The 144,179-nt window shown below is 40.8% G+C and overlaps 1 protein-coding gene across 1 annotated transcript; it reads left to right on the plus strand.

The window, feature by feature from the left end:
• The first annotated feature begins 15,343 nt into the window (after window positions 1–15,343).
• On the plus strand, window positions 15,344–44,265 carry LOC149470352 (troponin C, slow skeletal and cardiac muscles-like). The gene is made up of 6 exons (XM_089665194.1): window positions 15,344–15,472; window positions 29,667–29,697; window positions 32,530–32,676; window positions 33,744–33,858; window positions 41,609–41,745; window positions 43,909–44,265. Exons 1-6 carry the CDS (start codon window positions 15,449–15,451, stop codon window positions 43,938–43,940), a joined length of 486 nt encoding a protein of 161 aa, XP_089521320.1. The 5' UTR covers window positions 15,344–15,448; the 3' UTR covers window positions 43,941–44,265.
• Window positions 44,266–144,179: the final 99,914 nt, after the last annotated feature.

Consider the following 144,179-nt stretch of genomic DNA (forward strand, 5'->3'; position numbering starts at 1 on the left):
CACTGATAATTAACCCCGAGCTACACTCGGGAATACCGCCAGGGAGGTTAACACACTGAGCAGACCTAACTAGCAAAACACAGAAACACTGATTACAGTGTGCAAATTATGCTTTTACCTAACACCAAGTACAGCCACACTGACTACAGTGGGACAACTAAATTTACCTATCAAACACACACACTAAATCTCATCTGTCTAAACCTAGCCCCTATCTAGGAGTGTGCTACATATTCATCACACAGTACAAAAACATCCAAAACTCATTTAGTAAAATCTACTACTCTGTGACCTTAATGTATATGCAAATGAATCCACACATATGAACTATTCATGTTCACGTTTACACTGGTATTTCTTGGTATTGCCTCCTTCACTACTTGTCAAATTCACCCATTGAAGTCAATAGGACCATGACTCAACCGCCTGCCATATGCAACTATGTCGGTTGCAGCACAATAGTTCAATGTAACATTCTAATTGGGATAGGAAAAATATGACTTCCTGAATGCCTGTGAACCCAGGTCTGAAAAGCAATCGCTTTTCATAGGGCGGTACATTTTGCTGCCATGTAAAAAAGACCTAATACATGCACATGCCTAGCAACTTCCCTGCAACTGAAGGTATCCCAAACTGTAATACTAAATATAATTATGGTAATATTTAGACTTCAAGGGATATGAAATATGTACCTGCTGTTACAAAAACCATGCTGGTATGACCTGAAGGTTGCAGCTGCCAGCATACCCAGCTTCATTATGGTCTCAGCAGATGCATTCCACATTACAGATGTTTCATATTTACAAAGCACTAGTAGGCTAAATATAATCCTGATATAATGTAAAGTGCATGATCTTTGCACTGCAAAAAACACAACTGTGTTTTCTTTGAATAAAATGAACATACTGTATTGAATCAGTATTTTTCATCCTAACTTCAGCTGTCAAAAGACAACTCCATTGGGTGTGCAGTGGAGGAGAAGACAAGTGTAGTGTGAAATAACCTTGCTGTTCTGACTCCATGGATCTGCTGGATGAAAATCCAATCCAAACATACATTATGCATTGGATGAACAGATTTGTGCAGGGAATCTTTAACTGCTAAGCAGAGTCAGGCACGGACCGATGATTCCCACAGGTTCCTAAAGTCAAGCAGTGGAACTGTGGAATTGAAGTGTTATTTATGTACTATATCTCTTGCTTTGCTCTATCAATCCCTGCCTAGGAGCTGCCCTTTAATAGTTTGAAAGGGCTATGACTGTACATGTAAACTACCAAGGGAAGAAGATTTGACTCTAATTAGATATTGTACTCTTATATTGAGAGACCTTGGGTGCACTGACCTTAAACAAAAAGAATGGGAAGACAGTTTTCATAAAAAGATATGACAAAGCAGGTTACAGAAAATATTCCCAGAGCTTATTGGTCCTGTACAATGTCTGTCATTTAATTCTACATTGTAGCTATAAGAGGTTTTCATCAAAAAGACACTAAACTCTGGTTTTAAATATGTACATATTTATGGACTAAGGACTACAGCAGTGGTTCTCAACCTTTCTAATGCCGCGACCCCTTAATACAGTTCCTCATGTTGTGGTGACCCCCAACCATAAAATTATTTTCGTTGCTACTTCATAACTGTAATTTTGCAGTGGGAGGACTAGCGCCCCATCACTGATGTCAGTGGGATGAATAGTGTCCCATCGTTGGTATCAGTGGGAGGAATAGTGTCCCATCATTGGTGTCAGTGGGAGGAATAGTGTCCCATCATTGGTGTCAGTGGGATGAATAGTGTCCCATCGTTGGTATCAGTGGGAGGAATAGTGCCCCATCATTGGTGCCAGTGGGAGGAATAGTGCCCCATCATTGGTGTCAGTGGGATGAATAGTGTCCCATCGTTGGTATCAGTGGGAGGAATAGTGCCCCATCATTGGTGCCAGTGGGAGGAATAGTGTCCCATCATTGGTGTCAGTGGGAGGAATAGTGCCCCATCATTGGTGTCAGTGGGAGGAATAGTGCCCCATCATTGATGTCAGTGGGAGGAATAGTGCCCCATCATTGGTGTCAGTGGGAGGAATAGTGCCCAATCATTGGCGTCAGTGGGAGGAATAGTGCCCCATCATTGGTATCAGTGGGAGGAATAGTGCCCCATCATTGGTATGAGTGGGAGGAATAGTGCCCCATCATTGGTATCAGTGGGAGGAATAGTGCCCCATCATTGGTATGAGTGGGAGGAATAGTGCCCCATCATTGGTGTCAGTGGGAGGAATAGTGCCCCATCATTGGTGTCAGTGGGAGGAATAGTGCCCCATCATTGGTGTCAGTGGGAGGAATAGTGCCCCATCATTGGTGTCAGTGGGAGGAATAGTGCCCCATCATTAGTATCAGTGGGAGGAATAGTGCCCCATCATTGGTATGAGTGGGAGGAATAGTGCCCCATCATTGGTGTCAGTGGAAGGAATAGTGCCCCATCATTGGTATGAGTGGGAGGAATAGTGCCCCATCATTGGTGTCAGTGGAAGGAATAGTGCCCCATCATTGGTGTCAGTGGGAGGAATAGTGTCCCATCATTGGTGTCAGTGGGAGGAATAGTGCCCCATCATTGGTGTCAGTGGGAGGAATAGTGCCCCATCATTGGTGTCAGTGGGAGGAATAGTGCCCCATCATTGGCGACAGTGGGAGGAATAGTGTCCCATCATTGGCGTCAGTGGGAAGAATAGTGTCCCATCATTGGCATCAGTGGGAGGAATAGTGTCCCATCATTGGTGTCAGTGGGAGGAATAGTGTCCCATCATTGGTATCAGTGGGAGGAATAGTTCCCCATCATTGGTATGAGTGGGAGGAATAGTGCCCCATCATTGGTATGAGTGGGAGGAATAGTGCCCCATCATTGGTGTCAGTGGAAGGAATAGTGCCCCATCATTGGTGTCAGTGGGAGGAATAGTGCCCCATCATTGGTGTCAGTGGGAGGAATAGTGCCCCATCATTGGTGTCAGTGGGAGGAATAGTGCACCATCATTGGTGTCAGTGGGAGGAATAGTGCCCCATCATTAGTATCAGTGGGAGGAATAGTGCCCCATCATTGGTATGAGTGGGAGGAATAGTGCCCCATCATTGGTGTCAGTGGAAGGAATAGTGCCCCATCATTGGTATGAGTGGGAGGAATAGTGCCCCATCATTGGTGTCAGTGGAAGGAATAGTGCCCCATCATTGGTGTCAGTGGGAGGAATAATGTCCCATCATTGGTGTCAGTGGGAGGAATAGTGCCCCATCATTGGTGTCAGTGGGAGGAATAGTGCCCCATCATTGGTGTCGGTGGGAGGAATAGTGCCCCATCATTGGTGTCAGTGGGAGGAATAGTGCACCATCATTGGTGTCAGTGGGAGGAATAGTGCCCCATCATTGGTGTCGGTGGGAGGAATAGTGCCCCATCATTGGCGTCAGTGGGAGGAATAGTGTCCCATCATTGGCGTCAGTGGGAGGAATAGTGTCCCATCATTGGCGTCAGTGGGAGGAATAGTGTCCCATCATTGGCGTCAGTGGGAGGAATAGTGTCCCATCATTGGTGTCAGTGGGGGGAATAGTGCCCCATCATTGGTATCAGTGGGAGGAATAGTGCCCCATCATTGGTATGAGTGGGAGGAATAGTACCCCATCATTGGTGTCAGTGTGAGGAATAGTGCCCCATCATTGGTGTCAGTGGGAGGAATAGTGCCCCATCATTAGTATCAGTGGGAGGAATAGTGCCCCATCATTGGTGTCAGTGGAAGGAATAGTGCCCCATCATTGGTATGAGTGGGAGGAATAGTGCCCCATCATTGGTATCAGTGGGAGGAATAGTGCCCCATCATTGGTATGAGTGGGAGGAATAGTGCCCCATCATTGGTGTCAGTGGGAGGAATAGTGCCCCATCATTGGTGTCAGTGGGAGGAATAGTGCCCCATCATTGGTGTCAGTGGGAGGAATAGTGCCCCATCATTGGTGTCAGTGGGAGGAATAGTGCCCCATCATTGGTATCAGTGGGAGGAATAGTGCCCCATCATTGGTATGAGTGGGAGGAATAGTGCCCCATCATTGGTGTCAGTGGAAGGAATAGTGCCCCATCATTGGTATGAGTGGAAGGAATAGTGCCCCATCATTGGTGTCAGTGGGAGGAATAGTGTCCCATCATTGGTGTCAGTGGGAGAAATAGTGCCCCATCATTGGTGTCAGTGGGAGGAATAGTGCCCCATCATTGGTGTCAGTGGGAGGAATAGTGCCCCATCATTGGTGTCAGTGGGAGGAATAGTGCCCAATCATTGGTGTCAGTGGGAGGAATAGTGCCTCATCATTGGCGTCAGTGGGAGGAATAGTGCCCCATCATTGGCGTCAGTGGGAGGAATAGTGTCCCATCATTGGCATCAGTGGGAGGAATAGTGTCCCATCATTGGCGTCAGTGGGAGGAATAGTGTCCCATCATTGGTGTCAGTGGGAAGAATAGTGTCCCATCATTGGTGTCAGTGGGGGGAATAGTGCCCCATTATTGGTATCAGTGGGGGGAATAGTGCCCCATCATTGGTATCAGTGGGAGGAATAGTGCCCCATCATTGGTATGAGTGGGAGGAATAGTACCCCATCATTGGTGTCAGTGGGAGGAATAGTGCCCCATCATTGGTGTCAGTGGGAGGAATAGTGCCCCATCATTGGCGTCAGTGGGAGGAATAGTGCCTCATCATTGGCGTCAGTGGGAGGAATAGTGCCCCATCATTGGCGTCAGTGGGAGGAATAGTGTCCCATCATTGGCGTCAGTGGGAGGAATAGTGTCCCATCATTGGCGTCAGTGGGAGGAATAGTGTCCCATCATTGGCGTCAGTGGGAGGAATAGTGTCCCATCATTGGTGTCAGTGGGGGGAATAGTGCCCCATCATTGGTATCAGTGGGGGGAATAGTGCCCCATCATTGGTATCAGTGGGAGGAATAGTGCCCCATCATTGGTATGAGTGGGAGGAATAGTACCCCATCATTGGTGTCAGTGGGAGGAATAGTGCCCCATCATTGGTGTCAGTGGGAGGAATAGTGCCCCATCATTAGTATCAGTGGGAGGAATAGTGCCCCATCATTGGTGTCAGTGGAAGGAATAGTGCCCCATCATTGGTATGAGTGGGAGGAATAGTGCCCCATCATTGGTATCAGTGGGAGGAATAGTGCCCCATCATTGGTATGAGTGGGAGGAATAGTGCCCCATCATTGGTGTCAGTGGGAGGAATAGTGCCCCATCATTGGTGTCAGTGGGAGGAATAGTGCCCCATCATTGGTGTCAGTGGGAGGAATAGTGCCCCATCATTGGTATCAGTGGGAGGAATAGTGCCCCATCATTGGTATGAGTGGGAGGAATAGTGCCCCATCATTGGTGTCAGTGGAAGGAATAGTGCCCCATCATTGGTATGAGTGGGAGGAATAGTGCCCCATCATTGGTGTCAGTGGAAGGAATAGTGCCCCATCATTGGTGTCAGTGGGAGGAATAGTGCCCCATCATTGGTGTCGGTGGGAGGAATAGTGCCCCATCATTGGTGTCAGTGGGAGGAATAGTGCACCATCATTGGTGTCAGTGGGAGGAATAGTGCCCCATCATTGGTGTCGGTGGGAGGAATAGTGCCCCATCATTGGCGTCAGTGGGAGGAATAGTGTCCCATCATTGGCGTCAGTGGGAGGAATAGTGTCCCATCATTGGCGTCAGTGGGAGGAATAGTGTCCCATCATTGGCGTCAGTGGGAGGAATAGTGTCCCATCATTGGTGTCAGTGTGGGGAATAGTGCCCCATCATTGGTATCAGTGGGGGGAATAGTGCCCCATCATTGGTATCAGTGGGAGGAATAGTGCCCCATCATTGGTATGAGTGGGAGGAATAGTACCCCATCATTGGTGTCAGTGGGAGGAATAGTGCCCCATCATTGGTGTCAGTGGGAGGAATAGTGCCCCATCATTAGTATCAGTGGGAGGAATAGTGCCCCATCATTGGTGTCAGTGGAAGGAATAGTGCCCCATCATTGGTATGAGTGGGAGGAATAGTGCCCCATCATTGGTATCAGTGGGAGGAATAGTGCCCCATCATTGGTATGAGTGGGAGGAATAGTGCCCCATCATTGGTGTCAGTGGGAGGAATAGTGCCCCATCATTGGTGTCAGTGGGAGGAATAGTGCCCCATCATTGGTGTCAGTGGGAGGAATAGTGCCCCATCATTGGTGTCAGTGGGAGGAATAGTGCCCCATCATTGGTATCAGTGGGAGGAATAGTGCCCCATCATTGGTATGAGTGGGAGGAATAGTGCCCCATCATTGGTGTCAGTGGAAGGAATAGTGCCCCATCATTGGTATGAGTGGGAGGAATAGTGCCCCATCATTGGTATCAGTGGGAGGAATAGTGCCCCATCATTGGTATGAGTGGGAGGAATAGTGCCCCATCATTGGTGTCAGTGGGAGGAATAGTGCCCCATCATTGGTGTCAGTGGGAGGAATAGTGCCCCATCATTGGTGTCAGTGGGAGGAATAGTGCCCCATCATTGGTATCAGTGGGAGGAATAGTGCCCCATCATTGGTATGAGTGGGAGGAATAGTGCCCCATCATTGGTGTCAGTGGAAGGAATAGTGCCCCATCATTGGTATGAGTGGGAGGAATAGTGCCCCATCATTGGTGTCAGTGGAAGGAATAGTGCCCCATCATTGGTGTCAGTGGGAGGAATAGTGTCCCATCATTGGTGTCAGTGGGAGAAATAGTGCCCCATCATTGGTGTCAGTGGGAGGAATAGTGCCCCATCATTGGTGTCAGTGGGAGGAATAGTGCCCCATCATTGGTGTCAGTGGGAGGAATAGTGCCCAATCATTGGTGTCAGTGGGAGGAATAGTGCCTCATCATTGGCGTCAGTGGGAGGAATAGTGCCCCATCATTGGCGTCAGTGGGAGGAATAGTGTCCCATCATTGGCGTCAGTGGGAGGAATAGTGTCCCATCATTGGCGTCAGTGGGAGGAATAGTGTCCCATCATTGGTGTCAGTGGGAGGAATAGTGTCCCATCATTGGTGTCAGTGGGGGGAATAGTGCCCCATTATTGGTATCAGTGGGGGAATAGTGCCCCATCATTGGTATCAGTGGGAGGAATAGTGCCCCATCATTGGTATGAGTGGGAGGAATAGTACCCCATCATTGGTGTCAGTGGGAGGAATAGTGCCCCATCATTGGTGTCAGTGGGAGGAATAGTGCCCAATCATTGGCGTCAGTGGGAGGAATAGTGCCTCATCATTGGCGTCAGTGGGAGGAATAGTGCCCCATCATTGGCGTCAGTGGGAGGAATAGTGTCCCATCATTGGCGTCAGTGGGAGGAATAGTGTCCCATCATTGGCGTCAGTGGGAGGAATAGTGTCCCATCATTGGCGTCAGTGGGAGGAATAGTGTCCCATCATTGGTGTCAGTGGGGGGAATAGTGCCCCATCATTGGTATCAGTGGGGGGAATAGTGCCCCATCATTGGTATCAGTGGGAGGAATAGTGCCCCATCATTGGTATGAGTGGGAGGAATAGTACCCCATCATTGGTGTCAGTGGGAGGAATAGTGCCCCATCATTGGTGTCAGTGGGAGGAATAGTGCCCCATCATTAGTATCAGTGGGAGGAATAGTGCCCCATCATTGGTGTCAGTGGAAGGAATAGTGCCCCATCATTGGTATGAGTGGGAGGAATAGTGCCCCATCATTGGTATCAGTGGGAGGAATAGTGCCCCATCATTGGTATGAGTGGGAGGAATAGTGCCCCATCATTGGTGTCAGTGGGAGGAATAGTGCCCCATCATTGGTGTCAGTGGGAGGAATAGTGCCCCATCATTGGTGTCAGTGGGAGGAATAGTGCCCCATCATTGGTGTCAGTGGGAGGAATAGTGCCCCATCATTAGTATCAGTGGGAGGAATAGTGCCCCATCATTGGTATGAGTGGGAGGAATAGTGCCCCATCATTGGTGTCAGTGGAAGGAATAGTGCCCCATCATTGGTATGAGTGGGAGGAATAGTGCCCCATCATTGGTGTCAGTGGGAGGAATAGTGTCCCATCATTGGTGTCAGTGGGAGGAATAGTGCCCCATCATTGGTGTCAGTGGGAGGAATAGTGCCCCATCATTGGTGTCAGTGGGAGGAATAGTGCCCCATCATTGGTGTCAGTGGGAGGAATAGTGCCCAATCATTGGCGTCAGTGGGAGGAATAGTGCCTCATCATTGGCGTCAGTGGGAGGAATAGTGCCCCATCATTGGCGTCAGTGGGAGGAATAGTGTCTCATCATTGGCGTCAGTGGGAGGAATAGTGTCCCATCATTGGCGTCAGTGGGAGGAATAGTGTCCCATCATTGGTGTCAGTGGGAGGAATAGTGTCCCATCATTGGTGTCAGTGGGGGGAATAGTGCCCCATCATTGGTATCAGTGGGGGGAATAGTGCCCCATCATTGGTATCAGTGGGAGGAATAGTGCCCCATCATTGGTATGAGTGGGAGGAATAGTACCCCATCATTGGTGTCAGTGGGAGGAATAGTGCCCCATCATTGGTGTCAGTGGGAGGAATAGTGCCCCATCATTAGTATCAGTGGGAGGAATAGTGCCCCATCATTGGTGTCAGTGGAAGGAATAGTGCCCCATCATTGGTGTCAGTGGGAGGAATAGTGCCCCATCATTGGTGTCAGTGGGAGGAATAGTGCCCCATCATTGGTGTCAGTGGGAGGAATAGTGCCCCATCATTAGTATCAGTGGGAGGAATAGTGCCCCATCATTGGTATGAGTGGGAGGAATAGTGTCCCATCATTGGTGTCAGTGGAAGGAATAGTGCCCCATCATTGGTATGAGTGGGAGGAATAGTGCCCCATCATTGGTGTCAGTGGAAGGAATAGTGCCCCATCATTGGTATGAGTGGGAGGAATAGTGCCCCATCATTGGTATGAGTGGGAGGAATTGTGCCCCATCATTGGTATGAGTGGGAGGAATAGTGCCCCATCATTGGTGTCAGTGGGAGGAATAGTGCCCCATCATTGGTATCAGTGGGAGGAATAGTGCCCCATCATTGGTATCAGTGGGAGGAATAGTGCCCCATCGTTGGCGTTAGTGGGAGGAATAGTGCCCCATCGTTGGTGTCAGTGGGGGGAGGAATAGTGCCCCATCGTTGGTGTCAGTGGGGGGAGGAATAGTGCCCCATCGTTGGTGTCCGTGGGGGGAGGAATAGTGCCCCATCGTTGGTGTCAGTGGGGGGAGGAATAGTGCCCCATCGTTGGTGTCAGTGGGGGGAGGAATAGTGCCCCATCGTTGGTGTCAGTGGGGGGAGGAATAGTGCCCCATCGTTGGTGTCAGTGGGGGGAGGAATAGTGCCCCATCGTTGGTGTCAGTGGGGGGAGGAATAGTGCCCCATCGTTGGTGTCAGTGGGGGGAGGAATAGTGCCCCATCGTTGGTGTCAGTGGGGGGAGGAATAGTGCCCCATCGTTGGTGTCAGTGGCGGGAGGAATAGTGCCCCATCGTTGGTGTCAGTGGGGGGAGGAATAGTGCCCCATCGTTGGTGTCAGTGGGGGGAGGAATAGTGCCCCATCGTTGGTGTCAGTGGGGGGAGGAATAGTGCACCATCGTTGGTGTCAGTGGGGGGAGGAATAGTGCCCCATCGTTGGTATTAGTGACACAAATGATGGGGCACTATCCCTTCCACTGACACCAATGATACTTACCTTGCTGACTCCTGCTCCAGCCTGGGCTCGCTCTCTCCCTCTCCCATCTACAGCCTGCATACCTGGCTGCAGCAGCAAAATTTGCACTTACCTGTCAGCTGTCTTCCTTCTCTGGCCTCTCTCTTCACTCGTTCCTGCAGCTCCCTCGATCTTCTTCGATCTCCGTGCGCTGCCGCTCGGCTCCTCCTCTCCAAGCTCCACCTTCTCGCCGGTGATTGGCCGCCTGTGTGCCTCTCCTGAGCTACAGTTCTAGTGGCCAATCAGCGGCGAGGAGGCGGTGACAGGGGCAGCATATTATCCCGCCCACACATCGCCGGAGACAGCAGCGGTGTCTCGGTTCCTAAGACCATCGGAAATATGTGTTTTCCGATGGTCTTAGGCGACCCCTGGGAAATGGTCGTTCGACCCCCAAAGGGGTCGCGACCCCCAGGTTGAGAACCGCTGGACTACAGGATTTATAATGTGCATAGAGAAGTGCACATGGCTACAACTAATGTGTACTGTGTATTCCAAAAAAATGGAATTGAGGGGGGAAAGGAGAGGTTCAGAGCTCATAGAGTATATAACAAGGCAAAAAAAAACCACTGTTGGGGTGAATTCACAATGTATGCAGTGGCAGATGTTTTACCATATAGTAAAACGTCTGTCACTGCAGGGAAGCACAAGAAGCAATTGTTTCCTGTGTGTCACATTCACCTAGAGCTGCGTGCTGCTGCTGAAGACAAGCTGCATTTTATTGCAGCGCACTGTGCCAAATTGCACGCCAAGGTACAGCAACACAGCACATCACACTGCTGTACATTGCCATGAAAAATGTGTACATTTTGTACTCTTCAGATAAAGTTCATACAAAACAAAAAAAGGGAACTGTGTGATGTGCTGAATTGTGCGCCGCACTGCCCCCTACAGTAGATGGCAATGAAGAGCTGTCACAACGGTTAATTGTTGTCGCAGCTCTCTGCTATGTGTGAATTCAGCCTAAGAAATTCCTAAATGAAAAAACAGATTATAGGGCCTTTAAAGCGGAGTTCCAGTTGCACTGTGAAAAAATAAAAGTCAGCAGCTACAAAAACTGTAGCTGCTGACTTTTAAAAAACAGCGACACACCTGTCCCATGATCCCGTGGTGTCCTCACCACAGCCTGTTTCACCAGCTGCCTGGTGCTACAGGGTCCGGCATCTTCATTGTGGGCACCCAGCTGTGACAGCCTGAAGCTTCACAGCCGGGTGCCCACTGCGCATGCGCGCTGCACTTCCTGAATGGCCACATAGTCTTCTGGAACCCGTCACGTGTCCCAGAAGACTACAGGGAGGGAGGGTAGGAGGACAACTTCTGCTTCCAATCGCCTTAGGCGATCGCAGCGGAAGTGGGAGCGGGTACCTGTCAATTTCAGGTACCCGGTCTCCCCCCGCTTTCTAAAGGTGGGGAGTGGGGGACCAGTCTTTAACCTTCCTGGCGGTAATCTTGAGTGTGGCTCAGGGTTAATTTACAGTACCAAGAGCGGTAACCCCGAGCCACATTCAGGATTACACTGTAGTGCTTGTCCTGCGATCCCCCGATCCTTACATTGTCCTACGATCCCCTGATGTCCTCCAGCTGTGTCCTCTGGCTGATGCCGGCAACCGTCTTCTGGGTTCCCTTCCCTGCGAGATTTGGGAAGCAGGGGGGTAGAACCAGTGGGAGATTCAAAAAAGTAAAAATATGACATACACACAATACATTGTAATCTGTTAGTATTACATTACTGTATCAAACCATTTCACCTATATTTTGTCCAGTGCCCTGCCTGCACTTTTGCCATTCTGTCTGCCTAGAAACTTGAGAACGTCCATGGCATCCAAAAAGCATCCCTTTAGGTCGAAAGTGGTTTTAGAGCAGCTAGAGAACAGCGAACGTGAATTAGAATCACTTGCAGAATTGAGCGATAGTGATTGGTGGGGAAATTTATCATTAGACACTGAAAGTGACGACAACAACGATTCTGGGACTGAGCTCAGTGATGTGCAAACTTGGTGCTCTATTTCATATTTCAGTGTTTTGGTTTGATTACATTATTGAATTACATTTATTATTATATTATTATTTTTTATAATTATTTATTATATTATAATTTATGATTTCGTGTTTCAAAGTTGTCATACCCCAGATGTTTACTAGACTCTTGTTTGAACAGATTTAAGTGAGTTATTCCTAAGAATTACAGGTCTACAATATAAAACAACCAATTTCCATGCAAAACAATGAACTGTTTTGACATTGAAAAATATTGACATTATTTAGACCGCTAGGGAGGTTAAAGTGGAACTTCCCCTTTTGGGTGGAGCTCTGCTTTACGTTGTGGATGCGTATGAATTATTTTGTAAGCATAAGGATATTGTTTAGTGTCACTAACATGGTAAATAAACAATTTATTACTTAAAACGTATAGTAAAGCTGGTCATAGATGATTCAAACAGATTCTTCCATCCATACACAAAAGAGGTGGATGAAGGAATCTCCAATCCCCCCATGCCTCGCCGAGACATTGGGGTTAATTTACTAAAGGCAAATATACTGTGCACTGCAAGTGCACTTGTTCCAGAGCTTAGTAAATGAGGTAAAGCTTCACTTTGCAAAGAACACCCAATCACATGTAAGGAAAAATAAAAAACAACATTTTTATTTGCACATGATTGGATGATAGAAATTAGCAGAGCTTCCCCTCGGATCTAGAGCAACTACACTTGCAGTGCACAGACTATTTGTCTTTAGCAAATCAGTCACCCTGTATTCTGACAGCAGGACTTGATGCTATCAGATCGCACTGATCAGATGATTGGCTGAAGCAGCTGATCAACAAAAGTACGATTAGAAAATCGACCGATCGGTCATCCAACGACTGAGAGGCATTCGTTCGTTGGTTGAAATTGTGGCCCACATTAACCAATCTAAAAAAAATTGTTCGTCGGGCAATTTGTAGTGTTGACATCTTCCGTACAAGTGGAAGTGATGCAGTGTGCGTGTAGCCACACCCTTCCGGCCAGAACGAGTGATATACACAACAATTAACAGCAATGAGTATAATATAGTTTATTACATGGCCTATATACATAAATAGTGATACATAAAATATAATATGCAGAATTCTGGTTTCATTATCTCATTAGGCCAATCTACTTTTAAGATTTGGATTTTTTGTCCGTGTTTACGAAGATTCCTTGGACATAAACATCCGAGTCATCTTTTGTTTCTCATGCGTGATAGCGCTTGATAGATTTTTTTTCGTACCACCGTCATACCACCGCATAGAAAAACGGTCGTTCATATGCGAAAAGACAATATTTCTCACTGTTGTTCAACCGGATTTTTTTCGTTCATAATATCGTTATTGGTTAACCACCTCCCGTCCGGCCGTTGTATATAAACGGCCGGACGGTGGCACTGCAGGGTCGGGTGGCCGTTTATAAACGGCCTCCCTGCACCCTGCTTGTACACGCTCCCTGGGAGCGCGTAGCACCACGATCCGGTGCCCGCTGTGTCCTCCGGACACAGTGAAACACTGATCAATGGATGGGACCTCTGTACAAGGTCCTGATCGTGTGATCACTGATTGGCCAATCAGTGATCACATTCAAAGTAGTAAGCATGTGACATCATTGCTTACTATGTATGAAATCTTATCATGATCATGTGAAATCTGAACGTGAATGCTCACAGAGGTCACATGGTACACAGCCTTGTACCATCTGACAAGCTGTGACCACTCACAGCTCACCAGGGGCGGACTGACCATTTGGAAACTCGGGCACTGCCCGAGGGCCCGGGGTCAGTAGGGGGCCCCATGAGATGCCCCTGGTACCTTTTTCATAGGATTTTTTGAGTTTGGGCAAGGACACAGGGGCCCCATGATCCCCTATTGCCCGGGGGCCCCATGAGTTGTCAGTCCACCCCTGCAGTAATTCTCAATGGCTGCAAGAATGCAGACAGAGAGAAAGAGAAATGATTGCTTTTACATCCTATATGGGTGTAATAGCAATCAGTGTAAAAAAAAAAAAAAATCTTCATTACCCCCAACAAGTAGTACAGTGTCACCATGGTGACACTGTACTGCTAGGGTGACAGTATGTAAAAAAAAAAACATAAATAATAATCTAAAAAAAAAAATAAAAAATGTAAAACTATGTTTGGTTATAAACTAATTTGGCTTATTTTTTTTTTTCTAATAAAAAGATAACGGAATAAATTTTGGCCAAGATTTATGATGAAATATTATTTATTTGCAAAATTTTATAAGAAAAACACTTTTTTTCCAAATTTTTGGACTTTTTCATTTACATAGCAAAAAAAATAAAAATTCCAGTGGTGAATAAATACCACCAAAATAAAGCTTTATCTGTCTCAAAAAAATGCTAAAAAATTCATATGGGTACAGGGTTGCATGACCGCGCAATTGTCATTCAAAATGTGACAGCGCTGAAAGCTGAAAATTGCCCTGGTCAGGAAGGGGGTAAAAGTGTCCAGACTGGAAGTGGTTAAAACAGTCTGCTCATCAACGAAGAGAAAATCGTTCGATCAATGGTTCTGCAAAATTTTGTGTACGGGCCATAAAGCTCCATGCACGCTGGATGTTTTCATAACGCTGGTAACGTTAGCTGTGTAAAGTCACATTAAAAACATGAGTTTTTCAGCTTTTTTTAGCGTTTTTGCATTAGCATTTAGTGGAGTTTTGCAGCATTTAGCTGAGTTTTCCTGCGTTTGCATTTTTTAACCAAAAAACTGCATATTGTTGCGTTTTTCAGCGTTAGAGCATTTTTACAGCTAAAAAACTCCTCTAGAATCCCACTAGTCCTGGGTTTTTTTTCCAGCCAAAAAACGTCCATGCCAAAAAATGTTCATTACAGTCTATGTGTGAATGGACACATAGGATAACATGCTGGGGAGTTTAATGGCTGTAGAAAAAAAACGTCAAAAGCCAAAAACAGCAGCTGTAAAAACATTCAGTGTGCATGAGGACTAACACCCAGGCAAATAGCATTTTCAGAAGGATAAGTCAGCAATGGCAGCCCAGAAAAGCTAATCTGCTGGTTTTCTTTGAGTCCTTGCACCTGACTGTTGCATTGCTGTGTATGTGTTACTGCCAGGGGCGGACTGACCATTTGGAAACTCGGGCACTGCCCAAGGGCCCGGGGTCAGTAGGGGGCCCCATGAGATGCCCCTGGTACCTTTTTCATAGGCTTTTTTGAGTTTGGGCAAGGACACAGGGGCCCCATGATCCCCTATTGCCCGGCGGGCCCATGAGTTGTCAGTCCGCCCCTGGTTACTGCATGATCTAATGGTGTTTCATTTATATATTTATGACTGAACAAGGACAGCCAGCCACTGCTGTTTCTTTCGCTGTTTATAAATCCAGCATCTGCCATCAATGATTATAATATTCGTATTTCTTATATTACTTTTTTTTTTTCCTGTAGCACATTTCAGTTCTGAAAAAGGAATAAAAATCTTTGCTATCCCAGCTTCTGTCAAGTATATAAATAAATGCACTTGTGAGTATGAAGTACATACTAGTCTTGTGTTCTCAAGGGGAGCGATGGAAATTGGTAAGTGATATGCGTGATGCTGTCTTCAGGAGGAGTGACCAGTCATTGTCACTTTAAGAGCATCTGTGCGTCCTATATATAAGCTCGGCCTACATTTGTCATTCAAAGCTGCATAGTTTCACCTCTAGCAGGCTCTTGATTCAATCTCACTCATCATGGATGATATTTACAAGGCAGCGGTAGGTGATATTTTTAATTTATTTCTAAATTGAAAATATGTCTCACTTTTGTATTATATCAAGTGTTAAAATGAAATGGAAATTTCAGCAGAACTTTTAAAGAGCAACAAATTGCTTTCTCAGTGTATGCTAAGTGAAAAAGCAACTAAAGTTGCAGCGATAGTTCAATATTTCTTTCCTTTTCATTCTTTGTCATTTTGTGGAGTAGAAGAAATGAAGCCTTGCAAAGCAGACCTACATCTGAGACATGAAGCTGTGCAGATTTCCCAACTTACTTCACCTCCATTGACCTGAAGAAGAGTATAGTTCATAGATGTCATTTTTACTTTAGATACTTAGGCAGCTGTTTTTTTTTCCTCTAGCCTCTCAACAATCACAAAACAAGCTTTTGCCATCATTCCAAAATGACTGCTGTAAAAAATATGAATTGCTTGATCATAAATGTTACTGTGGCTTAGGTTTTAGAAATCCTATCAAATAAAGTATTAGAATAACCAGGGGCGGACTGACCATTTGGAAACTCGAGGGCCCGGGGTCAGTAGAGGGCCCCATGAGATGCCCCTGGTACCTTTTTCATAGGCTTTTTTGAGTTTGGGCAAGGAGACAGGGGCCCCAGGATCCCCTATTGCCCGGGGGCCCCATGAGTTGTCAGTCCACCCCTGAGAATAACATATAATTAATTTGTAACTTGTGGCTAAATGGTTAGCACTTCCACCTGGTAGTACTAGGGTTGTTGGTTCAAATTCCAACCATGGCATCCCCTGCCTGGAGTTTGCATGTTCTCCCTGTACCTGCGTGGGTTTCCTCCAGGTACTCCGGTTTCCTCGACATACTCCAAAGACATGCTGGTAGGTGAATTGGCTCCTTTCTAAATTGCCCCTAGTATGTGTATGTATGAATGTGAGTTAGGGACCTTAGATTGTACAATATATATGTAAAGCACTGCGTAAATTGACGGCGCTATAGAGGTACCTGAAATAATAATAAATGAGAATCTTGAAGTCTAATGTTAAAGAGAATATGTTCACAAAATCAGACAACTTGCACATGCAGCAATTCACTAATTATAGAAATTAATGAGCTTACTTTGTACGTCTACCAGTTAGCATCTACGCTCTCAGTGGGGTTCCTTTTATTGAAGACAAATAGGCTGTTCATCTAGCAAGGGAAGTTGCACTTTGCAAGGGGTTTCCCCCAGAGCTTAGTGTACATGCTGAAATTTCACTTTGCAAAGAATGCCCAATCACGTGCGAGGAAAGTTAAACCAAAAAGCCTTTTTTATGTGCATGATTGGATGATGGAAGTCAAAAGCTTTGCTGGTTTTTTTACCTTCCTCTGGATCAAAAGTGGGTATAGGATTATAACTTTAATGGTTGAACTGGATGGACTTTTGTCTTTTTTCAGCCAGACTAACTATGTAACTATGTAAGAAGAGCTTCACCTCATTTACCAAGCTTGTGGAAAATTGCCCTGCAAAATGAACAGCCTATTTGCCTTTCGTAAATCAACCCCAATGCATCTTACTGCTATTTTGTATGAAATTTAACTAAGGGTTCTTTCACATGGGATGGACCCGCTTAGTGGATCCGCTTGCTCAGCGGGGGATCTCTCCGCTGATCCCCACTGAGCAAGCGAGCAATCCAATGGACAGAAGGGGAATTGGATCCCCATCCGTCCCTTTTTGGCAGATCGGATCGGATGTTGGTGGGTGTAAATGGACATATGTCCGTTTACACCTGCCGCTCCATAGAGGAGAATGGAGGTTCCGTTCGAGTCTGCCTGAAAAACGAGCAGGAAATCAGAACGTTCATGTGAAAGAGCCCTAAGAGGTGTCATAATGTGAATTTTCCACAGCTGATTACTTAGCACTGGATTCCTAAAGGGTGGGAGAAACGCACTGCACTTGCGATCTGCAGCAGGTGTCAATGTTAACATAATGGCACACCGAACTCAGGTAACAAACGCAGTACATTTTCCTGCGTTGGATCGCATGGTACAGTAGTACCATGTGATCCAGTTCCTGTGAATTTTATAAAGTGCGGACTGCTGTGATGTCAGCCCATTCAAATAAATGGGCTGAAATCGCAATGCACCCCTAAATGTATGGTGTGCACCAGCCCAAAACGCAAATCAGAAATCTTCATTATGCAGTTATGCATTGTGCTTGTGTTTTTAGATTTGACCGAAATACACTAAGTACATAAGCATGTGCATTGTATCTGATTAATGAGAAGATTTGTGTATTTACAAGTGCATTGTGGTATTTACTTACTTACAAGACATATACAGTACATAGAAAGATTATGAATGGCAGAATCTGAAAAGCCCTATGATAAACACACGGCCACAGGCATGTCAAGCATTCAAGCAGGACATTGACCTTGAAATTTGTCTTTGCCTTGGACTTGCCCAGGCCTCACCAGTGACAGAGCTGCACTGTAACCTCACACCTCGCAAGTGTCTTGTGTAATGTTAGCACTCAAATGCCCAAACTATTTATTACAAAACTATAAAACGTTGGTTATAGCAAGACATAAGGTCAGCTCCTCCCATAACTGCCCATATGGAAGAAAAATCTGTTTGAAATATATTTTAAAAATATTCTTCCCAAACATATTGCCATATATTTAAAAAAAAAAAAATATATATATATATATATATGTATTTAAAAAAAAATAATATATATGTATATACATATATTGCATGTTGAAATGCATTTTTATTACATAATATCTGAACATGTTTTTAAAAATACACTTCAAATATACTGTATGTCTTCAAAAATACAAATCTACAATTTGGAATGCATTTACAAATCTGAAGAATATATTTAAAAAATAGTTATTTTTAAACATATATATTCTTTAAATATATTCTTCAGATTTTTTTAACATTAAAAAAGTCACTTTAACATATATTTTTACATATATTTGTAAATGCATTCCAAAAATGTAGATTTGTTTTTTTAAAGACATACAGTATATTTGAAATGTATTTTTAAAAATATTTTTCAGATATATTGTAATAAAAACGCATTTAAACATGCAGTAAATATATATATATATATTTATATATTTATTTATTTATTGAAATATATTTTGAAATATATTGAATATGGCCACCAACATTGTAGTATTTCAAATATATGGTAATATATTTCGGAAGCCTATTTTTAAAAAGATATTTCAAATATACTGGTATTTTTCTTCCACGTGGGTGGGTTTGCACAGTTGCTGTAAACCTACATTAATATTACATGGAAATATTGTATCGCAGAGGTTTGTATCGCATGGTTGGACTTATAGCATTAGCAAATACACAATTTTAGAGGTTAAATATAGCCATTACACTGTTTATAAAGGTTAAATATATAATAATAATTACTTTTACATTCAATACACACTATTACATATACTATTTTTTATCATTATATTAGAATATTAGAATGAAGTACTGGCAAGGAGCAGCAAAAGATAGTGAAAAAGTACTGCTTTTTATATATATATATATATATATATATATATATATATATAGTGTATGTGTATATCTATACACACACACATATATATATATATATATATATATATATATATAGATAGATAGATAGATAGATAGATAGATATACGCACATGTATCTATTTTTGCATTAATTTAAAAACATCATGAATTTTGAATTTTAAGATGAGCTAATCTGTCCAGATACCCATATTACATTCCAAATACTGGGCCTACAAGCATACTATAGTTCTGGCTATATATAGTAACATAAACTTCAACAATGGGACAATTGCATATCTTCTATAAACAGCTGTTTTGTACAGGATGATAGCCACATGCATTCCTACAGGGTTGGTCATGATTTAAAGAACTCATTGCTTGCATGGTGTAATAAATTCTTTTCACAAAAGCCCTGTCCTTAAAATCCCTTGCAAGCTAAAGTTTAGGAAGCACAAAAAAAGCCCAGTGACTGCACCAACATAAATATACTGCTTCAACTCTGATGCTGACTCTGCTTTTTAGCCAGCTTCACTACAGTGCAAAAGTAGCAAAAAAAATGGGGGGGGGGGGGTGGTAAAACAGGTGGTTGAGCTGGGTATACACAAGCCACTGATGCTTTGTTCTGCAGTCACAACAAAAATGATCCCCTCTATTGTGTTGATTGTGCAAGCATGGCTGCTGAATGTGACCCATTCAAGCAAATGGGGAGCCGTAATGCCATTGCCCTGCAATTGCATGTAGAGTAATACCTTGATTTAAGAACGCCTCGGTTAAAGTAATTTTCGGTTTACAAATGAAAATCCACTGAAAGTAATGCCTCAGTTTACAAATTTTGCATGAATTTTTTTCGCAATATGAAGTGTATGTCAGTGCTGATTTTTAAATGCAATTGCTGGCTCTTTTTTTTTTCTTCACTATAGCTCACAGAATTAGCTGTCACTTTCCCCAAAGTTAATGGAAATGTTGTTTCTTTTAAGAAACTAAAAAGAAACATAGTTTGCCTCCCCCCCCTTTCCTGACCTGCCAGGCTGCATGCTCTGAAAAGGGTCTGGTATGGATTTTGGGGAGGACCCCCACGCCATTTTGTTTTAAATTTTGGCCCCTCAAAATCCATACCAGACACGAAGGGCTTGGTATGGATGGGAAGGGGGACCCCACACAGTTTTTTAAATTATTTTTTTAATTGCTGGCAATTCTTTTACATTCAGCTGTCAGTGGGGAACCCCGCTGACAGCTGAAATATTAACACATGGTTGTCACTACTAAAATGCCGCTTGACTTGATAAAATAACTCCTGCAGTATTTATTAGTGTTTACTTTTTTCTGATCTCCGGAACAGATTAATTGGCTTTCAATGCATTCCTATAGGAAACGGCGTTTCAGTTTAAGAATTTTTTGCTATAAGAAAAGTCCTGCAGAACGAATTAAATTCTTAAACCGAGGTATTACTGTAATGCCCACAGCTACAACACAATGGTGTGACATTGAGCCTGGGTTCACATATATGCGGTGCGATATATCGCATGTGATTCACACAGGAACCGCACCACATTCCTGTGCAAATCACATGCGATTTGTGTGTGGTGCGATTGGAGCCATACACTTTGTATGGCTCTAATTGCACCACACCCCCACCAAAAAGGTGCAAGACCCTTTTTGGGTCCGCACTAGAATTGGATTGCATGGGTATTCACACCAATGCAATCCAATTCTGCACATCGCACCTTGTTTTCCGGACCGCTTTTGGGGTGTTGTTAGCTTAACATACACACCTGCAGTGGTTCGCATTAACGGGATGCGATTCTGATTTGGTGCGGAAATTGCACTGAAAACGCTGCGAATTCCACACCGTATCAGTGTGAACCAGGGCTAAGCCTGGGTTCACACATATGCGGTGCGGTATATCACATATGATTCGCACAGGAACTGCACCATATTCCTGTGCAAATCACATGCGAATTGTGTGTGATGCGATTGGAGCCATACATGTTGTATGGCTCTAATCGCCCTGCATCAAAAAGGTGCAAGACCTTTTTTTGGGTCTGCACTAGAATTGGATCGCACGGGTATTCACACCAATGTGATTCAATTCTGTACATCGCACTGGGCTTTGCGGACCGCTTTCGGGGTGTTGTTAACGTAACATACACACCCGCAATAGTTCACATGAATGGGGTGCGATTGTGATGTGGTGCACAATTCGCACAGAAAACGCTGCAAATTCAGCACCGCATCAGTGTGAACCCAGGCTAACAGGGCTAAAACAGACAGCGATAATATATTACCTCCTCACTGCCTGTCAAACACCTCTGAAAAATGATCCATCATGGGTAGATTTTCAGGGTGATGTCAAGCACTGCAGCTAGTATAAAATGTCTTGTATGAATTGCAGCCCAAAGCAAAAGTATAGTAGGTGCAGACAGACATACACTGCAGCATACCAGAATACACATGGGGGAGATTTACTAAGACTGGAGCACTCCAAATCTGGTAGAGCTGTGCATGATACCCAATCAACTTTTAACTTCAGCTTGTTCAATTAGGTTTGGCAATAAAACCTGGAAGCTGCTTGGTTTCTGTGCAGAGCTGGACTGGATTGTGCGCCATGAAGTTTTAGTAAACGACCCCTATGCAGTTACTGGCAGTCCTGACTGAATACATGGGCTGTGTAGCACACACATCTTAAAGCATCCCAACCACAGCACCACCTACCTGGAGTTTGCATGTTCTCCCTGTGCCTGCGTGGGTTTCCTCCAGGTACTCCGGTTTCCTCCCACATGCTAAAGACATGCTGGTAGGTTAATTGGATCCTGTCTAAAATTGGCCCTAGTATGTGTATGTATGAATGTAAGTTAGGGACCTTAGATTGTTTGCCCCTTGAGGGTTAGGGACTGATGTCAATGTACAATATATATCTGTAAAGCACTGCATAAATTGACAGCGCTATATAAGTACCTGAAATAAATGAATAAATATATAAATGAAACACCATTAGCTCATGCGGTAACACATACACACCAATGGAACAGTCAGGTGCAATGACTAAAAGATAACCAGCAGATTAGCTTTTATGGGCTGCCATTGCTGACTTATCCTTCTGAAAATGCTATTTGCCTGGGTGTTAGTCCTCATGCACACTGGGCGTTATTACAGCGGCTGTTTTTGGCTTTTGACATTTTTTTTTACAGCTAGTAAACCCCCCAGCATGTTATCCTATGTGTCCATGCACACATAGACAGTAATCAACGCTTTTTGGCTGGAAAAAAAAACCCAGGACTAGTGGGTTTCTAGAGGAGTTTTTTAGCTGTAAAAACGTTCTAAAGCTGAAAAACACGGCAAAATGTGGTAAAACGCCACAAACCGAAGTTTTGGGACTTTTTTTACCAAAAAAAAAATTTGGGGGGTAAAAAAAACACTATTAACCGCAAACGTGGAATAACGTAGCAAAACACCACTAAACGCTAATGCAAAAATGCTAAAAATCAAAAGCCAAAAAACTCACATTTTTTACGCAGCTAACGTTACAAGCGTTATCAAAACGTCCAGTGTGCATGAGGACTTATGCTACATTCTCCTTTTCTTCTGCTTTCTAATGCAGGCCATAGACAGGCCGTTTATAGGCCGAATTGTCGGCCGATAAACAAAAAAACAGTCGTTGTCGTTGCGATGCTGCCACCAATGTCTACGAAAAACGGACGTTTTTCGTGGATTTTCCAGCATGACCAATAAAAATAAACGAGAAGATCCGCGAAAAATGGCCGACGGCATTGCCCCACTAACGGCGTGAATATTGGCCGATTTTTCGTGCGGATGAAAATTCGGCCGATAAACGACCCGTCTATGGCCTGCATAAGTCTTTGATATGAAACAAGAATGCAGGCTACATTCTGACTACTTGGCAAGCTGCTTGCTTGTTCTGGCCATTGACTAGAAAAAAATCAAGTCCGGGGATCAGCAAGGCAGTCAGTCAACTAGCATTCTAAGAGAAATATATATAGCTGCCATTGATAAGATTTTGCTGTTGAAATGTTAGAAGGCTGTCAGGAGGATCCATTGGCTTCTCAGTCACTGACCTGCAGAATTGAAAAATATATAAAATGAAAATTGCTCTTGTTCTTAGTCAGTAGTATTAAATGAACCCAGGAAAAGTCAGGCAAACTAGCATATTGATTTTAAATAGTTATACAGTATAGTAAGTTTTAGGCTCCATGCACACTGGAACGTTTTAGTAATGCTGGTAACGTTAGCTGTGTAAAGTCACGTTAAAAATGTGAGTTTTTCAGCGTTTTTGCATTAGCAGCATTTTGCCTAATTTTTTCGCATTTTTTTTTTTAGCGGTTTTTTTGGGTCCAAAAAAAGTCCCAAAACACTGGTTTGCTGCGATTTACTGCATTTTGCCGTGTTTTTCAACATTAGAGCATTTTTACAGCTAAAAAATTCCTCTAGAAACTCACCAGCCCTGGGGGTTTTTTTCCAGCCAAAAAGCACCCCTGCCAAAAAATGTTGATTACAGTCTATGTGTGCATTGACACATAGGATAACATGCTGGGGAATTTACTAGCTATAGCAAAAAACGTCAAAAGCCAAAAACAGCAGCTGTAAAAACGTTCAGTGTGCATGAGGACTTAGCAATATATAATAACTTTGTAATTAGAGCAAGATCTGATAAAGATTAGAATCTAGAGATAATATATATTTCAGAATGTATAAAGATGTGATATAATGCATCATGTTTATTTTTTATTTGCCAAGATAGATTCTGCACCTCCATCTTCAGATCTTCTTATATACGCAGAGACATTGCTGACCTCTCCCTCAAAATGTTAGTTACTTGGCTGTGCTGCTAGCCCTTTCACTTTAATAATTTGAATCACGGGCCAGGATCAAGTGAAGCTATGAATAATGTTGATTTTTTTTTCTGACTTTTCAGGCCTGTATACTTCCAGTTTAGTAAATTGAACTATTTGGCCAGATTCACATTTTTTCTTTGCAGTAATGCTTGTGTCATGCACGTTGGCGCACTGCGGCACAATTCATTTTAAGTAGCACCTCTACCCACCTTGTTGATAGGCATACATTACTCCGGTATACTGCCAAATATGTTACATACACATTTTTGGTGCATTTTAGTGCATTTGAAAGTCTATACAGATGTTTTGTAGTTGTGTTACAAGTTTTAAGGGTCAGCTTAGCAACCAAGTAACTAGCATTTTCAGTAAGTTCCACAATAACCAATTTTGTAATATTCTTATGAAAGGTTTATATGAATTAAGTGCAAATGTTAAAGCAAGGCCGGATCTAGCATGTCCAATGTGGGGGTGAAATAAAAAATGTCAGGGGGCAGAGGATGGGAGGTTAGCAGGGCAGTGTACATGTGGTCAGCAGGGCACAATATAGGGTCAACAGTTTGTAGGGCAGTGTACAGGGGCCATTAGTTAGTAGAGCACTGTACATGGATCAGCAGGGCAGAGGACAGGGATCAGCAGAGCAGAGGACAGGAGACACTGCTGGCAGGGCAAAGGACAGGGGTCACTTTTGGCAGAGCAGAGGGCAGAGCTCCTTCTCCAATCATTGCATTGCACACAGCATGGACAGAGGCAGCAGAGTTCCTCCTCCCTAAACAATGCATAGCTGAGATCAGTATACTGTAGAGTCAGGCAAGGACAGTATAGTGTCAGACTAGGGCAGTAAAGTATCAGATAAGGGCAGTATAGTAAAAGATTAGGGTGGTATAGTGGCAGGTTAGGGTAGTATAGTGGCAGGCTAGGGCAGTATAGTGGCAGTATAGTGGCAGGTTAGGGTAGTGTAGTGACAGGTTAGAGTAGTATAGTGACAGGTAAGGGTAGTACAGTGGCAGGTTATGGCAGTATAGTGGCAGGTTATGGCAGTATAGTGGCAGGTTAGGATAGTATGTGGCAGGTTATGACAGTATAGTGGCAGGTTAGGGCAGTATACTGACAGGTTATGGTAGTAAAGCAGCAGGTTAGGGCAGTATAGTGGCAGGTTACGGCAGTATAGTGGCAGGTTAGGGCAGTATACTGACAGGTTAGGGTAGTATAGTGGTGGGTTAGGACAGTATAGTTACAGGATAGGGTAGAAAAGCAGCAGGTTAGGGTATTATAGTGGCAGGTTAGAGTAGTATAGTGATAGGTAAGGGTAGTACAGTGGCAGGTTAGGACAGTATAGTGAAAGGTTAGGGTAGTAAAGTGGCGGGTTAGGAAAGTATAGTTACAAGTAAGGGTAGTAAAGTGGCAGGTTATGGTATTATAGTGACAGGTTAGAGTAGTATAGTGACAGGTAAGGGTAGTACAGTGGCAGGTTATGGCAGTATAGTGGCAGGTTAGGGTAGTATAGTGGCAGGTTATGGCAGTATAGTGGCAGGTTAGGGTAGTATAGTGGCAGGTTAGGGCAGTATAGTGACAGGTTCAGGTAGTATAGTGGCAGGTTGGGACAGTATAGTGACAGGTTAGGGTAGTAAAGTGGCAGGTTAGGGTATTATAGTGGCAGGTTAGGACAGTATAGTGGCAAGTTAGGGCAGTATAGTGACAGGTTAGGGTAGTATAGTGGCAGGTTGAGACAGTATAGTGACAGGTTAGGGTAGTAAAGCAGCAGGTTAGGGCAGAATAGTGAAAGGTTAGAGTAGTATAGTGGTGGGTTAGGACAGTATAGTTACAGATTAGGGTAGTAAAGCAGCCGGTTAATGTATTATAGTGGCAGGTTAGGACAGTATATTGGCAGGTTGGGGTAGTATAGTGGCAGGTTAGGGTATTATAGTGGCATGTTAGGGCAGTATAGTGGCAGGTTGGGGTAGTATAGTGGCAGGTTGAGACAGTATAGTGACAGGTTAGGGCAGTATAGTGGCAGGTTAGTCTAGTATAGTGGCAGGTTGGGACAGTATAGTGGCAGGTTAGGGTAGTATAGTGGCAGGTAAGGGCAGTATAGTTGCAGGTTAGGGTAGTATAGTGGCGGGTTAGGATATTATAGTGGAATGTTAGGGTAGTATAGTGGTGGGTTAGGACAGTATAGTTACAGGTTAGGGTAGTAAAGCGGCAGGTTGGGGTATTATAGTGGCAGGTTAGGACAGTATAGTGGCAGGTTGGGGTAGTATAGTGGCAGGTTAGGGTAGTATAGTGACAGGTTAGGGTCAGGGGCGGACTGACCATTCGAGCACTCGGGCACTGCCCGAGGGCCCGGGGTCAGTAGGGGGCCCCATAAAATGCCCCTGGTACCTTTTTATAGGCTTTTATGGGTATGCTTTGAGTGTGGGCAAGGACACAGGGGCCCCATGATCCCCCATTGCCCGGGGGCCCCATGATTTGTCAGTCCGCCCCTGGTTAGGGTAGTATAGTGGCAGGTTATGGCAGTATAGTGGCAGGTTAGGGTAGTATAGTGGCAGGTTAGGGCAGTATAGTGACAGGTTAGGGTAGTATAGTGGTGGGTTAGGACAGTATAGTTACAGGTTAGGGTAGTAAAGCGGCAGGTTAGGGTATTATAGTGGCAGGTTAGGCCAGTATAGTGACAGGTTCAGGTAGTATAGTGGCAGGTTGGGACAGTATAGTGACAGGTTAGGGTAGTAAAGTGGCAGGTTAGGGTATTATAGTGGCAGGTTAGGACAGTATAGTGGCAAGTTAGGGCAGTATAGTGACAGGTTAGGGTAGTATAGTGGCAGGTTGAGACAGTATAGTGACAGGTTAGGGTAGTAAAGCAGCAGGTTAGGGCAGAATAGTGAAAGGTTAGAGTAGTATAGTGGTGGGTTAGGACAGTATAGTTACAGATTAGGGTAGTAAAGCAGCCGGTTAATGTATTATAGTGGCAGGTTAGGACAGTATATTGGCAGGTTGGGGTAGTATAGTGGCAGGTTAGGGTTGTATAGTGGCATGTTAGGGCAGTATAGTGGCAGGTTGGGGTAGTATAGTGGCAGGTTGAGACAGTATAGTGACAGGTTAGGGCAGTATAGTGGCAGGTTAGTCTAGTATAGTGGCAGGTTGGGACAGTATAGTGGCAGGTTAGGGTAGTATAGTGGCAGGTAAGGGCAGTATAGTTGCAGGTTAGGGTAGTATAGTGGCGGGTTAGGATATTATAGTGGAATGTTAGGGTAGTATAGTGGTGGGTTAGGACAGTATAGTTACAGGTTAGGGTAGTAAAGCGGCAGGTTGGGGTATTATAGTGGCAGGTTAGGACAGTAGAGTGGCAGGTTGGGGTAGTATAGTGGCAGGTTAGGGTAGTATAGTGGCGGGTTAGGATATTATAGTGGAATGTTAGGGTAGTATAGTGGTGGGTTAGGACAGTATAGTTACAGGTTAGGGTAGTAAAGCGGCAGGTTGGGGTATTATAGTGGCAGGTTAGGACAGTATAGTGGCAGGTTGGGGTAGTATAGTGGCAGGTTAGGGTAGTATAGTGGCGGGTTAGGATATTATAGTGGAATGTTAGGGTAGTATAGTGGTGGGTTAGGACAGTATAGTTACAGGTTAGGACAGTATAGTGGCAGGTTGGGGTAGTATAGTGGCAGGTTAGGGTAGTATAGTGACAGGTTAGGGTCAGGGGCGGACTGACCATTCGAGCACTCGGGCACTGCCCGAGGGCCCGGGGTCAGTAGGGGGCCCCATGAAATGCCCCTGGTACCTTTTTATAGGCTTTTATGGGTATGCTTTGAGTGTGGGCAAGGACACAGGGGCCCCATGATCCCCCATTGCCCGGGGGCCCCATGATTTGTCAGTCCGCCCCTGGTTAGGGTAGAAAAGCGACAGGTTAGGGCAGTATAGTGGCAGGCTAGGGTAGTATAGTGACAGGTTGGGACAGTATAGTGGCAGGTTGGGACAGTATGGTGGTAGGTTAGGGTAGTATAGTGGCAGGTAAGGGCAGTATAGTGGAAGGTTAGGGTAGTATAGTGGCGGGTTAGGATACTATAGTGGAATGTTAGGGCAGGGCAGAGTGGGGGGAAGGGGGCAGTTGGCTTTGGGGGGGGTACAACTAAAATCTGGGGGGAAATAGCCCACTTCAGCACCCCCTAGATCCTGCCATATGTTAAAATGTAATTCCAGTCAAATGCTAGCTAACGCTAAACCTACTCCTATTCCTCATTCTAGACTATTCTATCTACCCTGTTAAAGAAATTATGTCTATACTTGCTTATTTTGTGGCCACTCCAGTCTGGTCACATGATCGGGTCAAACACTGGCTTCAGTGTAGAGGAGACTACCCCATAGAAAGCCTATAGTTGACGTAATTTCCCAAGTTCTACAGCCATTGTTGCTACCCTTCAGCCAAGTTCTACAGCCATTGTTGCTGAAGCTGGAGCTGGGGCCCAATCATGTGACCAGAACAGAGCGACTTCAAAATAGGTAAGTATAGACATCTTTTCCTTCTCAGGGTAGATAGAATAGTCTTATTGGGTGGCAGTAGGTCAAGCCTTAGTTAGAAATTGGTTGGAATTACACTTTGAACTAAAACCAAATCTCAAAATAATGATTCTTTTCATCTGAGATTCCCAAAATCTGTACCATTTACCTGTCATCTGACTCAGTAAAAAGAATATGGTGGGTCCAGGCAACACTCAACACATTCTTAGCCACCATACAGAAATAGGACACATGCAATAAGGATTAAGTTACTCCAAGTACAAAAGTAGTAACAAGCACATGTCTTCCAAACTTACCGAACGCCTTAGCATCTAGACTTCAGACTACAAGGCCAGGACAATAAAATGACTGCTGGACAGCTGATATTTCTTTTCTTGAGAGAGTTGGTGACAGATAGGTTTCACATTTCACCCTTCAATGCTTTTGTGAATCGAATAGAGAACTGAAAATATATTTTATTTTTTTCACTCACAACTGACCAGTCTAAGCAAAATTGATATTTTAACCAATTTAATCCATACAGTCTGGTATCTGTAAAATACTAAGCAATAAAGAATGTCTTTGAAAATACAGTATACTTTGAAAATACAGTATACTTCTATCTATAGTAGAATAATAGATTCTCATCTTGATATGATTCAAATATACATTCATTATAAGTCATTTATGCTGGGCAGAAAAAAGACCTAGCCTACCAACAATCTGATGACCCAAAGAGTAGCTTGGGCAAATATGGGATCATATAGCCTGTGCTCCTAGGAGAAAATAATGAGTGCTTGCAATGTTGGAAGCATTTTTTATGGTTCAGATAAATTTTCCTTGTTGGATAATCTTTAAGTAGCCTGCCTGATCTGTTCCTCATCTCTTTTCTCATGAGCCTGCAGTGCATTGCACCTGCAAACAGTGGATCACGGATGCAATGTCAAACTCCTGCAGACACTTAGTACAGCTTTCTGCCCTTACCTCTGTATGGGCAGACAGATGCTGAGCTGTAGAAAGTGTCAATGGACTACAAGGGCATTGATCAGCATGCTCATAGTCCATTGAGAACTACAAGTCAATTTGCCACTGTGGAAGTTTGGAGCCAGCGACAAGCAGATCTTCTTTATGGCACTGTTCTCCTGTCCACAGACAATTACGGACAGGAGAAAAATGTCTGTTTTTTTCACAAATTGTCTGTAATTTTATGGATGGTTGGTAACACTGTACTGTGACCTCTATCATTTCCCAGGCAGCAGTGCATGCATCTCTGGTTTACAGTGGTATACCAAAGCGTACATGTAATCAGTTTTTTTTAAGTTATTTCAATATTCGTACTTTTGCTCTCTTATTTACAGGTAGAGCAACTTACAGAAGAACAAAAGAATGGTGACTATTCGATTTTTTATACTTTATGTATATATTTTTACATGTCCTAAATTGAATTTGTGCTTCGTCCATTCACTTAAAGAGTCCTCACCCACTACGTTGCTGATGATTAGAATCCCTGTACTCAACCCTTTTACCAAGTGCAGTCAAATGAAAATGACCTATATACCCAAATGGAAGAAAAATACATTTGAAATATGTTCTAAAAATATTCTTCCCAAATATATTGACATATATTTGAAACGCTCCAATTTTAGCCATATTCAATATATTTCAAAATATATTTTTTATATATATATATATATATATATATATATATACACTGCATTTTGAAATGCGTTTTTATTACAAATTATATGAAAATTATTTTTAAAAATACATTTCAAATATACTGTATGTCTTTAAAAATACAAATCTACACCTTCCACAATATTATGCATAGAAGCATTATTACCTGTCATACAAGATTTCTATGCACCACAGAGTTACAAAAGCGTTTCGAAAGTCTTCATCAGGGGTGAGTGGTAAAGTGCCTAGGTAAGTAAACAAAAGATATGCAAATAAATGGCAAAAGAACAATTATAAAGTGAAAGATGTATCAAAGACTGAAGATCAAAACATCAAAGATCACTTACATTCATTGCCAGAGTAAAGAGTACATAATAATAAATATTTTAAAAGAATTTGCCCTGGTGGACCCTCATTCCCACAGTGATGGACCAAAGAACTCACAAAGAGCCAAGATGGGATGCCGTAGCTGGCCAAAGAGTCCAACATCCACAGCAAGGTCTACACAGAAAAGGAAAAAAGGGATTCATGTATAAGCACTCTAATAGTGAATAGGAGTATTAAATACGAATGAGTGAGGACACACAAGATTTTAGCAGGGATAAAACAGGATATAAAATACATCAATAGAGGAAAGAAAAAGTAAATATTTTGAAGATGTGTCAGAGTTTTAGAAGGTTACCTACAATTGTGACTTTCATAGAGTAAGTCCTCAATCAGAACAAAGAGTGCTGCAAGAAGAGCAGTAATTTTGAAGGTGTTTAAATGGACCGGTATAGATGAATAACAGCTGTGGATTGGCAATCCAGGCCGGCCAAAACACCCACAAAGATGGCTCCTCTGGCATCTTCGTAGCGGCTATTTCAGCCAACACCCCCGGCATGGATGGTATTGGGAGTGCTTGGCGTCACGGAAGTGATATCACGTGCATACGCAGTAATGCCAGCAAGCAGCACTACTAGAAGAGAGCATCACCGGCAGTGGGCATGACAATGTAGTCACGCAGAGCACAGCACCCAGACGCCATAAGCATGTAAGAGACGGCCGCCACTAAATTGAGGATGTCCACCCATCCCTGCACACTGGACACACAACAGGGCTACTGGGGCCAGAAGTGCAAAAGAAAAGGAAAAGGGGGGCACGTAGACCAGATGATCTTTAAACCTCCCACCGTCCGCACTGGGGGAAGAATCTAAAGAGGCCAACACATGGGAGGGAGGGTGTACCCCCAAGGAAGATGTACAAAGACCAAAAGCAGCAAAGGAAAATATTTCACAAAATTAACTAACTATACAAAGCATTAATATACTTACAGTATCACTATGTATAGTTCACAAAATAGGATTATTTATAGTTAGAATCACACTGATACCTATGGTAAATAAAGAGAAAAAAGGTATAATGTTATACCTTGGATGGAAGAAAAAGGATCACCCCACCGGCAAGTGAGAAGAGGGTAGCATGAGTCTGAGCACTTTCAGTGTCAGCTAATACAAGTGAGAGGCCTCTATGATCAAGCTCCAGTAGGTGGGGTGAAACACATCAGAGGGCGTGGCCAGTATGGCGGCTGAGGCCATTCCTTAACATTGGACTCCTGGTGTTGGTTGAGCAGTGTCCATCCCTTCACAAAGAGAAAAAAAATAACACACTATAAGATAATACAGAAAAATAAAACAATAAAGAATGAGAAAACAGAGAGGGAAAGATGAATGAAACAGACTGAAATGATGTGTATAATTCTGTCTTTTTACCTGATACAAAGCCTTTTAAAAAAAAGGTTTAAATGCAGTTTAGTGTAATTAGGTCCTGGTGGACAAGTGGCTTTTAACTAAAATATCCATTTCAGTTCTAATTGTAGAAGTGATTTATTCCAATAACCTTTCCTTTGTGATATATGAACTTGATCTATTGCTGTAAATTTAATCTTAACATGTTTATGGTCATGCAGAAGAGCTGAATGTCTGCCCACTAGAAGATCTGGATTGCAAACTTTCATACTGTGAATGTGTCTATACATTCAATGCCAAAATTCTTGCTTTGTCTTTCTATGTAAAAGGCTCATTCACAAGTAAGCATGTATACTACTACTTCAGTTTGGCAGTTTGCAAAGTGTTGTAATTTATTATTTTTTCAATTGGGCAACAAGATGTTGTTTTTACATAACATAAATGGACAATAAGAGCATTTTCCACAGGCAAACGTACTGGGGTAACGACAAGGGTCTCCCTGGTTGACTCCTTTAAATTCTCTTTTTGCCAATTTGTCCATATCGGAAGTAGCTTTCCTGAAAGTAATGGCTGGCATCTCACTGATAAATTATTTAATGATAGGGTCTTCTGTTAGAAGAGGTCAATGTTTTTTGAGAATTCTTTTGATACTTAGTTATTGGTTGGTGTATTGTTAATCCCTCGTAGATTGTTTTTTTAAGGATTTCCCAGAAACTAAAAGTTATCAAGGTAGGGTTCAAATATAGTTTCATTTTCCAAACTAATACATAACTCTGCAAATCAATAAAGCTGAATTACTTGTTGCTACTATTCACAGAATTCCGTGCAGCCTTTGACATCTTTGTGCAAGATGCAGAGGATGGGTGCATCAGTACAAAGGAATTGGGCAAGGTAATGAGAATGCTCGGACAAAGTCCAACCCCTGAGGAGCTGCAGGAGATGATAGATGAAGTGGATGAAGATGGTGAGTGCTTCAAATTGTGCTCTGCACAAACTCTTCTGAAGTTTTGTTTAGTCTAACGCAAGCAGAATGTAATGCTAACTATCACAGCACACTGAATAAGTCTTGTCTAAGAGAGTAAAGGAAAACAGTCACTAGAAAGAGACATTTTGAAGAAAGTGTTGCTGGCAGCTATAAACCTATGGTTATAAATCTTTTGCAGTCATATTTAGTCATTAAATACCCTCACCTTCAAGAGGTGAAGCTTTGCTTACTTCCATCATCCAATCATGTACAAGCAAAAATTATGTTTTTTTTTTCCTTGCATGTGATTGGGCATTTTTTGCGAAGTGAAATGTCACTATATTAACTAAGCCTGGGGAAAATTTGCGTTCAAAGTGAACCCCAATGGATCAATTTAGGCTGAACAGCACCCATCAAAGGAGTCTGTTTGTGCATTTACCATATTTTTACACTGATTTCCACATTTTAAAAATGTCCCACGTCTCTGATATTACTGGATTTCAGAGAGTTACATACACATAAATAGAGAAAAACAAACTGTATATACACAACAGCACATTCCCACACTTGTATTTTTTTATAAATAGAACTTGGTGATGTAATTTGTCACAGAATTAAGTCTTTTCACTACCAATGTAAAATTGTGAGGTTTCGTGTTATTGCAGTATTAAACAATAAAATACTTACACAGTCATTATTTCCTTTATATGTCATCCCTAATTGCTGGCATATGTCACCGTGAGAGGCTAGGCATATCACAGAAATTTGCCTTAAAGTGCAGAAGGAGAAGAGGTCACAAAACTGTTAGAAATTATATGTAAAGTGTATTTAGTTCAAAAATAGTCAGGCAAGGTGAGCTTCCTTTTAAAATCTCTTGTCAGTCTGTCAGTTGTGTGTTGTTAGAATAAATGAGCTAGCAAACAATGATCAATATTGCATTTGTTTTGCATTTTAACATTCCCTAGTTCTTGAACATAGTAATTAGATTATTAAATCATTTGAGCTATGAGAACATATAGTTTGTGTACTGTTTGCAGAATTGAACTGACTGATTATTTTCATTTCAGGAAGTGGCACTGTAGACTTTGATGAGTTTCTGGTCATGATGGTCCGATGTATGAAGGATGAGAGCAAAGGAAGATCAGAGGAGGAATTAGCAGAACTTTTCCGAATGTTTGACAAGTAAGGGATGATATTAGAAAAACTGCACATCATGCCTTTATTAGTATTGAGATCTCAGGCTCAATGCCAAAATAACACCATAGTGGCTTACAAAAGAAAAAATGAATGTCTTTCAATGCCCCACAATATATGCCCAAGTCTCAGAACTTGCCTTTGTATTGTTGTCATTCATCAAGTGTCACATCTGATAAATGCCATTGTCCAGAAACATATTACTTACTGTTCACAAAACAAACAGGGGCTTTGAGCCAATAGTGTGCCTTCTTCATTTCTTTGTGATGTTAACAAAGCCCATAAAGGTATAGGTACTAGCATCCAAAAATTGTAGGACCTAGACTGTTAGACATTTCTTACTACAGTTATTTCTTTTCATTTCAGTTATTTCTTTTCATTTCAGTAATTCAAAAACTGCTACAGTGAAAATGAAAATTACATTTTAATATGCACAAAGAGAGCATAGCCTGTCTGCTTGCTTAATATATAAAATGAAACTATAGTTTTAGAAAATAAAACTCTATTCATGTATTCTGGTTCAATATTTTTGTTGTTTAATTACAGCAAAAGACATGGTGCACATTGTACAAACAAAAACGATAATACAAGACATATCTCAATGCACAAAGTGCTTATAAAAAAGAATGTCACCAAAAAGGACTGAACAAATGGATAATAGTAACCAAGGTAGTTGATTGACAGAAATATTTTGTTAATTCAATGCAACAATGTAGAGAAGATGAGGAAGAAAAAGACAATCAAGTGATCTTAAGGAAGTGTTCTACATTGGGTATCTGAGCTGAGGTTGAGAAGGAAAACTCAAGGAGAACACACGTCCTGTATTGAAGGAAGAGTTGAGAGAGGAAAGACAGGGAAAAGAAAAGGGGGAGGGTTAAAGCAAGGGGGCTACCCTATGAGGCTAAGCGGTGTCTGGGGCTCTATAGAAGATCAGGGGTATGAATATTGGGAACCCAGGTAGATGTGGTAAGGGAGTAATAAAGAATCATCAAAGTGGGGAAGTAGGAAGTGAGGTACCCACAGTTTTGTATAGTATTCGACCCTTTCTTGAAGGATGTCGCCAATTTTAGCATGAATCTTAGACAAGTATGTGTTCCAAACTCAAAAAAGTACCTTCTGTTGCTCTCAGCTGCCTCCAGATTCCTTTTTTTTTTTTTTTTTGCTGTGATCCGACTTCCTGTTAGAGAGTGGCTACTTTTGTTCTTTACTGTGTGTAGAAACATAGCCAGCCCTTTTGCTTGCTCCTGAGATGGACTAGGGACTACAACCTATGGAATATGGGATTTGTGCATAGAATAGTGAGCATGACTGTAACTGGCATGAGAACCCCTTCTTGTGAAGCTGAAGGGTTATTCCCAGACACACCCACTGCAGGCACCTTGCTGTCTCTCACATATAGAAATCCTGATGCCATTGTTAAGAAGTATCTCAGAGTCATCAATCAGATTCAAACTGCATGGGCTTCGGGAAGTACACTCTGAGTAAGCCAAAGAGTTGCTATCTTTTCTGATTTTAGTGCAAATTATTGTCTGCTTTATAGCAGTAAGTATTAGCACACTTATTGTTTTGCTGGATGCCTGACATTGCTCTTTTAAAAACATTTATGTCACACTAAAATTTTACTTTGTGTTTTGGTTCTTTGAAAGATAAAGATCACATATACTAACATTTAGGTGTCATTCATTGAAGTGAGTAAAAGGTCAATGGTCTTTTGTAAGGCACTCAATATTTTGTGAAATAGTATACATCAGTGTGTTTATCAGTAAACACATACTGCTGTATTAATACTTGGGGGGGGGGGGGGGCAATCTTCAGTCTTTCTAAATGTAAAGAATAGCTAGAATTAGGTCACAACACTACTATTTTTTTCTTACAAAAAGAGAGATGAAAAAATCCTAAATCATAAGTGCACAAAGCGTACAGTGAAAGTTTTACCTTAATAAAAACTACTTTTGAATTAATCAGTCTAATTTCATAAATGTCACACTTACATACAATTTCCAGAAGTGAAATTAAGTGTGATAATTATGCTTGGTTCAAAAATTAAATGTAATGTGTTCCATTTGTCTTCTCTGTTTGTAGGAAATGGTATTTAAAATATTCTGTGCTTTTTCACTAAAGTAGAAGTCATATTTCACAATGTAATGTTAGAATTTCTTAAGTCTTAGTTCACATATGCGGTTTCCCTGTGGCTACTTTTGCTCATTTATTTGAATAGGCTGCTGTATCCACTGAAAACGCAGGGAAAAGGACTTTTCACCTTTCTCAGAAAGCGTGGCCGCAGGAAAACCATGGGAAAAAAAGTGAGGAAAAATATGCTTCAGTTTCCAGTGCTTGGGGGGTGCCATTAGGATTAATGGTACCCCCACAGATCTCCTGAGTAGCAGCACATTTTTCTTTGCAGGTGGTTGTGGGTACAGGTGCAGTCCCACAGCAGCAACCTCTCACTCTGTTGACCTCCATGATCCAATCATGTGCAAGTACTTTTTTTTTTTTTTAATTTCCCTTTAACATGATTGGGTTTACTTGAATTGAATTTTCACTACGTTCACCAAATTAAGAGAAATCCCCTTGCAAAAAAAAATAATTCCCTGCAAAGTGTACAGCCTATTTTCCTTTAGTGAATCAACCACTTTAACCCTACTCCAGGTATTATTATAATGTATATAAGTTATTGAAACAACACATGTTAAAAACCTATGGCAGGCATATCCCTACTGTTAATAAATGTTTCCAAAGATGTACTCATTACGTAGAGTACACAACATGATTCATTTTGCCCATCTGACTTTAAATGAGGCACATCACTGGATAAACAAATCAGTTAAGCATAAAATATCAATTGGTGTCTTCCATCTAATACATCACACTAAAATGGGTTGTGAATTTGTGCATAAAATTGGCATGTGTAGCATTGAATAGGGATGGAGGCACACCACTTTTGTGTACCAGATCTAAATCCATTCTGCTCTCATTATGTAAAGTGTACACTTCCATCACAATTCTGCACAGTGGCTTATTAGCATGCGCAATGCCTTAATACTAAAGCAATTCACATGGGACACTAAAAGATTTGATGAATTTATAGCACATGTGTTAGAGAGCTCACATTGAATACTGAATGTCGTCCTTGCAGCATCTCTCCAGTGTTAAAGGTATGAAAGTATACCAACCATATGGAATATGGGCTATTAATCTCCACTAGTCTTAGCATATAAACAGGATGATGCTGAACAGCAAGATTTGATATTTAGTCACTTTCTACACATAAACATGAAATATGATTCCACTTAAAATTTATTAAAAACTGGGACTATATGTATTATTACCTGACAGAGGATTTAAAGTGCCCTTGTATTTTAACAGCAATTTATATACAGGCCTGAATAAAGTTGGGTGCCCCTTTTTTTTAAGATCTGTCTATTTTTAATAAGTTTTTGTGATTGGAGAGTTTGAAGGATAAATAATGATTGTTTTTTATTATTATGTACAATGTTGAGTGTTTCCAGTTCTTTATCATACGAGTTTATAATAATATACATACGTTTTTTTCTAATAGATCTTGGTGAGTGCAGGTACTTTGTGTTGTTTTCTTCATTCTTTGGGTTATTTCTATTTGTCATATCAGTGCTAATAGCACCATTTTCAATATTTCCTGTACATAAGAATTTGTAAATTTGTATAATGGGGTGGAAATGGCTTGATAAATTTTATCATATCTAAAGTGGTTCTAGATTCAAAATATTTTTACCCTAATGCATTCCTTGCATTAAGGTGAAAAACGCCTCACTACCTGTTTTACCCACCCCCATCCCTAAACATTTACCGGGCTCCTGTCACCTGTCCAGCACTGTCATGGCTGTAACATCGCTCCCCTCACTTGCTGATATTGCAGATAACACTGATGGCAGAAGGAGCCATAGCTCCTGCCAGTAAAATTCTAGTGAGGAGGGAGCTGGGGTGTGGCTTAATGGTGCTGTATGAGTCTATGGATGAACACAGTCTGGTTCAGGAGTGTGGACATATAGGTGCCTCCATAGCACCCAGCTTACTATGGAGGAGGGAGGAACAGGCAACACTGGCAAATTACTGCCAGAAGATGAGATAAGAGACCTTTCTGTACAATATCATCGATGGGGGCAGGTAAGCATCATATCTTTTTAATTTAACCAAACAAAGTTATCCCTTAGTATCATTTCAAGTTGAAAATGTGATTTTTTTTATTGCTTACATTAAGTAAAAATGTATTTTTTGTATAAAGCACCATAAATATTAGGCATCTAGTGATGTGTATCCCATTACCTGCAGGCTGCTGCTTCTACTCAAAATCCTCCATGTTGTGCGCTCTTCAAAGCCACTGAATACTGCCTCAAGCAGCTGTCCTCCAGTGCTGTGAAGGTTAACACCAGTGGCTCCTAATCAGAAAAGCTGAACTGCTCACCCATCCCCTCCTGCCTCCTCTGCCCTTCATAGAACTCAACTTATTATTATTATACAGGATTTATATAGCGCCGACAGTTTGCTCAGCGCTGTACATTATGGGGGAGACAATACACGAGACAGTACAGTAACAATACGATTCAATACACGAGGGGTTCGAGGGCCCTGCTCCTTGGAGCTTACAATCTAGGAGGGAGGGGATAGTGGTACAGGAGGAGATAGCTGTGGGGGATGGAGTGGTAGGAAGAGTGGAGGAGTTCAGTAATTACCTGAGGGCGGGGTAGGCTTTCCTGAAGAGATAGGTTTTCAGAGTGCGCCTAAAGGTGAGCAGAGTAGGTGATAGTCTGATGGATTGGGGTAGGGAGTTTCAGAGGATGGGGGAAGTCCTGGAGATGAGCATGGGAGGAGGAGACCAGGGAGATAGAGAGTAGGAGGTCTTGTGAGGAGCTTATTACACCACCATTGAGTTTTGTGAAAGGGTGGAGGAGATGCTGTCATTCAGCTGCTACTTCTCCATTCACAGAACTATGTGCATCATGGGAGTGTAGTAAGACATGTTCTGTGATCAGCAGAGGAGGCAGGAGGGGCAAACAAGCATTGCAACTTTCTTGATTAGGAATTGCTGCTAATGTCAAAAGACAGACACTTAGGGCAGTATCTGACAGCTGTGAAAAGGACAGAGCATGAAGTATTTTGAGCACAAGCAGCCATCTGCAGGTAATTGTATACACATTACACATACCTAGAGTGTATGGTGCGGTATCCTAAAAACAAATTCACTGAACTTCAGCTTTAATGACACTGCAATGCATCAATGCATGCATGCCAGAGTTACTGTGCATGGAAGTAATGTACGTATTTTACTGGCAGTACCATAATGTTTTGGTGTGAACAAGCCCTACATTTTACTGCCTACTTTTGTAAGTTGTAATGCAAAGGAGTTGCAATCCCCCAGCACCCCTTTAGATGTGCATTCATCTCTGTGAATATCTCGCAAAGATGAAAAAAAATACTGTAGGACAATGCAGGCAATGTCTATATTGTGAATTCAAATTCTGTGCAAACTGGGAAATGAAATGAGACAGATACAACAGAGAGATGGATGAAAACTCAGGGAAATGCAATCTACAAACTGCAGAACACAATAGCAATGGCTTTTTGGAAGAGAAATATAAAGATGTCAATGATTTATGTGTTAGGAAATCACATTGCTTCATATGCTTCATATTCATATTGGGCAGCACAGTGGTTAGCACTTCCGCCTGGCAGTACTACGGTTGTTGGTTCAAATCCCAGCCACGGCACCAACTGCCTGGAGTTTGCATGTTCTCCCTGTGCCTGTGTGGGTTTCCTCCGGGTACTCCGGTTTCCTCCCACACTCCAAAGACATGCTGGTAGGTGAATTTGCTCCTGTCTAAATTGTCCCTAGTATGTGTATGTATGAATGTGAGTTAGGGACCTTAGATTGTACGCCCCTTGAGGGTTAGGGGCTGATGTGAATGTACAATATATATGTGAAGCGCTGTGTAAATTGATGGCGCTACATAAGTACCTGAAATAAATAAGGAAATAAATATGCAAAGAAAAACATAATTTTTATTAACACTAATATTTTTATTAATCATAAACAAAGTATAAGTGTTGACATCTTCACATTGAAAAGGACATGGTTAAGGGTGGTAATCAGCAAAATACATGAACAAGGTTACAGTGTGGTGCCCCTGGGGGACGTACATTCACTATTCCTACTAGACTGGTATAACCATTAAAGACCCTTTTTGTGATCATAGACATTGCACATCTAAACCTTGTTACTTCTAAGGAACGTTTTTGCATGGCTATGCAAATCAATACAGGGTAGTTTGCTTGTCCAACCACACTAGTTAAAGCAGAGGCATGGCCAAAGCTTTTTTGGTCCTACTTCTCCTATGGATCATAGGAGTGCACTTTGTTTTGCACTCCTGTGACCCGTTTTCAGCTGACTGCAGGCTAATGCCTGCTTTTGGCTGATGTCACTCAGCCTAACCAGGCATTACAGTCTAGATCCACCCAGTTCTCTTACCGGCAGCTGGCTCAGTCTCACAGTGAGCCATTGAGAGCCTAGGCCAGCTGCTTCCACCCCCTCCACAGCCCAGTGCTCCAGTGAGCACTGGAGGGGCAGAGAAGAGAGCCAGTGACTGACAGTCACTGGCTCTATGCTCACTGAAGACTAAGAACCAAGTGACCAGTGGTCTTTGATCGCTCAGTTCTCAGTCTTAGAAGAAGTGAGGACACATGCAGCATCAGGCTGATGCTGCATCCACCTTGATGAGTATATATTTTTAAGAAACCCATACTGCTCTATTAACCTCCCTGGTGGTATTTCCGAGTGTAGCTCGGGGTTAATATCAGTGCCAAAAGCGGTAACCCCGAGCTACACTCGGGATTACCCTGCAGTGTTGCTCCCGGATTCCTTCGATCACTTACCTTGTCCTGCGCTCCCGTGATGTGTCCCTTGCAGCGTCCTCGGCCATCTCCTCCGGCTTATGCTGGCATCTGTCTTATGGGTTCCGGTCCCTGCGAGCGTTGGGACGTACGGGACATATGGGGGCCGGAACTGGCGGGAAATTAAAAATTTTTAAAAAGTGACATTCATTAATACACTAAAATCACATTACTGTTTCAAAGCATTTCACATACATTTTGTCCCTAATGCTTTGTCCTGTGCCCTGCCTGCATTTTGACTGTTCTTTCTGCCTGGAAACTGAGAAACATCCACGGCGTCCAAAAAGCGTCCCTTTTAGGTCAAAAGCGGTTTTAGACCAGCTAGAGAACAGCGATAGTAAATCAGAACCACTTGCAGAATTGAGTGATAATGATTCGTGGGGAAATTCCTCATCAGACACTGAAAACGATTTTGCGACTAAGCTCAGTGATGTGCGAACTATATTTCAAATTTCAGTGTTTTTGGTTTGATTATAATATTGAATTAAATGCATTATTATTATATTATTATTTTTTATGATTATTTATTACATTATAATTTATGATTTCGTGTTTCAAATTTTATCATACCCGGGATGTTTACTAGACTCTTGTTCGGACAGATTTCAGTGAGTTATTCCTAAAAATTACAGCCTACAATAAAAAAACCCGACATATTTCCATGCAAAAAAATGTACGCTTTTAGCACAGAAATATTGACATAATCGTACCGCTAGGGAGGTTACGTTTACCCTATATTTTATATCAATTAAACATACATCTATCAATGAAATTAGATTTACACATTCTAACATGAAAACCTCAACTTTTATAGGAATGCTGATGGTTTCATAGACCTTGAAGAGTTGAAGGGTATGTTGGAAGCAACTGGAGAGACCATCACAGAGGATGACATTGAGGAATTGATGATAGATGGAGATAAAAACAATGATGACAGAATTGACTATGATGGTGAGTAGTTCTTTAGGTTGGAACATGGACATTGGACACATGCTATTGTGTGAATTTGTTTTTGTGCCAGTAGCATCATTTGTGAACCAATAGTGCCCAGATGGAAATAAGAGTAAAATGAATAGGTTATGAAATTTAAAATGTACTGTATGTAATGCCAAAACATTTTGTTTGGGATAACATGTGGAAGGCTAGGTTCACACTGTAAGGGGTGGTTGTGGATCATCACAGCTGTTCCTGCATCTGCAACCACCAGCATCCAAATTGCTCTGCTCTTAAGAGAGGCGCAGGGCTGTCATTCATTCTTAATGGCACCTCCATGCATCTCAACCCACAGTGCATTCGTGGGTGCAGGAACTGCAGGGAAATTGCATGGTCAAAAGCACCATGTGGTTTCCCTGCATCCACATTTTGAAAAATGTGCAGGAACCTTTTGCCGGAAACGCAAGCACAGCAGTCCATTCAAATGTAGTGTGAACCTAGGGAAAGGGATAGAACCCTTTGCCAGGTTTTATGTTGCTGTGGTATAGGTATGGGGTGCTAGGCCTTCAATTATTAGTGTCCAATATAACTGAGACCAAAACTGAACTTAACCTGATTAGTCAGCTTTTACAAGCCAGGAGACCCAAAACGTCACATTGCAAAGTGTCCAGAATTAGAAAATGAAATAAAAGTGCCAAACCCATAATTGTGAAGTCCAAAAAGATTTTAAAATACTTAATATTGGGGTCATGGTAGAATTATACATCCAATGCTTTTTTGTGGGCTTGGACACTCCTATTTCATCAGGGTTTATAAGTGTGGACTGGAAAGGTAGGGCTCCAATGTAATTATAAGTGGAATGCTATAGTGTGCTGAAATTAATGCAGATTAGGGGCTTCAATAGCATATAGTAGGACTCCCTCCTCCTTGGAGATATATAACCATGCTTATTGTACTGTCCCTGGGACAGGATATGAAGAGAAATCTCATGGATGCTCACTACTTCACTACTCCATCCAAAAAAAGAATAAAGTTTTGGCTTTATATATACAAGTTACTCTTAAACCTACACTCCATTCACTTCATTAAAAAGCCTGTATGCATCTTGTCCAGCTGCTAACAGGCTTTCTCACTGGAGTAAATAGGGTTTGGGCCAAACATGCTGAGGGGATGTGCAAAAGTAAAAAGATACTGAAGAAAAAATGTTATGCATTACTGGATAGGCTACACATACACAAGAAGCTGCATTTTCACTAAGTATGTTATATTACAAAAACATTGGGAGAGGGGAGGGAGTGCTAACAATGATAAGATACAATTAAAGGTGCACTTACCCTTTAAGTACTTAAGATTCAAATAGTACAAAACTTTTTTTTCTTAATCCGTAACCCAAAAGTATATAAAATTGTACAAATGCCAAACACGTTTATCTTTTGCATATTCGCTTTATGTAATCATAATTATATATAATTTCCCCAAATCATGAAGGGAGGTCTTAGTTGCTTAGCAACTGTTGATGCTGTGGCCAAATACATGATATGTTGTTGCTTTTTTTATGTTCTGCATACCAAAAAGCAAAATCTACAGAATTCTTCAAAATGCTTGTCATTCTGTTGCTTTCCACTGGAAAAAATACATACGTACAAGTGAAAGTAGTGGATTTTCTTTATTCCCATCCTTTAAATTCATTTTTGAAATGTTCTTTTTTGTTTCCGCAATCCGAGTAATGTGTTTTGTTGTGGCACAGTTGATGTCAAATGTCAACAATCAATCAAAATGTAAAATTACAGCATAAACTAAACTAATTTGTATGACATATACATATTAGATACACTGAAGTCTATGTCTCTGTAGTGCTGCAATAAAAATATGCGGCACAGCAAAATTGGTTTCATTAACTAAGGAATATCCTTCCTTCCTCACTAAAATGTATATTTTTGTAATTTATTATACCAAGTAAAGACATTTCATATAAATATCTCATCATTACCAATATCAGGCTGTGTAAGGTCTCTGCTCTATGAAAACCTTGATTACTCAAAGGGGAAACACCCTCCGCCCTCTCTCCTATGACCTACTGTTTTATTGTGAAGCTGTACCCCGCAAGGTTGTTAAAAGTTAAGTGATTTATTTATGCTTTTATGCCTTTTAATAATGTTAATGCATTTGTATGTTTTACAGAATTCCTGGAATTTATGAAAGGAGTTGAGTAAATGGAAGGGCATAAGGAGTTCCACGCAGTTCCACCTCTACAGTGTTTTTCCTAATTTTGTGCTGTATTGCATAACATACCAAAAAGCAAACATAATACAACTGTAACTACAATTAATACATTTAATATATTTTAAAATGTAATTTTTACATTTAGAACAATGTTTTCAGCACTGTAAATATTTCAGCAAATCTAGTATTTAAATAAAGGAATATTTTGAACAAAAAAGAAGCCATGACTTTACAGTAAAGCATTTTGACTTGGTGCTGTTCAGAACACCAATATGATGCCCGTGTGCTATGAATAAAGTACATGACTTTAAGGTACAGTTTGTTGTTGTTTTTTATATTTATATACAGTAAGTCATTCCCAAAGTACAATTACATTGAAAACATTTAATTGCATGTTTCCAGCCCTGGTATAACCCAAACCATTTTTTTTTCAAGTTTGGATAGACTCTTTCTATTGTGTATTTGACTGCAATGGGAAGATTTTACTTCACTCCCTGTCCCGTTGACAGCCTGTGACAACAGCAAAAGTAATGATGTGAAAGTTGAAAACCCAAATACTCCTGCGCTTAGGGATGGACTCTATGTCATAGGGATCACACAACGAATGTCTTGGAATATGCACGCCTTGCTGCCCTCAAAGAACCGGGGACTCCAAAAGTACTAATAGAGAAAAACAAAACAGAGGGCGCACCGGCCTTGCGCATTACCTTTAAATATATGTTTATTAAATTTAAAAGAAGGAAGAGGCTAGTCCTCGAAACGCGTCAGCCATTTTGGATGTCCATCATTCGTTTCACCATTCAGAAACTCACTGCGAATTGGACAGAGCGGTCTCATATGATGTGCTTATATTCATGTACTTTTGTAAAATACCTTCTTTTAAATTTAATAAACATGTTTTTAAAGGTAATGCACAAGGCCGGTGCACCCTCTGTTTTGTTTTTCTCTATTAACACAAAAGTAATGATGGAAGTGTTCATCACCGAGGCAGAAATAATAGGCTAATAACTTGACAGGGGTTCTAAGACTGATCATACATTATACAATTTTCTTGAGATTTTGGTTTAGATTTAATAAAAACAATATAATAGGAGGTCAAACCTAGCAACACTTTCAATTGTATCGACTTAGGCAGACTCTTGCACTACATAGTTGAAGGTAAATCTAAAGAAAATTGGACAGAAATTGGATAGAAAATTGTATAGTGTATGGCCAGCCTTACTCTTCCCACATTTTATTGATAAATTGATTTGTTTTAGTCTGTATCCTCATTGGAGAGATTTGCTATTGATTTCCTTTGGTACAGAAAATGAGGGGAATCCCAACAATGGGGACTGACAAATACACTTGACAGGGGTTCTATGTTCTGGGTTCTTATTTATAACATCAAGTCAGAAAATTTTGGACATTTTTTTCTGTTAGATTATTATATATCAGGAAAAATTTCTAGGGCCTTAGAGCCATGGCAAATTGTGATCTGAGATCTGCCAAAAACTTGGGACCTTAAATGATAAAAAGTCCCCACTTTTTACAATTCTGCTTATTTGGCAACAACTTTGTCATTACTAAAGATAACAACGTAATACATATATTGTTTTTTTTTAAGGACAAACAAGGCTTTTTTTCATGATGTTGTCTTATTTAAAAATAAATAGTGTTACTGCATACAAAATGTGTGCATTTTACTCTGTAATTTGTCCCGTTTAACCACTTGCCGAATGCCAGCCCACATTTTACTGTGGGCAAGCTGCACAAATCAGGGAGAAGCAACAAATAGATTTTTAGTGAAAAGCAGCACACATAATGTAACAACTAACATAGGCATTGTTAGGCACACAGTTAACACTTTGATTGCCCCTAGATTTTAACCCCTTCTCAGCCAGTGCCATTAGTACAGTGACAGTCTATAGTGTTATCACTGATCACTGTATTAGTGTCACTAGTAATGTCATTGTTAGTTGGTCAGTTAGGTTTATTTACTAAAGCTGGTTCATTCAGAATCTTTGGCACTTCTGCATAGAAACCAATCAGCTTACAGGTTTTATTGCTAAAGCTTATTTGAAGAAGCTGAGGTTAGAAGCTGATTGGCTACCATGCACAGGTGCACCAGATGCTGAGTGAACTAGTTTTAGTAAATAAACCCTACAGTGTACCTCCCAACCAGCATAAGTTAGTGTCAGATTGCCCGCTGCACTACTGCAGTCCAACTATAAAATAGTGATCACCGCCGTTACAAGTATAAAAAATAAATAAAAATTCCAGTATATATACCATAGTTTGTAGACACTATAACACAAACCAACCAATATACACTTTGGGGGGGGGGGGTTACCAAAGACATGTAGCAGAATACATTTTGGGCTGAATTTATGAAGAAATTAGATTTAGAATTTTTTTTATTGGGTATGGTTTAAAGCAGAAAGTAAAAACTATTTTTTTTCCAAAGTGTTCGGTCTTTTTTTGTTTATGTAATAAAATAATTAAAAACCACAGAGATGATCAAATACCACCACAAGATATCTCTATTTGTGTGAAAAATATGATATAAATTTCATTAGTGTACAACGTTGTATGACCGTGCAATCACCAGTTAAAATAGCACAACGCTAAATAGCAAAAAATGGCCTGGTCATGAAGGGGGTAAAACCTTCCAGAGTGGTTATGGGAAATATGTAAATATACAGTATGTTAGATGTGTAAAAATATTAACAAAGGAAACACAAAAGTTTACATATAATTAGTTAGCCACTTGACCTCTGGAAGATTTTACCACTTTCATGACCAGGACATTTTTTGCTATTCAGCACTTCACGTAACTGACAATTACTCTGTAATGCAACACTGTAACCAAATGAAATTTTAGTCTGTAAAAATTATATAGACTACATATATGGCATGTATATTTGAAAATTGATTAATTCTGATCTACTGATGGCCTATCTCATTTCTTGAGGCCAGAAAATGCCAAGACCATGAAGTTCACTAATCTATGATGTGTTGGATTTTGCCTCTTCAATCCCCCTATGTGGGAATTGTGTCCCCCCCAGTCGAACTTCTTTTCTTTGCTGGCCTGTCTCTTTCTTCTCTCTGTTCTTTTCCTTCTCTTTTGTCTTTTCTGTTTTCTATGGATTGGGGGGGGTCTGGGGGTTTTTTAACCCCTTGGCCCTCTCTGGATCTACTCAACTCTTTTTTCCTCTTTCTCTCTTCTTTCATATGGTTTGCTTATGTTAGACCAATCGTCTATCATTTGCTATTGTTATCTAAATAATCTATGATTCTCCGAGACAATATTGCCTCAAGAGGGTGAGGCTCTCTGTGTTTTTTTTTTTTTTTGCTGCCTTTCTTGAATGTAGCTTTTATATTTCTGGATGTGATTGTGGGCCTCGCAGCCCTCTGTTTTGCACAGTGTTATCTAGACCCCGGCTTGGGTCTTGTATGTGCATTTCTGTGTTTTTTGTATCATGTTTCCCTGCCCTTATTGTTTGCTGTCGCTTTGTATCATACGATTTGTCATGGTTTGTATGTTTTTTTCAATGTGCTTAATAAAATCTTTGGTAAAAGAAAATGCCAGGACAGTACAAATACCCGCCAAATTACCCCTTTTTGTAAAGTAGACAGTCTGAGGTATTAAGTTAGAGGATTGGCAAGTTTTTTTAAGTTGCAATTTTTTGTCACAATTTTTTGAAAAATGAAGAAATAGAATCTTTTTTTTACAATGTTTTTACATACTGGTGACAGTATGTCAAATAATAATATTAATAATAATTAATTTTTTTTTCAGTTTTGTAAAAAAAAGGGTTTTTTTTACCATTTTTTACTTTTTTTTAACATTTTATACACGTCATCAGAGTAGTTCAGTGTCACCATAGTGACCGTAGTTAAAGGGGCTTCCAGATTCTGATAAGCACCCCACCCACAGACCTCCACAACTACCTGCCAGTGTTGTGTGGAATAGGCCCTGCCCCCCCAAACAAAGCGTTTGGGGGGGCAGAGCCCTCCTTGCCCCAAAGCACCCCCTCATGTTGAGGGTATGTGGCCTGGTATTCCTTACCTGCTGGGCTGCATGCTCTGATAAGGGTCTGGTGTGGATTTTTAGGGGGACCCCAAACCATTGTTTTAAATTTTGGGTAGGTGTTCCCCTCAAGATCCATGCCAGACTCGAAGTGGTATGGATGGGGGGGGGGCCCACGCCATTTGTTTTCTTAATTTGTAATTGTCAGCAATTCTTTCTTTTTACATTCAGCTGTCAGCAGGGAACTCCATTGACAGCTGAGGACACATCGGTTGTTAAGGATGTAGCGACCACCTGCTCCTTAACAACCATGACATTTACTGGTTGTTAAGGATATCAGCTGCTGCCTGTTCCTTAACAACCAGTACATACCACATGCCTCAACCACTACTTAATTAGTCCATGCATTTAATTATTAGTGAACTGACTTTAACATCTTTGTATGCAGTATTTACTGATCATTTTTGCTATTTGCTGTAAATACCGCATACTAGCAATAGTAAATTGACATTTTCAGTATCGCATGCGATATGTGATCACGTGACCGGTATAATGCATGTGATAACCTTTAGTGAATTGTCGCCATTGGTGTTTATATATTAAAACTGGAGAGTGCAAATCAGGCTTAATTCTGCATAGAAACCACTAAGCTTCTAATCACAGCTTGTTCAATTAAGCTATGGCAAGAAACACTGGAAGCTGATTGGTTACTATGCAGAAGTAAGCCTGATTTTGCACTCTTCAGCCTTAGTAAATAAACCCCAGTGTTTATTGTGATTCTGAGAAGCTGAGATTGGTCACACGTTATCACATGGTACAGGGTGCTGTAATAGTTTTGTTACATTGTAATCATGTGATCATTATGATTGGTCACAGCAATAGACTATTGAGCAATGAGATATGTCCAACAGACACAATGCTCACAGGATCCTGCTGCTGTGCACCAGTGCACATGTGTTAGGTGATGTATGTATGTCACCTAGCGTGTAGCTGCAGCTTGCCCACAATACATGTACTGTGGGCAGTTGGCAAGAGGTTAATAAAATAGAAGCAAATGCAAGAATCAGCCGGAAACTAATAGTTGAAGAGAGAAGGAGATTAAAGTGTTAATTAGGGCTGCTTAGTATAAACTAAGGATTAATAAGGGGTTAACCAGAGGAACATTTTATTTTAAAAAAACAACCTTTTTTACTTGTCAGGTTGCTTTAACTGGCATCCATCTGCCAAGCTCAGTTCATCCCTTTGACCTGCAGGCAAAGGAACATAATGATACAAAAGTAACCAAATATTACATTATATCTTTGTATAATCAAAACTACTGTCCAACCACTGTGTACAAAATAACCCTTTCTTACTAACCAAGAGTATAGGTTGCTGCATGCATTGATATGTGTTCCAAGACCTTAAAGCGGAGTTCCACTCGACCTATCAAAAAATAAAAGTCAGCAGTTACAAAAACTGTAGCTGCTGACGTTTAAAAAACAGCCACTTATCTGTCCCTCGGTGTGTCCCCCACAGCTGGTTTCACTGGCCATCCTGTATTCCAGGAGGCTGGCATCTTCAGTGTGGGCACCCGGCTGTGACAGCTTGTGGCTTCACAGCTGGGTGCCCACTGTGCATGCCTGAGTAGCACTGCGCTTCATCAATGGCTCCATAGTCTTCTGGGACCTGTCACGTGTTCCAAAAGACTACAGGGAGGGAGGGAGGGCACCTTCCACTTCCGATCGCCTAGGTGATCGGACCGGAAATGGGAGCGGGTACCTGTCAAATTCGGGTCCCCGCTCCCCCCCGCCAACCAAAGGTGGCATCCTTAAAGTGGCACTTCCCCTTTTGGGTGGAGCTCAGCTTTAAAGTAATGCAAAGTGTTTAATGCTGCGCTACTCGCATCAGAGTCCCTGTTTCACATGAGAGTCCCCATTACAGCAGAGTCAGCCCTATCACATCAGAGTCCCCCTTCATATTAGAGTCCCTCCTGCACATCAAAGTTCCCCATAACATCAGAGTTAACCCCCAATCACATTAGAGTCAGCCCCACAATAGCAGAGTCCTAAGCCCTCCCTTCAAAGAGTTCTGCATTAAAATCTTCACCATCATGGCTGCAGCATCGTGGCAGAGGGTGGGAGGCAATGCCCCCTCCCCCCCCTTCATAATGCCCAAGCCTCCATCACATCAGAGTTTGTACATTACATCAGAGTCTCCCTTTCATATCAGACTTCCCCTTCACATCAGAGTTCTCCCTTCACACCATTACCCCTCCTTCACAGAGGGTTCCTCATTACATCAGAGTCCTCTGAACATATCAGAGTCCCTCCATCACATCAGATTCCCTCATTACATCAGAGCCCCCTCTTCACACCATCACCCCCGCTTTCATATCAGAGTCCTTGATTACATCAGAGCCCCCCCCCCCCCCCCTTTCACATCAGAGTTTCATCTTCACATAAGAGTTCCCCCTGTATATTTCAGTCTCCCCATGACAGCAAAGTCCAGTGTCTTCACATTAGAGTCTCTCTTCACATCAGAGTTCTCCTGTCACACTAGAGCCCCCTCCACATCAGAGTTACTCTCTCACACTAGAGACCCCATTTGCATCAGAGTCCACCCATGACACCAGTGTCTCCCTTCACATCATATTCCCTCCATTACATCAGAGGCCCCATTCACATCAAAGTCCCACATCACATCAGAGTTCTCTCCTTCAGACCAGTGCCTCCCTTTACAGCAGTGTCCCTCTTCACATTAGAGTCACCCCTTCACATTAGAGTCCTCCCCCCATTCACATAAGGGCCCCCCCCCTTTAAATTACAGTCTCCCCATGACATCAAAGTACCCCTTTTGCAATAAAGTCACCCCTTCACATTAGAGTCCCCCTTCACATCATAGTCCCTTTATTACACCAGATTCCTCTTCACCTCAAAGTCTCCCCTCACATCAGAGTCTGCCCCCTTCACATACCCAAGCAAGATTGGATGAAGGAATCTCTCCTGCTGGCTATTGTATTCTGACTGCCAGAGCATCCACTAATGTCAGAATACCTGAACAGTGACTGATTCTGATAAGATGCAGTCATTGTTTGGCTGACAAATGTCTAAATGGCCCCCTCAATTATAAGATCAAAGTTTGTCAAGCTGGTTGGTGCTGTCAGAGCCAGCCGCCGCTCAGTTTTATCAGATTCTACTGCAATTGACTGAAATTTGAGCCATGTGTGGCCAAAGTAATTGACTCCACAGAAGTGTAGTGCAATCCAATAGCATTATCTGCAAACAGGTGCCTCAATCACTTGTTCAGAGACATCCCATTAGTGGCTTCTGGACTGCACTCTTCGTGCCCGGATGCCCCCAGGGAGGCACTTGCCATGCTAAGCAATCCCTTCCTGTTCTGTATAAAAGGTAGTAGTTGTACGATGTATTTCAGGACAAAATCAGGAAGCAGAGGATATTTATGTCATGTTCATGAAATATGAGAACGCCTGAAGAGCAGTTGAAGGACATAGACCTTGTCCTGTAATCCATACAACATTTAACCTTGCCCTATACGTAACACTAACCTACATACATGCAGGAATGTTACATAAAGGATTTCACCTTTACCATTTCTAAAATAGTTAGCTAATGGTCTACTTAGAACTCTTCAAACTAAATTTATCCTGGAGCCATCATTGTTTAAATAACTAGATATATAATCTTCATATATAGAATGTTCATAAAAAGATACTCTATATACAGTAATTGGCATACATCTTATAACAAGGGTTTGCAGATGGTTATATAGAGAATGTTTTTGGTCATTTGTTTGAATGGCTTAAAACCCCTTGGGAAGGTATGAGGAATGGTGTGGCACAATGATGCCAGGACTCTACAAGTCATTTTATAATATAATACACACACAGTACATGCTTCTCACAAAATTTGGTGCAGCTGTGCAGTAACCAATCAGCTTCTAACTTCAGCTTGTTCAATAAAGCTTTGACAATAAAACCTGGAAGCTGATTGGTTACTATGCCAAGCTGCACCAGATTATGTGTGCACTAGTTTTAGTAAATCTCCTCCATTACGTCTTTGCTTTATTCTGGATCTACATTGGAGAAATTCCTAGTCAGTCCTTATGAAGTCCCATGATTGAAAACATTACTTGAAATAAATGCAATTACATGTTGGCTGTGTAAGAATATCATTATTACCACTGATATTTTAGTTACTTGTTATTCTTTTTGCTAATTAACCGCTAGCCTACAGAGCACTTATACCCCTTTCCTGCCCAGGCCAATTTCCAGCTTTCAGTGCTGTCACACTTTGAATGACAATTGCGCAGTCATGCAACACTGTACCCATATGACATTTTTATCATTTTTTTGTGACAAATAGAGCTTTATTTTGGTGGTATTTAATCACCTCTGGGTTTTTTATTTTTTCTTAAAACAAACCAAAAACTACTGAAAATTTTGAAAAAAAATGTTTTTTCTTAGTTTTTGTTATAAAATTTTGTAAATAAGTGATTTTTCTCCTTCACTGCTGTGAGCTAATGAGGCTGCAGTGATGGGCACTGATAGGCTGCACTGATGGACTCTGGATAGGTGGCACTGATGGGCACTGATGAGGAGGCACTGGTAGGTGGAACTGATGGGCAATGGCGAGCATCACTGATGGGCACTGAAAGGCAGTACATATATATGGCACTGAGAGGCGGCACTGATAAGCAGCACTGACGTGCACTGATAGCTGGCACTGATTGGCAGCACTGATAGTTGGCACTGACTGGCATTGATAGGTGGCATTGACTGGCACTGATGGGTGACACTGAAAGGCATTTCAGATGGGTACTGATATGTGGCACTGATGTGGCACTGATGGGCACTGGCAGGTGGCATGGAGGAGCACTGACAGCTGGCACTGATGGACACTGACAGGTGGCACTGCTGGGCTACACAGATCATTAGGGCACACTGATCATCAGTGCTCTGATGATCTGTGTGCATGTCCCCTCTGAGGAATGCCGATTACCGGCTCTCCTCTCCTCAGTGTGACAGCTCGTGAGGAGAGAAATGCCGATAACCGGCATTTCCCTGTTTACATGTGATCAGCTGTGATTGGACACAGCTGTTCACATGAACGAGCCCACATCTTCGGCTCTTTCCATTGATCGGTGATCCGCTGTGTCTGAGAGACACAGTGCACCACCGATCGCCGTGCTGTGCACTCCTGAAGCCGCACATGTCCGGTTAGAATGGGAGGAAGTCATATGACGTCTTCCCAGAATGAGAGAACCACCTTGCGCCCATCATTGTACTGTATGGCGGGTGGGAGGAGGTTAAATAATAGAATGTGTGATCAATATTTTTTCACTGATTTCCATTATTAATGATTTATATTGCATAATTATTCTGTGCAAAACCTTTGAGTTACATGCAATGCAAAAGAAGAGGCTACGGGGTCAATTCACTAAAGATTACCGCATATGATAAAACTGTCATGTGACTCATTTGCATAAATTTCCGCTTGCAGTAACAAAAATGTCCAATTCACAAAAAAATAACAATTCTGCGGTATTTAACGCAAAATTAAAAAATGTGTCTGTAAATACCACAAAAAAATCATTGGCAAAATACTTTTCAAGAACACCATTTTCATATAAAAATTTTATACTAGCAACATACTTTCTGGTGAGAAGCATAAAACCTGTGCAGCAGATGCTGAATAAAATAACCACTTGCCCTCCGGAAGATTTACCCCCCTTCCTGACCAGGCCATTTTTTTGTGATAGTGCACTATGTTACTTTAATTGACAATTGCGCGGTCATGCAACTCTGTGCTAAAATGAAATTGATGTCCTTTTCTACCACAAATAGAGCTTTCTTTTGGAGGTATTTGATCACCTCTGAGATTTTTACTTTTTGCGTTATAAACATAAAAAGACCGACAAGTTTGAGAAAAAAAACATTATTTTTTAGTTTCTACTAAAAAACCCAATAAAAAATCCAATAAAAAAAAAATAATAATAAAATGTTTTCATAAATTAGGCCACAATGTATTCTGCTTCATATTTTTGGTAAAAAAAATCCTAATAAATGTATATTAATTAGTTTGCACAAAAGTTATAGCGTCTACACACTATGGAACATATACTGGAATTTATTTTTTTATATACTAGTAATGGCAGCGATCAGCAATTTATAGTGGAACTGCAATATTGCGGCAGACATTTTTACACTAAGTGACACTTTGTGGATACCAGAGACACTAATATACACCATATACATGCAAAATGTACAGCACTTCATTAACCACTTGCCGTTCGGCCTATGGCCAAATGGTGGCCGAGCGAACACTTCATCCCTCCGGGAAGACGCCACATGGCGTCCTTCCCGGATCACGCTTTGTGCATGCCCTCAGGGCCACACTGTGATGAGATCTGTCACCAGCTGTGTACCTCGGACACAGACGATGACAGATCTGTGTACCAGCCCCATTGCCAGTACCATGTGACCTGCTGTGACCAATCACAGCAGGTCACATGACATGTATACAATGGATGGCTTCATTTCATGCCATCCATTGTATACAACTGTGTCTAGCTGTGAATGGTCACAGTGATCACATGCACAGGCTGGGCCACTCACAGTCCATCTATCTCACGTGATTAGCCGTGGCCAATCGCAACAAAAAAAACTTGAATGAATCAATTTAATTCAGTTAAATGCTTGCTGATAGCAAATAAATTCTAAATACTGATCACTTCCCCAAAGTAGTATAATGTTACTATGGTAACATTATACTACTTTGTTCATAGTGCAATATGAAAAAAAAATCTTAAAAAAATAAAAAAAAATAGTAATAAAAAAAAATTGCTAATTTTTTTTTTTTTGTACTGTCGCCAGTCAGTGTCTCTGATCACCACCACACTGCCATATGTTGATGCTGTACAGCACTGGTGACAGTATGTAAAAAAAAATGTTTTTTTTTTTAATTTCTTCATTTTCCAAAAAATAATGACAATATAATTACAACTTCAAAAAACCTGCCATGTCTCTTATGAAATACATCGGACTGTCTACCACAAAAAGGGGTCATTTGGGGAATATCTGTACTGTTCTTACATTTTTGGGCCTCAAGAAATTAGATTGGCTGTCAGTACTTCAGGATTATAAAAATATAAAGTGCAGCACTAATAAATAGTCATAAAATATAAAATTATAAGTTCATCCAGTGTAGGAAATAAATAATAAGTAGGTAAAAAGTTCATATAGCATTAAATGAATAATCCTCTCAGCAGCAGATTTCTAACAAGCTTGTGACTGGAACCAATGGTAAAATGGCGCACTCACCGGAAGCGCATAGATAATGCGCATATAAATATAACCACCAAGGATCTCTTAGGTAGGCGGAATGTATCAGGTATATGGTGAGCTTCCTTCTATGGATCGGTCAGGGTCAGACTGACAACTCATGGGGCCCTCGGGCAATAGGGGATCATGGGGCCCCTGTGTCCTTGCCCACACTCAAACCACACCCAAAAAAGCCTATGAAAGGTACCAGGAACATCTCATGGAGCCCCCTACTGACCCCTGGCCCTCGGTCAGTGCCCGAGTTCCCCAATGGTCAGTCTGCCCCTGGGAACGGTCATCAAGTCTTGGGATAATAAGGAAATCTGCTAGGTCCAGAGGTCCCCTTAAGGATGGATGGGTGCTCAGCCTGGATACAGGGCTCCCTTCCTCTGGGTGTTCAATTCAATGGGGGTTATCTGCAAGTTTAATAGCTCCATAAAGGAGCAATAAAACAGGTACCCATAGTGTAGTATATCAAAAAACATTTATTCCAGTAAATTATTAAAAGACAGGGTAGTATTGCAAAGTAATTGCATAGTAAATGCAGAGTTAAGCAGCACTGACAATATTAAAGATTGCCGCCGGGCTTCCTCATGGCTCCGGCAGCAATGACGTCACATTATGTCAGCTCCTCCTCCGTCATTGCCACCGGAGCCACGAGGAAGCCCGGCGGCCATCTTTACCTTTAGTGTTACAGCTGCTAATCTAGAATGCTCATTTAACTATATCAGTACTTCAGGATTGGTCAATTTTCAGATATATACCATAGTTTGTGAACTCTATAACTTTCCTACAGTCTAAATAATAAATACTGATTTGGGTTATTTTCACCAAAGACATGTAGCAGAATACATCTTGGCCTAAATTTATGAAGAACAATTATTTATTGCAAACTTTTATAACAGAAACAAAGAAAAATGTGGGTTTTTTTTTTTCAAAATTTTGAGGATTTTTTTGTTAATTTAGAAAAAAATAAAAACCCCAGTAGTGATTAAATACCACCAAAAGAAAGCTCTCGTTGTGTGAACAAAATTATAAAATTTTAGTTTGGGTACAGTGTTGCATGACCGCACAATTGTCATTCAAAGTGTGAGAGCACTGAAACCTGAAAATTGGCCTGGGCAGGAAGGGGGGAAAAGTGCCCAGGATTGAAGTGGTTAAACAAACCCTAAAAGGAGTAAGTGATTTGGTGTTATTAATATACCATGTTACTTTATGTTACAATCTAAAATAGCATTTTAAAAGTAATACTGTGAAGGGATTATTAAAATTCATATAGCATGTGCTTCCTGAAATAAAATATCCTACTTTGTGTTAGTTGCTTTTATAGTTCTGACAGTCTGTAAAATTTTCAATGCTACTCACACAGTAGGTTTCGTGTTTCCAAAGATTGTGAAAAAAATAATAAGATCCTTGATGTAATCAATTGCTATTGATGTTATTAATAGTAAAGTACAGATTTCTGCAATTATACGACATCATGCACCAATGTCAATCACGTGTTTCAAAAAACAAAATAGAAATAGTATGTATTGTGTTTGACTTTGCTGGTTTATGTTGTGTTTAAGAGATGTAACTAAAAGGTATCTATCGAATTAATACAAGAACTAAGAGGCCAATTAGTTAAGCATTTAGCTCTTGTGTACTTCTGCATACTTACAATGTCATGCCTTTAAGAGTGGTGTTAAGTTTCTCATGCTTGGAATTTCAATAGGCAAAATATTCTGCTCATGCTATTCACACTTAAAGTACCACTGACCTTCCATAGCCTGTGATTCATACACATAAGTTAACCCTTTGAGGACCGTAAGGTTTTGGAACGCCAAAAGAATCAATTTTTTTGTTTTTAAAGTTTTGTTTTTAAAGTTGCCCTCCCGAAGATGTAACCCCTCTTATTGTTATTCGGTACTGTGCTATTTCAACTGGTAATTGTGTAGTCATGCAATGCTATACCCAAGCAAAATTTACATCCTTTTTTTCACATAGTTCACATAGTTTCACATAGTTTTTCAAATAGTTCTTTTTTTGGTGGTATTTGATCACCACTGGGTTTTTTATTTTTGTGTGATATAAACGAAAAAGACTGACATTTTAGAAAAAAAGACATTTTCTACTTTTTATAAAAAATATCCAATAAACTCAAATTTAGTCATAAATTTAGGCCAAAATGTATTCTGCTACATGTCTTTGGTAAAAAAAAATCCCAATAAGTGTATATTCATTGGTTTGTGTGAAAGTTAAAGCATCTACAAACTATAGTAGAGATACCAGAATTTACTCAGCTTTGACTGCCTATCACATTTCTGGAGGTATGAAAATGGTAGGGCAGTACAAACACTCCCAAATGACCCATTTTTGGAAAGTAGACACCCTAATTTATTTGGAAAATGACAAAAAAAAACCTTTTTTGTTTTCTACACAAAGTTGTCACTTAAATGATTTATTGCTCACACATGCCATGGGTATATGTGGAAATACACCCCAAAATATATTCTGCTACGTCTCCTGAGTATGGGGATACCACATGAGAGAGACATTTTGGGAGCCTAGCTGCATACAGGTGCCTGAAATCCAATGACCCCTTTGAATGCCTGATGGTGTGTCATTTCCTCATTTCACTTCCTCACTACCTATTACAGTTTTAAAGGCTCTGAAATGCTACGATAACACAAACCCCCCCCCAAATGACCCATTTTTGGAAAGTATACTCCCCACACTATTTGCTGAGAGGCATGTTGAGTCAATGGAAGAATTTTTTTTAGACTAAGTTGTCACTTAAATTATATATTGCTTACACATGCCATGGGTATATGTGGAATTACACCCCAAAATATATCCTGCTACTTGTCCCGAGTATGGGGATACCACACGTGTGAGACTTTTTGGGAGCCTAGATGCATACAGGATCCCAAACTGCAATGACTCATTTGAAAGCCTGAAGGTGCATAATTTCCTCATTTCACTTCCTCATTACCTATCACTGTTTCAGAGGCTCTGAAATTCCAGGATAGCACAACCCCTCCCCTCAATAACCCCTTTTTGGAAAGTAGACATTCCATGGAATTGAATTTAATAAAAGACATGGTGAGTATTTTGTTGATCTCATTTTTTGTCACAAGCTTTTGAAAAGAAAAAAGAAAAAATATTTTCTTTTTTTATATTTCAAAAACTTGTGGCAACAAATGAGATCTACAAATATTCACCATGCTTCTTATCAAATTCCTTGGAGTGTCTACTTTCCAAAAAGGGGTAATTGGGGGGTTGTATTATTTTGGCATTTCAGGGCCTTTGAAACTGTGATAGGTAATCAGGAAATGTAATGAGGAAATAAATCCCTTTAAAAGCCTGATAGTGCTTATTGGTTTTTGGGGTCCTGTACTTGGCTAGACTGCCAAACCATCTCTCACATGTGGCTATACTCGGGAGAAGTATCGGAATGTGTTTTGGAGCATAATTCCACATATACCCATGGCATGTGTGAGCAATATATAATTAACGTGACAACTTTGTGAAAACATTTTTTTTTGTCATTTTCCAAAAACGTGTGGTAAAAAAATAAATTCTTCTATTGACTCAACATACCTCTGAGCAAATAGTTTGGTATGTCTACTTTCCAAAAAGGGGTAATTTGGGTGGGTTTTGTGCTATCCTGGCATTTTATGCGCAACATTAGCACACATTTCCCACTCTTCCAACTACCTTTATTCACATGAAAATGAATCAGTATTTTTTGCTAGAAAATTACTTTGAACCCCCAAACGTTATATATTTTTTGAAAGCAGAGGCCTTAGATAATAAAATGGTGGGTGTGACAAACTTTTATGTCACACAGTACTTGCACAGCAATTTTTCAAAGGTATGTTTTTGGGGAAAAATACACTTTTTTGAATTTCAATGCAAAAATACACAATATATTGGCCACTTGTTTGGTAAGATATAAAATATTTTATTATGCTGAGTAAATAGATACCAAACATGATATGCTTTAAAACTGTGCTCACCCTACAGCGACAAACTACATACATAAAAACCTTTGCAGGCTACTACTTTAGATTTGCAGAGGAGGTCTAGTGCTAGAATTACTGCCCTCAATCTGATATTTGTGGCAATCCCTCACATGCACTCTATATGTTGTTTTGTTTATTACTTACACTTGACCAAGGTGTTCACCGTCTTAACAGTTGCTAGTTTAATGAGTTTCCTCTTTAACCACTTGCCCTCTAGAGGATTTACCCCCCTTAATGACCAGGCCTCTCTTTGCTACTCGGCGCTACACTAATTCAACTGATAATTGCACGATCATGCAATGCTGTGCCCAAATGAAATGTAAGTCCTTTTTTTCACACAAACAGAACTTTCTTTTGGTGGTATTTGATCACCTGTGAACTTTTTATTTTTTTCACGCTATAAACAAAAAAAGACCGGACAATTTGAAGAAAAACAATATTTTTTATTTTCGGCTATAAAAAATATATAGTAAACTCAAAGCTAGTTATAAATTTAGGCCAAAATGTATTCTGCTACATGTTTTTGGTAAAACAATCCCAATAAGTGTATATTGATTGCTTTGTGTGAAAGTTATAGTGTCTACAAACTATGGTATAGATACTGCAATTTACGCCATTTTTTTGCTATACAGTGCTGCACTAGTTTAACTGACAATTGCGCGGTCATGCAATACAGTAAATAAATGAAATTTATGTCCTTTTTTCACACAACTAGAGCTTTCTATTGGTGGTATTTGATCACCTGTGCGCTTTTTATTTTTGGCACTATAAACAAATTAACTTTGAGAAAAAAAAATTTGGGGAAAAAAACTATATTTTCTCATTTCTGTCATAAAAAATATAAAAAAAAACCTAAAATTTTGTCATAAATTTAGGCCACAATGTATTCTGCTACATGTTTTTGGTTAAAAAATTCCAATAAGTGTATATTGATTGCTTTGTGTGAAAGTTATAGCATCTACAAACTATGGTATAGATAATGGAATTTACACAGCTTTTACTTTCTGACTGCCCATCACATTTCTTGAGGTGCTAAAATACCAGGATAGTACAAACACCCCCAAATTACCCCTTTTTGGAAAGTAGACATCCCAAGCTATCTGCTGAGAGGCATATTGAGTCCATGGAAGATTTTTTTTTTCCCGCACATTTCTGGAAAATAACAAAAACATATTTTTTTCTAACACAAAGTTGTCATTTAAATTATATATTTCTTGCACAAGCCATGGGTATATGTGGAATTACACCCCAAAATACATTCTGCTACTTCGAATGAGTGTGGGGATACCATAAGTGTGAGAATTTTTGGGAGCCTAGCCACATACAGGAGCCTGAAATCCAATGACTACTTTGAAAGCTTGAAGGTGCGGAACTTCCTCATTACACTTCCTAACTACCGATCACAGTTTCGAAGGTTCTGAAATGCCAGGATAGCACCAAACCCCCCCCCCCAAATGATCCCTTTTTGGAAAGTAGACACCCCAAGGAATTTAAAAAGAAGCATGATGAGTATTTTGCAGATCTAATTTTTTCTCATTTTGAAATATAAAACAAGAAAAGAAAAAATATGTTTTTGTGATTTTTCTTCATTTTCCAAAAACTTATGGCAACAAACGAGATCACCATGTTTCTTATTAAATTCCTTGGGGTGTCTACTTTCCAAAAAGTTGTCATTTAGGGGGGTTTGGTGCTATCCTGGCATTTCAGGGCTTCCGAAACTGTGATAGATAGTCAGGAAGTGTAATAAGGAAATAAAGCCCTTTAAAAGCCTGAAGGTGCTTATTGGATTTTGGGGTCCTGTGCTTGGCTAGACTGCCAAAATGTCTATCTCATGTGTGGTACATCCATACTCAGGAGAAGTAGCAGAATGTATTTTGGGGAGTAATTCCCACATATACCCATGGCACGTGTGAGCAATAAATCATTTAAGTGACAATTTGTGTAAAAAAAATTTTTTTGTCATTTTCCAAAAACTTGTGGTAAAAAAAATAAATTCTTCTATTGATTCAACATGTCTCTCAGAAAATAGTTTGGGGTGTCTACTTTCCAAAAAGGGGTCATTTTGGGGGGTCGGGGCATTTTATACCCAGAATTAGAAGTTTATGCCACACATCTCTCACTCTTCTAACCACCTGAAGACCAAGCCTTTTCTGACACTTTTTGTTCACATGAAATCTGTATTTTTTGCTAGGAAATTAATTTAAACCCCCAAACATTATATTTTTTAAAAAGCAAATAGTGAATAAAATGGTGGGTGCTGAAATTTTCTTGTCACATAGTACTGGCGCAGCGATTACTTTTAATGCACAAAAACACAATATATTGGACAATTATTTTCTAAAATATAAAAGATAATTGCATGCTGAGTAAATACAGTTGTGACCAAAATTATTCAACCCCCACTGAAATTGAGTGTTTTGGCCAGTTTGACATTGCTTTTGATCATTCAGTCATCTTGCTTACATTTACATTAAAGAGGCACTTGTAGGTCAGACAAATATAACATAACAGTTATAATGAAATAACCACAAATGTCTTTTCTGTGCTCACAGCATTATCAGTTTTATTCAACCCCCAAGTGACATTCAATCTTAGTACTTAGTACAGCATCCTTTTACAGTTATAACAGCTTTTAAACGTGAAGCATAGCTTGACACAAGTGTCTTGCAGCGATCTACGGGTATCTTCGCCCATTCTTCATGGGCAAAGGCCTCCAGTTCAGTCACATTCTTAGGCTTGCGCACTGCAACTGCTTTCTTTAAGTCCCACCAGAGGTTCTCAATCGGATTTAAGTCTGGTGACTGCGATGGCCACTCCAAAATGTTCCAGCCTTTCCTCTGCAACCATGCTCTAGTGGACTTGGAGGTATGCTTGGGATCATTGTCCTGTTGAAAGGTCCAACGTCTCCCAAGCCTCAGGTGTGTGACGGACTGCATCACGTTTCCATCCAATATCTCCTGGTACTGAAGAGAATTCATGGTACCTTGCACACGCTGAAGCTTCCCTGTACCTGCAGAAGCAAAACAGCCCCAAAGCATGATTGACCCTCCACCATGCTTCACAGTAGGCAAGGTGTTCTTTTCATCATAGGCCTTGTTCTTCCTCCTCCAAACATAGCGTTGATCCATGGGCCCAAACAGTTCTAATTTTGTTTCATCAGTCCACAGAACACTATCCCACAACTTTTGTGGTTTGTCCACATGGCTTTTGGCATACTGCAGTCGACTCTTCTTATTCTTTGGAGACAGCAAGGGGGTACGCCTGGGAGTTCTGGCACGGAGGCCTTCATTACGCAGTGTGCGTCTTATTGTCTGGGCTGAAACTTCTGTACCCACATCTGACAAATCTTTTCTCAGTTCCTCAGCAGTCACACGGGGACTTCTCTCCACTCTACGCTTCAGGTAGCGCACAGCAGTCGAAGTCAGCATCTTCTTTCTGCCACGACCAGGTAGCGTTTCAACAGTGCCCTTTGCCTTGAATTTGCGAATGATGCTTCCTAAGGTGTCTCTTGGTATGTTTAACATCTTTGCAATCTTCTTATAGCCATTGCCCTTCCTGTGAAGAGAAATCACCTCTTCTCTTGTCTTCCTGGACCATTCTCTTGCCTTCACCATGTTTGTAACCACACCAGTAAATGTCTAGAAGGAGCTGAGTATCACAGTCATTTTAAAGCTGCCTAATTGGTGCTTATTATGCTTGATTGCTGCTCGGTGACATCCACAGGTGTTTTCAATACCTGATGGAAAGCACCTGTATGAACCTCTGTTCTTCAGAGTGGTAGTCTTTAAGGGGTTGAATAATTGTGGCAATGAAGAAACCACATAAGAACCATTTACTACTGTATTACATAAACAATTGATGTCATTTTAGTTGCATTTGGGTAGTTACAACGTCCTTGTAGGATTTGATTCTGAATACAATTCCAAATGTACACTATAGTCCCTAAACCCCTTTACAGCATTGGGGGTTGAATAATTTTGGTCACAACTGTAGATACCAAAAATGACATGCTTTAAAACTACGCATGCCCTGTGCAATGGCGACAAACTGCATAAGTTTTTAATATCCATTAGCAACGATTTAAGAGCCTTTACAAGCTACCATTTTAGACTTACAGAAGAGGTCTAGTGTTAGAATTACTGCACTTGATCTGACGTTCACGGCGATACCTCACATGCATGGTGCAACTGCTGTTTACATACCAACACAGGGTCAATGCTCGTGCACACAGGTGTGCGAGCGCGGGGGGGGGGGGGTGAGGGTGATTCTTTAAATTATTTTTACACTGTCCCTTTCATTTTTTTTTTATCACTTTTAATGCTATCACAGAGAATGCAAATATCCCCTATAACGTCAATGGGCATTGTCATATATTCTTTTTTGAGAAATCTGGGGTCTATCAGACTCTAGATATCTCCTCTGCCCTTACATTATCTAATCTCACCAAGATTGGTGTGATCAGATGCTTTCCCAATTTACAAATGGCTCTGTTTATATCCTGCGAAACTGAAGTGATGAAATGCTTGTAGCTTCCGATTTCTTAGGCTATAGAGATGATTGGCACCATTCTGGTCTCCAATTATCTCTATGGTAAGCTGGCAGAAACACTGGCTGCATTCTCAGATTCCCCCGATGGCACGGGACTGCCCGAGAAGGCCGTGGAAGGCAGCGAGGGGGGGCATCATCTCCCACTGCTTGTTAAAGTAATCCTGCAGCTAATTAGCCACTAGCATTGCTTTTACATGAAAGCCGATCACCGGCTGAAAAAAACGATACCAGGATGATGCCTGCAGCTGTAGGCATCATCCTAGTATAACCATTCAAAGTCCAGTGATGTACCAGTATGTGGCTGGTCCTTGTTGGGTATATATGCAATGTTCTTTTTTTTTTGTTGTATGCAGCCTGGGGGCTGAATGAAAAAAAAGAGAAGAAATCTCTGCCAGAAACAGTGTGTGGTATGCCCACCATTAGAATATACCGCCCTGCATCCACCCACTTCTAATGGTGGGCACACATTAGGTCTCACAGTGCCACATGTGCCAGTTTGAAGATTGTACAAATGTCTAAATAGTGGCACGCTTGAATAAAAATTGTCCACGTATAAGTGGTACCCCAAAAAAAGGAAAAGGATGACACCAAGTCCCAAACTACCTTGCCACTGCTCCCCATGTTGTCTGGACATCCGGGGGCTCCACGTGACTATCTTTTCCCTCGTAAATTCAAAACTTATATGTATAGCCTGTTGCCCTCTCACAGGTCTTATACATCTTGACCCCATTACTGGCACGCTTGCAGGGGAGAAATAGTTTGAAAGCAAGGCGGCCAGAACAATAAATGAGGGACTCATCAATGCAGATTTTTTGCTGGGGAGTATAGACATCTGCAAATTTTTGGTTAAGGTGATTTACGAGGAGCAGAATTTTGTGGAGCCGGTCAAATTCAGGGTCACCTCGAGGATGACAGAGTGTATTGTTGCTGAAATGCATCAAACACATTATACTCTCATATCTATGCCTGGCCATGGCAGCAGAGAACACAGGATATAATGAATCGGGTCTGTGGACCAATACTACCACAATTCATTTTTTTTAGTATTGCCCATGTTGAGGATTAGGTCCAAAAAAAATGTAAATTCAGAAACCATAATGAGTTTCCATGCGAATGGTCTGGCAAGTTTTGAATTTGGGTTGGCGGCGATAAATTGTTGTGCATATAAATTGCTTTTATCCACAATCAATGCATACAGATCTTCCATGAAAAACAGCTCCAAAAAATCAAGGGGAGTAGTTAAATTTGCTGTTGCCACCTGAATTCTACTAGTAATGGCGGTGATCAGTGACTTATAGCAGGGCTGAGGGACTGAAGTGGGCATTTTGACACTGGGGGGAAATGACTTGGTGTCACTGACATCCACAGTGACACCCAATACATGTAAATTAATTGATTTACGTGAAAATTATAGCCCTTACAAATGGCGGTATATATACTGGGATTTGTTTTTTTTTTACTAGTAATGGCGGCGATCAGCGTCTTATAGAGGGACTGCAGGACTGAAGTGGGCATTCTGACACTGGGGGGAACTGACTTGGTGTCATTGACATCCCCAGTGACACCAATACAGTGATCAGTGCTAATAAAATGCACTGGCACTGTACTAATGGCACTGGACAGGAGGGGTTAGCATGCAGAACGATCAAAGTGTTAACTGTGTGCTGTTTGCTGTTTTACTGTAAGCTGTGTGTGTGCTTTCAACTGTAAGCACACTGCTTTGTATGGCTCTGCTATGCAGAGCTATACAAAGCAGTGTGCAGGATCTGACAGGGGGGAGAACTGTATTGTTTACATACAGTTCTCTCCCCCCATTGATAATGCTCGGCGAGCACCGGGTGCCGCCGAGTGATCACCGAATGGGACCCGGTGATTGATAGCCAAAGCCGCATATCCGGTGCGGGTAGGGCGCACGCCCCCTACCTAGAAATGCAAAATCACATATATATACGCTTTAGGGTGGCAGGAAAGCGGTCTGTTAGCTTTTAAATTGTGCAGCTTAAAAAAACAGCAGTTTATACGAAAGATGTGAAGTCATTTTGTAAAGTTTGACTTTAAACTAAAAAAGTAAAATTCAAAGTATTTTTGCAAGTATTATACAATTTAATTTTTAAAATGTTAATAAACACTGTTATATGTTTACCCATGTTATTAGTCTGGAACTATATTGTATGTAGACGGGGGAACATTTTAAAATCACTCTTGTCAAAAAAGAAACAGCCCTGTAATATATTTTAGCATATTACTAGATGTTTTACATTAATGTTTTTTTTTTTAAATTGCATTACAATATTTGGTAATAAGTGTCAGATTTGATACTAGTTTCATCTGGTCTCTTGCTAGCAAGTTGGATGAAAAAATTAAATCAAGTAAAAGATTGTGTTCCATTAATATCACAATATTAAATGAATGAGGTGCCACCTGCTGGCAGTTTATAAAACTGAAAATAGTATAAAAAAGGCTGGTACAGTTTACATATCAATATTATTATTATTATTATTATACAGTATTTATATAGCGCCAAAGGGTATGCTCAGCGCTGTACAATAGCGGGGGGGGACAGAACATGAGACAATACAGTAACAAAACAAAACACGAGGGGTTCGAGGGCCCTGCTCTTTCGAGCTTACAATCTAGGAGATTCTAGGAATATCTCTTTTAATCTACAGTATAATGTTATGCCAGGTGGGAGGCAAATGGCAATATTAATATATAAAGCAATTTATGCAAGCAATTAGCATATGGTATATGTAAAAAAAAAGCATACACAGTTTTATAATAACTTATGCAACTATATGAAAGCAATAACAGTTAATAGGAAAAGAGAATAGCATACTTTGCAATATAATCACTATTTTAACAAACCTACCAAAAATAGAGTAAGCTCAATAAAATTGGATGGTCAATATGACATTTCTAAACATCATCCCCTTCATATAGCCATAAGAAAAGTAACTACATCTCATAGAAATTATTGACTTTTCCAGTATATTTGAACAAGAAAATATTAGATCTACATTTAGACAGTGCCTGCATATAAAGGTGATATACTTGAATAAAATCAAGAGAAATGACTGCACACCAGGGAACTCCATAAAAAGGGTCCAGCGCTTTATTGAATGATTACATCCCAGCAGAATATAGCAACATTTTGGAGCCACGCAGGACCCCCCCCCCCCCCTTGGTCACATGCCTGATGAAGGTGTCCTGTCTAGATCCTAATGTCACTATCTTCTGCTGTGAGGTGATTGTTCAATAAAGTGTTGGACCCTTTTTATGTTGGTAACATGTTTCTTGATTTTATTCAAGTATATCACTTTTATATGCAGGCACTGTCTACATGTAGCCAATGGCTGCTACAGTACCCACTTACTCTTCAAGCACATAAAGGAATGTGTGCATTGGGAATATTATTTTGCACTTATATTTAAATAAAACAAGGAAATAATGTATTTAATAAAAAAACAATAGATGTAATTGTGTGCCGTGGAAAAAGTAATAAAGTAGCTAAAACCTGGTGCAATAGATCAGCGTGGTAGAATTCCTTCATAAATCTCTCAAATTGCCACTTACAAATAAGATGGAGTTGGGTGGGGGGAGCCAATTCCAGAATTCCATGCCTCAATCTGTAGCTCTTCATGGCCTGGGGCAGAGCTGAGACAGCATGGAAGAACCACTGACAAAAGCTGGCAAAGGAAAGTGTCCTGGCTCTAAAGGAAGTGTCAGTGACAGCCAATATCTTACTGCATCCATGCTTGTCATGGGCACAGCTGAAAGGCATTCTTTCCAGGTGACAGGGTAGTGTGTTTTGTAGCCAGGCAATGCGTTTTGGAGTGTGGCTCCCTTGTCAAGCCTGAAAATGGTCTAAGAGAACAGGTATATACCAACCTATATGGCCACAAATCAATAAGGGATTATGAATTGGTGACACATACTTATTTCTTAACAGAAGGCTAACACATGACCTTTAATTAGTACTTATAAAATATACTTTTTTAGTTTCTTTCTCGGTGAATAGATTAGAGCTACAGAGGGAGAGCTGGATGCAAAAATAAGATCTAGGGGTAGGGGGCTGGGTGCAAATGTGAAAGTCACAGAAGAGGAGCTGGGTGCAGAGGTGATAGCTGTGAAGTGGAGGGGTGCAAGGGTGGGAGCTGAATGTGGAGGTGAGAGCTTTTGAGGTGGGCTGGGTGCAGACGTGAGAGCTGTGGAGTGGGGGTACAGAGGTGAGAGCTGTAGAAGGGGAGCTGGGTGTGGAGGTGAGAACTGTGGATGGGGGGCTTGGTGTACAGTTGATAGCTGTGAAGGGGCTTGGTACAAAGTAGAGAGCTGTAAAAGGGGTGTTGGTACAAAGGTGAGAGCTATGGAGGGGGAACTAGATGCAGAGATGAGAGCTGTGCAGGGGGGTGGGTGAAGAGGTGAGAGATTTGGAAAAGGGGCTGTGTGCATAGGTGAAAGCTGTGAAAGGGGAGCTGGGTGCAGAGGTGAGAGCAGTAGAGGGGTAGGGAGCTGAGGGCAGAGTTGAGAATTGTGGAGCAGTTGAATGCAGCAGTGTGAGCTGCGGAGGTGGGTCTGGGTGCTGATATGAGAGCTGTGGAGAAGGAGCTATGCAGAGGTCAGAGCTGTGGAGGTAGGACTGGGTGAAAAGTTGATAGCTGTGAAGGTGGGTCTGGATGATGAGGTGAGAGCTGTGAAATAGGTTTGGATGCAGAGGTGAGAGATTTTGACGTGGGCTGGGTGCAGAAGTGAGAGCTGTGGAGTGGGGGTACAGAGGTGAGAGCTGTAGAAGGGGAGCTGGGTGTGGACTGGGTGAAAAGTTGATAGCTGTGAAGGTGGGTCTGGATGAGGTGAGAGCTGTGAAATAGGTTTGGATGCAGAGGTGAGAGATTTTGACGTGGGCTGGGTGCAGAAGTGAGAGCTGTAGAGTGGGGGTACAGAGGTGAGAGCTGTAGAAGGGGAGCTGGGTGTGGAGGTGAGAACTGTGGATGGGGGCCTTGGTGTACAGTTGAGAGCTGTGAAGGGGGTGGTGCAGAGGTTACAGCTATGGAGGGAGAGCTAGATGCAGAGGTGAGAACTGTGGAGGGGGATAGGTGCAGATGTGGGAGATATGGAAGAGGGGCTGGTGCATAGATAAGAGCTGTGGAGGGAGGGCTGGGTACAGAGGTGAGAACAGTAGATGGCTGGGGAACTGGGTGCAAAGTTCAGAGCTCTGGGAGTGGGACTGGATGTTGATAGCTTTCAAGGGGGCTGGATGAAAAGGTGAGAGATGTTAATGGGGGGCTGAAGGGGTGAAAGCTGTGAAATAGGGTTGAGTGCAGAGGTGGGAGCTTTGAAGGTGGGCTGGATGCAAAGGTTAGAGCTGTGAAGGCGGTAGATGCAGAGGTGAAAGCTGTGAAGGGTGTGGTGTAGAGGTTAGATCTATGGAGGGATAGCTAGATGCAGAGGTGAGAACTGTGGAAGGGGATGGGTTCAGATGTGGGAGATGTGGAAGAGGTGCTGGTGCATAGATAAGAGCTGTGTAGGGGGGGCTGGGTTCAGATGTGAGAACAGCAGAGGGGTGGGGAACTGGGTGCAAAGTTCAGATCTCAGGGGGTGGGAATGGATGTTGATAGCTTTCAAGGGGGCTGGATGAAGAGGTGAGAGCTGTTAATGGGGGGCTGAATTCAGGGGTGAAAGCTGTGAAATAGGGTTGGGTGCAGAGGTGAGAGCTTTAAAGGTGGGCTGGGTGCAGAGGCTACAGCTGTGAAGGAGGTAGATGCAGAGGTGAAAGCTGTGAAGGAGGAGAAGCTGAGTGTAGAGGTAGGAGCTGTGGAATGGGGGTGCAGATATTAGAGCTGTGCATGGGGATGTGGGCACAGAGGTCAGAGCAGGTGACGGGCCAGGATCTGTTTGAAAAGGTAATGACTGTGACTAGGGAGCTGGGTGCAGAGGTGAGAGCTGTTGTGGAAGGGCTGGGACAGAGGTAAGAGCTGTGGAGGAGGTACTGGGTGAAAAGTTGAGAGCCATGAAAGGGTGGACTGATGGTTGCAGAGACAAGAGCTGTTAATGGGGGAATGGATGTAGAGGTGAGAGCTGTATAGGGGTTTGGTGCAGAGGTGAGAGTATTGGAAGAGGGCTGGATGTAAAGGTGAGATCTCTGCAGTGGGGCTGACTGCATAGTTACATAGTTAGTCTGGCTGAAAAAAGTCCATTCAGTTTAACCAAAAAAAAAAAAGAAAAAGTTATAATTCTATACCCACAGTTGATCCAGAAGAAGGAAAAAAAACCCAGCAAAGCATGATCCAATTTGTACCTGCAGGGGAAGAAAATTCCTTCCTGATCCCTCTAGAGGCAACTGGATATTCCCTGGCTCAACTTTACCTATAAATTTTAGTAACCAGTTATATTCTGTGTATCCAAGAAAGAATCCAGGCCTTTCTTAAAGCAATCTACTGAGCTGGCAAGAACCAACTCTTGAGGGAGTCTATTCCACATTTTCACAGCTCTTACTGTGAAGAAACCTTTCCGTTTTTGGAGATTAAATTTATTTTCCTCCAGATGTAAAGAATGCCCCCTTGTCCTCTGTAATGACCTCAAGGTGAATAATGCTATACCAAGTTTACTATATGAACCACTGATGTATTTATACATGTTGATCATATCCCTCCTTAATCTCCTAATCTTTCCTCATAGCTAAGCTCTTCCATGCCTCTTATCAGTTTGGTTGCCCTTCTCTGTACTTTCTCCAGTTCCCCAATGTTCTTTTTGTGAATTGGTGCCCAAAATTGAACTGCATATTCCAGATGAGGTGCTACTAATGATTTGTACAGGGGTAATAGGATATCTCTCTCTCTGGAGTCTATACCTCTTTTAATACAAGAGAGATAAGAGTTGTGGATACAGGGTAGGGATGTAGAGGTGAGAGCTGTGGATAAAGGAAATGTGCAGAGGGGAGATATGTGGATGGAGGTGAGTGGCATGAGCAGAAGTGAGAGCTGTGGGGCAGGGACGGACTGACAACTCATGGGGCCCCCAGGCAATAGGGGATCATGGGGCCCCTTTGTCCTTGCCCAAACTCAAAAAAGCCTATGAAAAAGGTACCAGGGGCATCTCATGGGGCCGCCTACTGACCCTGGGCCCTCGGGGAGTGCCCGAGTTTCCAAATGATCAGTCCGCCCCTGCTGTGGGGGGAACTGGTTGCTGAGATGAGAGCTGCGGGGCACTATGACTGCCGTGTCTTTCAAACACAGCTGATCACAGATCATGGTAGTGTTCCTAATTGCCATCACACTGAGTCTTCAGTGTTAATAGACCAGCGTAAGCCAGCAACAAAGTTCCTGATCACTACTATACCAGTGCAGCCAGCAGTAGTGTTCCTGATTGCTTTGCTGCCACACCAGTTCCAGTGTGGTAAGAGAAGTGTAACTAGGAACAGTGTTCGTGACTGCCACCACATCAGTTCTAGTTTCACCAGACCTCTGTAAGCCAGCAACATTGTTCAAGATCATCGCCACACCAATCCTAGTGTCAACAGCTCAGTGTAAGCAAGCAACAGTGTTCCTGACTGCTACTTCACAAGTGAAAATCATACAATCCAATGATAGCACCAATAAAACATCCAAGAAAGAATTCTGTATTCATTGATATAGTGTAGTTGTAACTTCCCCATCTCGAACTTTCCAAGCAGTAAATCACAGTTTTATTTGGTATCTGCTCACTTGAGTCCATTTAAGTGCAGTCAGAATTCTGAAGTCCTGATGAAGGGAGAACCTGTCTGGCTCCCAAAAAACATTGGCAATGAATCAGTATTATCAATAAATTACCGTGGACTCTTGGATGTTTGTTTGGTGCTCTCATTGGATAGTATGCGTGTGGATTCTCAAAATTTGATTCTTTTGCCCTTTTCTTGAGGGTGTTCCCCATTTTGTGGAATGCTGCTGAACTGGAGCTAGCATTCCCAGTGACACTTTCAGTGACATCTTTAGAAAATCTGCATCCAGCATCCTGTTTGTTCTTGTTTAAACCAATGACAATGTCACCAGACCAGTGCAGCCTGCAACAATGTTTTTGATCACTGGCCACACCAGTGCAGTATTTCCTGCTACCTGTACCAACCCTGACTTTTTATCACATTTCTGTCTGACTTCTTGACCAATCCATTGCCTGTTTATTTACTATGTCTCCGTCTGCTGCATAAACTGACCTATCTGCATGACTGACTAAATTTCTGCAAGTTACCAATCCCAATTATCCTCTGAGGACATCTGTGCTCCTGTTACAGGAACTCTTTTGCTCACTCTTTGTTCTAGGTCAGTGAACATGGTATTCTTGAGGCCAGCCACATACCAGTAGGCTAGACTTTCTTGGCTTATAGGAATGGGGGCTGCTACAGGTGATGCTACACTTAGTTATTTTCCCTGAACACTTATACAGAGGTTTTTAAAGTACACAGTTTGTAATATAATGTTCATTGATTTTTGTGATACACAAGATGTAATGTCTAGTACAATCAGTCCAAACATTGAAAAAGTCTCACATGTGGTATCCTATACTTGGGAGAAGGAGTAGTGGAATGTTTTCTGTGGTGAAAGTATGCTTATGCTGTGTGTGAAAAATATTAAATTGATAGATTTGTTTAAACAATAAGTTTTCATTTTCTTTCAGCATTTTCCAAAAACTTTTTGCAAACAAATGAAATCTTCAAAATACTCGCCATTCCTCCTAAAAATACCTTGAGGTGTTTACTTTTCAAAATGTATCCATTTTGTGGGTGTTTATGCTTTTCAGGTGCTCTAGGGCGGCCTCCAAAAATGTGATAGGTAGACAGGAAATTGGAAGCATTATTTATGCCCCTTGAAAGCATAAAGGTGCTCATTGGATTTTGGCTCCCTCTATGCATCTAGAGAATGAAAACATTTTTTCTTTATATAGTAAAAAAGAAAAAACTGCAGTAATTAAATACCCTAAAAAAACCCTCAATCTTTTTAATAGAATTATATAAAATTCATTTGGGTACAGTTATATAACTGAGTAATTGTTATTCAAAGTATCACAATAACACAGTGCTGAAAAACTTAAAAATGGGTTGGGCATGAATGGGTGTTTAACTTGACAGTCTTCAAATGGGAAAATGGGAAAGTGTTATCCCTATGTTGTGAAAAGCATATGTAATGGAAGAGCTAATGTTTTTTTATGATTATGCTAATGTTTATATGTATATATGGCACTTTTACTTGTGGCACAGTATTTAACCACTTCAAACCTGATCATTTTACCCCCTTCCTGCCCAGGCCAATTTTCAGCTTTCAGCACTCACACTTTGAATGACAATTGTGTGGTATGCAACACTCTACCCAAACTACATTTCTATAATTTTGTTCACACAACTAGAGCTTTCATTTGATGGTATTTATTAACCACTGGGGGTTTTTATTTTTTGCTAAATTAACAAAAAAAGACCAAACATTTTGAAAAAAAATGTTTTTCTTTGTTCCTGTTTTAAAAGTTTGCAAATAAATAACTGTTCCTCATAAATGTAGGCCAAGATGTATTCTGCTACATTTCTTTGGTGAAAATAACCCAGGTCAGTGTTTATTATTTAGTATGTAGGAAAGTTATAGAGTCCACAAACTATGATGTATATCTGAAAATTGATCAATCCTGAAGTACTGATGGCCAATCTAAATTCTTGAGGCCCACAAATGTCAGAACAGTACAGATATCCCCCAAATGACCCCTTTTTGCAAAGTAGACAGTTCGAAGTATTTCATAAGAGGCATGGCAAGTTTTTGAAGTTGTAGTTTTTTTGCCAGAATTTGTTGGAAAATGAAGAAATTAAAATAAATTATATTCATTTTTTTCTTTCTTTTGTTTTTACATACTGTCACCAGTGCAGTACAGTGTCATCATATAACTGGTGTGGTAGTGATCAGGGACACTGACTGGTGACAGTACGAAAAAAAAAGAATAATTTTGTTTTTAATTTTTTTTCAATTTGTTTAATTTTATTATTTTTTTTTACATTTTGTTCTCTTTTTTTAAGATTTTCTTTTCATATTACACTATGGCCAAAGTAGTATAATGTTGCCATAGTTATATATACTTCTTCTTAGTATGCCTATGTAGATAAACAGTACATGGTCTTTTTTGGATCCCCCTATGTTCGCCTGTCAGACCTTGCATTTGGGTCCTTAATGTGAGCTTATGTATACATGTTATTTTTGATTATTTAGGGTTTAATTGTATGTTTCCTTATCTTCTAGTGATATATGTACTAATATATGTCATTAATATACGGTCCTGAGGAAGCTATATGAGAAACACGTTGACTGTTGAAGCTGGGTAAGCTATAAATACAGTCTATGTGGCTATACAACTAACTGAAAAGAGGAGGTTGTGTATTTTGGGGGATTCTTTTCTCAGTCTCCCCTGCTTTTAAAGATATGAATTGTTTCAATGTATTCTAAATTGTTTTCCATCTATGTAGAATAAAATATTTATTTTTTTATTAAATGACGTGTGGTCTCATGTAGTGCCTATAAAGTCTGCCATTATACTGTCTAGGTGTCTAGCAGTTGTTTTCTTCATAATTTCAATTGGATGTGGCACATTGAAAGCTCTTAATACTCTTTATTTTTAAGCATAGTTAGTGTAAGGCTCTCAGTGCAGTAAGGCCACACTGATTGTTCACTACATTTGTTACATCATCCTTGTTTTTAGAATGCCCTGGGGTGCCTCAGGGCTTTCACAATCCTAGCAACATTCCTGGCTTTGACTAGGTCAGACCATAACCTTATAGTTTCCTTTTTGGAACCATTTTTTGATGGGTTTGCTAGCATGCCTTGGATAATTATCATATTGAAAGATACATTTTCGTGATGACTTTTGGACAGATGGCATCAAGCACACATTGGTATGATGCAGAATACATGGCTGACTTGATGACTGCAAGCTTCACAGGCACTGAAGTAGGAAAGCAACCAAAAACCTTAACATTTCCACCAACATGCTTTACACGTGGCCTAAAATTCCTCTCTGAAGCTCTCTTTTTGTTTTTTGACAAACATAATGTTACCGTTGCCAGACAACTCTGTCTTTGAATGATCAGTGTACAGCATATTGTTCCAGAAAGGCTGTTTTACTGTCACACATCCCATGCATGTTTATTGTTTGCAACTGCATGTTAGTACTCCCTCCTACCCAAGGGCGGACTGACAACTCATGGGCCCCCCGGGCAATAGGGGATCATGGGGCCCCTGTGTCCTTGCCCAAACTAAAAAATGCATATGAAAAAGGTACCAGGGGCATCTCATGGCACTCCCTACTGACCCCAGGCCCTCGGGCAGTGCCCAAGTTTCCAAATGGTCAGTCTGCCCCTCCTCCTACCCCCCTCATAGAACTGTTGCCCCCTGCCCTCTACTGAGAACTATTGTTGCTCCATCCCACACTGGGCACTGTTGTTCCTATCACTAAGCCATATTATTTCTCACACTCTCTGATGTGAGGATAACTCTATTGTTATCCTCAAACTGCCTTCTCAGGATAACTATTCATCCCACCTCCTGCTGAGCTCCAACAGCCCCAACCAAGCACTCTTGCTACAAATTCACATCTGGTGCAGGTCTGCATAAAAACCAATAAATATCCATTTTTATAGAGTCTACAAACTATGGGATATATACTGGAATTTGTATTTATTTATTTATACTAGTATAAATATACTAATGTAGGTGATCAGAGACTTCTAGTGGGACTGTCATAGTGCGGTGGGCAATCTGACACTAACTGACATGCAGTGATCAGTGATAATACTATAGATTGTCACTGTACTGATGACACTAGCTGGGATGGGGTTAACATCTTGGGGCAATCAAAGGGTTAATTGTGTGCCTAACAAGTGTAAAGTGTGCTGGGTGTGCTACTTTTACTAATTGATGTGACTTTGCAGGGAGAATAAAAACAGCCACATCGCTCCTCTCCATAAAGAGCCCAACACAGGGTTCTCTTCTGTCATTCGCTCAGCCGATCAGCAGATCTCAACCATGATACATTGGCCGGCACCCATTGATCGACTTGTGCTGTAGCAAATGACAGCACAGTCAGGGTGCAGGGTGGTGTGTGCAGCACCCCCTGCCTGGAAATACTGGATCACATATATATACATGATCTAGCACAGCAGGGCTGCACTGTAGCAGTAAAGCTACAGGCGATGGTCAGGCAGTGGTTAGCATCAGGCAAAGTGTTCATTCTGTTATCCACTGTAAGAGCAGACCTTTTTTTTCCTTCCTCTGGATCAACTGTTGGTATAGGATTAGAACTTTTTTTTTTATTGGTTGAACTGGATGGACTTTTGTCTTTTTTCAGCCAGACTAACTATGCAACCTTTTCTGACACTTTTTGTTTATATGTAAAAAACAGTCATTTTTTTGCAAGAAAGTTACTTAGAACCCCCAGACATTATATATTTTTAAAGCAGAGGCCCTAGAGAATAAAATGATGGGTGTTGCAATTTATGTCACACAGTATTTGCACAGCGGTTTTTCAAATGCAATTGTTCTGTAAAAAATAAAAAAATCAAGTTACAGAGTTGAGAGGTATGGATACATGAGTGCAGAAATGTAAACAAAGCAGAAACCAATGTAAAATGTTATTCAATGTTCTCACTGCATTATGCTGTACCGTGTGCAAGTTCCCACTCTCAGCCTCTTTGCATAAAGCAGGGATCTCCAAACTTTCTAAACAAGATTACTGTACTTTAGGCTTTTGGGGGGGGGGGGGGGCTAGACTGTAGCTAATGCTCTGGAGCCAATGGGATTGAACAATACTCCATCATTGGTATTTGTGAAAGGAATAGTGCCCATTGTTGGTATCAGAGGAAGGAATAGTGCCCCACTTTTGGTATCAGTAGGAGGAATATAACCACTATTGTAAGACCAAACATGGCATTTAGTCTTCTTATTCAGTGTTCTTCCTTCACATGTGATGTGGCTTTTATAAAGTCAGAAGTGACGAAACGCGTCAGGCCGTGACGTGGGACATAAACCAGATTATTGTGGAATGAGAGGAGCCTATGCCTATCTATGCTGGTGGTTATATATCATCCAGTAAAGTGAGCGTGATAGAGTGCTAATTGTTTTGAAGATATTACACTATATTTTATTTCTTCAGGAGGTGTATCTCCTATGCAGAGGAGGACGGAATAGGAGGTTGCACTGTGGAGGAAATTGGAATTTGTTAAGGCTATTTCCAAGTTTATAGAGGGTAAGAGTAAGGATGACAGACATTTAGAAGTGGACACATAGTGGAGTGATTTAGCACTATTTGGCACTAGTTTTGTAAGTGGGTTTTTTTTTTTTCAGTTATTTTTCTTTTGAGGGTAACAAGTGGAATAAGAAGACAATGCAAATGGGTCACGCTCCACTTATAATATTAAACGTGAAATATACTCAACAGACTATATATATAAACAATATATAATTCAAAATAATTTTAAATTAATTAAATAACTTTGGTTTGCAGTCCTACTGAAACTCACCATGATTTGTGAGGTGTCACATTTAATTTTATTAGTGGAACTCAACACATTTGCATTGTTTTTGATTATAGTGACGCACATGTATGAGTATGTGTATGGTGTAGGCGACCCACTTAATTGATTTTAATTTATTCATTTATTTAAATACTTTCTCATATCACACACACATATCTTTTCAGCACGTTATTCATAGTGTTTTTTTTTATATATTTACTTATTTTATTTTTATTATATTTTTTATTAAAGTTTAATTTCATTCACTTTACAAAAACATGAATGCATAAAATACACCATAGTAGCTCACAAGAATCACGTTTTTACAAAGAGGAATAAGAAGGTTGTATCACATGTGAAGGAAGAACACTGAATAAGAAGACTAAATGTCATGTTTGGTTTCACAATAGTGGTTATATAGGACATTGAGATGCTGAGAAGGACTTGGATTGTACATTTTGGACTTTCAGGGGAGAAAGTATATTTTTGGCGTATGGGGTTAGACTAGGTACTTATGTAGGCATTACTTTATCATACCAGTATATTCACTTAGTAGGAGGAATAGTTACATCTTTTTGGTATCAGGGGACTGAATAGTGCCCCAACTTTGGTGTCAGTGGCATGAATTAAGCCCTACTATTGATTTCACTTGGAAGAATAGTGCCCTTTGTCATTAGGAGGAATAATGCCCCAAGGGTCAAATAAAAGCAAGCAAAGGACCAATGCATCTGGCCTAGATCTAATAGCCTAGGGAGGCAGGAATTTGCATGCATATGTGTCAGCAGTAGCAATCTCAGTCCTTTTTTGATGTCATACACAAGACAGGTTATATGCATAAAATAATAACAAAAAGATATAGACGTAACATTTTATGGGAAAATTGCTGATGAAATAAGCTATCTGGCAATAAGGTCTTTTTAGGTTAAAGATCACTATGGCAGTTGGACAACTAGTGGCTTCAGCAGGGGAGGCAGCAGATACTGCATTGTGTTTCTATCATGAAAAGTTGTTTTTTTAGTTAAAGTGTAGCTGAATCAAAGCACCAGTAGATGGCACTATGCCACACATTTTCAAAAAACACTGTTGCTGAACAGCTAAGAAAAAATCAACTAGGAGCCAGAGGATTTATAGATAACAAAATATTAATGAATTTCAGTTTACAGTTACAATTGCTTTCACTTAAATCAAACTAGTTAGCTTTTAAGAATTGTCAGTCATTAATCATTCACAGCTTCAAATTATCCATCATCTGATGCTTGTGGGTTTTATAGGGTCAGATAAAAATATGCTTGTCTTTATGATATACAGTGCTGTGAAAAAGTATTTGCCCCCTTCTTGATTTTTAACTTTTTTGCATATTTGTCAAGCTTAAATAATTCAGACAATCAAACAAATTTTAACCACTTGCCATCTGCCCTATAGCAGAAGTACTGCTACAGGGCATCACTGCTGCACAAAATCACATATATAGGTGATTTGCATTTCCGGGTAGGGGGCACATGCCACCCTACCCACGCCGCTATTGGCGTCTGGGGATGTCAATCATGGCCGGCACTCGGTGATCGTCGGCAAAGCTGACAGGGGAGAGACCTGGGTGTAAAAAACACAGGTCTCTCTCCTGTCAGCATGGTCATGCTCTCTCTGCACAGAAGCAGCATGTCTTCTAAGTAAAAGAGCACACAGCACACAATGTAAAACACACACAGTTAACCCTTTGATCGCCCCAGATGTTAACCCCTTCCTGCCCAGTGTCATTAGTACAGCATCAGTGCTTTTTATTAGCATTGATCACTGTATTGGTGTCCCTGGGGATGTCAGTGGCAGTTAGTCAGCTCCCACCCAGTGTCAGAATGCCTCCCGCAGTCCCGCTATAAGTCGCTGATCACCGCCATTACTAGTATGCAAAAAAAGTTCCAGTATATATACCATTTGTAACTTTAACGTAAACCAATTAATATACAATTATTGGGATTTTCTTTTAGCAAAGACATGTAGAAGAATACATTTTGGCCTAAATTTATAAAGACATTTTATTTTTTAAAACTTTTGGTAATGGATATGTTTTATAGCAAAAATTCTAAAACTTTTTTTTTTCAAAATTGCCAGTCAATTTTTGTTTATAGCGCATAAAAATAAAAAACCACAGAGCTGATCAAATACCACAGAAAGAAAGCTCTATTTGTGGGGAAAAATTACATACATGTTATTTATGTACAGTGTTGCATGACCACAAAATTGTCAGTTAACATAACGCAGCTTTGTATTGCAAAAAATGGCCTGGTCAGGAAGGGGGTTAAATCCATTTGCAATCCAATTTTTAAATGATGATTTAATTTATTAAGAGAAAAAAACTGTCCAAACTTGCCTGGCCCTATGTGAAAAAGTAATCCCCCACCTTTCGAAATCATGAATGAACTGTGGTTAACCACATTGTTTGGAAAGCTGAGACCTGTTTGAATCAAGAAAGTACTTAAATAGAAGCTGTCTGACAAAGTGAAACACACTAAAAGATCTAAAAATGGAACACATCATGCCGCGATCTACAGAAATTCAAGAACAGATGAGAAACAAAGTAATTGACATGTATCAGTCTGAAAAGAGTTACAAAGCCACCTCTAAGGCTTTGGGGCTCCAGCCAACCATGGTGAGAGCCATTATCAGCAAATGGAGTATACTTGGAACAGTGGTGAACCTTCCCAGGAGTGGCGGGCCTACCAAAATTACTCCAAGAGCACAACAACGACTCATCCAGGAGGTCATAAAAGAAACCAGAACAACATCTAAAGAACTGCAGGCCTCTCTTGCCTCAGTTAAATTCAGTGTTCATGAACAATAAGAAAGAGACTGGGCAACAATGTCATCCATAGGAGAGTTCCAAGATGAAAGGCACTGCTGACCAAAAAGAACACAAAGGCTCATCTCACATTTGCCAAAAAACATCTTTATTATCCCCAAGACTTTCGGGCAAATATTCTGTGGATTGATGAGACAAAAGTTGAACTTTTTGGAAGGTGTGCATCCCATACATCTGGCGTAAAACTAACACAGCATTTCATAAAAAGAACATCATACCAACAGTCAAATATGGTAGTGGTAGTGTGATGGTTTGGGGCTTTTTTGCAGCTTCCGGACCTGGACAACTATCTATAAATTGATGGAACCACGAATTCTGCCCTCTACCAGAAAATCCTGAAGGAGTATGTCCGGCCATCAGTTTGTGACCTCAAGCTCAAGTGCACTTGGATTATGCAGCAGGACAATTATCCAAACCACACCAGCAAATCCACCCCTGAATGGCTAAAGAAAAACAACAAAATTAAGCTGTTTGAGTGGCCTAGTCAAATTTCGGACTTAAATCCAATTAAGATGCTATGGCGTTACCTTAAACAGGCCGTTTATGCTCAACCCCCCCATGCGGCTGAATTAAAACAATTCTGCAAAGAAGAGTGGGCCAAAATTTCTCCACAGCGATGTGAAAGACTCATTGCCAGTTATTTCAGACATTTGATTGCAATTGTTACCGCCAAGGGGGCAATTACTTTCTTACATTGGGCCAAGCAGGTTTGGACAGCTTTTTTCCTTAATAAATTAAATCATAATTTAAAAACTGCATTTTGTATTTGCTTAGATTGTCTTTGTGTAATATTAAAATTAGTTTTATGATCTGAATCTTTTGTATGACAAACATGCAAAAATATAAAAAAAATCAGGAAGGGGGCAAACACTTTTTCACAGCACTGTAGATGACTCACAGATAGACTTGGGACATTGTTAAAAGATGTGATCAGAAAATGTGTAAGGACCATGAAATATGTGCTGTGACCCAGTCACAATACAACTACATGCTAGTAAAATAATATTAGATTGGTGGAGGAAATTTTATGATTTTAAATAATGTTACCTCTACATTTCCTGTTCTTGATATGTACAGTGGATATAAAGTCTACACACCCCTGTTAAAATGTCAGGTTTCTGTGATGTAAAAAAATGACATAGCTAAATAATTTCAGAACTTTTTTCACCTTTAATATGACCTGTACAACTCAGTTGAACAACAAACTGAAATCTTTTAGGTGGAAGTAAAAATAAAAAACCAAAATAATATGGTTGCATAAGTGTGCACACCCTTAAACTAATACTTTGTTGAAGCACCTTTTGCTTTTATTCCAGCACTCAGTCTTTTTGAGTATGAGTCTATCAGCATGGCACATCTTGACTTGGCAATATTTGCCCACTCTTCCTTGCAAAAAACACTCTAAATCTGTCAGATTGCGAGGGCATCTCCTGTGCACAGCCTTCTTTAGATCACCCCACAAATTTTTGATCGTATTCAGGTCTGGGCTCTGGCTGGGCCATTCCAAAACTTTAATCTTTTTCTGCTGAAGCCATTCCTTTGTTGATGTGGATGTATGCTTCGGGTCGTTGTCATGCTGAAAAATGAAGGTCGTCTTCATGTTCAGCTTTCTAGCAGAAGCCTGAAGGTTTTGTGCCAATATTGACTGGTATTTGGAACTGTTCATAATTCCCTCTACCTTGACTAAAGCAGGCCATAGACGTGGGGACAATCGGCCATTTTTTTTTTTTTTTAAAGTTGTAAATCGGTCGTTCAGACAGCCGACGTTGCCACTAATTAAAAAAAAAAAGTCGGCGGGTTTTAGTCCCGTCTACGCCCGTCAATTAATACAATAGCGGTGTCCCTGCATAGAGACCCGCTATTATATTTGACAGAAGAAATAGATTATGAAGAAGAAGAAGAGAAACAACATTGTATCTATTTGTACTTGAATAGAAACCTCTGTATCCGAAATGCATACAAATAGATACAATGCTGCAACTTTTTTTCTTCTCCGTCTTCTTCTGCAAAATCTATTTCATCTTCTCCTCTTTTCTTCTATTCTTCTTCCTGATATTCTATTTCTTCTTCTCCTGCAAAATCTATTTCTTCTATTTCTTCTTTTTCTTCATAGTCAATTGTCAAATTGACCAGAAGAATGGCTGATTTGACCATAAATTACTGTGAAAATCGGCCAATCTAACAAATCGTCCCAGGATTTTCCACCTTGGACGATTTTTAAAATCTCTTAAAATTAAGAAAAACGGCCAACATTTTTCCCCACTAACGGTACGAATATCTGCCAATTTTTTTTTTAATCGGCCGATAATTCGCCAAGAAAATCGGAAATCTATGGCCGCCTTAAGGCCCCAGTTCCAGCTGAAGAAAAACAGCCCCATGATGCTGCCACCACCAAGCTTCACTGTAGGTTTGGTGTTATTTTGGTGATGTGCAGTGTTGTTTTTGTGCCAAACATATCTTTTGGAATTATGGCCAAAAAATTCAACCTTGGTTTCATCAGACGATAAAACATTTTCCCAGATGCTTTCGGGAGACTTCAGATGTGTTTTTGTAAAATTTAGCCGGGCTTGGATGTTTTTCTTTGTAAAAAAAGGCTTCCGTCTTGCCACTCTATGGTCTACTGATATCTCCATGGATCATTCATATGATGCAGTATTTAGTATTTTCTGTTTGGTATAGATATCCCTGAGCACCCTGGGTAAGAGAACCATCCTCATGATCCATATATATTTTTGTATATTTAAACAGTTATTATTGAATTTGTAGTGTACCCTCATTATAATGTTCTTACTTATACCGAAGCCAGTGATCAAAAGATGTCGAGCTGAAGTTTGCTGCTTATGTATACTAGCTGCATGAACATTTTGTGCTGGAATTTATTTCAATAAAATTTTGATATCTTTATAATTTTGTGATTGGCACCTTAAAAATCCTGTTTCTTTGTATATTTTGGGTGATAGTTTGCAATAAATTCTAGCTAAGTTCAAAATATCCCTGCTGAAAGTTAAAACTCTGCTGGCTACATTTAGCTTTAAAGTGATAGTAAACTCCGGATTTTTATTTTTACCTACAGGTAAGCTTAAAATAAAGCTTACCTGTAGGTAAAATGAATATCTCCTAAATGTGCAGGAAATATAAAATTTTTTTTTTGACAGCCAGCTCATGTGCTCTGAAGGAGCAGCATAGCCGCATGTGGGGAAGTGACGTCATCACAGCTCGGCCAGTCAGACGGCCGTAGCTTGAGAACCCGGATGGAAGACCGGGTGAAGATGGAAGCATCTGCAACGGTGACAGCATGCCGCTGGAGGGCTTCGTTATAAGGTAAGCCCTTCACAGTGTGCTAGTATGCACATTATGACTTTACCTTGCAGGGAAAAACTATCTTTTTTTAAGTGAGGTTTACTACATCTTTAAGAGATAAAATTTTTGATTATGATGAGTTAGATTTATTTCTGACTGCCTATATTATGCTTTGTATTACAATAAATTAGGACTAGAATTAAAGCTAGAGACCTTGGGGCGGAGCCTGAGTATGGCGGCGGAGGAGAGCTCAATGTAGGAGCTCTCGGACGGAGCTCCAAGTCCTGACCTCCCCAGGTCCCCCTGTGATCCCCCCGAGATATGTAGATAGCCTGGTGGCTTGCCTCTTACCCTGGCCTGGTGGCTCCCCGGGACGGAAAGCGGAGGTGTGCGGGGGGAGAGTGGAGAGTGGCTGGTGAATAGCGGTGAGAGAGCGGTTGGATGCTGGGAAGTCGGCGCGAGCACGTGACCGACCGCAAAGCACGCCTGGGAGTTCGGGAAGCCGGCCGGCCGGCGTTCTGCGGTGAGAGAGCAGAAAGGTCCTGTCGGCTGGGGATCGGTGCATTCTCCCTCTATTCCCCCGAGACCCCCAGGGCATAAAGCAAGATAAGAAGATATTCACTGAGCCCTGGTAAACTGAAGATCAAAGAGACTCTGGAGGGTCCCCCCCCCCCCTTCTCCTTGAATAAAGACCCTATGTGACCTGAAGGAGAGAGCAAACAGCGGGGCCACTGGAGGAAACATACGAGGAGGGTGAGTGACTTTAAGTTGAAATCTTCTATACCCTAACTGTGATGCATTACATGGCTCCCTAAAGGGTAGCAGGGGGTAAGTGAAAGGGGGGACCCCGGCGACTGCAAAAAAGGTGGAAAAGATTTGAGGACAGAACAGCCCAAAAAGACCAGCCGGGGAATAGTGCAGAGACTAGTATACAAGACCTTTGATTCTCTATCCCCCCTAAATCCAGGAATTTTAAAATAGAAGAGCAAAGAACAAAAGTTACAGAGAAAATGAAAAATAAAAGTGTAAAAGGAAGTGGGCTTAAAGGGTCCCAGACTGGTACAATTAAAAAATATACCTCCCAAGGAAACGTAACCCCAGAAAGATCCCAGAATAGGACTGAAAGAGGAGAAGCTGATTTCAGCATGGAAAATAGCCCTAGAGTATCATTAGGCCTGGACACCAGCAATCAGCAAGCATTAGGAAATACAGAGACGGAAAAAGATCTACAAATACCTAATAAAAAAGAAATGGCAGAAATGTTTAAAGAACTGGAGAAAACAATAAAACAAGAAATGGTAAATATCCGAAGTGACCTGGGACACCTGCTGGTGAGAGTGGAGGAAACGGAGGAGAAAGTTAAAAATCAGACCCAGGCTATCTCTGAGCTTGAAAAAGTAATAATTAGCATAGGGAAAGCCCAAGAAAAATTGAAATATAAAGCTGAGATACAAGAAAATAGAGACAGGAGGAGAAACATCATGATACGTGGGGCCCCAGAGAACTCTAAGGGAGAAAACCTGCAAGAAGTGGTTTGTAAAATATTAAATATTATAACAGACAGCACTGAAATGGAAAAGTCTAAAATAGAAGGAATTTTCAGAAAAGGAAACATCCAGAGATACCTGGGGAAAGAAAACCCGAGAGACATTATAGTTAAATTTTATGAGTTTCGAGATAAAGAAAAAATTTGGAAGAAGATCAAAGGGAAACCAGCTATTAAGTATGAAGGTGGCGACATACAGATATATGCGGACTTGGCCCCAGAGACTCTGTGGAGAAGGAGAACTTTGAGGCCCCTATTGGAAAGGTTAAAAGAATATAATGTGCAATACAGATGGGGGTCTCCTGAATGTTTAATAGGATGGAAAAACGGGGTTACGGCGCACCTCAGGTTCCCAGAAGATCTGAAACATTTTTGTGACAGTTTAAAAATACAAAGAATGGAGATTCCAGGCTGGGAAGAAGATCAATGGGAATTTAGAATGAAGAGAAAAGAGGATTGGCAACTTGTGGGGGGGAGGGGGCGGGGGGAGAGGGGGAGGGGGAGAGAGGTGGTGGAGGGAAGATAAGGCTGTTTTGTTTTTTTGTTTTTTTTTTTTTTTTTTTTTGGTCTTTCCTCTACACTGGTCAGCCCTCACCCTACTGCCCCTGCCTTACGGTGCTGGAGATGAACCTAGGAGGGACCAGGGGAGCTATGAGGAGGTCGGACAAGGGGAAGGTCGTCCATGCCCAGAGTTTTTAGCCCAAGGACTAGATCAAAAGTGGAAGTTTCTTCCATAAATGATCAATAGGCAAAAGATGGGCCTAAAAAGAGGGGGGGGGAAGGGGGTGGGGGGGAGGGGGAAGTTGGGGGGGGTGAGTAAGTGGGGAGGGGGGGTATTTTTCCTGCAAAAAAATACAAAAGCAAGTGAGAAGGGAGAAGAAGGGGAAGAGAAGATTTATGGAAGATGGAAGAGATTCAGTTTATAACATATAACGTAAATGGGTTGAACTCCCCTGGGAAAAGATTTAGACTGTTTAAAGAATTACATCATAGAGCAGCCTCAGTAGTATTCCTACAGGAGACACATCTTGAGATAGAATCGAACGTTAGGCTGAGATCCAGAAATCACCCAACATGGTATTATGCTGATTCCCCGGTTAAGAGAGCGAAGGGTGTTGCAATAGGTATGGCAAAGAATACTAGGTTTGAGCTGGACGATAGAATGACAGACCCAGAGGGGAGATTCTTGTTCTTAAAGGGAAAACTACAGGAGATCGAATGTACATTGGCCAATATTTATTGTCCTAATAAAAGTCCAGAGATATATCTGAAAAAAGTGCTGAGGAAGTTGACGGACTTTAAAAAAGGCTGTTTGATTCTCGCAGGGGATTTTAATTTTTGTATGGATCCACAAAAAGATGCTACCTCCCATGCACAGAGAGAAGGAAGTAGGGCTCTGAAACTCTTGAAGAAAGAACTACATATAAGCCAATTAGTAGACGCCTGGAGAATTACACACATGCAAGATAGAGATTATACCTTTTTTTCAAACATGCATAAGAGGTATTCAAGATTAGACCACATATTAATAGAACATCAATTAATCGACCACCTAGTTCAAATTGAAATAGAGACAATCTCTTTATCGGATCATGCCCCAGTCAGAATGAAATTGGAATGGGGGAAGGGGAAAACAAGAGGGCTGGGATGGAAACTTAATGAGACACTATTAGTAGATAACGAAATAGCCCAGAAAATAGGGGAAGAGATTGAACGGTATTTCCAGGAAAATGAGACAGGTGATGTGTCCATAGCTACAGTGTGGGAATCTCATAAGGCATACATAAGAGGAATATTGATAGCGATTGGGGCAAGAAAGAAAAAAGAAAGAAGAGAGAAAATGAGCAGACTCTTAGAAGAAATAAGTAAGCTAGAACAACAACACAAGAATAGAATAATAAAAGAAATAGAGTTGAAGTTAAAAAAAAAGAAAGAAGAATTGGAAGGTGTAATAGAAGAGGAGAGGAGAAAAGCATATAATAGGGTTTTGAGTGAGAGATATAGATGGGGAGAAAGACCGGGAAAATACTTGATGAGGGCCCTAAGGAAAAAGAAAAATAGAAATTATATAGAAAAAATAAAAGACGTTAAGGGGAACCTGAAACACTCAAATAGAGAAATCACCAAAGTTTTTATGGAATATTATAGAGATCTGTATAATATAAATCCCCTGCGGGAATCTGAAAATATAGAAAGTGAGAAGAACCATAAGAGAAAGAAATATATAGAGAAGGCGGGGTTACTAAAATTAAGCGAAGTCCAAATGAACTCCCTGGATGCAGATATCTCACAAGAGGAAATAAAATTAGCTCTGAAGGGTACAGTGTCTGGGAAAAGTCCAGGTCCAGATGGTTATACTGTGAGATATTATAAAAAATATAGTGAAATCTTAGTACCAAAACTTAGAAAATATATGAATGCATTAGGTGGAGAGATGGAAATAAGAAAAGAATCGCTACAAGCTCAAATGGTGCTTATCCAAAAAGAGGGAAAAGATGCTACACAGTGTTCGAACTATAGACCTATCTCATTATTAAACACTGACACTAAGCTATACGCAAAGGTCTTGGCAAATAGATTGAAAGAGCTAATGCCGGAATGGATACATCAGGACCAGGTGGGCTTCGTTCCCGGGAGGGAGGGTAGAGATAATGGGCTACGATCATTGATGCTGATCCAAAAAAGTAAAAAGGGAAAAGAACCGGTGATTCTACTCTCTATAGACGCTGAAAAAGCGTTTGATAGAGTGAATTGGAGATTCATGATGGATACGTTGGAAGTCATGGGAATTGGGCCCAAGATGAGAGAGTGGATAGGAAAGTTGTATAGATACCCCTCTGCAGTTGTTGTGGTGAACGGGGAGAGGTCAGAACCCATTGAGATGTCAAACGGTACAAGACAGGGATGTCCACTGTCCCCATTGTTGTATGTTGTATTACTGGAACCACTTCTGTCAACAATACGGCTAAATAGAGATATAAAGGGAATTCAGATAGGGGACACGGAACATAAAGTCGCCGCTTTTGCTGACGACTTGCTGTTCTACGTGAGAAACCCCAGGATGACACTGCCAAACCTAATGAAGCTATTGAAGGAGTATGGAGAATTGTCAAATTTAAAGATAAATCCAACAAAAACGGAGATTCTAAATATAAATATTTCAAAAAATGAAAAAGAAAAAATACAAAAGGAATTTCCCTTTAAATGGAAAGATAGAGATATAAAATACTTAGGAGTAAATCTCACAGCTTCATATAAACACCTTTATAAATTAAACTATATTTCACTGATTAATGAGATTAGAGAGGAGCTAAAAATATTGCAAGAGGGAACCCCGACATTGATAGGTCGTATTAACCTAGTAAAAATGATAATAGTACCAAAAATCATGTATAGATATCAAATGATACCAATTAAACTCCCAGAGACCTTTTTTAAGTTAATTAAGAAACTGATAACAAAATACATATGGAGGAATAAAAAACCAAGATTGTCATATGAGTTGTTGAGTAGGAGGAAAGAAAGAGGTGGTTTAGGGCTTCCAGATTTTAAAAGATACTATAAAGCTGTAATATTGGCTAGAACTATAGACTGGATACAGAACTATAAAAAAAGTTGGGTGAGGATAGAGAATGAACTTAGTGGAATAGATTTGGGTAAAGTGATATGGATACCAACACAGTATAGGGGCCTAAATGATAATGTAAATACATACACTTTGAATGTTTTAAAAATTTGGGATAACTTACACAAAAGTTTGAAATGGTCTTTTAATTCAACACTAATTTCACTAAAAAACACGGAGTTTTTCCCCCCTGGTAGAGAAGAAATAGGAGGTAGGTGGTTTAAAAAGGAAGAGGTTCAATTAAGAGATATTTTGGTGGGGGATAAAATAGGATCATTTGAGGAATTGAAAAAAAAAGAGGGTGAGATTTTCACTAAATTAGACAAGTGGCGGTATTTTCAATTGAAGAGTTTTGTTGGAAGCTTGCCAAAACCTTTAAGGACAAGAGACAATTGGAACTTGTTTGAAAAGGTTTTGGGCACACAAGGTGACGGGAAACACGGGATTGCTAAGGTATATAAAATACTCACAGAACTAGATATAAATACAAAGCCAACATATATAATAAAATGGGAAACTGACATGGGAAGTGTGATAGATGAGGAGAAGCAGAGGAGAATATATAGATTAACCCACGAAAACATCTCTATGAGAGAAGTAGAGATGAACTATAAGTGTTTGACAAGATGGCACATTACACCAATTGTTGAAAATAAGATGTGTAAAGAGAGTTCACCGTGGTGCTGGAGGGGATGTGGTGAAATGGGTACAACATATCACATATGGTGGGGTTGCCCAAAAATTCAGTTATACTGGAAGACAATAACCCACTTGATAAGGAAAATAACAGAAATAGATATTGGATTAGACCCAGAAGTGTGTATTTTACATAACATGGACATATCAGTCAATAAATATAAAAAATCAGGGATATGGTGCTACATTAATGCTGCAAAAGCTCTGATACCCAGGTTTTGGAAGCAAATAGAAGTACCGAGGGTAGAAGACTGGGTAGAAGAAGTTGAGCAGATTAAAAAGATGGAAAGGTTGTGCCATGTCCAGGAAGATAGGATGGAGATTTATAATAGGAAATGGGAGAATTGGGAAAAAGCTAAGTTATATACGAAATATAGGAAAGATTAAAGAAAATAATAGGAAAACTGCACTTGCTGAGATAAAATGATGCAGAGAAAAGGAAAAGTAGGAAGATGGGATTTGGGAGAGGGTGGTGGAGGGGGGGGAGAAATTTGGAATAAAGTAAATAAAGTAGAAATGTTGGATACTATGGTGTATAGATATATTTATATGTTTGTATATCATGATGTTGAAAAGTATTTAAAATGAAAATCAATAAATATTTAAATTATAAAAAAAAAAAAAAAAAAAGAATTAAAGCTAGAAATTCTCAATGACTTGCCCGTATCTGAGGTTGTTTTTGTCATGTTGATCCTGGACCTTACTTGGCTTTTTGTTGAAACATCCCCCTGTAGTAGTAAAAAAATTAAATGTGCAAAGGGCAGCGCTAAACATCATAGGGTTGGGGTTTTACATTGGTAATTCATAACACAAACGAGCACTTTCAAGGACCCCCTCTTTAGAAAAATGCTAGGTGCAGATTGAACACTAAGTTAATTCAGTTGACCTTAGAGCTGCGCTCGGAGCAGTGTCTCTGACCGGCAACTAGACAACATTAATGTTGTCTATGATAACAGAATGCTCAAGTATATTTTCTATTCTTGGTTCATTCTGTCAGTTCCAAAACATATGGATCTTATGCTTGATGGATAACCTTAGTAGTATATTGTAGAGTAATTTTTGCAACAGTCCATAGATATAGAACACTATCAGGTATTACCTAACATTGAAGTGACTTTCCTTATGTCTTGTTCTGATAGATCAAATTTAAGATGCTGTATATTTCGATAATTACCTATAATGAGACTTCTACTGTATATGGTTGTATCTTTCTTCGTTTTGTCATTTTCTGTTCATTCTCTCCTTGTTGACCTAAAACCCTCATCTCTCTCTTATTTCCCTCTCTTTCCTTCTTCTTTTCCTTCTTTTTGTTTTATTGACAGTATATAAGATGTACAGGTTAGGTTTCCCTGAGCCCAATTTGTCAGCTATACATCTTCTGGAAGATTCTTTTCATTCAAACCTATACTGTTGGATTACTCAGTACTGACAAATACAGTATTTGTATTGCTTATGGTATTATTCTGTACTGTCTTTACTATAATGCAATAACAATGTATAGTTAAAAAAATTATCACTTTCAACTTGCCTAAGCTTGATTAGATGGATTCATGGTAGTCAGTAGAGATGAGCTTTTGTGTCCTCCAAGCTAATCGCTATCCAAACCTCCGCTTCATGGGTCTGGGTGAAATCCCTGACAGATAGCACATGTGAAAGGTGGGATGCTAGTGACACCAGTGCATTTTTAAGGATATGTGCCCATATTTGGTCAATGACATCGAGGTTTGGATAGAGTTGAGTTTGGAGAATGCTCTGGGTCATCTCTAGTAATCAGTTATGCTTGCATACTGAAACCCTCAGATACACATTTTAAATGCTTAAGAATACATATTTTTAACTGTGTTGTGTTTCTGGACTATTTATAGCCTCTGTGAGCCTTATATTTGGCTGGAAGCAGAAAATCTGGAAAAATCTATCATTCAGTTTCATAACGCTATCATTTGTTATTTTAAAAAGTAGAATTATTCTTGAATACCAGCTGAGCACATTTTAAATGGTTCTAAGGCAACTTTTGAAGCCTGAATTTTTTAAATGAGTTAATTAAAATTTCTGGTTTTAAATATTTATATTCAATATGTTTATCATTTTGTAACCTGCACTTCTCACATCAAACACCTAGTACGGAAAAGCATTATCATATGTAAAACATCTCCTGAATAGAACAGGTTTGCAAATAAATACCTGGTATTGATATTAATATTAGCAGGCTTTTTCAAACACTATTGTCAGCTGATTAGTAAAGAGCTTGTAGCTGTTCTATATTTAAAAAGGTCTTTCACTTAAAGCATGAAAAATAATTTGCTTTCTGAAAATGTTTGATGTGGGTGAGTTGGTAGGCAGCTGGTTTGAAACATGTGGTTCTGTATATGGATCTCAAAAAATGAAATATATTTAGATGTCTTGGGTAACGTACCAATATGAAATGAAGAGAATACCAGTTCGGGTCTGTTTTATAGATTCTATGCTCCCCAAAAAAAATAAAATATTCTAGTTGTTGAGGTAAAAAAAAATCTTATATGGATGCTATGTTAAGGTTCCTTTGGTATCTGTAGTAAGTATGTGCAACCAGGAGTCCCCAAGAAAATCCCAGAACAGTCTAGCAAGATTATAAACCACATGAATCCTGGAACCTCCTTAAAATTCCCAGTAACAGACAGAAATGTATGGGCTGAAAAAAAAATTAGGTGGTGTGCAGAACAATGCAAATTGTGGGTGTGGTAAAATTGTGCTGACAGTGCTAAGAACTTAAAAGGGCATAGTTAAACAACCCCTTCCCCCATATTTAGCACACATACTGTATACCACAGTTCTGTTACCCACAAAATATGCTCTAATGACTGCATCTCAAGCAATAATACGTATGTGTAATAGACATATAAAACCTCAGCAAGCTCAATTTAGTAAACTGTAGCAGTTCCATTACATGTGCTTTTTTTGTACACAGCCTACAATAAAGAAGAATTTTGGAGTAATGTACTTAGAGTGCAGTGGTTAAGAGTATGAAATATAAAACACAGTGTGGGGAAACTATCAAAACTGGAGCAGGGAGAATCTGAAGCAGCTGTGCATAGCATACAATCAGCTTCAGCTTGTTTAGTTAAGCTTTGAAAATGAAAGCTAGAAGCTGATTGGTTACCATGCAAAGCTACTACAGATTTAATAAGTACCTTAACAGCTTCCCGTCCACCCTATAGCAGACATACTGCTACAGGGCGGCACGGGTGTGCAAAATTTCATATATATATATATATATATATATATATATATATACACATACATACATGATTTTGCAGTTCCGGGTAGGGGGGCGCACGCTATTCATGGCCTTGGCTGTCAGTCCCCGGTTCCTGGTCGGTCATTACTCACCGGTGCGCGGAAATTGCCGAACATCTCCTATGGGGGGGAGGGAGAACTGTTTGTAAACAATACAGTTCTCTCCTTTTTTTCTGGACATATTTAATAGCAAAAAGTCAAAAATATTGTTTTTTTTCTCAAAATTGTTTCTTTTTTATAGCACAAAAAATAAAAACTGCACAGGCGATCAAATACCACCAAAGGAATGGTGTATTTTTTTGGGGAAAAAAGGATGTAAATTTATTTGGGTGCAGCGTTGCATAACCGCGCAATTTTCAGTTAAATAATGCAGCACTGTAATGCAAAAAATTGTCTGGTCAGAAAAGGGGGGTAAATCCTCTGGAGGGCAAGTGATTAATAAGGCAGAGTTCATTAGATCGTAACTCACTTTACAGAGCAACCAAAATTACCCCCCCTTCTCAGTACAAATCACCCCCCAATGTCCCCCACAGCACAGATCTCCTGCAACATCCCTAAATCCCCTCTCCCAGCCTTTCTTCTCAGTACAGATTCCCCAGCACAAACCCCTCAGTAAAGACTCCCCCCCCCACAGCACAGACCAACACCCCTAGCACAGATCCCAGTACAGATAGACTTCCCCCCAGCACAAAACCCTCTGTACATACTTCCCCCTTCCAGAGCACAGACCTTCCCCCCAGCACAAACCTCCAGCACAGACTACCCTCCCAGAACAGATACCTTAGGACAGACCGATTCCTCCATCATAGACCCCAGTACAGATGGACTTTCCTTCCATTACAAACCCCTCTAGACTCCTCCTCCCAGAGTAGAGACAGATCCCCCATCACAGACTGCTCAGCACAAACTGACCCCCTCAAGCACAGACTCCCCAGCACGGATTACCCCTCAGCGCAAACCCCTGAGCACAGACCGACCCCAACAGCACAATACCCTCCATGCAGGCTGATCCCCCAGCAAAGACCCATCATTACAGACTACCCCACCAGAACAAACCCCCCAGCATAGACCTTGCAGTACAGACTGACCCCCCAGGAAAGACATCCTAGTACAGATGGACCCCGCAACAAAGAGTGACCCCCTCAGCACAACCCCTTAGTACAGACTCCCCCCATCCCAGACCCCTCCCCTAAGTCTCCCCCCAACCAGACCCCTCCCCCTAGTATAGACCCCTCAGTACAGAACCCCTCACATTCCCTAGTACAGACCCTTCAGTACAGACAACCACTCCCTTCCCCAGTACAGACCTCTCAGTAAAGACACCCCCCATTCCCTGCTCCTCAGTACAGACCCCTAAAGGCTCATTCACATGTGTTTTGCCTTTGGATATATCTGAATCAATATTCAGGTCGCTCATCAAAGAGCATTTGACAGATGGTGAGGGGGCGTTGTATTGTCTCCTCATTGCCTGCTTGAAACCCCCCTTGATTGCTGCATTAATGCACTGCACAGGGTTGCAGGGTGTTGCAGAACTGCCCCATTGACTTGACAGATGGTAATTACTGTTGCATATGTACATCCCCAGCTCCTGCCTCTACAGCTACAGGGGGCCATGGTTGGGAAGTAGTAAATTTTACTGCCCCCTCAACCTCATGTGTGCCGTAGGTTGTAGAGGCCCTCCTTCCTCCCCACTACAGACCCCTCAAAATACCAACTCCACAGTACAGACCAATCGGCAGAAACCCCCTCACCATACCTCCCTAGTATGGACTTTCCAGTAGTAGGAACACTCCCCCTCTTTGCCCAGTACAGACTCCTTAGTAAACACACCCCCCATTCCCCCCAGGTACAGACCCCCTCATCACAAATCTTCCCCCCTAATCTTAATTACCAGACCATGCAGTGTGAGATTAGAGAAAGAGGAAGTCTTCTCAGCTCTGTCATATGAGTGGATAGGGCAGGAGAATTCCTCTCACTCTAAGGTTGGCTGTCGCTGAAGCAGCGACTGTGGACTAACTGGGAGTGCTGCAATCATCTGACATTTCTTTTACTGTGTTGCACAGTGCTGAGGTGCAGTGCTGTGCAACACAAAAAAAGAAATATCAGGCGGCCACAGCAGTCCCGATGACTGCACACTGGGTGCAAACCACACCCCGCTCACACCCATAGCATGCCACTGCCTCCTTGTTTGACTGCAGCCAGTTGGAGGGACAGGCATCATACTGGTATAACCAATCAAAATTGGGCAACGTACCTGTGCGTCGCTTAGCATTAAATGGTTAAAATGAAGCCATCCAGTGGCATGCTGCCACCACTGACAGGGCTTCCATCTTTACCTGGTCTTTCTGCCAGGTTCATGAGCTCTCGCTGTTTGGCTGTTTGAATGGCAGAGCTGCAATGATGGCACTGCCATGTATGCGCATGGGAGCCACAGCCATGTGTCAGGAATGGACTCAGCACTGGTGCTGGGACTCACCTGCCGTGTGGGCTGCAGTACAAGGGCTGACTCAGCAACCAGAAGCTCACTCCTGCAGTCAGCCATCAGCTGAATCTGATTGCAGGAGGTATATTTAAGCAGGACCAGGCCTGTGATCAGTGCCTTGGTGTTGTTTCCCATGAGCCCCTGTACCTTGTATCCTGTTCCTCTGCCTATCTGATTTGTTGCCGACTCTGCATTGTTCCTGACCCTGCTGACTGTCTCCTGTTTAACCCCTGGCTTGCCTGACCATCCTTCTGCCTAATCCTCTGTACTGCGCTGCCTGTGAGTTACTGAACCTGGCTTGTGACCCTGACTATTCTCTGCCTGCTCCTCCGGTACCTCGCTGCCCGCACGTTGCTGACCTGGCCTGCCTGACTACGCCTGACGCTACCCAGACAATCCATCCATCCATCCCGCACGGATCTGTCCCTGTTACCAGGTCTGCCAGTCTCTTCACGTCAGACTTTCCCCCGGTACATACCCTCGGCGGACCCCTCTACCACAGTTGGGTGCACTCAGGGGCCGCGACCTGGTCTCAGTCCTGCGCCATGTCCATCCCCACCATCAGGGGCTCTGGTGAAAAGGCAGACTGGGGCTTAGACTCCGCACCCTGGGGAATTCCATTCTGTGGGTACTAGAGATCCCACCGGGCGGTGCCTGACAGTACCTAACGACCTGCCTGACCATTCCACCTCTCCAGCCCTGACTACGCCTGTGTTCCTGACGCCTGCTACTTCCCTGTGTCAGTCCACACATTTCTGGTCATACCCGGATCCCTAGCACCATGGCACAGCACTCTGAAGGAATGGCCTTCCATCCCTTCAGAGCACAGTGTGCATGTGTCGGTTGTGTCACCGACTGCTCAAGTAGTGAATATCTCCTAAACAGTGTAAGTTTAGAAGCTATTTCTTGAATCTATAGGTAAGCTTTATTATAAATTTACTGTAGGTACAAGTGAGCAAGCAGTGTATACTACCATTTTATGGCACAACAGAAAGCAAAACTAAGCTCATTCCCATAAATGTAGCTGCTAACTACCTTAATTATCTGTCTGAGACCTGGGTAGAGAGTATGGACACATTCCCCACTACACACTCTCACAAGAAAACATGCACAACTGAGGCTGTTGATGACCTGTTGTGTACTAGGGAGGGGTAAATGGGGAGGTCATCACCTGGGATTCTTTGGTGTTGAATTAGACTATCAGAAGAGACTCATACAGATAGCAAAGAGAGAAGAGATCAGAGATCACCACTGGGTGCTTTGGATTGAGGCAAGTAAATGCTATAGAGGGATACACTTTGTTGTTTTTTCATTTCAGAGGTTTACACCTCTTTAATCTTTATCTAACCACTAATTATTCCCTTTTTCAAAAGGGTTCAAAACCTTTATTTCTATGAATGCACACTGTGCTTAGAATAAATCCCATAAACTGTGCAAATGAATTATCAGATCCACAAGTTTTTATTCATAACCTGTAGAAAAAATACACATTTTTCTCTATACATGTCACTTCTTTCATCATATTGACTCCTCTTCAATGTCCATAAAATTTGACACTCCTTGGAAATGAGCTGCCTTACTCCAAAATAGATATACTGTAGTTCTTCACCCCTGTTGTTGACATTTTCCTTGACATGCCCTCTAAATCTTGGGGGGTTTTCAATATGATGGCTTCTCACGAAGGCACTCTATAGGTACACTGTATACAGTAAAAGGAACCACAGGTTATTCAGCCGATGCATTTTTACTTCTTCCTCAATAATTTCAGATGACATCTTTATTATTTTTGTTACTTTCTAGTTAATACTTTTACACCCTTACAAATTGAATATTCATTGTTCCAGGTGCTATGATATTTTTCAAACTGGATGCTTTGTGTGTCATAAGGATTGTATTTCTCTGCTGTTATTGTTCATCAAATCTATTAACAAATGCATATTGACTAGCATGTCCCCTCCGCACATTCTTTTCTTCATACTTTATTCTCCTTTACTTTTTTTTAAACCTACCCCTGTACATATTTGATTGGTTTTCATTGCCCTTACTACAAGTATTTACAGTTTCTTAAGCAGATCATGTAGTATTACTGATAATTATACTAGTGCACATGATTTCCACCCATTTTAAATAAATATATGCATTTTATTGTAAGACCGCTGATTTGTGGTCATTTAAAATTGAATATTCTGATTCTTGCTCCCACTCCATTATGAGTAGTCATCCTAAACTTCTTAAAAATGTTAACCTTTTGTTATAAATCAGAGAGAGAAACATTGAGAAAAGTGGAATTCTGTATAAATAAACCATTGTATGAGATGTAAATACAAGATTGTTGAAACAATTATTTGATAAATAAAAGTATTATGAATACTAGCTATGTACAACTAATAACAGCTGGAACCTGTATTTCTAGCATTTTTGCTAAGTCCTAACCTGCAGGGATCTTGTACCAACAGCAGTCTGCTATATTAACATAGTTATTTGCCAACTCTTATACAACTTATTTGTATGAGTCCTGTCCTTATTCCTCTGAGGATGAACAGTTCTATTCTCCACCTGCAATAACAAGAGCAGCACCAGTTATAAACCTGTAAAGGCCATTGCTAGGTCACAACTGTCATGTGAAGTGTGTGGATGGAGGATGGGAAAAGGAGGAATCCTTTGAATAGGTACTGAAGTCTTTGGTAACTAAGACGACCATTTCAGTACCTTTACAGAAATGTATTATCAGAGAAACGTGGATTTTCAGAAGTATGCCAACCTCTAAGGTTTCTTGTAAGCATACCTTGATATCAACCTGGAATTAATGCAATTTTTAAACCTAATTTTAGTTTTTTTTTTTTGTTTTGTTTTGTTTTTTTAAATCAGCACAAGTGACAGTACATATACATTATATGATCAAAAGTTTGTGGACACCTAATATTCTCGCATACTATCTGGCAAAAATTATGTTTCCATTGAAGGTTCTTCGTAATGCTACAGCATACAAAGAAATATTAAACAACTGTGTCCTTACAACCTTGTAATGACAGTTTTAGAACGTGACTGTGCCCAAAAGTCATGTACAAAATGATATGGTTTGATGAGCCTGGTGTGGAGAAACTTGAGTTGCCTTCACAGGACCTTGACCTCAACCCTATTGAAAATCATTGGGATATACTCAAATGCCTATTGCGCGCCAGACCTTCTCATTCAACATAAGTACTAGACCTCACAAATGCTCTTTTTACTAAATGGGCCAAGTTCCCACAGACACATTTTTTCAGTGGAACCTGTTATAGACCCAAAGTGTTGTTCAGTTGAGTATTAATGCTCATGATATTTGAATACCATATGTAACAAACTCATATATTGTAGGTGTGATGGTCAGGTGTCCACAAACTTTTGATCATACTGTATTTATATTCAGTGAGAAGTGTCCCTTGTGCTGGTGGCTGCTCTCTTAGTTGAAGTCTTCCATCCTTTACCCTCCACCCCATACTGTTGCTGAATTATTATGCCAGTGCTATGGGAGTATGATTTTTTTTTTTTTTACTCTTGATCGAATTCACCCAAATAAAAGAGGGGGATTGGAATAAAAAGCTTTTACAAAGGGAACTAAAATGGATCCACCTTGTAAAGACCATACAACCCTCAGGTCAAAATGAAGCAGTATGCTTAAACCCTTCCTAGAGAGTTTTGTGTCAGGAGGAATGGAAAAATAACAATCAGGTGTGTGTGTGTGTGTGTGTGGGGAGGTATGTTTGCTCAGTTTTGTTTGCTCTGTGCAAAGGATTTCCATGTGCACCTCACACTAATAGCTAATAATAAATTGGGATGGATGTGTACTTTAAAGTACCTTGTCCTAACAGTATTCTTGACAGGAAAACTGTTGTTCAATACAGGGTACAACAGCCAGAGCCTCCAGCTCTATCACATGCCCAGTGCTCCAATCAATAGTTCTGCTGATCTGGACTTATGCACTCTGTGTTGAGCAGTGGTCAGGATCTCTAGTGCATGGATACCAAATGGTATTTCAACCCTTGCCACATCAAATATAGTAGTAGTGATAAAAAAACAAACAAAGAAAAACCAAGCCCCATCCCCTTTTCCTCCCCCTTCGCATTGTCCCCTACTTTGCTAGGGATCACCTCCCCTTCCTCCCCCCTTTTCCCTTGTCCATATTATTTTCATGTCTTTCCATTCTCCCTTTCTCTTCTCTACTGTACTTCAGAATCTCTCTGCGATATGGCAACACGCACATACAAGGCATATTAGTGATCTGATTCATATTCATATTGTTGAAACCTGTGGTCCATAACTTATACATGCTTTGATACCACTTTCACTCAATTATCGGATGTGACCTTTGTATACTGTTCTTTATGAAAACTGAATAAAAACTACCGAACAAGAAAAAAGCTAGCTCCAATTATTACTGTGTATGGAGCCAGCATTACAGTGACAGCTTAGAACAGTCTCTCAATCTTTTTACTCCAGAGGAACCCTCAAAATAATTTTCAGGTCTCTGGGAACCGCTGCCAATATTAATTTACCAGGGTTCAGTGGGAAGAATCCCTCCTTACATTGTAGTCAGAATACCACACAGACAGACAGCAAAAAAGATCATTGGTGTCATGCCTCTGATGTTACCAAGTGTCACTGGCCCCAGAACTACGCAGACACCATCAAATGGGAGCTCAAGAAACCTCTAGCAACCTCTAAAGGAACCCTAGGGTTCCACTGAACCCTGGTTGAGAATGGCTGCCTTAGAAGGTTTAATTGGGCTTTAAAATTCCTAAATAAGAAAAATAACATTTACCTTTTCATTTCAGCGTGGGCAGTGCCATAGGGGCAATTGCCCTGGGTGCAAACTTCCTGGAGATGCAAAATTTCAAAAGAACAAAGCCACACAGTGGAAGGTGGATCACAGTTCAGCACCAGTGGCAGAGTGGATAGCTCCCTGCATTGAAGGCTACATGTACAATGTGAAGGAGATCTCTGTTTGGCATCTCACCAAGGTATTGTGTGTTGGCACACTGGTACACAGGGGCATCACTGCAGTCATAGGCTAGCAGAGGAACCTCTCCAAGGGTGTGGATATCTTTGAACAGATGCAGAAAGCAGGGTAATGACAGTGCCATAAAATGGTGGCATGGCAGGCTTGTTCCACTTCACAGAGCATAGCTAGAACCTGTGTACCAGTGGGTACTTTGTACAGGGTGAAGACAGGTGATACGTGGCTGAGCAGACAGAGCAGTTTGGAAGATGAGCAGGAGGACATGGAAGGGGGGAGCCTACAGGCTCTTGATGTATGCTGCTGGAAGGCACTCAGGGATTGCTAACAGTCCACAGGTTTAGGGGTGGAGTGTGGTTTACCCCATGTGCTGGCAACCTATGCTACACCACTGGTTGCAATATGGCAGACTGAGTTGTTCTGTGTAATTGGCTTTCAGAGGCTGTACATAGATAAAGGGATGCAGAAGGTGTTTTTCATTTTTTACAACATTGAGATTTCTCTGGCAGAGATAATGAAAGGAGACTCACTTCTTCAGCCTTTCAAGAAATGGCAGGCATCAGTTTGTGAAGTGAAAAGGTAACATGAGAAAAGAAAATAGAAAATGGTAAAACGCTTAAATATTTATAACATAAAGCTATATTGTCTGAATGCACAGAATTATTGGACTGAATTGACTTACAACTCACCAGAATCTCAAACAGTCCATTTGCCTTTAGTAGATCATCCTCAAAGTGTTCAGGCGGGGGTTTTACTAATTAATTAATATGATGTACCCCCCAAGAGCCAGCAATCAGATAGGTCCCTGAGGTATTTTCCCATAGTTTTCCCCACAGTCAGACATACAAGCACACTCTTTGGCACAGTAAACATTCCAGGGGTGTTCTTTTTGCTGTTTTTTTATTTTAGTGGTAACTTAGATAAGTATTGGGGATTAGTGGTATGCACCAAAAAGAACTACATACATGATGAGAACACTAATTTTCTTCCGCAGCACTTTAAGCACAGTCCTTAGAAGGGCCAGTAATGGACTTAGCTTAGTTGAAGCATTCAAAGGCACAAACTTCTTTCTTTAAGCAACTTGAGCAGAGTCTCATTAACACAGAACAATATGGACTAATGTCTTCAGGTTGCCAGCCGGTATCTGCCCTTCCTGTACTCTCAGATGGCTTTCCAGCACCAGCAGCAGTTCACAGCTTATAGGATCTCTCACAGGGTCTGTACTCACAAATGTCTTCAGGCAAATAGATGCCTACTTCCATTGTCCTCCAGACACCTTTACCTGTGATCCCAGATCAAGAGACAGTCCCTCAGTCAGCTACTTGGCCTCTCAGCTAGCCCAGCTGAGGCCTCACAAAACAGAAAGCATGCAGCAGGCCCTCTAGACTGGAATAATCTTTTCCAAGACAAGAAGACACTAGATCTCAGACTATTTCTACCCATTTCCCAGCAGCCGCCCACTAAGATTGGATGGGACTGTATAAATATTCATGTGACCATTTACATTACTCCACACCTCCAGAACTATGTAGGTGGCTTTGGAGATACAGAGTGAGAGCAATTAAGTTTGAAACCTGTGACACAGAGTAAACCATAAACAATCACATGAAGCTGACCTGACTACAGTGGAATTTCAGCCACACTCCCTACAGTGAGACAAGCTAAATTTACATAACAAAAATGCAGCTCCACTGGATACACAGAGTCAGAACTGAATCAATCTACACCTAGCACCTATTTAGGAGGGTGCTATATTAAGGCACCAAAGATAATATGATTGGTCAGAAGCAGGAGATTTTAAATGAGCAAGACTAGGTCCAAACGTACCAGAGCACAGGCAGGTGTGCATATTATACAATGCATAAAGGTAAAAAACCTTGAGCCTTTACAAACCACTTTAAGTCTTCCAAATACAGAGTAAGTGTAATCTTCTGCAGAACTTCACTCCAAACAAATGTATATTGTGCCACACCTTACATTCGTGACTTAAGTGTGACCAATGGGTGACCCCAACTCCACCAGCACTCACCAGATATCATTGACCTCTTGTACAAATGAGAAGGTCAGAATGCGCTCTTGTTCCTCCTTAATGGGTGCTCCAAATTCAACAGCAGGTCTCACAAATCCCTTAAACAGTGCAAGGACAAGGATGTTCCCCTGTATCTCCCCATGGATACTCAGATTCCCACATTATCACAGGGGGGAGAGAGGGACAGATACAGAAAAAGAGAATCTATATTCCTTTATATCATTAACATATTAAAAGCATAATCTAATACACTCACTTGTTATTGTGCTGTGCCAGTTTCAGAAAAAAACATGCATGAGGGCAACTAGGAAGCACCACTACACCTACAGGTGCTACTCTCCTTGACTTGGATTTTATATACAGTATAAAGCTGTAACTTTAAACCTAGGTTCACACTGGTGCTGTTGCATAATTGTGTGTATTTTCAGTGTGTTTTTGTAGTGCATTGTTGATACATTTTCATTCTTCGTGCATTTTTTTAAGCCAGAGACTTGTTTTAAAACACAAAATCTTGCTATAAATGCACCTAAAATGCCTGTATATACATTTTTCATGTGTTCTTATTAAAGGCCATGGAGCCATAAATGCATCAAAAGAAGTACCTGCACCCTTTCAAAAATTGCACTGCACCAGGTTGCACTGATGTGAACAGACACCATAGAGAAACAACAAAGCTGTAAAAAAATTATAATTTTGATTGTTCAAACCATAGCCAAATGTAGGCTTTATGCATGCTTGACTAATGCAGGCCATAGACGTGCCGTTTATCGGCTGAATTGTCGGCTGATAAACGAAAAATTGGTCAGTGCCATTGCCGATGCTGCCACCAATGTCCATGAAAAACGGCCATTTTTTGTGGATTTTCCAGCATGACCGATAAAAATTAGAAGATCCTCTAAAAAACGGCCGACGGGCTGGCCCCACTAACGGCATGAATATCGGCCGATTTTTCGTGCGGACGAAAATTCGGCCGATGAACGACCCGTCTATGGCCTGCATTCGTTCTATGATGGAGACTTTATTTTTACATAAGAGATAGATAGATATTACACAGCTATTCACTTATATTAATGTCATAAAAACATCCCATTTCTCTATAATTTTTATGTGAACTATTGTACCAAATAACAAACTTGCATTCATGTGTTTTGTCACATATACAGTTATTAAGATATATATATATAATCTCAGAACAAATAGAAATACTTTGAAAATAAATGTATAGGGGAAAAGTACTACTAAACAGCATCAGCCTTCATTATTTGTATTCTTCATTTTTCACATATACACTTTCTGACAAATGATTTCATTGTTGTAGATGATAATAATGAACCTGATTTTTGGTTGGTTGTAGATGATAATAATAAAACCAATTTTGACGTGGCACTGTATTTCATTTCTATAAACATGTCTTACAGGCCACCGTCTTCAATAAGTGTTTTCTGACAACTAAATTATCCCTTAACCTTTTCACAGAACTGAATCAATTGATCCATTGTTATGATTTTTCATCCTGCAGCATTCCACCATTTATATTTACAATAAAACATTTCAGTGCAATGCTGTCAAATGAAGCTCCTTTTCACTTTTTCTCTCAAGAGTCTCAGAGCTTTGCTCATATTTTTATCGTTCCAATTATTTTGCCTTTTTTGTCCATGCAGCATAAGAAAAAAGGAATGACGTGTGTGCGTAACAATTTTTCCACTGAAGAATTAGCCATTATAAGCATTATCATAATTGCTAAGATGTTTTTGTATATCCAGGGAGTCAAGGAGTGAATGACCTCTCTAGGAGTTACAAACAAGAGTCAAGTACAGTAAGATAGTATATAACCATGCTACATTTCTTCAAGGTTAATTTTCACTTCAGTTTATTCTATAACTATGAAGGTTCTGGGTTCTTGACTCACCATTTGCATTATCTTTTTTTAATTATATTAACAATGTTATATGATCAAAGTGTACTGTATTTTCAGAAGATGTACAACAAGATGTTGGACCCTCAACAGGATGTTGCCTCTTCCCCACAGTGAAAATCGGGTATATTTTTCTTTTTTTCTTTTGTTTTTACTTTTTTATTACTGAAAATTTTATGGCCTGCACCCCATGCACGTCATTCGCCTAGATGAATGATGTGCACTTTGCTCACTGTGTCTCCTGTGTTATGTAAATTACATATCCCAGGAGGTATAATCCTAAGCAGATCCCAACAGGACAATGCTGGACCTGCTGGGCAGTTCAGTACATTAAATGTACAGGATCAGGTAATCAGGGGTTAAAAAAAAGGTGGGGAGAGGATGGAGATCCGCTTTAAGTTATACTTGCTAATCCCATAAGTGTGACTCTCAATGGGCCACAAAGCGAAAATGTGAAGGGTCATAAAGTGCTAAATGCACAAGCAGAAAAAATGTGCTGAAGAAAGTAGAAAGCAAAGTTTTACTCTTCTAGGAGTTTCTAAGGGGCTCATTAATAATGTAGAGCCGATGTCACATTACACTCTCTGTACTATTGTGGTGTGTTCCTGGCTATTCTTCAAGCTTTTCAAGAGACTGTGGAGTAAAATGCACATTTGAAAAGCTCATAACTTTGCTTTATAAATGAGCAAAGCTTGTTTTTTTAGGCAACAGAATGGCTGCAGTACAGCCTTAATTGGACCCTTAGGGGCCCGTTCCACCATCTTGTTGCAGACATGCACCATTTTGTGGCAGCTTCTGGAGCGGGCAGAAGCAGAGAAAGAGGATGCCTGGATCCAGAAGTGCTTCTCCTTAATGTTGGATCAAGAGTTCGCTGGCCTTGCCGAAGATGATGTGGGATTGTTGGTGGTATTCTGGGAAGAGTTGCCGGCAGATGTTGACATCCCTGAAGCCACAGTGAACTCAGCAGAGGAAGATCCAGGTCGCAGCAGTGAAGTATTTTCCTGCAGGAGGAGCTGGAGGAGAGGGGAGGGTGGCGAAGAGGAGGCAGAGACCGCAACAAAGAGGAGACATTTCCCCACCTGCAGTGGCTGCGGTAGCCTGTCCCGGGCTGACCTCTCCTAGGAGGTGGAGGCCAGAGAGCGACAGAACGACAGCTTCATCTAGCGAGAGGCAGAGATATAAACAGAAGGGAACATTGATTGGCTCCCGGCCTCCATTTGCAATGAGCAATACCATCAACATCTCCAGTGTGGATGTCAACATTGTCAGGCCCATCACACAGCGGTAGTGCGGTAGCAAGAGCAGAGCAGCACAGCAGCATCCCTGTTATAGGTTTCAACTCTTAGCATGCAGAATCTAACTTAGGACCGTCATGTTTATCTGGTGAGTTTTCTCAGTTCTTACTGATCTCTCTGCCTCTGTAACTAAACTAATGTCTGATATGCAGAATATATCTTTAATCAATACTTCATTCTGCAGAGACTGCTACTGTAACCTGGTCTTCTCTTGTTCGGTTGGTCACCCCCATGCCTGTTCCCCTATCTATTTTTTCGATTGGAAAAGGTGCTTCTGGGGTTCCAGAAATTTGTTTTAAAGAGGCAAGGCTGTGCATATTATCACCACAAGGTTTTCATTTACCTGCCAGTATCAAAGGTAAAATTTGGCGGAGTGAATTTATTGATTTACCTCCATTTAAAGAGTTCCTCTCGAAAACTGATAAAAAAAATTACAAAGTTAAAGCTGGTAGACGTAGACCTGTGGCAAAGTCTTTTTCAAATTGGTTGCAGGTTTTTTTTATTTATGCGAAGAGATTTCAAGAGAAAAATCTAGGACTTTTTCAATATGGGTATATCATTTTAGAAGCTTACACAAATGGTTCTCGTATGATGAAGCCTTCCGACAAAAGATGGCAGCTCATCCTTCGGTTCTTTGGGGGATGAAGGAGATCGGCCTATGTCTTAATCTGTTTGTACCTCCAAAGTCATTTTTTACCAGACAACCCAGTGATCTAAACAGCCCCAATGTACCAGCTGTTCATAAAAAGGTATTGAGTATGTTTTGCCTTTAATAATAGCCAGTGCAGGTGGTCCAATTCCTGTAAATATAGACATGAATGCACTTTCTGTGCCGGATCTCATCCGGTAAGCAAGTGTTTTCATAGGTTATCAGCCGTTAAACTTTAATCCAAAGAACCTGCTCATCACTGGTGCAAAACAACATCACTGGTGAATTTACAAAAAAATGTTTCCATGGTTAGCAGCCTATTCAAAGCAAAAGAATTCAGCACTTCTCATTAATGGTTTTTCGGATGATTTAGGTAGAGTAGCTTCTCATGAATGGTTTTTCAGATGGTTTAGGTAGAGTAGCTTGACTTTTTAAATCACATCCATTTCTTAACTTCAGGATTTCTCCACTGGGCACTATACCAAAGAAGGAACCTAATTATTACCGCTTAATACATCATTTATCATTTCTTTTTGGATTTAAATGATCAAATTGATGATGGCCTATCCACTATTTCCTGTACACTATTTGATACGGCCCTGGAAAAAATTTGTCTGTTAGGAGCTAATGCATTATTAGCAAAAGCTGATGTCAAATCAGAATTATGATTGTTACCCATTTGTCCTAGCTGTTTTAATTCCCTTGGTTTTCATTTTAAAGGTAAATTTTACTATGACAAATGCTTACCAAAGGGATGTTCCCTATCATGTTTTTTTGAGGCGTTTGAGACTTTCATGGAATGGGTAGTGAGTCAAAGATCAGGTTTTTCATTTTTGATGCACTACCTTGACGATCTTTTATTCATGGTCTCTGCAGGTCTCTTATGTTCTTTTCCTCTGTATGTAAGGAATTTGACATCCCTTTAGCTCTCGAAAAGACAGTTTTGCCTACTACATGCATTGAATTCCTGGGAATTACTATTGATACAGGTCATATGAAATTTAGGCTTCCAAGGGAAAAGTTGGGAAAAATGACCAATTTGTTACTATTTATAAGTCACAAGAAAAAAGTCACTCTGAAGGAACAACAGCCGTTGCTAGTTCTTTTAGCATTTGCAACCAGGGTATGGCCTATTGGAAGATTTTTTTGTAGAAGATTATATTTATCTACAGCAGGTCTTAAAAATCCAGGTTCTAATGTTAGAATTACAAGTGATATGAAGGAGAACATTACTAGTTTGACTTCAAGTTCCTGGATCATTTTAATGGTAAGACAATATGGCAATCTGAACTTATCTTGAATAAAGATTTTAATCTTTTTACTGAGTCTGCTGGATCCATTGGTTTCACTGCTGTATGGGGTCCCCATTGGTGTTCAGCTCCGTGGCATCTTTCATGGGTTAACAGAGGGCTTTGTAAGAACATTTTATTAGAATTGTTTCCTGTAATTGTTTTCCTTGAAATATAGGATGATTTTTTTGCAAATAAAAGAATCTTATTTTTTACAGATAATAAGGTAGTGTTATTTGCCATAAACTGTTTGACTTCTTGATCACCACCTGTTATTATATTTATCAGATATATGGTTTTTCAGTGTCTTAAACATAATATTTGGATCAAGGCAAAATATGTTCCAGGTTTGAGAATAAATTGGCAGATGCCCTCTCTCATTCGCAGATGGAGCGATTTCTTTCCATTATGCAAGAAGCGGATGCTGTGGGAAAGCCATGTCCACCTTTTTTATGGGACCTCATATAGTAGCAGATAGCATTAACAATTCCCTGGCCTCCACTACATGGGCAGAATATAAAGCAGCGTGGTTATTATGATTGCAATTTTTGGCTACACGTCAGTTAAGTATGTCTTCCTATTCTGAAAAAGTGGTTTTACTTTTTCTTGCATGCTTGATGACTCATCATTATTACTGGTCTAAAATGAACAAACTTTTATCAGGTGTTTCCGTTTTGTAAAACTTCAAGAAATGCCAGCTAGTTATTCCTTCTTTTCTGTGTAAACAGGCCTTGAAAGTCTATAAAAATGGGCATTTTGCTTTAGCACTAGAAAATCCATTAGCATGAATATTTTTTCTCATTTATGAAGTATTTCCAGATCAGTATGTTCCTCCTATGAAATGATACTTTTTAATGCAATATTTTCATGAGCCTTTTTTGCAGCTTTGCGAATACTGGAGGTTGTCTCAGCCAGCAAACACTGTTTATCTGGCATTAAGTTTAATCAAATCATTTTTCGTGGTTAAACACTTTGGATTTTTGTTCAAAAGAGTAAAACTGATCAATTGGGTGTGGGTTCTTGGATTCATTTGGGTTTCTGTCCTGGTTCCCCTATTTGTCCAGTAATGTTTTTGCGCCAGTATATTTCTATCAGACCTGACCATTATGATTTACTTTTTATCTATTTAGATGGTTCCCCCTTGACTAAGTTTCAGTTCAATGCTGTTCTTAAGAAATGATTTCAAGCACTTAATTTAGGTCATGATTATTAGCGTAAAAAATAAATTAAATCTCAATACTGGAGATCTAAATGCGCTCAAGAAAAAGGTACCACTTCGTCAACCTGCTCAAAGGACCATCCATCCAGTATGGATCATCAGCACAGATCTCCATGTGGTAAACACTTCTCCCATCAACTCAGGATGGATCATCAGTACAAAGCACTGTTTAAATGATTTTTATAGCCACAACATCCACAAAGGTATGAAATAAAGAAGCGTTATGTTGCAGTAAACCTTAAACATCATTTAATATTGGAATATAATAAAATTCTTTTTTTTTCCTTTTTTTTCACAAACTCTCACCAGTGCAGTACATCATCATATAACTGGTGTGGCAGTGATCAGGGACACTGACTGGTGACATTATGAAAAAAAATAATTTTTATTTACAATTTTTTAAACTTTTTTTAAAATGTTTTCTTTTTTTACACTTTAATTTCTGTTACAATGATGATAACAGCAATGTTTTGAACTGTCTTGAATGGGTTACATTGATAACAGCCATGAATACTAGTGATTTGTGATTGGATACAGCTAATCTCACGTATGCCCCCAACACGACAGATGGCAGAGGCAGACGGACTGGCCTTAGCAGAGGAGGATGTGGTGACTGGTCTTAGGGCTCGGGCGGCTTGGATGGTGAGGATGTTTAGTATGTGCAGCAGCAGTCTTTTTGCATTGACAGCCCTTCACAAATATGGTGTGCCTTTGGAAAAACTGGCATAACCAACAAGTGAAAAAGCTAGGGGAAGGGAGGAAAAATTAGTAATATAAGAATGTGTTGTGATTGCATGTGCATAAATGGTTTGTTTGGGAGTTACACTTTTAAGAACTTAGTATGCATTTTTATGATGCCTCCTATTTCCTGTGGGCCTTAAATCAAAATACAGTATGACGGGTATACCTGCCATAAGGACATACACTATATTGCCAAAAGCATTGGGACGCCTGCCTTTACACGCACATGAACTTTAATGGCATCCCAGTCTTAGTCTGTAGGGTTCCATATTGAGTTGTCCCACCCTTTGCAGCTATAACAGCTTCAACTCTTCTGGGAAGGCAGTTCACAAGGGTTAGGTGTGTGTCTATGGGAATGTTTGACCATTCTTCCAGAAGTGCATTTGTGAGGTCAGGCACTGATGTCGGGCGAGAAGGCTTGGTTCGCAGTCTCTGCTCTAATTCATCCCAACAGTGTTCTATTGGGTTGAGGTCAGGACTCTGTGCATGCCAGTCAAGTTCCTCCACCCCAAACTAGCTCATCCATGTCTTTATGGACCTTGCTTTGTGCACTGGTGCACAGTCAGGTTGGAACAGGAAGGGCATTGCTCTTGGTGATGTAAGGCTTGGATGCAGCTGCTCGGCCAGGGAAACCCATTCCATGAAGTTCTCTACACACTGTTGTTGTGCTAATCTGAAGACCACATGAAGTTTGGAGGTCTTTAGCTACTGAATCTGCAGACAGTTGGCAACTTCAGTGTACTGTACACTTCAGCATGCGCTGACCCCATTCTATCATTTTACGTGGCCTGCCACTTTGTGGCTGAGTTGCTGTTGTTCCCAGTTGCTTCTACTTTGTTACAATACCACTGACAGTGGACCGTGGAATATTTAGTAGCAAGAAAATTTCACAGATGGAATTATTGCACAGGTGGCAACCTATCACGGTAGCACGCTTGAATTCACTGAGCTCCTGAGAGCCACCTATTCTTTAACAAATGTTTGTAGAATGTCTAGGTGCTTGATTATATACACCTGTGGCCATGAAGGTGATTGGAACACCTGAATCCCATGATTTGGAGGGGTGTCCCAATACTTTTAGCAATATAGTGTAAGTAAAATTGCAGGGAATAGAAAATGTGTAAATTAGCCACTACTAACTTAGTACTGCCAGAGTGCCTCCTTAGATCCTTCAAAGTGTCCCCTTACAACCACCTCCATGTTCCCCCTTACATCCTCCTCCAGAGTGTCCCCTTTGTGCCTCCAGAATGCCCCCTCAGAATAGTAGTGCTAAAGGGGCACTTTGGAGGCACAATTGGAGCACTCTGGAGGAGGATGGGCACTTTAAAGGATCTAAGGAGGCACTCTGGCAGTACTAAGTTAGTACCACTAGATTGTCCCTTTAGATCCTGCAGAGTTCTCTATTTCATCCTCTAAAGTGCCCCCTTAGTACTGAGAAGGCACTCTGAAGATGTAAGGGGGCAATCTGGAGGCACTAAGGGGCACTCTGGAAGATGTACGGGGGCACACTGGAGGATATAGATAAGGGGAGATAAGACTGGCAGAGGAGGACATGGGATTGGACTGGAAGAGGAGGACATGGGATGGAGAAGGAGGACATGGAATGGGGGAGATGAAACTGGAAGAGGGGACATGGGAATGGGGGGGAAGGGACTAGAGGAAGAGGAGGACATGGGATGGAGGAGATGGGACAGGGGGAAGACAAAGGATGGAAGAGATAGGACTGGAGGAGAGTGGAGGTCATGTGATGGAGATGATGAGACTGGAGGAGGAGATGGGACTGGAGAAGGAGGATATGGTATGGAGGAGATGGGACTGGAGGAGGACATGTGATGGAGGAGATGGGACTGGAGGAGGATATGGGATAGAAGAGATGGGACTGGAGGAGGATATGGGATAGAGGAGATGGGACTGGAGGAGGACATGAGATGAAGGAGATGGGACTGGAGGAGGACATGAGATGAAGGAGATGGGACTGGAGGAGGAGGATATGGGATGAAGAAGATGGGGCTGGAGGAGGACTTGGGATGGAGGAGATGGGACTGGAGGAGGAGGAAGACATGGGATGGAGGTGATAGGACTGGAAGAGGAGGACATAGGATGGAGGAGATAGGACTGCAGGAGGAGGAGGATGTGGGATAGAGTAGATGGGAATGGAGGAGGAGGACATGGCATGGAGAAGATAGGATACTGTCAGGAATGGACTTGCCAATAGTGGTGGGACTCACCTGCCTTGTGGGCTGCAGTACCAGGGCTGGCCAGCGGGTACTCTCAACAACCAGAGGTTCACTTCGGCAATTAGCCATCACCTGGGGCTGATTGCAGGTGGTGTATTTAAGGAATGGCCAGACCTGCAGTCTGTGCCTTGGTGTGTGTTTTTCCATGGGCCCCTGTATCTTGTAACCTGCATTCCTGTTTCTGTTCCAGTTCCTGCCTGACTTGTTGCCGACCCTGCCTGATCCTGACCTCTGCTGACTTCTGTTTGATCCCTGGCTTGTGACCCTGACCATTCTCTCCGCCTGCTCCTCCTGTACCTACTTGCCCGATAGTTATCGACCCGGCCTGCCTGACTATGTTGTGCTCTATATGTGTATGTACCTGTGTATCTATATCAGTTTAGGTTTGGGTTTGTTTCACCTTGTTGTATGTATTTGTGTTAGCTTGGGGTTTGGTGCACTGTGTTTATATTTGTATTGTTAGTCTCAATAAATTATATTATTTACTATATCTGAAGCCTACGTTTCCCTGTGTCAGTCCACACACTTCTGGTCACACCCGCATCCTTGACATTACAGCAAGGCCATCCTGACCAGAAGTGGCTGCACAGGGAAGCCATCTTGGCTTATTGTTGCTGGGAAGGATGGATCTTGATGAGGTTGTGTATTTATCTCTGCTAGTGTTTGATGACAAAGACTATGCTTTTCAGACTCTGAAGGAGTATCCCAGGGATCAACTACTAGAGTGCATAAGGATCGCTCATTGCCTAGTAGATCAGGGCACAGAATTCTCTGAGGTGCAGCCATTGATTCAGGTTTGTGCTGAGTTGGTTTCATCTGGTACCCCCGAATGCAGGGATGAATTTTTGCCGCCATTTAGTGCCAACCAGGTAGAGTCCCTGGTATGGTTATTAGAGGATGATGTGGATTACTTTCTGGAGCGTTATTCTGCATGTTCACAACAGGTACTAAGAGATTGTATAAACGCAGTGCAGTCTTTGACCAGACAGGCTTTGTGTAAGTGGAGCTTTGTTCAACCCATACAGCAGACATGGTCAGACTTGTTGCACCCAGCCTCAGTCAGCTTTCAATGTCATTCCTCCGCTCAAGGCACTCTTCTTGCATCCCCGACAGCACCCCCAGTGACGGCCCAGTATACTCTGCTAACTACCACATATCAGTCCTCTGCTCCCACTCGCTGCACCTATCCTTTCTTTAACCCTGTAAAGAAGTCCTCTGTAGCAACTGCTCCCTCCTCTGTTCCATCCTCCAGCTCTTCTCTGTCCTCAGCTGCCCCATCCGTTTACAAACCTGCGCTTACTTACAGTGCTCCGGTAACTAAAACCAGGAAAAAGCGAAAATTCTTTCCAACCAATACCATTCTGCCAGTATCCAAACCGGTCAGCCTGCAATCTGAGAACCCGCCTTCCGTGGTGCAGCCTGGTGCCTCGGCGCCCACAATTCAGCCTGATGTCTCTACCCAGCCTGATGTCTTTACCCAGCATGATGTCTCTACCCAGCATGATGTCTCTATTCAGCCTGATGTCTCTACCCAGCCTGATGTCTCTACCCAGCCTGATGTCTCTACCCAGCCTGATGTCCTTACCCAGCCTGATGAACTGATCCAGCCTGATGATCCTATTATGCCAGACGACTCAGAGCCCACTGTCTTGCCAGACGACTCGGTGCCCGCAGTCTTGCCAGACGACTCGGTGCCCGCAGTCTTGCCAGACGACTCGGTGCCCGTTGTTCCGCCAGTTGACTCGGTGCCCGCAGTCTTGCCAGACGACTCGGTGCCTGCGGTCTTGCCAGATGACTCGGTGCCGGCGGTCTTGCCAGACGATTCGGTGCCCGCAGTCTTGCCAGACGACTCGATGCCCGCTGTTCCGCCAGTTGACTCGGTGCCCGCGGTCTTGCCAGATGACTCGGTGCCCGCGGTCTTGCCAGATGACCCGATGCCCGCTGCTCCGCCTGGGGGCCTGGTGCCCGCCGCTCCGCCTGGGGGCTCGGTGCCCGCCGCCCTGCCTGGGGGCCCGGTGCCCGCCGCCCTGCCTGGGGGCCCGGTGCCCGCTGCTCCGCCTGGTGGCCCGGTGCCTGCTGCCCTGCCTGGTGGCCCGGTGCTGGCTGCTCCGCCTGGTGGCCTGGTGCCCGCTGCTCCGCCTGGTGATCCGGCGTCCAGCCTGATGTGCCTCCGTCCGGTGCCCAGCCCGACGTGCCTCCGTCCGATGTCCAGCCTGACGTGCCTCCTTCCGATGTCCAAGTGCCTCCGTCCAGTGTCCAAGTGCCTCCCTCCGGTGTTCAGCCCGAAGTGCCTCCCTCCGGTGTCCAAGTGCCTCCGTCTGGTGTCCAGCCCAAAGTGCCTCCGTCCGGTGTCCAGCCCGAATTGCCTCCGTCCAGTGCCCAGCCCGAAGTGCCTCCATCCGGTGCCCAGCCCGAAGTGCCTCCGTCCAGTGCCCAGCCCGAAGTGTCTCCGTCCGGTGCCCAGCCCGAAGTGCCTCCGTCCGGTTCCCAGCTCAAAGTGCCCAATGTGCCAGTCTTTGATATCCTGCCAGTCACTGGACCCGGGCGGTGGAACATTTTTCCCAGCTAGGACTGTTTGGAGCGTCCTGAGGCCGCTCCTTGAGGGTGGGGGTAATGTCAGGAATGGACTTGCCAATAGTGGTGGGACTCACCTGCCTTGTGGGCTGCAGTACCAGGGCTGGCCAGCGGGTACTCTCAACAACCAGAGGTTCACTTCAGCAATTAGCCATCACCTGGGGCTGATTGCAGGTGGTGTATTTAAGGGATGGCCAGACCTGCAGTCTGTGCCTTGGTGTGTGTTTTTCCATGGGCCCCTGTATCTTGTAACCTGCATTCCTGTTCCTGTTCCAGTTCCTGCCTGACTTGTTGCCGACCCTGCCTGATCCTGACCTCTGCTGACTTCTCCTGTTTGATCCCTGGCTTGTGACCCTGACCATTCTCTCCGCCTGCTCCTCCTGTACCTACCTGCCAGATAGTTATTGACCCGGCCTGCCTGACTACATTGTGCTCTATATGTGTATGTACCTGTGTATCTATATCAGTTTAGGTTTGGGTTTGTTTCACCTTGTTGTATGTATTTGTGTTAGCTTGGGGTTTGGTGCACTGCGTTTATATTTGTATTGTTAGTCTCAATAAATTATATTATTTACTATATCTGAAGCCTACGTTTCCCTGTGTCTGTCCACACACTTCTGGTCACACCCGCATCCCTGACAGATACCAAGCAACTGCCATCTGCTGTTCACCAAGTTCCAGGTCTGGTGCTCCTGCTGTCATCTGTCGTTCCAGATACCTGACCCATCTCTGGCGACACACCTGCTACTCATTGCTCTGGTCGACAGAACATCTTACAGGCATTCATACCCTGTTGTGCTCTAGCAACCACTGTCACAACATCAGTGGTTCTTTAGCTGGTGCTGTGAGAGAGGCATCTCTCTGCACATCAGGCTCTGCTACAAGATACATTACTGCCACCTGCTGACAGAGGGATAACTTAAAGTCTAAGTTGACTTAAAAAAATAAATGCTAATTTTTTGCAAGTAGAAGAATATGTATTTATTATATTTTTCTTAGGAGCCTGCAGAGCATTGCACCCGTGATCAGCTGTTTGTCGGTGCAATGTCAGACTCATACAGATACTCAGTACAGCTGTCTGCCTTTACCTCCCATACAAGCAGATAGTTTCTGAACTGCAGGAAGTGTCAATAAACTAAGAGAGCACTCATCAGTGCCCTCACAGTTCATAGAGAACTATAACCCATCTACAGTGGCACACAGGACTTGTAGTTTTTTTTATTTACAGATCTGTGTGAATGAATCATGCAGCTGTGAGGGCAGAGCAATGTTTTTAAATTGTGACAGTGCCTGTGGGGAGATGATCCCCTGCCTGCTGTCACAATGGAGGATCGGGGGTGAGGGGGGTGCTGCATAAGTACATGTTACATGTTACAACCTAAATACGGGTGTAGCATGTAACATATCATAAAACAGAAGGTGGAAACATTGCACACCAGAACCCAGCCACTATATAGAGAGGTAAAGATAGCCTCCTGGCTGTGTTCCTCCAGCATGTTTTGCCCCACCAACGGGGCTTAATCATAGAGAAGACTCTGCAGGCTGTTATTAGTTAGTATTGTTCCCAGCACTCTCAATGGACGACAGAACACCCTCATGCTGTGCATATGGTGAGATAGGGAAGTGTTCTGTAGCCCTAAAATACTTCACATCCTAAAAATGCCATGCTACTCCTTCATAAATGGATATGCAATATATTTTTATTCCTGAGTTTATATACATATTAACTGTTGACCCATGGAAAGTCAGTCCCCAGTAACATAACAAATCAGAAAAGGGCAAAAAAGAGGCTTCCTTGGCTAGTAAAAGGTTATAACAGAAAACCTTTGCCCCTAAGCAGAACTTTGACTTTTAAAGCTTAAAATAAATTACAGGCTTACTTTAAAGTCATCTATCATTTAGAACATAGAAAACATTGCCATTGTCAGGACCTCCACTGTCCACTGGAATTACAGTCGATTTGAATAAGTTTGGAATAGATAATTAGCACAATGAAATCACTGAGAAATGTTTGCAAATATTTTTTTTAGCCAGAGAGAGCGAAGGACAAATTGGTGGATAAGGAGACCCAGTCCTAACTGGCAAGTTATGACAATTTCATGTCTAATTTGTCATAATAGAAAAAACATTTTCAAGAGAGGATGCTTTTTGAAAAATGAATTAAATGGGAAATCATTTCCAATGGTCTTCTGTGTTGAAGAATAGAATGGGGCACATCTGCCAAAGGCCATATCAGCATTTCCTGAAGCATGTTATTACAATCTAGTTATGTCTCGAGGACAGGCTTGTGTTCAGCTGGTTCTGTGTGGCTTGCCTTTCAACTTCTATTGTTGTCTCAGACCAGTATTTCAGTGACATAAAAACCCCAGTTTTACTGATTGAAATATTAAAGTAACATGTAGCATTAAGCTGCTTGAATGACTCTTATTCAAACTTCATTTTTGCGTCTTGCATTCTGGAAATGCAGCATTTCACTAAGGTACACTAAATACTTTTTAAATTATGTTTCTTGCTACACTTTTTCATAGATATCTTAGAAATAGTGACAAAAGAATGAAAATAAACAGCTGAATCATATCATAAAAAGGTCACAATGTTGAGTAAATTGATGACATTTCCACAGTCAGCAAAGCTCACAAAAGTAGCATAAACAACTAGCAGTTAGTTTTCAGCATTTTATCAAAGACCTATTAAAGCTAAAATAATGATATCAAACCTATCAACAAGTACAGTTGCACACAGTAACACCAACCAGATTGCAGATTGGTTTAGCTTTAAAACCAAAACAATTAATTACTGTCTGTGATATAACTCTTAAATGAAGTGATCCATCAATATGCTTATTCACATCCTTCCCCTTTCCCCAACCTCCTTCTCTTCCTCTTTTGCTCTCCTTTTTGAATATCTGCAGCAGAGCAGTATAGAGGAGCACTACACAATATCTGTAGCAGAGGTAAGAACACAGACTACACATTCCCTCTAAATTAACTATCATTCACATAAACCTGTTATAAGTAATTATGATTATGTAGCAGGATACTAATATTTTCATCTTATGTAAATGTATTAATGGTGACAATGATCAATATGTAACTCTCTGTAACCGTGCAAAAAATCTCTTTCATCAAAAATGATTGAAAGTGAGAGAAAGTGGGTACACCTTGAAATTTGTCCAATTTTAATTTTAGTGCCAGTTTAAAAAAGATCACAGACAGTACCAGGGGTGGACTGACAACTCATGGGGCCCCCGGGCAATAGGGGATCATGGGGCCCCTGTGTCCTTGCCCAAACTCAAAAAATCCTATGAAAAAGGTACCAGGGGCATCTCATGGGGCCCCCTACTGACCCCGGGCCATCGAGCAGTGCCCGAGTTTCCAAATGGTCAGTCCGCCCCTGGACAGTACTAAATAGTTTTTGTTGCATGTGCACTAATATGGCTATAATTAAATCCTATCAGGTACATGGAGCTGAAAAGTTCCTGCAAGAGAAGAAGTAGTATACTAACCTCTCTGGAAGTCCATGTCTCCTACCTTCCTTCCATTTCTGTGCTGAAACCTCTATTATTCTCTTCAGAATTTGAAACGTCTGGTGGTGTTTGATGCAGAAACACACCAGAGGTCTTCAGCTACCTTTTGAGTGAAACTGGGCTTATGGTTGGTTTGCAGCTGTACATGAAGTTGAAGGTTGCCTCTGGGTAAGCCTGCTTTTAATTCATGCATTACTATAATATATGTCCCTTAGTTGGAGTTGGGGACCACATTTTTCAGAGATGCCTTAATGTTGCAGTGTGGCTGTACATGCATTTGCAAATGTAGAAAACTAAAACCTCTGTTTTGTTTAAAACAGTTTAATTAGATTTTTTTATAAGTGAGGTTGGGAAGCATATATGTATGAGATCACAAATATAGGTGGGGGCCTGGGGGAGTTGTGAGATGCTTTAAAAATAAAGCATAGTAACTTGAATTTTATTCTTAAGTTGGCAAGATGTCAATGCCAGATAGGTATAGCAAGTGGTGGCATAAATAGATTGTTGACATGAGAGTTTTGTTGGTGGAATACCAGAAAGGAAGGTATTGCAGTAGTAAAGGTAATATATTATAAGGACATGGAAAAAGACTTTGGTAGTCTGTTGACCAAAGATGGGTATATTTAGAGATATTAAAAATCAGAAACAACTTGCCATGGAGAAGTTCCCAAAGTGAGGAATGAAGGTGAGAGCAAAAATCAAAGCTTACACCAATACAGTAAACTTATGAGGCAGGTAGACATAATTAGAGATATGTCAGAAAACTTAAGGAGGAAAGATAATTAACTTAGCTTTATCCAGGTTAAATTTTAGTTACCTCTCAGACATCCATGAAAAGAGAGCACTAGAGAGTATTTCAAGGATAGACAGAGGCAGGCCAGGGAAACCACGACAAAGGTCTTGTGCAATGAAAGCAATGACTGTAGCAGGAGGGTTTAGTTGACAAAGAAGCCAAATGAAGCAAAGCATTGGAGTCTACGAAAAACCAGGGAAAGTGACTGGGTATTAGTGTGGGCTGATGATCCACGAAGTGTGTGCAGAGAATGGAGGAGTTATATTGAATGCAGTGCTACCCTAATTTCTTCACAATTTCCAAGTTGGTGACAAAAACAATCAAAAATAACATTTCATGTCTGTGCTGGGCAGCAATGTAAGGTGAAACATTTGACTAAAACATTCCAGTTAAAGCACAATTGACAGAAAAAAAAGCCAAAGCAGAGATGTCCTAAAACTCGATTAGTAGGATCTGTAAAAGACTCCTATTGAACCCTGTGATTAAGTAAATGGAAAACTCTTAAAACTGTCTGCAGGACAACTCAGAAATAAACATCTGTGAGCCTCTTTTGTTTTGACCTGAAACAGAACCACCTTTTCTATATTAATAATTCCTACTGTAATGGCATTACCTTCATAAAAGTTGTTACACTAATGTATAAAAGATACCAATCAGACATCAAGCACCCCTATATTACAAGATCCAGCAGGCTAATAAGATACCATTATACCTTCTAAGAGAAACATACACAAGGTTACATTTCACACTGTGTTTATCGAATTGCAATTTCATGATCTACAATAATATGTTGGTTGGTTGGTAAAAACGTTTAAGAGAAAAATATAAATGTATTTAGAATAGAGACATTAAGCGTGTGTCTGCTAAACATAATAAAAATTGCTCTTTCAACATATCCATAAAACCTTTTGATTGGGTGGATGTTGGCTCTGCAACACCTTTTCAAGGTTGTGCTGGCAAAGCTTTTTTTTTTTTACATCGAAAGTACTAAAGATCCTGAGAGAGTCACATTTCTGAAAGCCAGTGACTCTGCTAAATCAGATAAATCAGATTGCTCTTGCTCTGTGAGTATAACAGACATGCAACCAAAGACGAGGTGATCTATGGTGATAGCTTTTCAAAGGCATTTTACACAGTTGCAGAGCAGTTGTGGCCCAGCGCCATTCATTTAAAAAGGGTCATGTTTGGTGGCAGTAATGCTTGCTGAACGTGACCTGTGGTATAATTTTTTTGTCCAATTTTCCACTTTTGTCTGTTTTTTAATCTTTTTTTTGTAAATATTTTCTTGCATTGTTTTTTTTCTTTATCTTTTTAAAATAATATTTTAAAATCATAAAGTTAAATCTCCAGTGTGAATTAGATACTAATTAAATGTGTATACTGTATGCTGACAAACTGAAAGCTGATTACAGCTGTGGGGCAGGGTCAAATAAAGTTTGATGTCCATAATTTTACATTTTTAGACTACTATTTTAATACAAATAATAACTAAAGATGAATAATCATTCAATGCTGTGGCGTGCCATCATCCCATTTGTAAATAGAGAATATCAAGCATAAAATGTGAAAAAGGACATTCAGGGCACACACAATATTAAACTTTCCATGCATAATGACAGTAATGTATAAAATCAGCAGACAGAAAGTACTAAATCCTCATATAGTTACATTTTTTTCAACAATCCATGGTCCACATAACCTTAATAATACTAACAGATCTTGTACATCAGGTACTATAAATACAGCGTTGTGGATAAACCAATGCATTTCCAATTAAATTGTTTTCAGGAAATAGAGTGATATTTGTAATATATAAACCTACAACATTGCTTCAAAACATTACATAGTATGTATATAATGTAACAAAAAGTACAAATATGCATATTCATACACTTATCTAATAAAGGGTATAGAGTTTGTACAAGATCAGCCATGTATATTTTAACACTAAAGATACATGTATAAGTCTTTCCACTGGGTGCCACACTGATCTTAGGGAACAGAGATGTATGCAAAAAATACTCAGGAAGGTCCTCCAATAGAAACTGTAAAATGAAGTAGAACCAAATATCAAACAAAAAGTTATACTAACTGATCAGTTTAATTACTTTGGTGTCTTATAAAACCATTGAATAAAGATGCATACCCAGGTTAGACCCTAAAAAAAAAAAAAAACGCCAAATGGTGCAGGGGACTGATGTCAAGTGGCCTACCATAGCCAATGAGATACATTCGCTGAGCAATTCACATGTCTAAATGCACCAAATCATGCCTAGAAGTGACCGAGAACACCTTCTTCCTATATTCCCCATCACTTCTGGGGCATGATGACGTCACATCTGGTGTCATGATGCAAAATACCAGTGATGCCTTTGTGTATAACCAGGAAAGCTGGAACCACAAAGTCCATCCTCCCCCTGACACAGAATGGAAGAGGGGCATGCTGAGGTCACAGTCAGGTCTGAACAAGCTTGGGGAGGGTACACACGCCCCCTACCTACTCCATCTATCCTGATCACAGTCACAGTTTCAAGGGGGTAAAAATCTGCCCCCCAAAGAAATAGTGGGAGGTCTAAAGGTTCCAGGCATTATCCCTATTAACCCAGCAGGACTCAGGATGAAGCCAGCAGAGAGGCAAAGAATCAAACCCATACATGCATATGTGCAGCAATGCAAATATTTAACCACCACAAAACCATAATTTCCAAGCAACAAAAATTACAAAAATGGAAAATAACTATATTATATTCTGAGATCAAACCAATCAATAATTAAAAGCAATATATTGATTCTTTATAATGGCAGAAAAAAACTATTTCAAGCAGGATCATCAGCAGAGGTCAAACAAAAATTGCCCACCCTATAATTCTTGGAAGTACCTTGGAGGTTGGATATGTAACAACAAAACTTGCTTTGGCAGCTCTGAGCTCTCATTTGACATTAAAACTACCAAGGATACTGACAGTCACATTTCCAAAGGGGCTGGTGTCTCTGCTTTTTGAAATTGGACAAATAGATCCCTGCACTGAACCAAAGGTCAGGTGGACTCTGTTTAAGTATGTTTTCGCATTTAAATTCTTTATTTTACTGTTGCGTATAGCTTGTGTGCAAATATTTATTGCACCATTTTTCTTTTCATTAAAACAACATATAAAAATAGTTAATCCTAATTTCTGAATACATTGCCTCTGAAATGAGTTGGGATAGAGGAAAGCCTGTGGATGTGATGTATCTGGATTTCACTAAAGCATTCCAAATAGTTCCCCATACATACGTTATTTAAAATTTGGCACTGACAATATGGTATGTACCTTGTAACAGTGCAGCACCCTGTTACAGTGTTAAAAGACTTTTATTTCACCCAGGAGTCTCAACTAAGCAGGCTGAGGGGCTTTAGGGTGCTTACTACATTTGAAGGAAACTCTTTTTTCAGTTTCCGCACTGGTTGGTAAAACCCAGATTGGGACCTGGAGCTCAGATTTTGTAGAGATTTGGGAAGGAGGAAATATCCAATCCTGAGACCAGGTGTTCTAGACAACTGGCACACTGATGGGGCTGTTAAAGAGAGCCTGGAGGCTGAATATTACTTTATTTTGTGTTGGTGGTAGAAACCACTGCAAGGGAATCCATTTATTCTTCTGGTCTATTCTTTCAGTTTTAATAAAAGTAGACCAACAAGCCCTTAAACAGCATTTCTGGTGTGGACTGTACCTACAGGTGAGTGCTACACTTGAGGTAAACAACTATAAATATCACAACCTGGTCAGAAAACTGGTTACAGGAGCATGTCCAGAGGGTGGTGATAATTAATCATTGTGCATAAATGATATAGAGGTTGGTATAAATAGTTTAATTTCAATGTTTGCTGATGATGCCAAGCTAACATAGGGTAATAACTTTACAGTAGGATATAGAAACTTTACATGAAGCCCGTGATAAAATGAAGCGGTGGGCAACAACATGGCAAATTATTGTAAAATTTAAAGTAGTGCACATGGGGATAAAAATATGAATGCAAATTACTCACCAAACTGAGCATGTGCAAATGCCTATGGTTCAGGCTGTCTTATCAGGAGATAGGAGGTGGTCACTTGAAAAAGGGGAGGCACAGAGAATAAAGGATCAAACAGCCGGTTTACACAATGAGGAGGATTAACCCCTTAGGTTCCACAGTGAGTATAACAAGCATGCTTTACTGCATATACAGACTGATTTTACTGTTGTGGGTTTAGTAACACTTTAATGTCAGAGCAGTAAGGACTCCCATGGTGTGTCAATACATAAAACAAAACTTTAAGATGGGTATATTAGCGAATGCAATATACAAGGATATGGGAAATGGTAGTGACATGGATTCTTTATTCAACCTTACAAAATACGTAACTTATTAACAGGGTAAGTTATGTTACATTCCTATCTGGGCATCGCAGCAAGTGATACAGACAGTTATTTAAAGTTCACACTTGTAACAGCAGATGCTGTTAACTGGACATGTTTTCATTAAAACAAGTAGCAGTGGATGCCGCGTGTGTAGCTATCTCTGCGCAGGGTGAAGATGACAGTTTAATCATCAGACCCATAATTCCATTTTACTGGTGAATGCCTGTTTTACTTTCTGTACTGCTATCTCATGAGCTTAAATAGACTTTGAGAAGATATTCAATCTAAATTCTTTGTAATATCATGGATTGAAAGGATACTGGTACAGTATGTGCAATGTTAGGTGTCACCATGATCAGGAACGCTAAGGAATGTTACTTTGAAAGGTATATTTATTTTTCAGGGTTATAATAATAACAGTTATAGGTAAACAATCCACTCAAAAAATCAATAGGAAAAAACTTGTTTTCTGAAATATTGGCATATAAATTTAACAGGACCACGCTGACTGGGAAGAACACGCAAGCAAGTCCATCGGAAGTCAGCACCTCTGAGTAAGAGGGGCCCCTCCAAATGCAGGAATCATTGCTTATTAACAGAACCTGGTGTGAGGGTTGAAAACCCATCTTCCTTTTCTTTCTTGCTTTAACAGACATTGACATTCTAAATCCACATTAGTATTCTCTGCCAACTTCACAGGAGGCTCTACAAAAGGCCAAGCTTTTTTGTAGGCAGCAGCATTGACATTATTGACACATGCTCAAACACAAAAACCATCAACTTAGAGATTTCCATTTTCCATCATCCTGCAATTGCATCGAACTTGTCACCCTTTCTCTCTTGAACAAGTTTCAGCTTTAAATCAAGATTCCCACAGTTATTCTGTTTTGTTGCTTACTGACTTTACAGGAAAGATCGCATGGATCCTACCAAACCTGCACCGCCATAAGTGCCCCAATTCAGCTGGACAGCTATACAGATTTCCCTGTGTCACTAATTTTGTGTTTGTTATGCTTGCCCATCTGATACGGAACATCATTTCTTTGATACTGATATCTGTCTGTCTGAAGCCAACAGGCTTACATGTTCAACCCCAACCTTCTCTTGAAACTCTGTTTACAAAGGTACTGCCAAGACCTGTAGGTAGACTCACACTTAATTGGGGTTTTCAAAGGGAACTGGATGCTGGCATAGCCAAATAGCGGGTTTGTTTCTATAACTCAGCTTTTATCACTGTATCTTTCATGCCCTTGCTACAGTTTAAGCTGAATTTCAGTTAATAATTTTAAATCCTGGCTCCGTCATTGTTTTCATGAGTCTTTCCTCTTTGTACTAGCATAGTAGGTCTCTGTATAGAATTTGGGGTATTTTGGTCTCCATTTTTTGTTTTTCCTGACTGTTTTCTTGTCTGTTTGCCTGAAATGGTGTTCTTTAATGTATTGCCAGGTGTATTCAGAGGGGTTAATAGAGTAAGTTAGGTACCATTACCCCAGGTCACACTCAGAGTGTATTTAGACTGAGGCTCCTATAGGTGTGTTACAATTGACTCCTTGCACTAATTTTTCCTCTCACACCCCATCTAAGAGGCAGGAACCAGGTAAAATTCAAGTACTTGCACTGCTTGCCTATATACTATATTGCCAAAAGTATTGGGACGCCTACCTTTACACAGACATGAACTTTGATGGCATCCCAGTCTTAGTCCGTAGGGTTCAATATTGAGTTGGCCCACCCTTTGCTGCTATAACAGCTTCAACTCTTCTGGAAAGGCTGTCCACAAGGTTTAGGATTGTGTCTATGGGAATGTTTGACCATTCTTCCAGAAGCGTATTTGTGAGGTCAGGCATGGATGTTGGATGAGAAGGCCTGGTTCGCAGTCTCCACTCTAATTCGTCCAAAAGGTGTTCTATCGGGTTGAGGTCAGGACTCTGTGCTGGCCAGTCAAGTTCCTCCACCGCAAAATCACTCATCCATGTCTTTATGGACCTTGCTTTGTGCACTGGTGTGCAGTCATCTTGGAACAGGAAGGGGCCATTCCCAAACTGTTCCCACAAAGTTGGGAGCATGAAATTGTCCAAAATGTCTTGGTATGCTGACACCTTAAGCGTTCTCTTCACTGGAACTAAAGGGCCAAGCCCAACCCCTGAAAAAGAACCCCACACCATAATCCCCCCTCCACCAAACTTTACACTTGGCACAATACAGTCAGGCAAGTACTGTTCACCTGGAAAACGCCAAACCCAGACATGTCCATTGGATTGCCAGACAGAGAAGCGTGATTATTCACTCCAGAGAACACATCTCCACTGCTCTAGAGTCCAGTGGCGGCGTCCTTTACGCTACTGCATCCAATGCTTTGCATTGCACTTGGTGATGTAAGGCTTGGATGCAGCTGCTCAGCCATGGAAATCCATTCTATGAAGTAATCTCTGCACTGTTGTTGTGCTAATCTGAAGGCCACATGAAGTTTGTAGGTCTTTAGCTATTGACTATGCAGACAATTGGTGACTTCTGTGCACTGTGTACTTCAGTATGCACTGACCCCACTCTGTCATTTTACGTGTCCTACCACTTCATGGCTGAGTTGCTGTTGTTCCCAGTTGCTTCCAGTTTGTTATAATACCTCTAACAGCTGCCCATTGAATATGTAGTAGCAAGGAAATTTAATTGATGGGCTTATTGCACAGGTGGCAATATAGTGTATATTTAATAATGTATTCATGATTACAGAGCTGCATTAAGTTGTGTCTTATTTGACTGCATAGAATTCAGCTTTAAGCCTAGCTAGCTGCACCTTAACTGCCCTTAGCCATGTTAACTTCCAAAACTGAAGTAACATCTGAACAGTTGAGACAACAAGTGCTTCAGTGCCAGCTTGCTATCAGTAAGTATATACATCTAGCCTGCCACTAGATGGCAATAAAGCTGTGTGTGTATATATATATATATATATATATATATATATATATATTATTATTATACAGTATTTATATAGTGCTAAAAGGTTTGCTCAGCGCTGTACATTATAGTGGTGGACAGAAAATGAAACAATACAGTAACAAAACAAAACACGAGGGATTCAAGGGCCCTGCTCTTTCGAGCTATATATATATTATTGGCAAAGTAATTTCCAGTTCTTGCTATGTTTGTAACTTTTATTGATTTTCAATCGATTTTAAGTGCAGCAATCCCTGTTTGGATTTTTCTATATATGACCAGTGGGATGGTCTGATTGCTTTGCACTCTATCCACACCCCTTGTGCTGTTCACCATTGTGCTGTTTTACAGCTTTGTGTGGGTTTACCTGACAAAGACCATTTTAAATGAAATATGTAGTTAGACATTTGACCTATACCAGTTTATCAATGCACATTTCAAACTAATATTCAAATTTATATAACCAAAACACCTGTGCTCTATTAACCCCCTTTTTATACAATAGCTGCTGTAATATACACAATAATGTGCGAAAATAAATATAAATCAAAATATACAGTGCTTACATAAAAAGTGCACAATAAATTAAGGTGCAAAACAATAAAAGTCCACATGTGATTCAGATAATTATGATACAAACCAACAAATGTTCACATGTGATTATTATTATACCACAATACTATTTATGAAAAACTACACGTATATCCTACCAATTAGTCCATCATCCATAAGTTGCAACAGTGCTTCCACAACAAAGTGAAATGCTGTGAAACTTCTGTAAATTAAAATTCTTCATGCAGAAATCCACCACTTCCTGATGTTTGTGTTCCACTCCACCTGCGTGTACCACCACCATCACAGAGAACTCACCAGACAGCCATGACCTTTTCAGTTAAGCGTTGGTCTATATGCACTTGTGTGTGTGTATATATATATATATATATATATATGGACTCTCCCATGCCAGTCGATCAATCTGGGTTTAAACATTCAATGTATAGCTGTGCTCTCTCTGTCTCACAGCTCTCAGAGCACTCCACACTGCTTGTATATCTCACCACTTCCAAGTCACAAGATGACAACTTCCGCCTCCACGTACGTTTCGTCATGCTGACATCAGGAGGCATGACAGGAAGTTCTCAGTGTAATCTTTATATACCCTATTGGTTAACTATTTACATACCAATTATTACAATACCAACACAACCCAAGATGAAGGGGGATATACAGGAGAGGAAGAGGAGTTGGTTGGGTCAAGTATGGGAACAGACCAAGGTATTATCAGGAGCCAGAATGGAGAGAAGAATATGGAGAAGGAAGGGATGTAGAGGAGGGAGGAGGAATAAAAAGAAAGACAATAGGAGAGGGGGTGTTTAACTTGAGCTCAGTAGATTTAACTCAGGATGAATTGAAAGTCCTGGATTTGAGCTTAAAGTATACACCAGGGGCGGACTGACCATTTGGAAACTCCGGCACTGCCCGAGGGCCCATGGTCAGTAGGGGGCCCCATGAGATTCCCCTGGTACCTTTTTCATAGGCTTTTTTGAGTTTGGGCAAGGACACAGGGGCCCCATGATCCCCAATTGCCCAGGGTCCCCATGAGTTGTCAGTCTGCCCCTGATATACACCCTATCAAGGTTTAAATAAACTCAATGTATTTACTGATATTGAGAAATATATCAGAAAATTGAATATAAAAAAGTATTTCTTAAACAAGAACTTGCGAGAGGAGACCCAGGAACAGGATGTATATATTCATACTGGTTTGTGAAATTCATCCACTTTTAATCCAAAAAGCACTAATGATCAATATCTAGAGGTTTTTAAAAAAAATGGTTGAGAATGACATAAGGAAGGTATGCACTAAAGCTTGGATGACAGCACCTGAAATCAGAAGGGGTATTCAGCTATTGGAGAGTAGGAAGAATTTAGTCATTAGACCAGCGGACAAAGGGGGTAGAATAGTGGTTCTTAACAAAGAGGATTATGAAGAAGAAATGGAAAAACTTTTAGGTGAAGAGGATATTTATGTAGTCCTACCAAATAATCCTAAGAATAAAGCTCTGGCACATCTATAAAAAAATAGTGAAAAAAGGCAATAAGAAAAGGATATTGAATAAAAAAGAATAAAAAAGAAACAAGGTATCTAATTCCTGAGAATCCTAAGATGCTGGTTATATATTATACCCCAAAAATTCATAAAAGGATCAATAAACCACCAAGGAGACCAATAGTCAGCGGTATACTGTAGATTCAGCATTCAGCAGGATGGGGGAATACATAGATTTTTTTCTTCAAGAAAAAGTAATACAACAACCTGCCTACTTGTAAGATAGTGGGCATTTGATTAAAATTTTGAAGGATGTTAGTTGGGAGGACAATTATATTATGGCAATAATAGATGTTAATAGTTTGTACACCAGCATAAAGCAGTAGAATGCAAGTGAAGCAGTTAAATGGGCAATGGATAGTGATGAAATAATGAGAAGAGACAAGATGAAGAAGTTTGTTCTTGATCGCTTTGATTTGGCATTGAGAAATAACTTTTTCTGGTACAACAATAAATATTAAACTCAAGTAAAAGGTGTTGCGATGGGAGCTAAGTATGCACCTAGTTTAGCCAACCTGGCAATGGCCTGTCGGTAAATCTTTATCCTCCTGATAAACGTGAATATGAAAGAAAGACCTGTGTTACAAGCATCAGGAGGATAAGACTTTACACACAGAGCCAGCTACATTAATATCAGGTGCTTTTGGAAGATCAGTGGTGGCTTATAAGGGGAAGATTGCCCACATAGGAGCAAGCTATGTGTTACCCCACTAAAAGGGGAGATGCCTATCTGACCTTTCTTCAAATATACAGGTCCATGCAAGAAGGTGAGGATCCACCTGGATCTCTATGTTAATTGTGATGATGCACTTGTAGTGAGGAATTAGAGCACTGGGATTTTGGGTGCAGTCACCAGTAGGAAGATGTTCTTCTCCATCTGGATTATTTGAAGAGTTTTTTTCATTATTACTTGTGCGGACTATGTCACCTTGGAATTGTCTTTTGATTATTTTATTGTTCATTTCACATCATTATTGATTTCAAGCAGTGCAACACCTTTATTCACTGAATATTTATGGATTGACTTTTATATCCACATGGAGTTGGGAAAAGATCCAGTTGCTGGATCTGACCGTATTTACATTTTATAATACAATTCTAACTAAAATGTATATAAAAGAGACAGAAATAGTTTCCTAATGACCAGTAGCTGCCATCACCCAAAATAGATGGAAAACATACCTAAAGGTCAGATGATAAGCATGAAAAGGAATTGTGATTTAGAAGATTTTGAAAAATGCAGCAAAGACTTGATTGATATATTTCGTAAAAAAAAAAGGGTATAAAAAAAGAAACCTTCCTGAAAGTTAAAGAAGTCAAAGCCCTAAAGAACATGATAGTGAAAAAAATTATATATCCTCCCCCTAGGGGTAGTAATTTCCTTGATGTAAAGGGGTTTTATAGTTGTCAAAAATGTATAGCATGTAGAACCAGTAAACAAAGATAGAAATAGAACCCATTTTCAGTCAAATGTCAACAACAGAAGGTCTTAAATTAATTCATTAATATCATGCAAAAGCACCTATGTCACCTATATATTGGAGTGTCCATGTCACTTCCAATATGTGGGTAGAACCACTACAGAACTAGGAAGAAGAGTGGGAGAACATATGAATAATATCAGAAAAGGATACACTCAGCATAGTGTATCCAGACACTTTAAAGAGTGCCATGGTAAAGATGCTAGTTTGCTGAACTTCTATGGGACTAACAAAATAGAAGGACATTGGAGAAGCCAAAATATAAAACAAATGATATCCCAAAATGAAACAAAAATGGATATAAATGTTGGACACATTAACCCCTGAAAGCTTCAACATAGATATTGACCTTAACTGCTTCATTAGCAATTATTAAATCCCTGGGTCTCCTCAACTATAAGGGTGTTTTTAAATATGTTTTTATGGTATTTATTTCTGGGTTTTTAAATATGCTTTTAGGGCAGGTGCATATTCACTTTATAAGCATGTTTCATGTGCGCTCAATACAAGACCTTATTCCACCTTTGTTTAACATTATATACTGACCAATGTACATAACCTGGGTAATTGGGAGATGTAATACTTATATACAGGTCAATAATTCATCAATGGGTGGCTGGTAGCAATTTTGCTGCTTTACAAATTATGATGCAAGTAGTATAAATAACTAGCAGTGCACAAGAAAAATAATTGGTATGTAAATAGTTAACCAATAGAGTATATAAAGATCACACTGAGAACTTCCTGTCACATCTCCTGATGACGTCAGAACGACGAAACGTACGTCAAGGCGGAGCTACAAGAAGTTGTGATCTGGTGACTGGGAAGTGGTGAGATATACATGCAGTGTGGAGCGCTCTGAGCATTGTGAGGCAGAGAGAGTTGAGCTATACATTGCACGTTTAAACCCAAGTGCAGGGCTTAATGCACTATGAAATGTGAGCATATTCACTGATGGTTTTATATATGTTGATGTAAAGTTTTAATAAAAGGTATTTTACACTATTGGAGCCTCCTTCTCCCCTTTTAATATATGATACCTCTGGCGGAGCTCATTATGAAGAGAATGTCGGATCGATCAACTGGCATTGGAGAGTCCATATATACAAACAAGTGCATACAGACCAACTCTTAACTGAGAAGGTCATGGCTGTCTGGTGAGTTCTCTGTGATGGTGGTGGTACACGCAGGTGGAGTGGAACACAAACATGAGGAAGCGGTGGATTTCTGCATGAAGAATTTTAATTTACAGAAGTTTTGCATCATTTCACTTTGTTGTGGAAGCACTGTTGCAACTTATGGATGATGGACTAATTGGTAGGATATACATGTAGTTTTCTTAAATAGTATTGTGGTATAATAATATTAATCACATGTGGACATTTGTTGGTTTGTATCATAATTATAGGAATCACATGTTGACTTTTTTATTTTTTTGCACTTTAATTTATTGTGCACTTTTTATGTAAGTGCTGTTTATTTTGGTTTATAATATTCAAATGTGTGGCTTTAGGCTGACAGAGTGCCCTGTAAAACCAGCCATGTGTGCTCAAAGCCCGACTGGAATTTGTCTCCCAAATAGCATTGGTAATCAAAATGAATGAGCTCTACTTACTTATCCAACAAGCTTTATCTGCTTCAGAGCTACAATATCCTCCCGAACCCTGGCTCCTCTCCTCAGTCATAGAGCCACTCCCCAGGTACAGTAAAAAGTAAGTAATTATAAAAATTTGGAGCACCCAAAGTTATCTAGGCCATTATGTGCATTCCTGTATATCTGTTTTTTAGGGGCTTCTGTATGCTTTGAAATACAAAGGCAAGAATTGTAAGATTTACAAGAGTTAAAAATGTAGAGGTAACCTTGTAGGAGCTAGCTGCTAGAGCGGTTCCTAGGGTTTTTTTCCCGTCTTCTGCCCCACAACCAGGCACACAATCATAGCCACTCTTTAGCTCAAAAACACTCTAGGGGTGTTCTTTTTGTGGTTTTTATTTTGGAGTAACTGGGATAGGGTTGAGGGAATTGAGTGGGATGTTCCAAAAAGAGAACTATGTACAGGCTGAGGACAGTAAACTTCTTTCTGAAAAATTGAAAGAGAAATCCTTGCAATAGCAAACTGTGGACCTGGCTTTGTAGTAGAAGCAGTTAAAAGACATCATTCTTAAGAGCAACCAGAGCAAAGTCCCTTCACATAGAACTAAATACACTGAGCTCTTCAGGACACCAGCCGATGTCCCCTTTAGTCAAACACACAGCTGACTCTCTAGCACAAGAGGGATGGCAGCAGCCCAAAATTCTCTAAGATCTCTCACAGCAGTTTGTACTCACAAATGTCGAGGGAAATTTGGTTGCCTCCTTCCAACATCCATGCGACACATTTCTCCTGTGATATTAGACTAAATCTTCAGATGAAAGCTCCTCAGTCAGCTCTCTGTAGCTTCATCATCCAGGCCCTCAGGTCGACCACCTGAGGCCTCACGAATAGCAAGCACATGGCAGTGCTGCCTAGAAGACAGCAAGCCCTTCAGGCCCAATTTCCCCTCTTTAAGCAAGCAAAGAAGCAGAAGCTTTGTGTCTCTAAGTATTTATGCAGACTCCCAGCAGCCTTCAGGACCATCCTCCCTGGGATTGGCCAGTGCTGCATAAATATTCATACTGCTATTCGCATTGCTCCACACCTATGTTCCAGAGGATTCTACTGCTCTCTAGAAAGCAGAGGAAGCAGTCAAACTAACAGCAGCTGAAAAATTGAGAAGACCTAACTAATCACATGCAACTGCACTAATTACAGTGAGCTCAACTAAATTGACCTAACAAAAACACACAACACAAAAACACAGCTCCACTGAACATAATGAGCCAAAGCTAAATCTACCTAATCCTAGCACTTATCCAGGGGGGTGCTGAATTAGCCATTTATTGAAAATATGTACATTCAGAAGTACTATTTGCAAGACAAAAACAAAGACAGGACTGTTATGTCTCATTGCTGACACTGGTGTGAGTTTTGGCCCAGTTTTTCATGTGTTATGGTTTTGGAGGTTGACTAGGTGAAAACTAGGCTTGCACAGATACCGATACTAGTACCGGTACCGGTGCCAATACTAAGCATTTGCATGAGTACTCATGCAAATACTGATACCTAAAACCAATACCTTTGCAGTGCGATTTAAGCCCATGCAAAATTAATAGACTCAAATTGCACAAAGAATTGCATGTTATTTGAAAAGGAATGTGGTTCGATTCCTGTCCAAGTCACATGCTGTTCCCCTGCAGGTGTGATTTGAGCTGTTCATTTTGTATGGTTCAAATTGTACTGCAAATCGTACCGCATGAGCTCAAATCACACCGCAAAGGTATCAGTAATTGGTATTGGCGAGTACTTAGAAACAAGTATCAGTAGTCATACTCACAGATAAAAAAACAGTATCGGTGCAACCCTAGTTAAAACGGTAGTAAAGTCCCCTTTTTTTTTTTTTCTTAGGGGCCCCCTGTGGGTATACTGTATGTCATAGTGTGCTATTATGCACCACATATTAGTACATTATGGCAGATTCCCCTGTGAAAGAAGCCCTCCAGTGCTGTGGTGAGATTGATCTGGAGGGTCCTGGGCACTTCCATCTTTGCCCTGTTTTCTATTCAGGTTCCGTGTTTTCAGCTGCTTGAATGGCCAGACCAAGATTACATCGCCCTGCATATGCTCGGAAGCGTCATATTGCCGCGGCACAGATCAGGGGTCGCAAATAAACGCTGAGCTGCGCATGAGCAGTTTTGCACAGTGCTCTACAATGCTATGAACAATGCGATATTGTGATACAGTTTTAATTTCTAAAGGGTTAAAAAAAATATATGGGGCTGGAGTTTGATTTATACATTTTTTTGTGGGGGAGGTATAGTTTATTTGAATGTACTTTCGCTAGTACCTTTTTTCAGGGTCAGCAGTGTGAACTTGTGATTTTTTTCAGCACGTCACCACATACTTGTGCACTAAAGCTTTTTAAACCAAATCTACACATCTTTAGTGCACCAATGGAGTTAGGCAATCCCATATATTCACAATGTCAAGCAGACTTAAAAGGGAAGGCAGAGGTTCTGCAGGCAAAAGTAATGGGAGACAAGTAGGTCCTGCAGTACAAACTGGTGGTCACAATTGAGTGGCAAGGCATGTCTGCCATTCCTTTCAGAGAGTGGCCATGCTCTGCCTACACCCAAAGAAGAGGAGATAGTTGAGTAGCTTACAAGACTTTTGTTTTCTTCCTTCTCCAAGGCACAGTGCAGCCAGTTTACAGCAATTGCTACTAATTTGCATTCTTCTTCTCCTATTTTTCTGCTAATACTGCCATAGCTCTACAAACTGGCATGGATAAGTCAGTGGAATTATTTTATCACATGATCAATCAGTTCCTGAAGGAGAATGTGCAAGAAATGTTGAGGCAGAGAGGGCCAGGCACATAGAGGAAGAGAACATCAAGGAGGAAGAGGCAATTGCCAGCGATATGTCTGCAGCTGCAGCTTACTGCCAAGTGGGCTTCACAGATGATGAGGGCAGGGAATTTGAGCTAACAAACAATAGGTGGGAGCCAGAGAATAAAGAGTAGGAAAGTGATGAAAAGGCAAAACAGCAACAAGAGAGGATTTCCTATGCAGACGCAGGGACAGCATGAAGTCGAGTGGAGGAAGCAGCAATCTTAATCTAATGGTTTTCACTACTCCCTGGGTAGAGGCCACTGGTGTACTCAGGGCCACTCCATGAAGCTCTACAGTCTGGACCTTTTTTTGCACATTTTATGCTGACAGCACCACTATGGTATGAAGCATCTGCTTGAAGTGCATCAGCTGAGGTAAAACAACCAGTCATTTAGGTACCACATGCATGAGGACCAGGGGCGAACTGACAACTCATGGGGCCCCTGGGCAATAAGGGATCATGGGGCCCCTATGTCCTTGCCCACACTCAAAAATCCTATGAAAAAGGTACCAGGGGCATATCATGGGGCCCCCTACTGATCCCGGGCCCTCGGGCAGTGCCCGAGTTTCCAAATGGTCAGTCCTCCCCTGATGAGGACACACATGAATCTAGACCACAAAGCTTAGTGGAAGCCGTACCTTAATGATACCAGTCATTACCAAAATGTCTGCACTCTTCCTCCTCATTCAGCCCAATCAGGCTGCTAGCACAATGTCAAGTGGCTGTACAGTCTGTGTGGCTATTGTCTTTGAAATAATGTCAGATAGAATTTCAGGACTTCTCTTGCATGGCAAGAATAGAGCAATGGTAGATATTGAATAGGAAGGTAAATACAGCCTTGTTCATTTGTATTCAAAGTTTCATGATGGAGTGACTGCAGTCCACAATTCGGGTAAGGTGCAACACCCTGTGGTACAAGGAAACATCTGCAAATCTGGGAGGCCTATCCCTCTGAAATGTTTGGGGAAGGTGAGCAAGGAAAACATATACAAGAGGGTGTAGCCCCAGATAAATTGCAGCAAGAGAGAACGAATGTTGTTAAAGAAGGATTGAGGAATAAGATGGGGACTGTTTGGATTAGGTATATCATTTTGGATTGCCCAAAAAGATGTGTCAGTAAATGAAGAAAATAAATACTTACCCCATATGCTGCCTGTCTGATAAAAGCCTCTCCATTGAAGAGAAATCTTTGTTTAGAGTCTGCTTAGAAACCGACTCTTTCAGGAGTGCCGATCTCCTGTGTGCTCAGTTGCTCTCAGTGGTTTCTCCCACCAGCCTCTTTGACACTTCAACATTTTAGGAGATTTAATAATGGCAGTCGGGAGGAAGTAGAGTTGAGATGTTGCTGGAAGTGGCAGCAGAGGAGCACCCCAACTGCCGCTTTTTGCGCTTCACTGATGTCACTTCCGTGGACATCCGAGGCAGCATCCTGTTCTGTGAGTGGTACCTGCTCACAGTCGGCGACCTATCTTCCAGCAGAGCAGCCCACAAGATTCCTCTCCACCTCCTCCTGCACCCTGGTCCGGATGTACCTGTTTCCTCAGCAGTAAACCAATTTTATTGACCACATTCACACATTTGGGCTATACCACCCATTTTTTCCTTCATTTACATTGGACTTATGACTATGAACAATGGTTTTAATTCCTTTCAAGTGGATAATAAAATCCTTTTTTACTCTGGATAATATTGTCATCATCCTTGCTCATTTTTAACACTTAACTGATCTCTATTAATTTGGCTCTATACCAATAGCGCTCAGTATCAGCTACTGTTCTATTCACATATGTCTCCTATGGTTATAGCCTTTACAAGCTACAAGACCTCATTTTGCCAGCACCCAAGAAGTTTGTCAATTTCTAATAATGGCAACCCCCATATTCTGTCATGGCAGACTTACTTTAAGGGACATAGTAACTGTCCTTGCTGTAAGTTCTATATGTTCACATTTCCTATTGAATTATTGAATGGATTGCTTTTCTGTAACTCTCATGAACATAAAGACTCAAAAATAAACACACCTTTCAAGGTAACATTCTTTACTGATTCCTGATCTATTGTAAACATGATCACACTTAAACATTGTACATACTGTGCCAGTATCCTTTCAATCCATAATATTCCAAAGAATTATTATTTAATATAGAGACTGTTAGAGCTCATGGGACATCTGTACAGAATGTCAAACAGGCTACTCGTAAGGAAAATGGAATTATGGCACTGGTAAAAAAAAAGGAAAGGGGGGGGGGGGGAATCTGGCTGACCTCTAATTAGGTTACACATAGATTTAAATCAGGTTTACATGTTCTTTGTCATTTTGTAATGTACTTTCAGGAATAGTGGGTTGGAAGGAGGTTAGTGTTGCATCGTTACTGATGATCCTGCAAGAAATTTCCTTTTGTAATTTAATTGTAATCAGGGGTGGACTGATCATTCGAGCACTCGGGCACTGCCTGGGGGCCCGGGGTCAGTAGGGGGCCCCATGAAATGCCCCTGGTATCTTTTTTATAGGCTTTTTTGAGTGTGGGCTAGGACCCAGGGGCCCCATGATCCCCTATTGCCCGGGGAATACAAATTTTGAACATTAAACTATATATTTGATGCCAGTTTCACAACATTAATTAGCTCTCAGTTTGTCAGCATACACACAATCACTAAGCATAGCCATAAAATAGTTTAAAGGGAAGGAGGTAAACCCTGTTCATTCTTAGCTTTTTCTCGGCTTTGTTTATGCTTCTGTTCCATTACAATATATTTGGGTTTTTTTAGAATTCAAAGACATTTGATTTATAAAAAAGGATATATATGCATGGATGGTCCAAGCAACAGGAGTTAAAAACAAGATTTCCAGTCTTGCGGATACTGTGGCTAAAATTACAGAGCAATTAGGAACAAAGGTGGAAATCTGCAGCACTGTGTTTCTGCTCCTAAAAATGCCAGCCGTTGCAGGTGATCCTAGATATGTACTGCAAATGTACAGCATCAAGAATGTGTGTAGGTATATACCTGAGAAGTTGCATTTAAAATAGGTGTTGCAATCTTACAATGTCTACACTCTTCTCATGACCAATTGATTTCCCTAACTTTTAGCCTACTCCACCAATTTGCTACTTTGTTGTCAACAAAACACTCCTACTACAGTGATTGCTTTCATTATACAAGACCTTGTAAAATGTCTTTGTCATATTTTCTTGGTATATGTTTACGTGGTGCTGCATTTCTCTCTCCTGTACCCCTTTCTGTAATTGTCTACCATGTCTATAGCCAGCCATAGACGGTTCAAATTTTGGACAGTTTAGCAGGGACCGCCCAAGATTCGAACCATGCATTGGGAAAGCTGAATGTACGCAAGTTGATTGATTGATGCAATTGTTGCTAGTGGCTATTATAGCCACTAGCAGTAATCACTGTGTTTTCCTGGCAGGGATGGCTCCCCCTGCCCGGAGAACACAATGTCTCCCCAGGAGGGATTACCCCGTCAATACTAGCTGTGTTGATGAGGGAATCAAGCTATTTACTTTCTTGCAACTTGTGGTTCTAGGAAAGAAAGTTGCTCCATCTATGGCCGGCTTTACTACTTTCTCTGTTTATATCACCTTGTGTGGCAAACTGATTTCTTTCTTTAGCTTACTTATTGCTACACAGATGAAACCCAGGTCTACTTACAGTATTCTGTGCTGACCTGCTTCTATCTATTGTAAAACTAATCTTGCATTATCTATGATTTCATGGAAGTGTTAAAAGTAGCTGCAATTCAATCTGGATAAAGCTGAGTTATTTATCTTCCTTCTCTGACTTTTAAAACTTATTCTGACTTCTCTCTATCTCCATATTTCTGTAATTCTCCATAATTATGCTGGTGTAAAGCTTGATTTTTGCCCTCACTTTTATTCATCACATTGAGAACAATTTCAAGTTTTCTCTAACTTTTATTACATCCAAATACCTCCTTCCTAATTCAAGGCTACCAAAGTCCTTGTACATGCCCTTATAATATCTTTTCTTGACTACTGCAATATCTTCCTATCTGCTCTTCTATTCAACAATCTATTCATTCCACCTGTCCCCCTTTGCAGATATCAGCACTGGCATCTTGTCAACCTAAGAATAAAATTTGTGTTACCATGCTTTGTCTTAATAGAACATCACAACTCTCCCCACCTATATTTTTACTTCATACACAAATACACCCCAAACCATTCCCTCTGATCCTATCCTTTATTGACCCACTTACTAACAACTCCCTCATTCATAGTTTCTTGCCATGTTTGATTACAAGATTTTTCTGAAGTAGCCACAATTCTTTGACATGTACTTTTATTAGAATAACCTTCATTTTTAAAATCTATATCAGATCCCTAAATACTCACCGCTTCCATATTGCCTATGTTTTTCCATCCCAATATTCAACATGTAAAGAATTGATCTACAGCTCATGTCATCTCCTATACCCAGGGGAGGACTGACCATTCGAGCACTTGGGCACTGCTCGAGGGCCCGGGGTCAGTAGGGGGCCCCACAAAATGCCCCTGGTACCTTTTTATAGGCTTTTTTGGGTGTGCTTTGAGTGTGGGCAAGGACACAGGGGCCCCATGATCCCCTATTGCCCGGGGGCCCCATGAGTTGTCAGTCCGCCCCTGCCTATACCTATTATATGTTTCCATACCTTTTAAATTTTAAGTCATTACTCCTGCTGTGTCCTGCATTTGCAATTTTTATTTTTGCCTGTAGTCTGTAACAAATGTTATTATAGTACAGAGCTGTATAACATGTTGTTACTTCATAAATAAAGGAAAATAAAAAAATGCAATAAATAATAAATGAACTCTGACCTTAACCAGTCTGTGGTTTTATTTCTCTAGTTTTCTATTACAATGTACAATGCAGTATATACAGTACTGTACCTATTCATTCCAGGAACTAGCAAAAGCGTTACTAAACTTTTCACATTACTTTTTGTGTTATTAAAAAAACTCTGACTATATACACACACACACGAGTATTTTCCTAAATGCCCCCACCTCTGTGTATGGCTCCTAAAAAGTCTCACACATGTGGTATCCCCATAATCGGTAGAAGTAGCAGAATGTATTTTGGGGTGTAATTCCACATATACCCATGGTTTGTGTGAGAAAAATTTAATTTGACAACTTTGTGTAAAAAAAAATGTTTTTGTCATTTTCCAAAAACTTGTGGAAAAAAATAAATCTTCCATGGACTCAATATACCTCTCAGCAGATAGCTTAGGGTGTCTACTTTCCGAAAAGGGGTCATTTGGCGGTTTTTGTACTGCTCTGGTATTTTAGCACCTCAAGAAATGTGAGAGGCAGTCAGAAAGTAAGAGCTGTGTAAATTCCATAATCTATACCATAGTTTGTAGATGCTATAACTTTCACACAAAGCAATCAATATATACTTATTGGGATTTTTTTTTACCAAAAACATGTAGCAGAATACATGTTGGCCTAAATTTATGACTAACTTTGAGTTTACTATATATTTTTTATAGCTGAAAGTAAAAAATATTGTTTTTCTTCAAATTTTTCATCCTTTTTTTGTTTGTAGTGCAAAAAATAAACAGCACACAGGTGGTCAAATACCACAGAAAGAAAGCTCTATTTGTCTGAAAAAAAGTACATAAATTTCATTTTGGTACAGCATTGCATGCAATTATCATTTGAAATAGTGTAGCGCCGAATAGCAAAAAGAGGCCTGGTCATTAAGGGGGGTAAATCCTCAGGATGGCAAGTGATTAACCACTTCCCATCTAGCCCATGTATATAAATGGCCGGACAGGGGCAGTGCAGGGGCGGGTTGCCGTTCATAAAGGGTGGCCGCCATTTTGGACTGTGCGCACTCCCTCGCTCCGATCCAATTGCTGTACGGGACCTCTGTGTGAGGTCCCAATCATGTTATCACTGATTGGCTGATCAGTGATCACATGAATAGTAGTAAGCAAGATGTCACTTCTGACATCATTACTTACTACGTGTGAAATCTGTGAATGATCACAGAGATCACATGGTACAAGGCTATTCACAAGAGCCTTGTACCATGTGACAAGCTGTAACCAATCACAGGTCTCACAGTATTTCTCAATGGCTGCAAGAATGCAGCCAGAGAGAAGGAGAAATGAAATGTTTTTACAGCCTTTATGGGTGTAAAAGAAATCAGCGTAGAAAAAAAAAAAAATCTTCATCACCCTCTACAAGTAGTACAGTATCACTATGGTGACACTGTACTTCTAGGGTGACAGTATAATAAAAAAAAAAAAAAACAAATAAGAATATAAAAAAATAAAATAAAAATGTAAAAAAAAGTTTAAAAAATTATAATTTTTTCGCTATAAACTAATTTGGGTCATTTTTTTCACTAAAACGTTTATACATTTTGGCCAAGATTTATGAAGAAAATATATTTATTTGCAAAATTTTATTATAAAAACCCTTTTTTAAAATTTTTTGGACTTTTTCATTTATATAGCAAAACAAAAATAAAAATCCCAATGGTGAATAAATACCAGCAAAATAAGGTTTTATCGGTCTCAAAAAATGCTAAAAAATTCACATGGGTACAGTGTTACATGACTGTGCAATTGTCATTCAAAGTGTGACAGCGCTGACAGCTGAAAATTGGCCTGGATAGGAAGGGGGTAAAAGTGTCCAGACATGAAGTGGTTAATAGTAAAAAGTCAACAATATAGTTTTTTTCTGAAAATTGTCGGTCTTGTGTTTTTATAGTGCTAAAACCGCACAGGTGATCAGATACCACCGAAAGAAAGCTCTATTTGTGGGAAAAAAAGGACATAAATTTAATTTGGGTGCAGCGTTGCGTGCCCACGCAATTGTCAGTTAAATGTTAAATGGCCTGGTAAGGAAGGGGGTTAAATCCTCTGGAGGGCAAGTTTTTGAAAGCTAGAAGAGTGTTTGTGTAGTTCTTATTTCTTTTTTTGATGTAAAGTTTGATTTATTAGCTGCAGTTGCTTATGCAACCAAATGTGTACTTGTTTGCATTGCCAGGAAGAAATGTAACAAAATGAAGAAGGCACTCCACCAAATCTGAGTTTGGTATGGTTAAACAGAAATTATACAACATTATTAACACTGGGATTGTTACAACATGGAAAATCACCGCTTATTATAGCTGCCCAAGTTACAACTATAACACTTAAAGAGGAACAAATATTGTAGCTGCTGACTTTTAAAAATTGAATATTAACCAGTGCCTGGAATCCAGCACTGTCTTCCTGCAACTGCCTCTTCTTACTGCTGCGGGTTCCCTGGCACAAACATCTTGGATGCGGGAAAGAGCCGTGGCTTCCTGAGGGCTCACAGCCAAGTTTCTAATCGATAATGTAGTAACAGAGTGGGAGCACATGAAGAGGGGAGAGAGATATGCTGAGACATGACAAACAACTTCACTGCTTTTATGGATTGAGGATGCATTGGTTCATGGTGTCTGCAGCTACAGAGCTCAGTAAGGACTTGTTTTAAAGCATATTTACTGCTTGATAAGAATCTATAAATGTCAATAGCCTGGCCATAGTTCTACTTTTAAATTGTAAAAACTATTGTTATCATTGTAATAGTGTAACTCCAGAGCACTGCCATAGAAGCATGCAACTTATAGAGTAAAAAGGTAGTATAAGCAGCATATTTGCTGACAGCTTCTGTGGCATATACTGTTGCATGCATTTCTAGAGTGAGTTCCTAGGTCCAGGAAAAAAAAAAATCACCCATCTGGTGTTATCTGATCATATAGCTCATGTGTGTAATATTCTTTAGAAACGTCACCAGCATGCTGCTGTAAGTTCTAAAACCTTAATATCAGCTTCAAAAATCTTAAAATAGTTTTACATGAAAGTTTTAATTTTAATCTTTGCAGATTTTAATATTGTTTTCAGATATTAAATGCCTGTCAATATCAAGCTTTGCTGAGGCTTTATTGTGTAAAGAATTGATGAAGATAATGGCAAATGATAATAGAAACATAACAAAAAAAGCCATACATGTCGACCTTGTTACTCAGGAAAGCTTGATATTGACAGCCATTTAATACGTAAACTATTTTAGAATCTGCAGAAGTTAAAATTAAAACTTTCATCTCAAATTATTTATATAATTATTTTGAAATAATGTAAATAAAAGGTTTCATTTTAATGACTGCAGATTCTAATATTGTTTTTATATATCAAATGTCTGTCAATATTAAGCTTTGTTGAGTCTTTATTATGTGAAGAATTGGTGAATATAAAGGCAAATGATAATAGCCTTTTAAACATTACAAAAACCTTTTACGTGTCAACCTTGTTATTCCAAATGATAGTTGTATACAATTTTCATTGTAAACACTGGAATATTTCATCTTAGCTTCAAGCATAGGAAATGGATAGCAATCAAGCACGTCATTATCAGAACATTCATACATTTTTTTTTGCTTCATACTGATTTATAGTTTTTAGTTTTTGCAATCGTATAGTTTTACAAGCTATATCTGAATTTAAGTCTCTGGGTGCCACAAATACTCAAAGCAGTGTGTTTGGGATGGCAGTTTAAATCATACACTGAGCATAGATAATGTGTCTTTGCAAATCTAATGGGCCTTTGTGTGCTACTTGTAACATACTATCAACAAATGACAGTGTCATAATAGCATTCCACATTTGTGCGGTAGAATCGTTTATTGTGTTCCATGTGTTCACCTCTTGTAGTTCTTTTCCTAACTGTATATCAATGGGTGCCAAAGAATGCAGAGATCACCGACATAGTGCCACTGTTCTTGACCCCCATGTGGATCAAATGTAAGAGTCTCTGAGAAACAAATAAGACACAAGTTAGCATTTTTCCCTAGGTTCATGTAAAAGATAATCTACCTAACACAGGAACAAGTTCTTTTATCATTATTGTGTAGATGCTTTTAGTGGAACCAGAATGCACTATGGGAATCAATACTATATTTCCATTATAGACCAACCTGCCATTGGAATGTACTGAGTCCCTATCAAGAGCTTGAAGGGAAAGAGTATTTCCAAAGCAGCCTCTTGCTTCAGTTTAACTGACAGTCAGATTCACCCAAGAGTGTCTGAAGATGTCCTATCAAATTGAGAGGAAAAACAAGATATTGTGGCTAAATTTAAGAGACTCTGTCACTGGGAAAGGAGAGGTGGTTGTTGCTGGTTAGAAATGAGCAAATCTGCCAAGGTTTAGTTTGAGTGGAGATCATTGAATCCTGCTTACAATCTGTGAAACTCAAACTTAGCAACAAACCACATTGGAGTCTAAAGGGGGACCAATCTTAGTACTGAATTCTGGCCATTTTTTTTAGATTAATAGTTAAGCTCTTGTCAAAAAGGGTGTAGAGAGCTGTGCACTGCCACAGAGGACATTTAAAGTTCTACTAAACCCAGGACCCTGCATTTACTATATCTGGTTTCCCACAGTACACACAACATGAAAATGCATATATCTTAGTAAATATAAACTGCTAAATACCTTTTTTCATCAGCAGTATATCTCAATCCTGTGACTTCTATCAGTGTCCAACTGAGAACTGGTTAAAGCTTGTAGGAGGAGATTTCTCTCTGGACAGTGCTGATTGTCCCTGTGCTGATCACATGCACCCTCCCAAAGAAAAAAAACTCTATAGCAATACACACTAAACTAAGCATGTGCAGAGTGACTCCTACAGCTCTGTACTATCAGCAGATGGTTTGGGAACTGTAGAAAAAGCGGAGGATCAGAGAAGACAGGATCAAACAGCTTTTTTACACAATGCGTGGGATTAATCCTTTAGGTTTCACAGTGAGCATAACAAGCATGCTTTACTGCATATACAGACTGATTTTACTTTTGTGGGTTTAGTAACACTTTAACAAAGCAAAAAAAAATGGAGATGCCATACAGTCAGTAGAGGCTTGTTTTAATGCAATTTCAAGGGCAGGTAAAATACCAATTCTTTAAATTACATGAAAATACATGAGCCATGTGGCACTACAGCCCTGCTGGAATTACAGAGCAAGGACAGAGAGGTAGGATCTCCAGCACACTTTGCATAGCTCTTCTGCTGTGGTGGCAGATGAGACATGTAGTAATTCACTGTGAGCAATCCTGGACCTTGATGATGCATTTTTGTGACAGGAGAAAGGTAAAAAAAATATGTTGCAGGCAGAAGCTCCCAATGTACAAAAGTGCAACAGTGGTTTCTGAATTTTGCATCTCTATAGCTATTCAGGGGCAATGAATAAGGCAGCACTGAAACCGATGCATCAGCATGGCAGCCAGGAAACTAGCATTCTCAAAAGGAGAGTTTAATAATGGCAGCCCCAATGTTTCACTCACAGTTTTGCTCTTAGGTGTCCCTTTTGTCAAGTCTGGGATTTCTTCCACTTCAGCTTCCTCATAGAGGGTTAGAGGGTACAGAGA

The sequence above is a fragment of the Staurois parvus genome, unplaced genomic scaffold (assembly GCF_062004578.1).
Source record: "Staurois parvus isolate SC_StPar_1 unplaced genomic scaffold, SC_StPar_1.0 ptg000048l, whole genome shotgun sequence".
NCBI classification, from domain to species: Eukaryota; Metazoa; Chordata; class Amphibia; order Anura; family Ranidae; genus Staurois; species Staurois parvus.

Excerpts from the sequence above, each read along its gene's own strand:
- LOC149470352 (XM_089665194.1), top strand. The coding sequence starts at position 15,449 with ATGGATGATATTTACAAGGCAGCG. Across the intron at positions 29,698-32,529 it reads TACAGAAGAACAAAAGAATG|AATTCCGTGCAGCCTTTGAC; the intron begins GTGACTATTCGA and ends TACTATTCACAG. Across the intron at positions 33,859-41,608 it reads CTTTTCCGAATGTTTGACAA|GAATGCTGATGGTTTCATAG; the intron begins GTAAGGGATGAT and ends CAACTTTTATAG.